This window comes from Zootoca vivipara, chromosome 16, assembly GCF_963506605.1.
Source record: "Zootoca vivipara chromosome 16, rZooViv1.1, whole genome shotgun sequence".
Lineage (NCBI taxonomy): Eukaryota > Metazoa > Chordata > Lepidosauria > Squamata > Lacertidae > Zootoca > Zootoca vivipara.
Window position 1 is genome coordinate 37,160,763 of NC_083291.1, and position 117,902 is coordinate 37,278,664.

The window sequence follows — 117,902 nt, forward strand, 5'->3', positions numbered from 1 at the left end:
TGCAACAGGGTCCCCACTCACCACCCGCAGGAGGGAGGAGAACCCCGAACTATGGTGTGCTAGCCCCTTTTGAAATATTGGGCGGGGGGGCGGCGGCCTGGAAAGGACACCTTCGCTCCTTTAACACGTGGGTGGTGGCAGGCGGAAACCCGACAGGTGAATATATGGAAAATAACTCTGTACAGCTGAAAAAGCCGGCAACATTAAGATAAATTCAACGGTGTAAATGAGTTTTGATGGATGTAATAATGGAAAACCGATTGGTATGGTTTTTGTAAAATATGTAGGGATATAAGATATGCAGAATGGACCATGGAAAGAGAAGAAGGGAAGTCGTTTATATCTTGAGTAGGTAAAATGTTTATCTTAAATTGCAAAACATGAAATTGAATAAAAATCGTATTTTAAAAAAGCAAAGGAGCCGGGGGGGGGACGCGCGGAAAAAAATGGGTGGGTGGGGGGGACGATGTCCGTCCAGCTTTCTATTCCACCCCCATCTCTATAAAAGGTGTGGGGGGGGGATGTGATACTATAGATTTCCACGACTACCTTCACCCCGCAAAGGGAGGAGGTTGCCGGCTACAACGGAGAACCTGAGCTGTTGTCTGAGAACCACCGGGACTGCGCCCCAGAGGCTGAAGGGGAAGGGAGAGGTGCATGGTGGGAAAGGAGGAGGTGATGATGCTTGCAGTGGGTCGCCGGCGGGGATGCTGTACCTGTACCTGAATCTGTGCCTGTACCTGTGGGTATCCCAGCCGAGCTCCCCCAGTCGCAGATTTTTTATCTTTGCAGGGAGCCAAGCTGGGCGGGGATGGGGGCGGGGGTGGCTGGGAGGGTACTGTGCCTGGGGGTCCTCCTGACTCAGCCCAGTGCTGAGTGCGAATTCTCCAGGGCTGGCCCACCCAGGACAGGAAATATCTCTGCAAATGTTGGAACCCATCCCATGCAGGATAAGGGCTTGCCTTGTTGGGTTAGTTCTGGAGATGCAGGTGGGATTGAAGTGGAGGGGGGCTTTTCCGTTGAGAGAAGAGGGGGTGAATGCAGCAGGAGGGGTGTGGTAGAAGTCTGTAAAACCATGGCCAGGGTCACGGCCGGATTTAGGTTTGAGGAGCCCCTAAGTTACTGAAGGTAATGGGGTCCTTTAGAGGTCCAGCTGTCCTTTGTCAACAACAAATTGTGGCTGTTTTTGTGTGTTGAATATATGCTATATGGATGGGACCCAGGTGGCGCTGTGGGTTAAACCACAGAGTCTAGGGCTTGCTGATCAGAAGGTCGGCGGTTCGAATCCCCGCGACGGGGTGAGCTCCTGTTGCTCGGTCCCAGCTCCTGCCCACCTAGCAGTTCGAAAGCACATCAAGTGCAAGTAGATAAATAGGGACTGCTCCGGCGGGAAGGTAAACGGCGTTTCCGTGCGCTGCTCTGGTTCTCCAGAAGCATCTTTGTCATGCTGGCCACATGACCCGGAAGCTGTCTGCGGACAAACGCCGGCTCCCTCGGCCTATAGAGCGAGATGAGCACCACAACCCCAGAGTCGGACACGACTGGACCTGATGGTCAGGGGCCCCTTTACCATATATGCTATATGGTAATTTATGGATCTAATAGGTATCTAAAGCCATTTGCACATAACAAAATATGTACATCATAGGAGTCTACACAACACGAAACACTGTTGCTGTATGTAGGTTTTATTTTATTTGTTTTTTATCTTATATTTTGGAAATGTGCATCTAGGTTTTTTTCCTTTAATTTTTTTGGGTCCCCCAAGAGAGTGGGCCCCTAAACTATAGCTTGTTTAGCTTATACGTAAATCCGGCACTGGCCAGGGTGGAGAGATTGGGAAGAGCAGACGACATCCCCTCCCCTCCCTCACCTTCTTTTCACAATCCTGGAGCTTGAGGTTGTTGTATTACATCCAGAATACTGTATAGGAAGATTCCCTGCCTGGTCAAGCCAAGAGCCCACCTAGCAGCACCTGGCAGTGGGCAAGCAGATGGCAGGCAGAGCCAGAGCTCAACAGAGCTGCCCCTGCCTGCAGTTCCCAGCAAGTGGGATTCCAAGGCATGTTGCACACCCACAGCAATGGAGGAAGGACAATGGCCTTCGTGGCTATTTACCATTGATAGCCTTATTCTCCATTAATGCATCCATAATCCTCTTTTAGGGACCCAGGTGGCGCTGTGGGCTAAACCACTGAGCCTAGGGCTTGCTGATCAGAAGGTTGGCGGTTCGAATCCCTGTGACGGGGTGAGCTCCCGTTGCTTGGTCCCAGCTCCTGCCAACCTAGCAGTTCGAAAGCACGTCAAAATGCAAGTAGATAAACAGGAACCGCTACAGCGGGAAGGTAAACGGCGTTTCCGTGTGCTGCTCTGGTTTGCCAGAAGCGGCTTTGTCATGCTGGCCACATGACCTGGAAGCTGTACGCCGGCTCCCTCAGCCAATAATGCGAGATGAGTGCGCAACCCCAGAGTCGGTCACGACTGGACCTAATGGTCAGGGGTCCCTTTACCTTTACCTTTTTAATCCTCTTTTAAAGTTACCCAAGGCACTTGTTGATGCAAATTCTGTAGTTTTAACAACAGCACCCCCAACTGTTTTTTAAAATATTTTTTATTAAGCTGATTTCGGTTAAAAGAAATAAGCGATACAGAAAAAGGAGGAAAAGTGAGAGTGAGAAAAAACAACAAAGATACATATAAAAGCAAACATATGCAAAAAAATTTTTTCCAATATATTCTTATATAAATTGATATAGTGTTATTGGCCTACTGCTTATGTAAATGCTAATAGCCTACATTTTGTATATACTCATTCCAAATGTTATTGTATTTATCCACCCCCACATATAGATTCAGCACAAGCTAAGCAACGTATTTCATTATACAGTGCCTTGCATAATTCAGCCTTCCCCAACCTGCAGCAGAGAAGGCATGTGGCCTTCTAGGGGGTGGGATGATATTTGTGGTTCTTTCCCTGGTAAAATGGGTCAGATTAGGCCCCAATTACTGCCAGGTTCACTGCATGTCAAGGATGTTATAGGAAGAACTCAGACAGGCCTCCTCCCTTTCTTTTTTTGGGGGGGGGGAGCCCTATGGTTTTTCCTGCGTAGTGGAAACAATCCACATGTTTAACCAAAATTCTTTGAGACTTTTATTTATGTCTGTTCTGAAAGAATTGATCGTTATTCTGTTAGTGTGGCTTTGAATTTGATGTGTGTTTGCTTGGCTGTCATCAGGAAATACTCCTCTTATCCCCTCCACTTTTATCTCCCCCCCCAATACAATTGTAGCTACCGGTATGTTCTATTGTCTCCCTTCAGTTGTGGGTTCTCTCTCTTGACTTATACGGTTGTGCACTTTTGTGCTCTTGTTTACCTGAAAAAGGAATATGTAAAAATTATACATCAGATATCTCTGATATCAGAAATATCAACAGTAAACTATCTGCTTTTTGAAACAGGCTAGCTTCATTCAGTGTGGAATCATCTGGAATCGTCTGTAGATTTGCCTCTTTGCTCTACAGCTGAGGTTTGTGGAGCCTTCTGATGCTTTCTGTCTACATGTAAAAATATTCTCTGTGGATACTACCGTAATTGTCTCCTGCCCATTCTGTGAGACCTTGAGAAAATGCAGTCTATATACATACCCCAGAAGTTCTGAGCTAAAATGTTGAAAACGTCATTATGTTTGGGCTTAGACGACTCTTTTAAGAACATCATGAATTTCCAGAAAATTCCCAGGGAGCAGTACCTTATAAGATACCTTTTTTTGGTATCCTAGTATACAGTGCGGAAATTTTGTTGAAGTGTATGAGACAAAGAAGGTGAAAGTCTGTATCCCACAGCTTAAAGGGTATTGAATGCACATTTAAAGTGTATGACTTCCCCCAAAGAATCATGGGAACTGTTGTTTCTTAAGGGTGTTGGCTATAACTCTGCAAAGAAAACTACAGTTCCGTGGTTTTTTTCCTGGAAAGTCTGCCCTTAACAGTTTTGGCTTCCTGCAAATAGAATTGTAATTTTGTGAAGTGTTTCCAATTTCTTTTTTGCATACCTTCATACAACCTCGGTACTTTTGCTCGAGAGCTGTGGAAGTAAATTCAATTTGACATATTTATTGAAATCTGCACTAGTGTGACAATCTGGAACCAAATTAAATTTATTGTGTAGGCATACCTATACCTAGAGTAGCCCTGCAGCGATCTGGTATTGGATTAAATGTATAGTATAGACACAGCTATAGCGATCTGCATGCTTGTCGCAGTGTGAGATATATGAAAGGTGGGCTATAAACTTGCAGGCTTTTCTGTTCTGTAATGATGAATGCATGCCAGGCTGAGACAAACAGTATCACTGAATATGCATTGTGATTTAATTCCCTTTTCTACAAATAGAGGCCACCATGGACCAATATAGCATCCTAGGCCGCATTGGAGAAGGAGCCCATGGCATCGTTTTCAAAGCCAAGAACATAGAAGTAAGTGGGGACTCACCTTTCACCAGGGATTGCCTCTTGGAATAATAATAATAATAATAATAATAATAATAATAATAATAATAAATTTATTATTTATACCCCGCCCATCTGGCCGGGTTCCCCCAGCCACTCTGGGCGGCTTCCAACAAAATATTAAAATCCAGAAATCCATCAAACATTAAAAGCTTCCCTAAACAGGGCTGCCTTGAGATGCCTTCTAAAGGTCTGGTAGTTGTTGTTCTCTTTGACCTCTGGTGGGAGGGCATTCCACAGGGTGGGTGCTACTACCGAGAAGGCCCTCTGCCTGGTTCCCTGTAACTTGGCTTCTCGTAGCGAGGGAACCGCCAGAAGGCCCTCGGCGCTGGACCTCAGTGTCCGGGCAGAACGATGGGGGAGGAGACGCTCCTTCAGGTATACTGGACCGAGGCCGTTTAGGGCTTTAAAGGTCAGCACCAACACTTTGAATTGCGCTCAGAAACGTACTGGGAGCCAATGTAGGTCTTTCAGGACCGGTGTTATGTGGTCTCGGCGGCCGCTCCCAGTCACCAGTCTAGCTGCCGCATTCTGGGTTAGTTGTAGTTTCCGGGTCACCTTCAAAGGTAGCCCCACATAGAGCGCATTGCAGTAGTCCAAGCGAGAGATAACCAGAGCATGCACCACTCTGCCAAGACAGTCCGCGGGCAGGTAGGGTCTCAGCCTGCGTACCAGATGGAGCTGATAAACAGCTGCCCTGGATACAGAATTAATCTGTGCCTCCATGGACAGCTGTGAGTCCAAAATGACTCCCAGGCTGCGCACCTGGTCCTTCAGGGGCACAGTTACCCCATTCAGGACCAGGGAATCCTCCACACCTGCCTGCCTCCTGTCCCCCACAAACAGTACTTCTGTCTTGTCAGGATTCAATCTCAATCTGTTAGCCGCCATCCAACCTCCAACCGCCTCCAGGCACTCACACAGGACCTTCACCGCCTTCACTGGTTCTGATCTGAAGGAGAGGTAGAGCTGGGTATCATCCGCATACTGATGAACACCCAGCCCAAACCCCCTGATGATCTCTCCCAGCGGCTGCATGTAGATGTTAAAAAGCATGGGGGAGAGGCACCCCACAGGTGAGAGCCCAGGGGTCCGAACACTCATCCCCCACCACCACTTTCTGAACACGGCCCAGGAGGAAGGAGCGGAACCACTGTATTTTTCTCAAGCTCTGGGAGAAGAATGAGTCAAGCAAGGGAGTAGATAGCTTTTGGGTTTCTTTCACTGCAGACAGGTGAGACTGTTGCCCTGAAGAAGGTGGCTCTCCGCAAGTTAGAGGATGGGATTCCCAATCAAGCACTTCGGGAGATCAAAGCCCTGCAGGAGATTGAGGAAAATCAACACGTGAGTAGCCTGTTTGAATTTCTTTTGTGTGTGTTTACCTCAGTTTTACCTTAGGCTGAGAAGAAGGGAGGATGTGGTTTGGGTTACTACGATAGCCTTAGAAATAAATTGTGTTAGTTGGCTGAAGTTGCTCGCCTTGTGTTTTCTTAAACTGTGGATCTGGAATTCCATGCGACTGCAATTGGATGCAAATGAAATTGTGTCAACTGGACAAATCTGCTTTCATTTGCCAGTTGTTTTTTTAAAAACAATTTGCATGTTTGCATTTAAAATATTTGTCGCACTGTATGAGATTTTGTCTAGGCCCAGAAAAAGAACAGTGCTAAGAATTGTTTCATAAAGATGGGAGACAGAGGATGGTGGGTGCTTTCCAGAAGTGGTTAATGATTATGATGAGGGAATCTTGTAAATCAGTGGAAAGTTCATCTAGGCCCTCTCTGTGTTAAGGCTTTTTTTTTGTAAACATGAGGGCTAGAAACTGAAGAAGACAGAGGTAAGCTGCCCTAGGTCCTTAGGGGACACTTTGAGCCCTTAAAACAAAACCTTGGGGTGGGGAGAAGAAAAACACACACTGAAACACAAATTCTCCAATTCCACATTAGAGGACATGCTCTGTAGCATAACAACGTGGCAGGTTTATTGTTCAAAGCATACTGAAGGGAGGGGTTTGCCAGTTGTGTTATTGAGCTAGATCTGATCCTATAGTTTGCATTGCCCCCCCCCCAATATTCCTCCTAAAATGCTTCTTAAAATGCTTTCCTCTTTGCCTCTATGCCTCTGTGTGTCAAAGTGCAATGTCACAGTGAGACTTGCTATCAAGGCTAAGAGCTGACTTTGTCTGGATCACAGAGAAAGGCTTATCAGTGGACGCACGTCCAGCCTGACGCTGGAAGCTGCTAGCTTGATGCATAGTCTTATTGAAGGCTTTGCTGAGTCATCATGTGTTTATGAAAAGGACAGGATACGGATCTTCCTTATATGTACTTGTGACCCCCTTGCGTGCACACATTTACAGAGGAGGGGGAAAGGAGCCCAAGAAGTGTGTAAGAAGCATTGCAAATTTGTGTTTCTTTACTCTTGTCGTGAAACATGGATCACCAAGAGTCCCTTAAATTTAAGGATTAAATTCTTTCTCTGAATTCAACCCCTGGTGTCATTATTGACTGTCTCTGTCCTGCCTGGGCACAACTTAAAGGACCCTTAGTAGCTGATAAGGCTACAATATGAAACAAGGTGCTCATGTATTTCTAACTTTGAGATGTGGTTGACATTACTCTTTCTCTCTCATGGGTTGCGGCAGAGACTGTGCTGAGTTTGGTATAGCTGTCCTGTCAGGGATGTGGGTTATCAGTGTTAGGATTAAACACCAAGCTGTTACATTGTTCTGCTCCAAGCAGAAGAGGGAACCAGGTCAGCAAGTCCCCCTGTATTGATTCAGCAGTAGGGATATAGTTAGGATCAGTGCTTTTTTATCTTTAAAAATTGTTTAGGGGTACTCTCATTTTGACTCAAGAAAATCACCATTTTATAGTTCAAATTGGGAAAAATAAATAAAGTAAATGGAAAAAGTACAAAGATTCACATAATGTTTAGGGGTATGCTTCCCCCAGAAAAAAAGCACTGGTTAGAATCTCCGAATACCTTAACAGCTGTAATTGTGAAATACAAACCACCAAATAAGGAATTGCTCATACCTAGTTTTTGCCAAAAACATAGAAAATGCTGATTGCAGGGGAATTGGGATTGGGGATCTGACCTGGTCAGAAGCAGAGATTCCCTGAAGGTAGCATAGCTCATCGTTTTCAGTCTAATCCTTTATGGGGGTTCCCTTGCACACATGGAGCTCTGTATGAGTTCTCCATGCATGCACTGGAGAACTTAGTTTGGTATTTGCGTATCCCTACTCTCCTTCTTTTTTCAAGCCCTTTCTAGTTCCAAATTCAGCAAAGAAAGAAAAGGGGCTCAGAAAACCCAAGCTGCACCAAAGCATTTAAACCAAGCTGTGTTTGGCCAAACTAATTCCAGATACAGAATTTCGGCATTTGTTTTGGGAAACAATGACCGCATTAAAGCTCCAGAGACCCTGGAAGTGAGGGGCCTCGTCATTTTAACATTCCTTCAAGTGCTCAGGTGTGCTTTGCATATGTTACCTTTGTGTAACCCTTGAAGCAAACTTGTAAGGTGGGCCAATGCAATGATTGTCTCCAGTGTGGTGAAGTTGTTAGCAGGTTGGACTAGGACATGAGAAACGGGGGTTCGTATCCTCAATCGTCCATAAAGCTCACTGGGCTGCCTTGGGCCAGTCAATGCCTCTCAGGGTTGTTGAGAGGATTTAAATGAGGGCGAATAACTATGTATGCCTCATTGGAGAAATAGGTGGGGTATAAACGCAATCAATAAAGAAATATTGGAGAAGGGAGGTAGGGCTGATGCTGAGGCAAAGATGTACCTAAAGCCATTTCATTGGTTTATGGCTGAGGTGGGATTTGAGGGCCAAGGGCTGCGACACAGCTGCAGAGGACCTGCTGGGCATGCAGTAGATCCCAGATTCGATCCCCACCGGGATCTCCAGAAAGGGCTGGGAAGCTTTGCTGCCCGAAACCTGGAGTTATTGCTCCTGTGTTCCTGTGAGGACTTCCTGATTTGTCTCTCGGAGTTTCTTTCTTTCTTTTTTTAATGATCTTTTTATTTGATTTTTTAAAAAAGGAGAAAGAAGAATAAAATATACATCAAAAAACAGTACAAAATCCAAATATCGAGATTACTCTGAATCTCCTGACTTCCCCCCCCATCCCTTCCATGGGTCCTTTTGATTCTATTTTCAACTGCATATCAATACTTCTCCATTTCCCCCCCCCAGGTTATCTATACATTCTGTTACATTACAAGTGTATTTAAAATCCTGCTAATGTTTTGACCTGTTTACAATGATTTTGTATATGCATTATAAACATTCCCCATTCTTTTTTAAATTTCTTGTCTTCTTGATTCATGAGCTTAATTTTGCCATTTCGGCATAGTCCATAAACTTGATTTCCCATTCTAGTCTCTCGGCCTTTTGGCCACTACACATTGAAGAGTCGAAAGGCAACTACTTCTCTCCCTCTTCCTAGGTGGTGAAGCTGAAGGATTTCTTCCCCCATGGCACAGGATTTGTGCTCGTGTTCGAATACATGCTGTCTGACTTGTCGGAGGTCATCCGCAACTCCGAGCAGCCGCTCACCGAGGCCCAGGTCAAAGGCTACATGCTGATGCTGCTCAAGGGGGTGGCCTTCTGCCATGCCAACTCCATCATGCATCGGGTGAGGCCTGCTCTGGCTACCAGATTGCTTTCTTCTCCCCGAGATCCCATCTCACCTTTTCTCACCTGTTTGCGCCGTACTCCTCTTCACCCCTCGGCTCTCCCATTAAAAACTGCAGCTATTTCTGAACTCCTCCCCGTCCTTTTCAGGATCTGAAACCGGCCAATTTGCTGATCAGCTCCACGGGTCAGCTGAAAATTGCTGATTTTGGCCTGGCCAGGGTGTTCACCAGTGATGGAGAGAGACTGTATAGCCACCAAGTGGCCACCAGGTGAGTCGGGATGGGCAGGGGGTGTTGTGGGCTTAGCACAGTGCTGGGCAACCTTTTGAGCTTGGTGTGTCAGAATCACCAAAAAACCGAGCATAACTCGGGTGGTGTGTCACTTCGAGAAAAAAACATAATTTTGCGATATTTATAGTTTAAATAACAAAAATGTATAATTGTAATATATAACTGTATTTAATAAACCAAAAACTAATTATTTAACCTAACCAAACCAAATACCCCTTATTTATCACAAAGTGCCCAGAGTTGTTGAGCTTTTTGGGGGGAGCTGCTGACCAAAGTTTTGGAGGTTTTTTGGGGGGTGTGTGTGTGCAAAAGATGCTTTGCTTTTGGGGGGGTGCCGCAAAGCTGCTGCGCTTTTTTGGGGGGAAGAGAACAGAAATAAATGACGAATAATACCTTCGCTGGAACTAACACACAGCACCGACATAGTCTGCCAAAGCGCCAAAACCCCCAGCACAGAACGGGTTAAAAAACGAACGCTGTTACACCCAATCATCGTCTGCCAAAGCGCCAGAGGGAAAAAAGCACAGAAAGGGTTAAAAAACCAACCTCTGGCTACCAGCAACAACAACAACAACAAAGGATCTGGGTTTAACAGCGGAGACAAGCTGTAGCTGAGGAGGAACGGGAGAACAAATGGGGGGGGGGACAACAACAGCACGAATGAGCCGATGGGGCGTGTGCCAGCAGTGAGGGCTCTGTGTGTCACATCTGACACGTGTGTCATAGGTTCGCCATCACTGGCTTCGCATAAAGCCAGGGAAGGGAGAGCCCACCCCTTGCTCCTGCTGGAACGACAACAGCAAGAAGCAGCTCTCCTTCCATGGCGCTTGCAGCCTGGCTTAGCATAGAGAATGCTGTGGAGTCTGATGGCTGCCCAGGAACTGTCTCTCAAGATTAGTGAGAAGCGTTGAGCCTGGTAGCTGGAGCTGGGAAGCACTGGAGACGAATGAGTTTTGGTACCCTCAAAGATGTGACTCGCCTAACCTTTCTGCATTAGGTGGTACCGGGCTCCCGAACTCCTGTACGGTGCTCGGAAATATGATGAAGGTGTGGATCTCTGGTGAGTATATTTGCCCCGCCTTTTGCTACAAAGCAAGGATGGGGAACCTGTGCCCCTCCAGATGTCTCCCATCATCTCCCATCATCTCTGACCATTGGCCATGCTGTCTGCTGCTGAGGACGATGGACGCCTGAAGGCTCACCACAGCTTCCCTGTCTCTGCTGTGAAGAATCCCTCCACCCCCAAGCTGTTTTACAGAACTCTCTTCCCAAGGCTGGGAAATTCATCCCACTCCTTAAAGGAGGGAGGGCTCAAGTGGTGTCCTCAGTGTAGCAGGACAGACCGGCCACCTTTCTCTTGGTGGACCTGAACAGTAGTGCACGAACAAGTCCTGCAGTTCCTAAGGAACTGTTACAGATTTACTGTGTGCAGCCAGTAATAGTGCAGCATGTAGGGTGGGGGTGGGATAATGGGGGTGTCTGTTGCTGCTGGAACCCCCCCCCCATAGATTTCCTGGGCACGTATGACTTTTGTCTAGTGGATATTCAAACTGGTGTGGAACTGGATCAGCCTGGAGTTGCTTCTGCACATAGAAACGGCCTTGACCCAGTACAGTACAGTGGTGCCTGTACTTACGAATTTAATGCGTTCCGAACGCACATTTGTAAGTCGAAAAAATTTGTACGTCGAATCCCATAGGAATGCATTGGGAGAAAAAATTCGTAAGTAGAAGCAACCCTATCTAAAAATTCGTAAGTAGAAAAAATCCTATCTAAACCGCATCCAAGATGGCGGACGGAGCTCTGTTGGTAAGTAGAAACATTCGTAAGTAGAGTTATTCCTAAGTAGAGGTACCATTGTATACCTGAAGGAGCGTCTCCACCCCCCCATCGTTCTGCCTGGACACTGAGTTCCAGCTCCGAGGGCCTTCTGGCGGTTCCCTCACTGTGAAAAGTGAAGTTACAGGGAACCAGGCAGAGGGCCTTCTTGGTAGTGGCACCCACCCTGTGGAATGCCCTTCCATCAGATGTCAAGGAAATAAACAACTATCTGACTTTTAGAAGACCTCTGAAGGCAGCCCTGTTTAGGGAAGTTTTTAATGCTTGATATTTTATTGTATTTTTAATATTTTGATGGGAGCCGCCCAGAGTGGCTGGAGAAACCCAGCCAGATGGGCAGGGTATAAATAAAATATGATGATGATTGATTAAGATTAAAAATGATATTGGAGCCCAAGATAAGCCTCAGGGCAATGATATATTACAGAGATCAACTGGTTTAGCCATCATGCAGCAGCCGCCTCCAAGGAATCTTGTCAGCTGTGGCTCTGTGAGCACGAGGAACATGTTTAATACTTGTTTATGTACTGCTTAGTGCCCAAATAGGCTTCTAAGGAGTTTACAAAATAAAAAAAGGCAGGTTACATAAACCTTTCATATCCTTTCATAGGATTTGCTTGGGGTGTCTCTGTGTGTGGAAGACATATGCACTATAAAACTAAGCCAGTTTGGTGCCTATTTAACTATCAAGCCTCTCAGCTAGAAACCCACAATTTCTTCACACCCTTGCAGCAGTACAAAACTATCCGGTTCCACACCAGTTTGAATATCCAGTGCAGAACCCACAACACGGATGTGGTTAGTTTCTGAGCCTTGTGCATTTCACCTCTGTTTTGACCTGCTTCGGCTGCCCACCCTCTCTCTCCTTTTGAGCAGGGCTGTGGGATGCATCTTTGCTGAACTTCTCAACAACTCCCCACTTTTCCCCGGAGAAAATGATATTGAGCAGCTCTGCTGTGTCCTCCGAGTCCTTGGGACCCCGAACCAGAAGATCTGGCCGGTGGGTTTGGTAGTTATGGGATTGCTTTTGTCTCTGGGAGGAATTGGGGGGCAGTTTAGAAACAAAGAAGCTTGAGAGCTCACGTTTCCCAACTTCTGTTTGGGAGCAGGAGATCACAGAGTTGCCCGACTACAACAAGATTTCCTTCAAAGAGAAGCTGCCCATTCCTCTGGAGCAGGTGGTGCCCGATGCCTCCCCACAAGCCGTGCAGCTCCTGAAACAGTTCCTGGTCTATCCTTCCAAGCAGCGTGTGCAGGCAGCACAGGTAAGAGATGCAGGGAGGTTCCTAGCTGGCCTTTGCAGACCCCAGAGCAGGGAACAGGGCGAGGAATTCTCTTGGGTTGAGTAATGGGTGCACGCAGGGGCATAGCCAGGATCAAAATGGGGGGCAAGGGGTGGGGCCAGGGCACGGGGAGAGGGGCCACAGTGGGGCAAGGAAAGCCATGGTTGTTCAGGGGCGAGGGGGCGCCAGGATCAGCCCAAAATTGGGCTGCTCTGACCCCCTCCTCCCCCTCCTCGACAGGCAGGGGTGAGGGGGCACCAGGATCAGCCCGAAATTGGGCTGTTCCGATCCCCTCCTCCCTCTCCGCGATCGCCGGGGCGGGTGGAGGGAAAGCTGGCTTTCCCTCCACCCGCCCCACAGCCAGCAAGGGAGAAAGGAGACGTCCCTTCTAGCCGGCTGGCTGTGGGGTGGGTGGAGGGAAAGCCCCAGAGCCACACAAAGCATTTGGCTGGCTTTCCCTCCACCCGCCCCACAGCCAGCCGGTTAGAAGGGACGTCTCCCTTCTCTAGAAGGAATGTCTCCCTTCTCCTTGGCTGGCTGTGGGGCGGGCGGAGGGAAAGCCAGCCAAGCGCTTTGCACGGCTCTGAGGCTTTCCCTCCACCCGCCCCACAGCCAGCCAGGGAGAAGGGAGGCGGCACCGGGAAGCGGCGGGCAACTGTCCCCTCCTGCTCCCCCTGCCTACACCCATGGGTGCACGCTGCAATGGCTGGTTGCCATTCTTAAGTTGAATGCTGTTTAATAAATAGTGAAGTCAGACCTGCACACCTTATGAGCCTCCGAGGTCTGTGCAGCTCATCAGCTGTGGGATTAGCAGAAAACTCACAGATGGATGATTGTAGAATTGGTGCTTGGAGTAGTCCTGGCATTGGCTTGTCCTTGCCATGTGGTTCCTTCCTTTTGTCCCTTTGGGGAACAGGGGGAACTGGCCAACTGGGGGGATTCTGAGCTCCAAGGGACCCCATTCCCCTCTAGAATGTGCTCTCCGTGTGTCCTGGAAGAGGCCTTCGCCAGGAATGAATGGCCCTTTTAAATACGAGAGGCATCTCACATCAACACACGCTTGGAACACACTGTGGAAAGGGCAGTTGTTGTGCTCCAAATTGCCACCAGAGGGCACCCCAGTATATTTCCATTGGGTTTTCATGACTTTGAAAGGAGCCTGGATTTCCCATGTTCCCCAAGTTAGGGGGCGAGAGAGGACGCCCGACTCACTGTTTGAATGTGGCTGTTTATTTAGATGCATGAATGGCAATTAGTAATTGAAGTTCAGATAACGAAGAAATGTCTGTTTGGGGGGGGGGTAATGGAGGGGAAGGGAAGAGGGTGTCTAGATTCCAGGGTCATTTCTACACCATACACTTAAAAGTCTTCCCCTCGAGCAGAAATTTTCAACCTTTTTGAGTCCATGGCTCCCTTGACCAACTCCATTCTTCATTCTTTCTGCGGCACCCCTGTGAGGCTCAGGAGCCCAGTTAGGTCACCCCTTGCCTGCAGAGCTGGCAGCCTCTCGCCCTTTTTTCAAACACCCTCCCTTGTGGAGGGTTCCCTCAGCCTCCTCTCCTCTCCCCTCTCCTTGGGAGTCCTCTGGGCAGCCACTGCTACCGTCCCTGGTCTCTGATCTGCCCCTGCCCCCCCCCCGCCCCAAAGACGAGGTGCCTCCTCACATTGCCCCATAGGGGCCTGCGACTTGTTTGTGCATTCCCAACAGCAAGGGCTGGTGGACTGGCTGGCTGCCTCACCCGCTTGCTTGCTTACTCCGAGGCCACCTCAGCTCCTGACAACCACCACTCCCTGGCCAGTTCCAGAGGCACCATTCGCCTAGGGAGCTTGCAGCCAGGGCTGCTGCAACAAACAGCTGCGCAAGCCTTTGGGAGGCAGAGACACAAGAGGGCATCAGAGGAATCATAGAATCATAGAGTTGGAAGAGACCACAAGGGCCGTCCAGTCCAACCCCCTGCCGAGCAGGAAACACCATCAAAGCATTCTTGACATATGCCTGTCAAGCCTCTGCTTGAAGACCTCCAAAGGAGGAGACTCCACCACACTCCTTGGTAGCAAATTCCCCAGCCGAACAGCTCTTACTGTCAGGAAGTTCTTCCTAATGTTTAGGTGGAATCTTCTTTCTTGAAGTTTGAATCCATTGCTCCGTGTCCGCTTCTCTGGAGCAGCAGAAAACAACCTTTCTCCCTCCTCTATATGACATCCTTTTATATATTTGAACATGGTTATCATATCACCCCTTAACCTTCTCTTCTCCAGGCTAAACATACCCAGCTCCCTAAGCCGTTCCCCATAAGGCATCGTTTCCAGGCCTTTGACCATTTTAGTTGCCCTCTTCTGGACACGTTCCAGCTTGTCAGTATCCTTCTTGAACTGTGGTGCCCAGAACTGGACACAGTACTCCAGAGGAGGGAGGGACGGAAAGGGGGACAGTGGCCAGTGTTGGCCACAGCACCCCTGACCATCATCCAAGGCACCCCAAGGTGCCACGGCACACTGGTTGAAAACCACTGCCCTTAAATAGGCTTTAAATGTATGGTGCAGATGAGATCCCAGTTTGCATGCACAGGACCTTATTCTGCCTACATGTACAACTTAGTTTACCTCTGAATACAATACCATGTGTTAAAGCAACTATGGAGAAACCCACCATCACCTTCAAGCCCTGTGATAATGCAGAGGCCTCTTTTTGGTAGCTGCTGCTGGACTGCAGGCACACCAGACGCTTGAAGCACATGGCTTCCCCGAAGGGACCCTGGGAATTGTAGTTCATTAAGGGTGCTGGGAACTGTAGCTCTGTGAGGGATAAACTACCGCTCCTTAAATTCTTGGTGGGGGATTTGCTTGCTGGGCTAGGTGACCCTCGGTTTTACCCAGCCCAGCCATTCTGTACTTCCTTTTGTTCTCCAGGCGCTGTTGCACCCCTATTTCTTCACTCCCCCGCTGCCTGCCCACCACTTGGAGCTGCCCATCCCTCAGCGTGGGGGCAAAAAAGCCCACCAGGGCCCCCAGCACCAGCGCGACTTCCATGTGGAGCAGCCCCTGGAGGAATCGGTGGTGGACCTGGAGCTCGTGGCACCTTACGTGGTTGATGTATGAAAAGAGGATCTCTTTGCTTTCCGTGGGGCAGCGGGATTTCTGTTGCCCCTCTCTTGGGTCAGGAGAGCTAGTTCATCTTAAGCAGGATGGGGCCGCTTCATTGAACTGGCAGGAATGGGGTGGCAGAAGACAGAACTCGAGCAGGGGCAAGCTGGCAATGTGGACAAGGGAAACGTCTCTTGGCTAATGCTGCTGTGAAAGAGACAGGGCAAGAGTGGACCAATTCCTTATTCCTCTGGAGCAGAGTTGGAAACCTTGGACACAAACGGCTGCCAGGCAGGTTGGCCTAAGTTGCTAGCCTCTTCTCCATAAAAACCTCCACTTTGGACCTTTCCTTCCAGGACTTTGGGGTGCTTTTAGCTCCCTGCTTCTGTGGCGAAGCTATTTTGTAGCCGCTCCGTAGCAACGTTTTGTAATTAAATGATTTGGTAAAACAGTGAGCCAAATTCCTGGTCTCTTTCTTGGATCAAAGGTGGTGCACTTGCTTTGTTAAGGAATATGGTACCCGATGGGTGTGGCTTGCTGGGCTGTATGTTTGCCATTAAAATAGCTCAATGGCTCTTTCGGGTGTTTGCTTTGCTCTGTCGAAAAGGCTTTTCAGTCCTGACATGGTTTAAAATGTTATCTCGTGTGTAAACTCCGGAGCTGATGCAGAAACGATTGTTTTGTGGGGGCAGGGAACAAACCAAGAGGAATGGATGGGTAGATGGTCCCATCTGCAGACTGTAGAAAAAGTAAGAATAGTCATTCAGATTAGCTTTATAGCATGAGAAAGAAATCTGAGTCATTAAATGATATTAAGTAGGTACTCGTGTGTGAAGTGTCATCTCCCAAAGTGATACAAAAGAGTTGCTAGAGAAAACTCTTCGTTGGGTGGACACTCACCTGTTCTCTTCTTACTACCCTAGAACCCCCCGGTGGCAGGGGGGGTTCCTGGGGTGAGGAGGGAGGGATGGGGATAAGCCCAATTATAAAATGCACCACCTTCGACTGAGCACTGTTCATGGGAATACCTTGTGGCAGGAGGGATCTCGAGGAGGGTGGGTTAGAAGAAGGGGGAAAATATGTTACCTAATTGTATATGTGTTTTTGTTTTGTTAATATGCAAAATTAATAAAAATTATTTTTTTTAAAAAGAGAAAACTCTTCGATTTCCCAACATCAATCCTGGATTCTGTGTTCATTTTGATTAGATTTGCCACTCCACCCTCTTGGCAATATAGTTTTTCATTCCACCTCCCCCCCCCCCCGGCCTGGGTTCCTTCTTTCTTCTTTCCTTTGAGTGGACCATCTTGGGCCCATTAAAGGAGAGATGTGGGTGGGCTGGCTTCAATAGCCCACTTTTCCCCCTTTCCTGTAGTTTTGATTTTTTAAATGTGTTAAAGCAAAAGCTCAAATACAGGATCTCTTAATAGTTCAAAACATAATCAGTCTTTCCCAATCTTAAATTCAGTTCTGCGTAGAGATGTAAAATTTCCAAAATTTCCCCCCCCCCCCGGTTTTTTCCATATTTTTTTTTCGGGCAAGAACGGAAATTTTCGAAAAAAATGGGAGAAAAATGCTACATTAGCACTTCTTTTTTCTTTTCCAGAAAGCCATTCTGTTACTTTAGAAACATAAAATGTAACTATGGATAATTTTAATGGGCATAAAATTATCACAACTAGCATATTAAAAATATAGTGTATCCAAACCGGAACTGAAATTTAACTTGTCATTCATCACTGTTTGCTATGCAACATGCTTACTCCACCTCCCATGTTTTGCCTATAAGACCTTATGTATATCCTCACACTGATGTGTGTGGTCTGTTAACCACTTTAGCTACTACTATATGCTTAAATTAGTTTATTTCACGTTTAAAAGACTGTTTTACAACATTTAATGTTTAAAATATTTTCATTTCTTTTTTTCTTTCATAACACTTCTCTGATTGCCACGAAAGCACATATACTTTCAGGCCCTTTTTGTTTCTCTATATTTTCTTCCAGTGCTTTGAGGCCTAGTGAAGAGAAACAGAACCAATGCATACCACACGCATGCAAAAACAAAACTGAAACCTTTTTCTTTTCTGGTGACAACAGCACCTCCTAAAGGAAGAAATGTATCTTGTTCTTGCATTGGAGAGTTCAGTTTGTAACCTAGGACTTGCTTGTCCTCACAGAAATTAGAATAATCTGATACCATACATATTTTTAAAAAATGATTTATAAAATATATGAACCCCTTATCTTAAAATATTTTTTTCATCTTGTTAAAATAAAACATTCCATAATCTATTTTTAATTTTTTTTTCAATTTTTCCAATTTTTCAGAAAAAAAACAAAAAAGGCTTCAGGAAAAAAAAAGGGGGGGGAATGTGTTTCCCCCCCGAATTTTTCCGTTTTTTTCCCTGGGCCTTCACATCTCTGGTTCTGCACATTTCCACATGCCGTTTGTGAGTTTATATTTAAAACGTTCTCATGAAAATTCGCTACCATTTTAGTGTGAATTTCTCCAGCTGCACATTTTTGCGTGCAGTTTTGAGAAATGGCACGTTTTTGCTAAACAATTTCCCCTAAAAATATAATGAATTCTTGCGTGCTATTTTCACTGCCTCTGCTTTATGCAATTTTATGCATATTACTTGGCTGTAGAACTGCATTGCAAAATTCAGAGAAGTGCGGATTTTGAAAAAAATGGCTGCATTTTGATTTGTTGATTGTTTCGGAAAGTGCAAATTTGTTAAGGTCCACCTTTAAAAGTGAACCAAACCAAATTTATTCCCATCCCAACTGCCATCAACTGTTGACCACTGTAAGAATCCCAGATTCCTGCAGGCACTAGGCCAGTGTTTCCCAACCAGTGTGCCTCCAGATGTTTTGGGACTACAACTCCCATCATCCCTAGCTAGCAAGACCAGTGGTCAGGAATGATGGGAGTTGTAGTCCCAAAACATCTGGAGGCACACTGGTTGGGAAACACTGCACTAGGCTGTCCTGCAGAAATTGGTTAATAGTTCACCAGTAGACTACCTCTCCCTGCCTTAAAACACCCCTTGAGCTGATCGTTCTTCCTTTCTGTTTTTTCAAACAATTTCCTGTTGTTCTCTCAGTTCCACTTGCAGAGGATCGACCGATCCCTTCTTTTCCCCTTGGGGGGTGAGGTGTGCACTGCCAGTTTCACTGGGATGAAAACCCAACCTTCCACAGCCCCGTAATTCAAAACTTCAGTCTTCACGTTGACTGGGTGTCGAATTATGCAAGTTACACAAAAGAATGTGGTTTGGTGATGTGATCTAAGAAGATGTTTCAGAAACAAACTTCATTCAACGGAAGTAACAATAATTTATCTGAGATGCCAGGACCACATAGCCTCAAATTAAATGTCGTGCCTAACTGCAAAATAAGACATAGAGAAACAATTCAAAGACAGGCAAGGATGCAGGAAAGAAACTGCAAAGAACGGCAGGGTTGGGGACTGTAGCTCAGTGACAGAACGCATGATTTGCATCCCGACGGTCCCGGGTTCAAATCCCGGCATCTCCAGCAAAAGACTCTGGTGTGTATTGTAGACGATACTGATCTGTAGACACTATCCAGTGGTCTGAATCAGTGAGCAGCAGCTTTCTGAGAATTCAATATGCCCTGAGCTCACTAGAACCTCTTTCCAAGGCCATGTCTAGACTTGAAGCCTTTAGTGAGCACTGACTACAATCAGGACCTCTGTGGGACTCTGAGGTACATGTGAGGCTCCATAAGCACAGAAGCACTGCGCATTTTATTCTAAGCATGTATTTTCTAGGTAATAAGAAAACTGCAGGGCAGACTGTGTTTGTGTGTGTGTACCCAAAGTTCCCCCAACAGATTGGCACCTCTGTGACATGGGCACTGGTGCGCTGCTAGAATGTGGCAACCGACTTTCTAGTTCTTTCTTCAGCGACGAGGACTAGAAACCTGTCCTTCAAAACCACCAGGAATCCTAACTGAGGCAGTACAGTCACAGCCATGCAGCAAACTAGCTTCTCTTAAGTTAGACAATACGGTAGGAGGGAGGGGGGCCCAGATTATAAAAATTCAATTCTAGTAAGAAATGTTTAAGAAATGATAAGCTCCACTTATGGTTGCCGCTGCTATTTCATTGTTATTTCTGCAAGGCGAGTTGAACGAAAGGCGGGGCTGGGCAAAAACTGTGGCTCCGGTGGCCTGGAACTCCTCGGTGACAGTCCTCCCGGCTGGGGTTTCCTTGCAGACTCAGGCATATGACAAGGCCCCACGACCCATTCTACCACCAGCCCTGCCTGGCCTTTGCAGATAACTTTATCTCTGCCTGCCTCTCCTGCTGCATCATGGAGAAGCTGCTTGCTTCCAGCGCAACGGGTGGGGCCTGGGGGCACCGAGGGGGTGAAGGGCCAGCCATTCCTGGGTGGTTTCTCTTTCTCGCTTGCAGCCATTCATCCTGCCTCGCCTCACAGCCTTGTTGCGAACACCCACCAACTAGTCACGATTATCCCAGAGTCCGCACACCGCCTTGGTCCTTGTTTACAATTCCCGGGTAGCTGCAAAGCCGTGAGACTTGGAGCATTGAGCTTTTCCTATGCCACAGGCAGCGCCAAGCATCTTGACGCTGCCACCAGCACTCCCAGGCCAGCAGCAACCCCCATCTCCATTGCTGGACCCATGTGGTTCTTTGACGGAAAGGCACTTTCCACAAAGAAATAACTGAATCATAAATAGGGGGATTCTAAGCAGGCTTAATTGAACATGAAAGCCATCTAACCGACAGGACCTGTTCACAGAGAATATGTTTATGTGCGCACCAATGTCAAATGTCAACAGTATTAGGCTTCATTTTTAGGAAATCTAACAGATGGGACAGGGTTTGTTCCTCTTAAAATGCACTTTGCCACATCTCTCTCTCTCTCTCTCTCTCTCTCTCTCTCTCTCTCTCTGTGTGTGTGTGTGTGTGTGTGTGTGTGTGTGTGTGTGTGTGTCTTTCTCTCATTTGTTCGTTTAAAGCAGCACTTTGTTTTTTAAGATTTGTAACTTCAAAGTTTTTGAAGTTGAACAAACAAAACAGTTTTAAAGATCTGTTACTTCAAAGAGGGCCAAAAGAACGACCTCCATCCGCGGAGGTGCCTTAGGGGGCAATCAGGCCCGGCTCTAGGTAAGGTCCCAGTGGCGCGGGGCGCTGGGCCGGCAGGGGGGGGCGCTCGCGGTGAAGCCGCAGTGAAGCCGTGCTGCGCGCTGCGAGGGCGGGGTCGCCGGAGCGATCTCCGTGCCTCAGCGCCAGGGCGCCCGACCTGTTTGAGACGGCCCTGGGGGCAATCCAAATTTCACTTACCTTGGAATAAGCCCCACCGAATTTGGTAGAACCTACTTCTGAGTAGACATGGCTAGGATTGCACTGTTAAGTCTTGAGACCAATGAGACTGAAGGCTTCAAAGTTACGCGGGGTGTGTGCTTCTTCATCTGAAAGTGAAGCCAATGGCAGGGAGATGTCATGGACAATGTGCAGACAACTGACCACAAAGCTGTTTTATTAAATATTTGTCATAACAAAGGATTGCCTTCAGGCAACTCAGGGGTCAGATAACTCCATACCCTCCAACATCTATCCAATGAAAATAGGGACATCCTAAGGGAAAGTGGGACATTCCAGGATTAAATCAGAAACTGGGATGGCTTCTTTAAATTGGGGACTGTCCCTGGAAAATAGGGACACTTGGAAGGTCTGGGAGTGTCAGCTTTGAACCAGGGAAACCAAGGCTTTGTTCTTTCATGGGTGTTTGTTCATTCATGGGTGTTTATGATCTGGGCCCAGCTACTGTCTCTCAGCCTGTCCTACCTCAAAGGGTTGTTGAGGATAAAATGGATGGTAGGAGGGGAGGACGTGTATGCTGCCATAAGCTCACTGGAGGGAGAGAGGCATTAAAATACAAATACACATCACAATCATTTGGGGCCAGCTGAGCCTCACACTGCAGATCTCCTTTGGCAGACCAGGGCAGATACTTTTCTTGGGTCAAATCATCTTCTAAAGGCCCAAACTGCACTTTACCAAAGTGAATCAAGGTTGGTTCACACATCTTAAAAGAGACATTGACGCATTAAACGTTGAAACTGCATTAATATTTATTATTAGCTGGTATCCATGTTGCATTTGAAATAGTTTTTATGCTTAGAATAATAGAAACTCTTTATATGTGTGTGTGTGCAATTATTTCGTGTGTGCTTTTATTGCATTGTGAAATAGCTTCTCGTTTCAGTAGCTCCCAACACATGAGATTCGAGGATCAGATGTTGACCGTGAAAAACAATTGCATAGAAGGGAAGCGACCCGCCTTGATCTCTGGGAGAAAAGTACCGGTAATTGCTGTATATGCCAAGCCCTCTTCTGCAAGTCCAAAATTTGGATTGCTGAGAACCCTAAGTTCCAGAAGGGTCACCATGTTCACTCTGAATAGTTACTGACTCCAACCATGAAGGCAAAGCATAGACATCATGACTAACAGCCACAACAATGAGCATTCATCCTGAGTTGCTTGTGGACTGTCTACACACATTCCCATTAATCATTCGTTCATCCCACACACAAAAATGGATTTGTTGCACAAGGGCAACAGAGCACTTTAATCCACCTTAATTGCAAAAATCTAAAGTTTTGATACGCGCTGGGATCCCTCCTGCAAATCCTGGCAGTCTGGAGGCAAACGAAGCCTGAGCATTTGCCACTGAAATGATCACGGCCTTCTCCTACCCTCCATGTCCTTCTCCTTGTTGTTTGCCCTGTGTCAGATTTTAAACTGTAAGCCCCTCAGGGCAGGGACCTATGATCTTGTCCTCACTGCAAAGTGCTGTGCATGCCGATGTTGCTAGGCAAATAAAGAAAATAATTACAGAAGCTCAAACGCTTGTAACATATTTGAGCAAATGGCTGATCCGATAAAAGATACCATCTCGTCGGTCTTTATTTATGTCTACTTGCACTATGGGTGATGGGTGTCAGTCAAGCTGGGATCTTGACAGTCTCTTTTTCCCTCAGAATATACTGCAGTGTGGATTCATCACAGCTCTTTCTGCTCTATCCTAGCCATGCGCTTCCAGGGACCAAGAACTGTCGCCAGAGCAAGCGCAGGAGCAAAGCCAGTGATCAGACTTGTTGTGTTGAGATGAGCTCGTCCTCCTCTTGCGGAGACTCCTCGCATTATCTGGCCCCAGAGATAACAACACTTCAGAGAACTCGCTGACACTTTCACTTGAATTTTACATCAGAGGAAAACTGACTCTTCACCCCCCCCTCCACTTGTTTTTACCCAAAGCCAGAAATGTTTGGCTTTATTCTCAAGAACAGAAGTTTGTCAGAACGGAGCCTTACATACCCACCCACCCACCCCTGTATTTCCACAACCTCAACGGAACATCTGGTATCATTTCTTTAAAAAATAAACAATCTTAAGTTTCTAGCCATCATGGTTGTGAAGGGTTTAAAATGGGAGTCCTCCTCAGAGGGCAGAGATTTGTAGCTACAGACGTGTAGCTCCTTCCCTGGTCTCCCATTTATCAAAGAAAAGCTATGAGTGTTTCAGACAAGGCTTTGTTGAAGGAGATCTTGAGGTAATTTGGTGGTGGTGGCGGCGGCAGAAGTGGGTTGACAGAGAAGGGTTTCTTTCCTAGACCTGGTGACTGGTGTGGAAGAAGAAGGCCAAGGGCTTGTTAATGGGCTTGTGCAGAACAAAAGGAAGATAAAAAGGGATGGGAATGGAGGAGATGGAGGGGAAAGCTGGACACTATATATTGGGTGTTGTCAACATGGTGTTGTCCAGGGGCTGTTGAACTCCCAACTCCCATCAGCCCCAATGGCCAATGGAGGGGGATGGTGAGATCTGGAGCTCAGCAACATCTGCAGGGCACCGTTGGGTGCCCTAAAAGCCTTTGTAAACCTGCATTTGGTCTTCTTTAATGGGATTTCTAAAAAGCTCCAATACCCTCAGTTGGACCAAACAGAACGTCACAAAATACTGAGCAGGTTCTTGAGTTCTCAAGAACTCTTCACCAAGCAGGATGATATGCAATTTTTGGGGTGGGCGGGCAAAAGGTATAGGTTTGTTTTGTTTTGGTTTCTATTATGTGTTTTGTGTTTTTATTGTATTTCTATGCTGTGAACTGTCCTGAGATATTCGGTTAATAATAATAATAATAATAATGATAATGATAATAATGATAATAATAATAATAATAACAACAATAAGCCATATATGGCCTGCCTCAGGCTCCAGACAGAGATCGAGCATCTCCCCTGCCAGGTGCTGAGTTTATAGGATAAGGTAAAGGTAAAGGGACCCCTGACCATTAGGTCCAGTCGTGACCGACTCTGGGGTTGTGCGCTCATCTCGCATTATTGGCCGAGGGAGCCGGCGTACAGCTTCCAGGTCATGTGGCCAGCATGACAAAGCCGCTTCTGGCAAACCAGAGCAGCACATGGAAACGCCGTTTACCTTCCCACTGTAGCGGTTCCTATTTATCTACTTGCATTTTGACGTGCTTTCAAACTGCTAGGTTGGCAGGAGCTGGGACCAAGCAACAGGAGCTCACCCCATCACGGGGATTCGAACCGCCGACCTTCTGATCGGCAAGCCCTAGGCTCAGATACTGCATGTGTTTGCTGCATTCATACTTGTGGGCGAAGTATGAGGCAGGGAGCTTAAACTGTGAGGGCTGGAACCTTGAAGCTGACTCCCATTTCTACCCTTCCACTGATTCGTTGCTAGCTGCCCCCGGCTGGGTTTTTTCCTTGGCCTGTCTTTTGGCTGAGATCTACCGTAGTCCTATCCCTCTTTAAGATACCTGATTAGCGGTCAAAGCTTTTCCAAGTGCTCTTCGCACACGGCTAGCTCATGCTTAAATGCCTGCCCGCCTGCCGCACACACGCATTCACACACACACACCCTGAAGGATTTTCCACTTGACATTCTGCCTCCCAGCTCTGCCCCGTCACCCACGAGCCTAAACCGTCAGCTCTGACATCTGATAAGGCCTTATCAGAGCTGTCCAGCTCTGCTTGCTCAGAACTGCTGTCTCCACCACCCAGAGCCTAGCACTGGCAAAAGTTGCATGATGCTCGAGCAATTGAAGGGGGCAAGAGGAAGGGCTGCCTCACAGGCATCATAATAGTACTACTTTATATTCTCACAAATATAATAATAATTAATAATAATAATAATTTCTTTATACCCCGCCCATCTGGATGGGTTTCCCCAGCCACTCTGGGCGGCTTCCAACAGAAAAAAATGAAATAAAGTAATCTATTAAACATTAAAAGCCTCCCTAAACAGGGCTGCCTTCAGATGTATTCTGAATATATAACATATATAAAAAAAATCCAGACTAACTAATACTTTCACTCCTTCCCTTTCAGGATTCAAAGGAGCTCTCCCTTATCTTGAGAATTACCATTCACATGACTAAACATAAAGCACTATAACAGGCATGTCCAAAGTCTGTTTCGGAGGCCTAATCCGGCCCGCCAGTCGATTTAATCTGGGTATGTGTCCCGGGGTAAAATCCTAAATAAAATCCTAAATAAAAGCTCAACAACTTCGGTCGGCCCTCGCACATGTTCACTTCATCAAATCTGCCCCTCTTTGAAAAAAGTTTGCGCACCCCTGCACTATAAGGAAGACAGATCCAGGACAAAGCAAATTCACGGGGGATAAGGCTGTCAGTGGCAACTAGCCATCATGGCTGTGTTCCACCCCCATTGTCAGAGGCACTGTGCAGCTGAAAACCAGAATACTGTACCAGGTGAGGCGAGTGCTGTTGCCTCAGGTCCTGCTTTTAGTCTTCCCACAGGAATCTGACTGGCCACTGTGAGAAGAGAGAGCTGGACTACATGGGCTATGTACTTAAATCCTATTAAACGTCCAAGATCCTCCAGATGAACAAACCCCCTAACAGCATGTAAAAGAGAAAGGGATTCACCACCTCAGTTTCATTGTTACTGTAGATTCAGTAGATGGCCTCCCTTCATAATGCATTATTGTCTGTCTTGTGCAGGCATCCCCAAACTTCGGCCCTCCAGATGTTTTGAACTACAATTCCCATCTTCCCTGACCATTGGTCCTGCTAGCTAGGGATCATGGGAGTTGTAGGCCAAAACATCTGGAGGGCCGCAGTTTGGGGATGTCTGGTCTTGTGCCTTCACTTTACATTTGTTTTTGTAACATTTCAAATAGTTTAATAAAAGTAAGACAGACAAAAGTATGCGCTCCTGTGAGTCTAAAGTATCCACTTGGAAAGGAAGATGCCCCGTATATATTGCTCTAGCCCTGACTCCTTCCATCTGTTATTGGGAGGGGGGTAGGATTCTGCCCTGTCTCTTCATTAGTTGCAGGTGGATCATTCCCAGTGTAAAGGCACAGCACAATCACTCTCCCTCAGAGGAGGGTGCCTGTTGTGGTCATGCACGAGTCACTGCTTTGGGCTTCCTTCCTTCCATTCAGTCATCTATTTCATCCGCCAAGCTAGGGTGCGATTATGTCTTGTGGGCTGCAAGTGGACCGTTGCTGGTGCTAAAGGTGTGGAATCAAACAGATTTCAAACAGAATTGCGAGTTTTTTAGAGATTTTGTACAAAGAAGGAGAAAAACATTATTGCAGGGGAAAAGGGGGGGGGGAGCAAAGGCTGGTGACTCCTTTACTTGGCAATCCTAGCCTGCTCAGCATTGGCTCCTGAATGATGTGAATAAAGTGACTATTTCCTTTGCCACGAATCTGGCCATGCTTATCAAACAGCTCCAGCTCAAACAATATCTAACACCATTGACTGGCAGCTCTGACTAGGTTGGGTCAGGGGCAGACAGGTGGCGAAGCCATGGCAGATGGAAGGAAAACCCTGCACTGGTGTTTTCTCTTCATGTGTGTTATATTTACAGACCTGTGCCTGCATGCTTGCACATCTCCTGCAATTTGAACCCCTAGAGAGCTGGGAGGTAGCTGGACCTTAAGAGAACGGCAATGCTAGCAACTAACTTGTAAAAACAAAAAAAATAAAAAAATCCTTCCAGTAGCACCTTAGAGACCAACTAAGTTTGTCATAGGTATGAGCTTTCGTGTACATGCACACGAAAGCTCATACCTATGACAAACTTAGTTGGTCTCCAACGTGCTACTGGAAGGAATTTTTTTTATTTTTTGTTTCGACTACGTCAGACCAACACAGCTACCTACCTGTAACTAACTTGTAAAAGACACTGATAATAATACTAATAATATTGTATTTGTACCCTGCCCATCTGACTAGGTTCCCCAAAGACAAACAGAATAGGACCAATGGCTTACTGGGGCAGTTGTCAGAAAAAGAGAGAAAGCTGGAGGGTGTGGCATTATTTGGGAAGTAAAAACAGCCAGCAATAGTTCTGCCTCACTACTAGTTCTCAGGCCAGGCATCCAGCTGTATAATCCTACATACGAAGCTGCCTTACAGAGTCAGGCCACAGGCCCATCCGAGCTCAATTCTGTCAATACCAGGCACCCCCAAACTGCGGCCCCCAGATATTTTCGCCTACAACTCCCATGATCCCTAGCTAACAGGACCAGTGGTCGGGGAAGATGGGAATTGTAGTCCAAAACATCTGGAGGGCCGAAGTTTGGAGATGCCTGGTCGATACAGTACACTGACTAGTGTTTCAGAGTTCTCCTGGTTTCCAGACAGGAGACATTTCCAGCCTTACCTGGCGATGCCGAGGATTGAACCGTTGGCCTGCAAAACATATGCTCTGCCACCAAGCAAACTTGCTATAAATGTGTGTCAGACACATGCCTTTACGTTCATCCCGATCAAATTGCTTGGCTACTCTTTTGAGGATCCATATTGAAACACAGTGGGGAGGAGGGCATGTAGGTGGGCAAGCAGTGGTCAGGATTTTCCACCCCCCCCCCTGCACAACCTTCAATGATTTGAACAGCTGTAATAAGATGTCTGTATCTATCAGGTGTGGTGGTGGTGGTGGTGGGGGAAATACTCAGCTACATCCCTCCCTCCACAGAAGGCTGAGCACAAGATATCTTGTGCTGGTGGATCCAAATAGCAAGAGATAAGAGCATAAAAGATACAGCAACTTACATTGCTGACTTCCTACTGTCTCACATTCTCTTTTCTCCCTGCACAAGCCCAGGCCCCAAATTCACCCCACATAGATTGGGATGAGATCTAGGAGTTTGGGCTTCCAGGCTTGTCACTAACCCACTAAATGCAGCTTCCTCTCCAACCCTTGATACAATCTCCAGAACTTTTAGCCCTCCAATTCTCCCGCTCCGCACCCTTGAACTTATCCCTTGAATTGTTTCCAAATGAAGGGTGTCGATTTTGTTTGGTCTGCCTATGGGTTTTCATGTCTTTCCTCCAATTCCCTCTCCCTCTTCTTCATCCTCCTTGCCGGTCGCCTTTGGAGGAGGCGGAGACTTCACTTGGGTGGTTGCTGCTGTGACTTTTTTTTTTGGGTCATCGGTCCCCTCCCTGTTGCTTTCAGTCTTTCTCTCTCTCTCTGTCCCACCAGTACAGCCTGGGACATTGTAGGAAGGCTTGGTTGAGGCAGATCAACTGGCTGAAGTGGAGACACTTTCTCCAGTGTCAGCACAGCCCGTTCCCCACGTTTTCTAGGCTCCGTGGACCAAGACGCGTTCAAAAATTTGCCAAGGTTTGTGCTCTGCACCAGGTCAGTTTGATTCAATGCATGCCCAAAATCCAGTTTTTTGAAGTACAGTTGTTGATTTCTCTTTGAGTGATGGATATAGGCTAGGAATTGTTAAGAATAGTAATGGTTATGGATAGAGGAGTGGGGTGGACAGAAAAGCAGGATTGCAACATGGGTGGATAGGGCAAAGTGCTGAAGATGAGATGTGTTCAAGCCTCAAAAATCGATCCTCTGCTTTGGATGCCCTTCACTGCTACTGTATTGTTGGGGCTGAGAGAAGTGCACTCTGCACGTGGGTAGAGGCACCCTCATCCTCATTATTATTTTGCATGGTCTTTGTCTGAGCTTTGGGACTGAAAAGAGCTTCAAAGGCTAAGCCCTGATGTTGGCCATTTCCTCCTGCCTTGACACGAGGAGTATTTCTAAGCATGGGTCGGCTAGAGACAAGGCAAACTTTCCCCTCTTCAAATGAAAAGGGTGTTGGAACATGGCAGTGCATGGCCAAAGTGCAGTGAGTTCGAGAATGCTAGACGCAAAGCAATCACACAACGGACCAAGGTCTAAATTGTTAGGAATGTGTATGGTTGACTTGATTTTTTTAAAGTTACATCTAGATGGGATTCTCACTCCACAGATTAAAAAAGAGTAGTGGTATCCTAACAGATTGTGATAACCGAGAGGAGTAAACAGTTTAATAGATGAGCCAGCCTCCAATCTTTGTCAATTTCTAAGTCTGATTTGAGGGTGCTTTGAACATGGAGAGTGAATTCAAGAAAATAATCCTTGTAGATCCTTTGGGAAAGAGTGAAGGCTGCAATCCTATAAACACGTACTTATGGTGCCTAGGTCTCACTAGATCGCAGGGGACGTGTTTCTGATGCAAACAGGCATAGGCTTGGGCAAAAATGTGCTAGGTTTTGAGTTCTATTATTTTCATTTGTGCTGGAAAGTTAAAATAACTGCATCAAAAAACCCAGAGCAGATCTACGGTTCCTTGCACCAACTTCTAGTAGTGCAAATACAAACCCCCATATTTCATTACAAAAAAAAAAGGGTAGAGAATGAAGTGAATTAAGAGCACAGGAGCAGAAAAATGAGCATGAAAGCCATGAGAGAAACACATTGAGATGGCTGAGAAATGGCAGGGCAGACTTGTTGCAAGCGAGAAACACAAAGGCTGGCAGAACCTGCCAAGGTCAGAAAGGTGCTTGCAAGAACACAATGGGGAAGGGGGAGAGTGAATTGCCTGGACATGGCAGAGAAGGCAAATGTGGAGGTTGCTGCTTGTGTAAAGATGCTGAAAAGATCAGCGTTGTGCAAGGAAGGGAAGAGCACAGGACTATTCTTAGGCATACATAAAGTTATTAAATAGTAATAACCGAGGGACATTATTGTTATTGCTTGTTATTATGGTATGGTTTTCTTGGTATTTTAGTACTGTAAATCGCCCTGTGATATTTCGGTGAAGGACGCTTTAATAATTTAATAATAATAATAATAATAATAATTAATAGGTAGCATGGTGACTGGAGAGGACAGGGACAGGGCACTAGAAAAGAATTGTGCACTAGAGGCAAAACATGCCACCCAGAGTTCCAGACCAACGCCATGGGAGTTTCAGACGAACACATCAACCAGTTTCTTCACCGACAAACATGCTTTTCCACAAGGGAACGTTTGACCCTCTTTTGCCCTGTTATGATGATGCGCTGTGTGCAAGCAAATAACAATGGAGTTTTTGCATTCACTTTAGAGAGCATTTTAAGCAAACAGTCCAGCAGCTGCAGTCCTACTACCGTATGTGCAGCGACTCGGGAGGGAGTCCCATTTGATGCAGTAGGTTTTACTTCCACAGAAATACACACAGGATTGGGCTGTTCTTAAGCCTCCCATGGCAAAAAATGCCCCAAGAATTATACGTGAGAAGGAAGCCGGTCAATGTGGTGGAAGGAAGTTGGTCCTTCGACGTGGGGGGGGGACTGGGTTCGAAAAATCCTATCTCAAACACAAGCAGTGACTCGCTTTCTCATCTGTAAAATGGGAGCCACATCTCTGTTCGAAACCAACTGACTTGTAAGGAAGTCCTGTTGGTTCCAACGGAACTCCTCCTCGTGCAAGACAATGTTTTGAGGATTCTACCCTGAGAGTCATGGATGGGAAAGACAATTAATAACATTTAATATTAATAAGTTAATTTATTTAATTGGAACTAGGATCATCTGCGTGTTTATATAGCTGCCAGCTGAGGATTATGTTTCAAGCATCCGATGAAACAGACTCTAGCTCACCAAAGCATTTGCCACAATATATGTTAAGTCTTTCAAGTGCCACAAGACGCTTGTGTTTTTAGCATTAATTTCGCACATCAGACGACCCAAAATGCTTCATGTGCATTATGTCAGTCGTCCTTAGACCACCCCTATGAGGTAGGCCAGTGTTATTATCCCCACGTTGCAGATGGTGGTGGGGAAACTGAGACTGAGAGAGTGTAGCATGCTTAAGGAGACCAAGGCGGCATATACACCGTGCATTTAAAGCAACCCCAAAGAACCCTGGGAACTGTAGTTCTCTGAGGGGTAAACTGCAGTTCTGAGCATTCTTTATATGAGTGGTGTGCATTCTGAGCTGGGGACTTCCCAGCTCACACTCTTGTTCCTGCACTGCACCAAATATGGAAATATTGCTATGCACACACACACACATTTAAGCTTTAGAGATGGACATACCTCTGTACAGATTGATACAAAACTAAAGATCGACAAAAACAGGGGGGGAAAGAAAAACAGTGGGTGAAAAACCCCTGCATGAGGAAAGGATAGTAGGATGACCTTGTACTGGGAAACTCAACAGGTAGAAAAAAAAATGGATTGATGGAGAAACGCAGAGGCAGAGAGGACAGGTAAACAGGAATGGGATATAATGAAAGGAGGGGACACATATTAATTTCTTTTGCTCTCCATATAACTACCTCCCCATTAACATCTGATCCCAGAGACTAATGCATTTGCCTGGTAATTTTTTTGTCCTGGTAAGGATCCAAATGGAATGGTGGCAGGAAAATGGAGTTCAAGAAATGGGAGTGGGCTGGGTTTTCCATTCTTGTCCTCTCCTGACTTCTTAAGACTTCTCAGTTCCCCTTTTCCATTTGGGATCTATGGAGTTAGGGAAGGAGCAGAGGGCCTGAGAGGATGGACTCCACTAGAAAGAGCAAAGCCAGGAAGTCCTCCTGGTTTACCTTCTGCCTAGGCTCTCGGACACCTGGGTTCTTTGGAAGGTCCCATGTTCTTGTGAAGTTTCTGACGGGGAAGCTGCAGGCTGAAATGCAAGCTGGTCTCTCTGTGGGAGCAGCATCTGAAGGGTTTCAGGCTGGATTAAAACTGCTGCCTGTGATTCAATAGTGCCCCGATAACAAATACCCCACAGATAATTATCTGAAGCTGGTGAAGCTGGTGATAAGGTTCTGGAAGCATCTCTGGGGCCCCCGTGCCCAGCTCAGTAACAGTGTGCAGAGCGGAGTTACTAAATGGCTATGGGCACAACTGTAATTTTGGTTGAAATGAAAATATTCAAAAGGAAATTTCATTCTTGCTGATAAGGACTGGTGTAGCCCAGAGATAAGGTGATGCCTTTGATGTGTGTGGCATAGATGTTTGTGGCAGTGTTGCTTTGATGTATATATGTATGTGTGTGTGCGTGTACGCGCGCATGGACACACACACACACACACAGTTTGGGGCTATGCTGTATGGCATATTTCACATTTTCACAGATGAATACAGCACAGGCTCTATTTTAACACCCCTATTTTCAAAAGAAGGTTCACTATTTGAGCTCCCGCCCCCCCCCCACCTTCCCAGATTATTACACATTGCTGAAGTCTCTCATTGAGCTGCTATAGATCCTGCATTTATTTTCCCTGCCATAGTCTATCCTCCACTGGTTGAAAATCGAACACAGCATGTTCCTTATTGGCTTCAGGACCTTCTATACTATTTAAATTCAGAGTTTTGTTCCTTTGATTAGAGATGTCCGGGGGGGGGGGGCGGACGACATGCTTCTTCTACAATATGCTATCAAGAGCAGCAGTTGCAGGGTATGAAATGTTAGAGAGATGTGCCCCGCATGGTGTCTTCATGTTCATGTTTATACACATATGCAGGTGCACTAGAGGCAAGGTGTGCCGTCCACCTCCATTCAGAGATTTAATTGCTGGAGAGCCCAGGGAGGGAGCTGAACCCTGATGAACCCCTGAGAGCTGATTTAGAGGATTGAATTCAAAGTTAACTATACAACAGCTGGTTCATTTTATCACTTGAGTTCCTTGGGTGGCCTCACTTTATCAGGCTGCGGTATGTTTAAGAAGAGTTTAGTGGACCAAAACGCCTCAGCTTAGTTGAATCACTTAGAATTTTTTTATTGCTTCATTTGGTCTAGCGCTAATCACCCTTACAGGCGCTCTGGATATTTGGAAGTCGAATCATGGGAAGATTGCTTCAGGTAATATTGTAACTGCCTTGCTGGGGTTGTTCACCAACCCTTGGGCGCATACCTATTGCCTTATAACTGCAGCCAGTGTCTATAATTCTGAGCTAAGCTTGCCTGCACATCCAGTGTTGAACCAATCAGGACAACAGGTTTTTTCTGTGGTATCATAGACTCATAGAGTTGGAAGAGACCACAAGGGCCATCCAGTCCAACCCCCTGCCAAGCAGGAAACACCATCAAAGCATTCCTGACAGATGGCTGTCAAGCCTCCGCCTAAAGACCTCCAAAGAAGGAGACTCCACCACACTCATTGGCAGCAAGTTCCACTGCCGAACAGCTCTTACTGTCAGGAAGTTCTTCCTAATGTTTAGGTGGAATCTTCTTTCTTGTAGCTTGAATCCATTGCTCCGTGTCCACTTCTCTGGAGCAGCAGAAAACATCCTTTCACCCTTCTCTATATGACATCCTTTTATATATTTGAACATGGTTATCATATCACCCCTTAACCTTCTCTTCTCCAGGCTAAACATACCCAGCTCCCTAAGCCGTTCCTCATAAGGCATCGTTTCCAGGCCTTTGACCATTTTGGTTGCCCTCCTCTGGACACGTTCCAGCTTTTCAATATCCCTCTTGAACTGTGGTGCCCAGAACTGGACACAATACTCCAGGTGAGGTCTGACCAGAGCAGAATACAGTGGTACTATTACTTCCCTTGATCTAGACACTATACTCCTATTGATGCAGCCCAGAATTGCATTGGCTTTTTTAGCTGCTGCATCACACTGTTGACTCATGTCAAATTTGTGGTCTACCAAGACTCCTAGATCCTTTTCACATGTACTGCTCTCAAGCCAGGTGTCTCCCATCCTGTATTTGTGCCTTTCATTTTTTTTTGCCCAAGTGTAGTACTTTACATTCCTCCCTGTTAAAATTCATCTTGTTTGCTTTGGCCCAGTTCTCTAATCTGTTAAGGTCATTTTGAAGTGTGATCCTGTCCTCTGGGGTATTAGCCACCCCTCCCAATTTGGTGTCATCTGCAAACTTGATCAGGATGCCCTCAAGCCCATCATCCAAGTCATTGATAAAGATGTTGAATAAGACTGGGCCCAAGACAGAACCCTGTGGCACCCCACTAGTCACTACTCTCCAGGATGAGGAGGAGCCATTGATGAGCACCCTTTGGGTTCGGTCAGTAAGCCAGTTACAAATCCATTGAATGGTAGCATTGTCTAGCCCGCATTTTACCAGCTTCTTTACAATAATATCATGGTGCACCTTGTAAAAGGCCTTGCTGAAATCAAGATAGGCTATATCCACAGCGTTCCCTTCATCTACCAGGCTTATAATTCTGTCAAAAAATGAGATCAGATTAGTCTGACATGACTTATTTTTCAGAAACCCATGCTGACTTTTAGTGATCACAGCGTTCCTTTCTAGGTGCTCACAGACTGTTTGCTTAATGATCTGCTCTAGAATCTTTCCTGGTATTGATGTCAGGCTGACTGGGCAGTAATTGTTTGGGTCCTCTCTTTCCCCCCTTTTGAAAATAGGGACAACATTTGCCCTTCTCCAGTCTGCTGGGACTTCGCCTGTTCTCCAGGAATTCTCAAAGATTACTGTCAGTGGTTCTGAAATCACCTCTGCCAGTTCTTTTAATACTCTTGGATGTAGCTCATCTGGTCCTGGAGAGGTTCTGAAATCACCTCTGCCATTTCTTTTAATACTCTTGGATGTAGTTCATCTGGCCCTGGAGACTTGAATACATCTAAACTAGCCAAGGATTCTTGTACTACCTCCTTACTTGTTCTGGGCTGTGTTTCCCCTGCTGAATCATCTGCTCCATATTCTTCAGGTCGGGCATTGTTTTCTTTTTTGGAGAAGACTGAGGCAAAGAAGGTATTGAGGAGTTCTGCCCTTTCTCTGTTCCCTGTTTACATTTCACCATCTTCTCCTCTAAGTGACCCCACTGTTTCCTTGTTCTTCCTTTTGCTACGGACATGCCCATAAAAGTCCTTTTTGTTGCTTTTAACCTATCTAGCAAGCCTGAGTTCATTCTGTGCTTTAGCTTTTCTGACTTTGTCTCTACACGTGCTGGGTATTTGTTTGAATTCCTCTCTGGTGGTTTCCCCCCTTTTCCATTTTTTGTACATATCCCTTTTAAATCTAAACTCACTTTAAAGTTCTTTAGATAGCCACCCTGGCTTCTTTAGGCACCTTCCATGTTTCCGTCTCATTGGTATTGCCTGAAGTTGTGCTTTTAATATCTCCCTTTTTACAAACTCCCAACCATCATGAACTCCCTTCCCTTTTAGTATTTCTGTCCATGGGATCTCACCCAGCATTTACCTAAGTTTTCTGAAGTCGGCTTTCTTAAAGTCTAGGATTTGAGTCTTTGTATGCTTGGTTGCTCCTTTCCGCTGTATAATAAACTCCAGAAGAGCATAGTCACTCCCACCTAATGATCCTGCCACTTCTATCCCACTAACCAGGTCATCACTATTAGTTAGGATCAGATCTAAAATGGCTGATCCTCTTGTTGCTTCTCCCACTTTCTGGACAATGAAGTTGTCTGCAAGGCCAGTGAGGAATCTGTTTGACCTTATGCTCTTGGCTGAGTTTGACATCCAACAAATATCAGGATCGTTAAAATCCCTCATTACTACTATCTCACTTCCTTTTGAATGCCTGGTCATCTGTTCCAGTTAGAATGATTCTAACTGCTTTCACAGACAAATTTCCTGAATTGCAAAATTAGGAAAAGCAATTTACCTGGAACAGATAGCAGAAATTAGTCATTATCCATGGTAAATAGGAACATAGGAAGCTGCCTTATACTGAGTCAGACCACTGGCCCAGCTAGTACTGTCTACCCTGACTGCCCAGGGGTTCAGACAAGGAACAATCCCAGCCCTAGCAGGAGAGGCAAAGGATTGAACCTGAGACCTTCTGTATGCAAAGGAGATGCTCTACCACTGATCTGTGGCCCTTCCCCAGTAAGAATCACATAAAAGACCAATGTGTATATTCAGACCCTTTGGACTTGTGATTTGTTAAGCTGAAGACAGCACAGCATCTGTGGCTTGCCACCTGCTTGACTTTGACCTGGGCTTTTGACATCCAAGCTGGGAGGCAGGAAAACCAGATTTACCAAGCCCCTGGAAGGCCATCATCACACATGGTTGGTGCAGATTGCATTCTGCTAGTGGGTGACAAGTTGTGAAGGCCTGTTGCACATTTTGGGGAGTAATGGTGGATTCTAGGGCCCCATCTGCAGCACACATTTCAAGCAGTATAACAAGACATGTGTGACTCCAGCATTGTGACCCTCTAGAATAACAAAGGAGACCACCATGGCTGTTACAGCTGCAGTGGAATCTCCCTGCTCAGTACTGTGGGGAAAGCTTTTGCCCTTGTAGTTCTCAACAGATTCTCAGGGTCTATCCTGAGTCACAATGCAGTTTTAGAGCTCAGAGGTCTACAGTAGACATGCTTTTCACACTGTGCCAGCTGCAGGAGAATTGCCGAGAGCAGAGATGCCCCAGACGAAGCCTTTGACCTCATCAGCTGAAAATGACTCTTCACACTGCTCAACAAGATAGAAGGCTCACCTAAGCTCCGCAAGATGACTGTGTCCTTCCATGAGGACATGTGCGACTCAGTCCAGTATGACGGCTCATCCTCAGCAGGATCCCCAAGAACATGCTCTACGGCAGGGGTCGGCAAGGTTTACTTCACCTGGGCAGGTCCACTACAGTAGAGATCCCAGATCCCTCTGTGGGTTGGATTGCGTGCGTGCGTGCGTGCATGAGTGCATGCGCCCGTGATTTCTGGCATCTGCATCTGCGCAGATGCGATTTCTGGCACCGCAGAAGCGAGTCCCCGCGTTCTGGTGCAGTGAAGTTTAGCGCAGTGTGTGGGGACTCACCGCGAGTGGGCGGCTCGGTTCGGGGGCGGCTCGTGGGCCGGTTAAACGACCCCTATGGGCCGCTTGTGGCCCACGGGCCTTAGGTTGCCGACCCCTGCTCTACAGGGAGCTGGCTTCAGCCACCAGGTCCATTGGCAGACCAGCTCTGCATTACAAAGATGCCTGCAAATATGACTTGAGGATGGCAACATCAAGCACACAGTGTGCAAATCCCTGGTAGATGACTGCAGCTCCTGGAGACAGACAGTCTGGCTGTGCATCCATTGCAGTGACCAGAGGAGAAATGACCACTGGGAGAAGTGCAGGGAGAAGAAACACCGTGGTGTATCTGCAACAGCACAAAGAGGTGCCTTCCTCTGCCCCAGCTGCAACAAAACATGTCTCTCCCGTATCGGTCTCTACAGCCACAGCAGGCACTGTAACTCTCCAATGGTTTGATTTTGCCCCTGATGGCACACTCCTTCATTGTCTCTCGAGATGGACAGATGCCAACATACCACTTTGAACAGCTGCATTCAGAAGGGGCAATTGGGGGGTTGCATGTGTTTGCGCATATATGGTATAGTAAAGTGAGCTGCAAAATCTTGCATTCAAAAGCAGCCTCAGCCATGAACTCACTGACTGGCTATAGGCAGTTTCAGGCTTCCCAAATACATTATGGAGATAATGACCATGTTTGGATGATCATATCTTGCCTTTGAAAGCTGAGATATGAATGAGCCTTTCAGCCACACACAGGGCTCCTTCCATTCCTCTTTGTGCAAGCAAGCAAGCAAGCAAGCAAAAAAAAAAATCTTTTCGTTAACCATCACAGGATTGCCAATGTGATGTTCTCTGGATGTTATTGGACTCCTAGCAGTCCCAGGCAGCATGGCCAATGGAATTGTAGTCCAACTGTATCTGGAGAGTAACCATTTGACAACCTGATTTGAACCAGGAAACCATGGTTAACAGCTTCAGAACAAGCCAAAGTATTAAATTGTGGTTTTTAAATTGGCTTAATCTCTTGGCCTGTTTCGAAGCTGTTAATTATAGTTTCCTGATTCAGATGAAATGGGAAGCTATAACAAAGTGAAGACTTCTTGGTTTCATAGAATCAAAAACTTGTAGAGTTGGAAGGGTCTCCAAAGCCTGGTGCAAAAGACACAGGATTTGGGGTTCTTAAAAATACCCCTGGCTCCCTCTCTCTCCCCTGCTGCTGTCTGAAGATGCAGATCTTTAGACGGTTACGGATGTTAAGACATGCTGCCGAAGATGCTGCAAAGGTTTGAATTGAAACAATCTGTGTTTTTATCTAGTTTTGAAGTTTGTTTTTCACTGTACTGCCTTGCTGTCATTTTGTTGCTCGGTTTAAAATGATTTGTATGCCACCTTGAGCTCCCTTGGCCCAGCACGGGGGCTGCAGAGCAGGTACAGTGTTGCAAAAAAGCACAACAAATGCACACATATAAAAAATGTGTATCTGAATTCCGCAGCCCAGCCTATGACTCAGAATCTGGTCCCCCATTCCCCTCCCACAGAGCAAAATTGAGGAGGTCCTTTAAAGGCCCCAGAGGTGCAAAGGGGGAGGAAATGAATCAGAGGACAACAGCGCCACTAGTCCCACGTTCAGAGGAAGCTGGCATGTGTACAAGGTTGATTTCAAAAGGCTTCCTTTGGTACCCCATGACTGAACACACTGCAAAGATCGGGTGATAAGGCCTGGCACCGGATCCAACTGCCATTCACAGGGCAGAGGAACAGGATCCTAGAAAGATGTAGCTGAGGATGCAGAGTTTTCTGCAGGAAGCCCCCAAAGAACATGGCAGGCAAGGAGCTGCAAGCTCTGCTGGAAGGGTGCTTGTGAATGGCAGGTTAATGCGATGGGGTCTTGCTTGGTTCTACCTCCAGCAGATTTGAAAAGAGCTGGTGCTCCCTTGGGGTAGTGGAGGCTGGTCCACTAGGGCACATGGGGCACTGCCCCATCCCCCTTAGTCTTTCCCCAATCACCTGCCTTTTTTCTTACAACTAGCCCAGGGGGTGACTCTGCCTGCCAGCTGCCTCTTCTTTAAGGCTTATCAACACTTACGCTTTGCCCTGTGCTTTCTGGGCACAAGTCCACACTTGAAAGCTCCATGTCCGGGCGCCGTTTTTGCCCGCGAGCTTTGCCCATGAAAACCGGCTCTTTAAAGCTGAAGTTATCCGTGGGTTGCTGTTTGCTCTGCTTCAGCCCTGGAATCTGGTTCCTGATTTCATTCCATACTACCAAAGCTGAAATTAGCCAGAGTGTAAGAGGGACCCAGGTGGCGCTGTGGGCTAAACCACTGAGCCTAGGGCTTGCTGATCAGAAGGTCGGCGGTTTGAATCCCTGTGACGGGGTGAGCTCCCGTTGCTCGATCCCAGCTCCTGCCAACCTAGCAGTTTGAAAGCACATCAAAATGCAAGTAGATAAATAGGAACCGCTATAGCGGGAAGGTAAACGGCGTTTGCATGTGCTGCTCTGGTTTGCCAGAAGCGGCTATGTCATGCTGGCCACATGACCTGGAAGCTAGACGCTGGCTCCCTCGGCCAATAATGTGAGATGAGCGCCCAACCCCAGAGTCGGTCACGACTGGACCTAATGGTCAGGGGTCCCTTTACCTTTACCTTTAAGAGAGAAATACAAGCACAATACAGACACCTGTGTTTCCCCCAAAGGGGTCTCAGGTGACAAACATTGCTTCTCTTTCCCCAGCCTTCACAATTTTAGCCTCACAATTTTTGCTCTGGGAAGCCCAAGAGAGTCCTGCCCCTGCCGCCCCCCAAACATGAGCTTTGTGGCTGCCTGGGGTTTTGAACCTAGGTCTTCCCCTTGTCCAGTCTTTGCTTGACACACTCAATATATTATGTGGGACATACGCTGCAAGCAAACTCAAATACTGTATCACACACACTTTTTTTCTGGAACCTCATCAGATCTGGAAGCTGATATTGATGAGGAAAGTGAAGATGTCACTTCTGAGAAAGAGAGACTGGTTAGAGAAAGAGATAAGAGAAAGGAGGGTGAATTGCAGAGTCACTAGGAAAGGGGTTCCTCCGACAGGCCCTGGACTTCTCTGCCCCCCTCGGGCAAAGGAGGCAAATCTACAAAGGCTTTGCAAGCAGTGCTCTCGCCTGGGTTCCCATTAAATCCAATTCCCATCTAAGCACAAGGCTTAGGAAGAGCCAACCTGCACTACATTTATCACGCAATTCTTTTTGTTTATCCCATGGGAATCTGTTGCTGTGCCCCAGTGTATCTTTGCCATGCTGTTTTAATGGTAGGGATCAAAATGGGGGCAGTGTGTCCCCATTTTAACACTGCAGAGCGGTAAAGGATGGGCTGCAAAAACCAAGACTTTCGCCACCTCCCCACCAATCCATCCCAAACATCTTTTGGATAGAGTTGCAAATATCTGGTGGAGGCCCAGATATTTCTACACCCAGTGCTCACAGTTGTGTAGGATGTCATCTCACATCTTTTCAGGTGGACACACCTGGCCTACCTTCCCACTTTCCTCTTGTTCACACACTGAAATAATTCTACTTTCTATCACCACCCCATTTTGGGCACTGCATAATCGTAGAATCTTGGAGTTGGAAGGGACCCACAGGGTCATCTAGTCCAACCCCCTGCAATGCAGGAATCTCTGCTAAAGCATGCCTGATGGATGGCCATCCAACCTCTGCTTAAAAGCCTCCAAGGAAGGATAGTCCACCACCTCCCATGGGAAGCTGTTCCACTGCTGAACAGCTCTTACTGTCAGAAAGTTCTTATTGATGTTTAGTCGGAATCTCCTTTCTTGCAACTTGAAGCCCCTGGTTCGAGTCCTACCCTCACAGGAGAAAACAAGCGTGCTCCCTCCTCCATGTGACATAGCCAAAGAAACCTTTATTATTATTTTTAACCTCTCTTGCAAGCCTGAGCTCATTCTGAGCTTTAGCCAGCCTGACTTTCCCCCTGCAACTGTTGGCTACTCGTGTATACTCCTCCTTTGTGAGTTCCCCTTTCTTCCATTTCTTATACATGCCCTTCTTAATTCTCAGCTCATCTGTAAGCTCCTCATGCAGTCACATCGGTTTCCTTTTATTTTTCAGTTCCAATGTGGCTTAAGGATAGGCTGCCAGGTGGAGAACGGAACACACAGAGGCACACATTTACAGATGTGATTCTAGACTCTGAAACCTAGAGGTAGTTAGAAATGCTTGGTTTGTAGCCAATGTTAATCCTATTTAGTATAGACCCATTGGAAATAATGGACATGACTAACTTTGGTCCATTGATTTCAATGAGTCTAACTCTGCATAACTTAGTAGGATAGAAACCCTTGTGCGTAAGTGTTGTGCTTTACAAAAGACACTCCTCTCTTTGAGGTCAAAGTTTGATTTAAGGACAAGGGAGAACAGCAGAGGCCTCGACATTGTCCACCAGCAGTTAGTAGCACCTGGTCGGCAGGTGGAGCAGGTAGCAAAAGCCACCTGTTGTCTTCCCCACAGTGTTGATATGTATTCTATTTCTATTACAGTAATTATTTCTACATTTGTGTGAGCATATGAACTAGCATGTTACAATGTTGTGCAAATTGGATGCCCTCTTTGATCCTTTTTTTGGGGTGTGTGTGTGATGCAGATCCTCCTTTTTGGCAATACATAACTGGTCAAAAAGAAGTGCCAGTAGCACAGCTTGTTATCGCTGCTTCTGCAAGTGGCTATAAGAGCACCTCCTTAGGTAGCCTGACCACCGTTTTGCACCCCCTATAATGCCCTATACCTGGCATCATTCTGGGACACTGTGGGAGGGAGGAAATGTTGGTTGATTCTCTCTCCCTCCCTCTGTGGGTAGAGATATTCAGATAACATTTCTGCAGAATTGCCATTTTTTTCTTCTGGGATGGAATTTTCTCAGAAAAATGTCTTCTGAGAAATTTTGGCTCAGCTTTAGTTGAAAGGGGGCAGGTGAGCAAAGCAGCATTAATATTATATTTTATTTGCTATTATCTTTACTCATACTCTCTCATCCTTTATGTGTAGTTTGGATACTGCACTATGGACTTTGAAGTGGGATTTTCAGGTCACCTCACAAAGATCAAAATGCAATATGGGGCAAACTTCAAACTGATCTTGGTCTGAAGTAGCTTGGTTGCCAGTAATAGAACTGCTAGGTATCTAAGAACTGGCATGTTCAGCAATGGGCTGCCACATCTATTACCAAGAACAGCTGCCAAAAGAAGAGGAACATAAATATATTTATCACTGGGTAAATAGCGTTACAAAAGCCCAGTGCCTGCCTCTCTCTCTGCCAAGCAGTGGCAAGAGCATGGGATTACAGGCACACACACAGGGTCTGTGTCCCTTTGGAGAATACATAGAAGACACGGTGGAAACTGTCGTGCTTTAGGAAATATGGTTTATTCACCTATTTACACCTTCAATCATCCGGAGGGCAACACATTGGCAACCTCTGCTGCAGAGTGTTCTGGAAGTATAATAATAATAATAATAATAATAATAATAATAATAATATATTATTTATACCCCGCCCATCTGGCCGGGTCTCCCCAGCCACTCTGGGCGGCTTCCAACAGAATAAAACACAACAATCTATTAAACATTAAAAGCCTCCCTGAACAGGGCTGCCTTCAGATGTCTTCTAAAAGTCTGGTAGTTGTTTTCCTTTTTGACATCTGTTGGGAGGGCGTTCCACAGGGCAGGCGCCACCACCGAGAAGGCCCTCTGCCTAGTTCCCTGCAACTTGGCTTCTCGCAATGAGGGAACCGCCAGAAGGCCCTCGGTGCTGGACCTCAGTGTCCGGGCAGAATGATGGAGGTGGAGACGCTCCTTCAGGTATACTGGACCGAGGCCATTTAGGGCTTTAAAGGTCAGCACCAACACTTTGAATTGTGCTCGGAAATGTACTGGGAGCTAATGTAGATCTTTCAAGACCGGTGTTATGTGGTCTCAGCGGCCGCTCCCAGTCACCAGTCTAGCTGCCGCATTCTGGATTAGTTGTAGGCGAACCAAGATAAAACTCATGAATGCTTGTTCTAATCACTAGGCCCTAGCAATGTACTAGATCTCATTCACTTCTCAGTCAGGAATCTGGACTCTCCTTGTCTCATGTCCCATGCTTTTAAAAAAAATTCATTGCAGGTTTTATCATCTGCAGAGGAAGATTCTAAATAAGAGCGGACAATGGATTATTCTACTGTGGGGAGTGAAGACCCTGCCCCCCAGTATTTCGAACATCCCCATTTGCAAGCAAATGATGACGCAGACCTATTCTTTCCTGCATCAGAGGGTGTTGATGCTGGGGCCATGCCCACCTACTTCTCTCGTATGTCTGAATCCTACAGACACTCTCCAGGTAGGTATACAGTGTTTGCAAGAGGATATACCTTTAACCATATTAAGCAGGCTTCTTGTGGGGGAACCCATGTCCTTTAAATGTATGGTGTGAACAGAGTCTGGGAGCTCTCCGTGGTGCTGCACCACCTGCCGTCTAGCCCCGTGGAGGCCTCTGTGGGACCAGAACAGGACAAGAGGCTGCATGCTTCTGAAGACAGGAGCAGGTGCATGCGTGCGAGAGGAGCGAGCCTGTCCCTATAGCCTGACTGTGGGCTTCTTGGAAGCATCTAACTGGCCGCTGCTGGTAACAGGATACCGAACGAGGGAGCCCCTTACTCTGATCCAGCAGGGCCTGCTTGGCCAACTCTAGTGTAGGCCCACTGCCCATAACACCTGCATTACTTAATGTTTCCTTTTGTTTCCCCTCCTCTCCAACAGTGCGGCAGTTGTATCCCATCCTCAATGGTTTGCAGTGGCTGGATGGGCACCCTTACAACACAGCAGCTTGGGCCTCCAGTTCTTCTGGAAAGCCCCACGCTGGACTCCCAATCTACACCTCTGCCACATCCTCCTATCAGACCCTCCAAGCGCCTCCCTCGCCCAAGGACCTCAGCCCTGATGACAAGGAGAGCCCCAGATACCTGGAGATGTTGAAGACGGAGCGGATGAGCCCCACTCATGCCGAACTGCTGCCTTTGGGAACCCCGACCGGAGCAGCTTACACAATGGGGCAGGACTTTGGATACTTCCAGCCGTCTGGGAGTCCTTTGACAGCTGGGTATTCCTCTAAACTACGGGGGACAACACAGCTCTCCCCTACTGGTGAGGATTTTTGCTGGGGACCATCACATGGGCCGCAGAGCAAAGCGGGAACAATATGACACAATGGAGTGCACCACTCCAGACCTTTTCGAAAGCTTGCCTGCCTGTAAAACAAAAACACCTTGGTAAAATGGTGCCGACTGGAGAGGCAGCATGTGCGTTTTCAAATTTGTTTAAAAAATTGTACCAAAGTTAAAAATTTGCACCAAAATACTTTTTCATTTCAGTCCCGATGTGAATATTTTAATGCCGTTTTTTTTTATTAAAACAAAAGCAAAAAGCAAAAACCTAAACATGCCAAATGTGTGGATCACTCAGATGACATTTCCCATTGGGAAGTTTGGCCATGATGTTGAAGGAGTTTATGTGCTCTAGCCGGCCCAGCTGATCAGCACTTATTTTGTGCTCCTTGGATGTCAGAGCTGACCAACCATGAAGCTGTTTACCAGAGGCAACCGCAAGATATAGTTAGCGTAAAAAATGTGTTTAGGAGAAGCGATATCCACAGGCAAATCTATAAAATGCTAGAGTGCCCGTGGCTTGATCATGGTCATGAATTGCCACCTCTGAGCTGCAAAGTTCTGCTCATTAAATGTAGAACATATTTCTTTCCCACATTATACTCTGCATATGCTTAGTGGCACAGTAATTATGACCATACAGGTTCCAGATGTGGACTCTGGCATTGAAAACACGTTCTGAAGCTGACCTCTTAGGTTCTAGGATGAGCTTATACGCCAAGATGGATCCATAATGGAGATTAAGCTCTAGAAAGGGACGCAGGTGGAGCTGTGGGTTAAACCACAGAGTCTAGGGCTTGCTGATCAGAAGGTTGGCGGTTCGAATCCCTGCAACGGGGTGAGCTCCCGTTGCTCGGTCCCAGCTCCTGCCCACCAAGCAGTTCGAAAGCACATCAAAGTGCAAGTAGATAAATAGGGACCGCTCTGGCGGGAAGGTAAACGGTGTTTCCATGTGCTGCTCTGGTTTGCCAGAAGCAGCTTTGTCATGCTGGCCACATGACCCAAAAGCTGTCTGTGGACAAATGCTGGCTCCCTCGGCCTATAGAGCGAGATGAGCGCTGCAACCCCAGAGTCACGACACGACTGGACCCTTTACCTTTAGTATTTATTAGACATGCAAAGATTGGCTTCCTTTACCCGTTATGTAAATGAATTAATATTCCTCTACCCAGGTTCTGACAAATCATTGTTCTTGGCATCTTTCTTGCACTTTCTCTGTCTGGCCTTCTCCAGCCCAGAACTGCATCAGACATGCTGCTAGTAGCATCTCATCAAAGTGAAGGGCCTCATACCCTGCCTTTCTGAGCTATTCTGCCACTTCTCCACTGACTGCTTGTCTCCATCTCTTTCCTCAGAGGCGCGAGAGTGCGTGAACTGTGGAGCCACAGCCACGCCACTGTGGCGAAGGGACGGCACTGGTCACTACCTCTGCAATGCCTGTGGGCTCTACCACAAGATGAATGGGCAGAACAGGCCTCTCATCCGGCCAAAGAAACGTCTGGTAATATATTTTTGATGTTCAGGGCAACATTGAGGTTTGCAGAAGTACATTCTGGTGTGGTGGTGGGGGGGCATGGAAATCTGACTGACAGCGGTGGGCAGGAATGGACCATTGGGGTGGGTAGGGGAATGGAGTGGTGTGGCTGGGCTCCACGCGACAGTTTGTTGCGGCTACCATTTGTCACTGTATGTAACAATCCGCATCATATTCAACCATGCAGATCGTCAGCAAGCGAGCTGGCACCCAGTGCAGTAACTGCCAAACGACAACCACCACCCTCTGGCGCCGAAATGTGAACGGAGAACCAGTATGCAATGCCTGCGGTCTCTATTTCAAGCTGCACAATGTAAGCCATTGGAATAAGGGCATCTCAGTGTGACTATGTCCAGAAAACTGGATCTGGAGTGTCTTGATAAACAGCCTCAGCATTATCTCATGCATGCATGCTTGCTTCTCTCTCTCTCTCTCTCTCTCTCTCTCCCTCCCACACCCATTTAATGGATAAAAAGCATTACACTGATTTTATGTCAAGTGACTTAAGGACTGTTTTGGCCTAGACGACCTGCCACACCAAATAAGTGTGTGCAACTAACTTCAAAATCTGCATTTCCCTAGAACTGAGAAAACACATTTGTTTCATTAAACACCTCCCCAAATGCCAACGTTTTCAGAATGCAGATGTTTAGCGTGCTGTGATAGCTGTCAAATTCTGTCTGCAAGCTGGTGGACAGGATAACAAGAAGTGGTACGGCACTGTGGACAAGGCTGCACGAGCACTGAAACAGGAAGCCTGCTCTTCAGAAACTGGCACTGCCATAAATGCACACCATGGCCTTGAACGAGCCATCCTGATAAACTTCACTTTATTACTTAAACCTGATGGTTTCTTCTTCTGCTGGGTTTTCCCAGCCACTCTGGGCGGCTGACAGCATATCTAAAAACACAATAAAAACATCAAGTGTTAAAAACCTCCCGATACAGGGCTGCCTTCAGATGTCTTCTAAAATTTGTGTGATTCTTTATCTCCTTGACATCTGAAGGGAGGGTGTTCCACAGGGAGAGTGCCACGACCGAGAAGGCCCTCTGCCTTGAGAATGATCCTGTCAAACCCGGTGGGGTTTACTTCTGAGTTAGTATGGCGCCATAGCCAGCCCCGCGCCTCTCTGCCCTCTATTTGAACCAGGCACCTGCTCTGCAAACAGCTATTGCTCTAGCCTCTTCTTTACTCTATGATCTTCCTGCGATTCCTTCTACTTGCTGTCTCTCGACCACTCTGCGGCACTGCTCCCAGGCTCGCTCATGGCTCCATCTTTTGCCTTCCAGGTGAATCGTCCCTTGGCAATGCGCAAAGATGGGATCCAGACCCGGAACCGCAAGGTCTCTTCAGCCAAGTCCAAAAAGCGCAAGGGGAATTCCGGAGACGCTGCCATGTCCACCCCAACCCCCTTGGAGATGATGCCACCGCCTCTGATGGGGGAAGAAGCAGCTGCCCTCTATACTCTCAGCCCTATGATGTTGCCAGGACATTTGCTCCCTTTTGGACCCAATCCACACCTGCTAGGCTCTCCACCAGGCTTTCCTCCACAGGCTTCTCCTGCCCCACATGGCTCCCCTGGGGTTGTCTCTGCATTGGGGTAAAGAGCCCTACAACCACACAACAACCCACAGCATTCATGTACAGTGACTCTGGGACCAATAAGCAAGGAGTGCACATCTCTCTTGATAATTTTTTGGAGCACGTGTATTAACTGTTTGCAGCATGGGCCCCTTGGAAGAACAGGTGAAAAGAATAACAACGGGAGGGTGCTCTGATCCCGCAGCTCGTCAGTAGAGAAGACATATATCATGGGGTAGTTCCCCCCAAGCAGCGGACGAGGGGGTGATAAAGTAGTCAAGCTCTTTTGCAGGCTGACTGTGCCGCTTCATACTGCAAGTGAGAAATGCTGGGGCTGAGGCTGAATGCTTCCCCATCGGGGAGCAGGTGATGGGAACATGTGCTGTCCATGCAAGGGAACACAGGATGCTGTCTCACCCCGAGTCAGACCACTGGCCCATTTAGCATTTGCTACACTGACTGGCAGCAACTCGCAAGGATTCCGGCCAGACGTCTTTTCTGGTCATTCTGGAGGTGCCGGGGGTTGAACCCCGCATGCAAGGTATTTGTGTTACATTCGGGCTATGAAGAAACAACGGAAGGACAACTCTTCTCTCTGACATCCACTGTTTCCTATGCATGAAAGAAGATTCTTGTGCAGTCTCTCCACCTACTAAGCCATAGACGGAAGCGAGCTACTGATCCCTCCTCCGCCCAGCTTTCTCCACCCCATCTGTAAAGAGCTGCTGTCCAATTATCTCCAACCACATTCCCTTCCTTGCCTATTTGGCTGAGCATGCCCAGCTCATTTGCGTACCTTACATACTCCAGGAGTATCTGCACCTGCTTTTCTGCCCTCCCAGCTATGTTCCCCCTGTGGAATAATTCGGGTGAGGGCTCTGCGTGTGGCTGGATGCTTCCCCTGCAGCCTGGATTGCATGAAAACAACAAGTTCATAATGAGCACCTGTTCTCTGCACCTCCACCACTGCCAGACTGGTGAACTGGCCCATCATAAGCAAAGCACATACTTTTGAACAGTGCCTCCCTTCTCGTCTTAGGGAAGCACGTGTACAAATGCAAAAAGAAATCTAGTTTTATGCTTGTGGGGAATAGTGCTTCCGCTCATCCTATTTGTCATGTATATGGTAAACTGACCCTGCCTTTTTAAGTCAGTCACCCCATCCTGAATCCTCCTTATGTTCCTGTACAGTGGAACCTCGGTTTATGAACACCTCGGTTTACGAATTTTCAGTTTACGAACGCCGCGGACCCATCTGGAACGGATTAATTCACTTTTCATTACTTTCAATGGGAAAGCTCGCTTCAGTTTATGAACGCTTCAGTTTATGAACAGACTTCCAGAACCAATTACACCAGGCATCCCCAAACTTTGGCCCTCCAGATGTTTTGGACTACAATTCCCATCTTCCCCGACCACTGGTCCTGTTAGCTAGGGATCATGGGAGTTGTAGGCCAAAACATCTGGAGGGCCGCAGTTTGGGGATGCCTGAATTACACCCATGCTTCTGGTTAAGTACGCTTCAGGTTGAGTACTCCGTGGATCCATCTGGAACGGATTAATCCACTTTCCATTACTTTCAATGGGAAAGCTCGCTTCAGTTTATGAACGCTTCAGTTTATGAACAGACTTCCGGAACCAATTGTGTTCATAAACCGAGGTACCACTGTATACCTGCCTACAATGCAAGTGGCAATCCTAACAGTCACCCCCACCCCCATTATGTATCTCAGCTGTCCCGTCCCGTCCCCGGCAAGCCAAGACACTGGCAAAAGTGTGGCTATCAGTGTGGCTATCAGTAGAGATTTAGGGAAAAAGTTGTTCCATGTACATCTCAGCTGCTCGCTACTGCTTGCCTATTGTGGGACACGTGAGTTTTGTTTTGGGACTCCTTTGCCTTGGGGAATGCTGCACTCGGGCACGCCACTTCCATCTGCAGTGTTGTTCAATCCAGGAAAAAAAACCTTTCCACTTGTTTCTGCTGACTGTCTAAACCGACCCGTTAAAAATTAGTTGCTGAGCAGGGCAATTTGTACATGTTTGGTACCGGAGTGAACCGACTTTTGTCCTGCACGATCTACTGAAAAACGGGGGGACATCCATCATTGTCTTTCAATTTACAAAGCAAAGCACACTCATGATCTCTTTAACAGTTAAGGCACAACTAATCTGCTTTATTATATATTCCATTTGTAACCTGGAATTAAGTCACCTCTGCCTGCCATTGGCTCTGGCTTCACCTCCTGTTGGCCTCTCTGCCTTGTGCCCTACCATCCTCAGTGAGCATCAGACCAGAGCCCACCTGGCCTATCATTATTTTGAAAGGATTTCAACTATTGAATTTATTGAATAATTTATTACGGTCAAAGGCCAGCTTTTGAAAACACATTTGGGAGAACAACCCCGAAGTACAAAACATATATAAAAAACTTTATACAACAATAAAATTAATATTGGATTTCAACTATAAGCAGATGCTTATAGTTGGACAGCTGGGTGTGGACTAGGGATTCTGTGGCCCTCCAGATTTTGTTGGACTCCCAACTCCCACTGGCACTGCCCAGCATAGCCAATCATCAGGGATTATGGGAGTTGGAGTCAGGGTGGGGTGGGGCACATGTTCCCTATCCCTGCACTAGGCAGGCCACCTGAAGCCATCTGGTGATCTACAACTGGACGACCTTCCACCGACTCCTGTTCCATCCTGGTATCTCACCATTCACCCATCTTCTAATGCATGTAAGGAATTAACTTATCCGCACCTCAAAATCCATCCTGAAATGCACTGGCCCAAATCCGCTTCCCAGTACATCTCCTAATCCTCTCTTTCCATGGGTATATTCATTCCCATCTCTAAAGCATCGCAATAGGAGACAAAAAAGAGGAGGAGATACGTGCTGACCTTGAGCAGAGATAACGCACCATGTTGACTCTTCACTGGCTTTGTAAATTTGCCACTGAGCTTCCATTGATGCCCTGCTCTTTGGGGGTTTAAATTTGTTTCAAAGCTGCAGAGGGGAAAATATATATACTAATTTGTGTTAACAACAGGGGTGTGTGAGTGAGTTTTGTCTTTGGCAAGTTCCAGCTATGGCATGGCTTGGGCTGCCTGGGAGGAGCTTCCACAGTGGAATGCCGGCTTTTTCAAGTGCCTTCACTAATTTTTGTGCAAAGTTAAATGGATCATGAAGACACATGATTCCTGTAAAAAGGAGTGGGGAGGGGAGAGACATGTTCAGCTACAACAGACCTGCACAGCCTGCGGCTCTCTTGACTAAACACAGTCCATCAAGGAACATAGTTTATGTTGCATACCTGCCCTTCACACAATCTGGACAGCTAACAAAAATACAAAACACCATAATTGCAATAAAGCAATCTTAAAACCAACAAGGAAGAAAACCACACAAGTTAAATGTGAGTTGTAGACATTCAAAGTCTGAGTGCAGTAAAACCTTTAAAACTAAGGGCCCTCCTGATGCCCCTTTTATTGAGCATCCATAATTATTTGTAGTCATGGTGCTGTTGGGGCAGTCATAAATGATCCCTCTTTCAACCTATAAAGGTTTTGGGGTGGTTAGACTGCTTCATTTCCAATCAGTGCATATCTTGTAACTTCCTGCTGAAATTTCTCATACTACAAACATGGGGGCGGGTGGTGTTGTCCCACTTTTGTTGTGCTACTGTCTGTCTGGACAGTGATCCTGTGGTAGCACTGGGGAAGCATTCTAGAACATCTAATGAAGCAGAATAAATCCATACTAATGCAATATTATTGTATCGATAACGTTTTGCAGAATGCCGTCACAATGGAGGGGGGAGGTTAATGAGATATACAGGTAACAAAAGGATGGGTCTGCACAAATGCAGTTCTGTGTACTTAAGCTCTTTTTCGGTTCAAGGTAAAGATTAATGAAGCAGGTGGATTTTGAGAGGGATGAAGACCAGCAAGGAGGGGAAAATGGGCAGAAGTGTTTATGAGACAAGACTTGTAGGTAGCAGGTTGTGGTGGAAATACTCTCCAGGGGTGTGGCTAGCCTGTGGTTTGACTGCAACTCCCATTACCAACTCACCACTGGCTGGGAGGGAGTGATGGGTCTGTTGGAAACACCAGGTGGAGAAAAGCAGGTTAGCCACCCCTGCTCTATGCAACTCTGCTTCTTGAAGAAGAAAAAGAGCACCATCTCCCCAGCTGGGACACAGCAACCATCTCCAGGGACCCCGATTCTTAGCACTCTCTCATCTCATCCCACACACAACACGATTCCTTTGCCAGAGCTGTTAGGGGACTCCCGGAGAATCTGTCCAAGGACAGCCTTGGCTCTTGCTCTCCCTTGAAGTGCTGGTGGTGGAGGCTGCCTATCTCCCAACATCTCTCCCACCCCTTTTCCCACATCCTTCAGTAGAGCCATCAAAGGAGTCAGTGGCGACTTTATCTGCTCCATCAAGTCACAGTCTCTGGAGGTCTGCAGAATGAGATCATCGCTCCCCACGCAGTCCCCTCCTCTGCAGATAAGGGGCTGGCATGAGTGCTGGGAACAAGGTTGCAGAAGGCAGGAAGAGGAGGATTGGCTGCAGTGCCTCCCTCTCTCCTGGGCTCTGGCCCAAACATGGGTTTCATTCCATACCAGCAGCGGGTAGCACAGGCTGACCTACTGAGACAGACCCTTCTGGGGCTAATAAGGAAGAAAAGCACGTTGCTGCTGCTGGGTGGGTCAGTAGGTTTCTCGATCAAAGACAGATGATCTCTCTGTGTCATATGTTCTGAAAATGCAGGACTCACTTCACTGCTTTCTGCCACAGGCGCCTTGCAAGGACATGGGCAACTTATATACAGGCTGAACTGTGGATAAGTGAGAGTCTAGAGAAAATCCAGGTTTTGGATTTACCAAAACCAAAGAAGCCAACATCCTGGGACCATGATGAGGAGACTTAGGGTATACTTTGCATACAGTGCACACCACCTGCTAGCTTCTGAAGCCACATTCACACCACAATCCATATTGAGCTCATAGCTTCTTGGCAAATACTGGTTTGATGCATTCGCTACCTTTGATCTGACAATAAAAGCTGGATGTGGAGTATTAATGGGAAAATACCCTAACATCAATTGTGCATGTGCAGATGAGCGCAGGTGGCAGGTGTCTGGAGGGACACGGAAATCACAAAGTTCATGCACATAAAGTTAAGACATCCTTGCCTCCTCTCTGATGTGAACAACACTGTGCAAATGAGGCCTGAACAGCAGCCGGGGGTGGTGGAGGAATGGCCTTGCTGCTGTGTGTTTTTCACTTCTCTCTCTGTTGTTGGAAGGGCTGCAAATGCACCAGATCTTATCCCATGAAAATAGGCAGAATATACACTGTGCAATATGCATATCAGCCTAATGCATGTGTACTCAGTAGGCTGTCAATGGGGGATTTGTTGTTGTTGTTTAGTCGTTTAGTCATGTCCGACTCTTCGTGACCCCATGGACCAGAGCACGCCAGGCACTCCTGTCTTCCACTGCCTCCCGCAGTTTGGTCAGACTCATGTTCATAGCTTTGAGAAAACTGTCCAACCATCTCATCTTCTGTCGTCCCCTTCTCCTTGTGCCCTCCATCTTTCCCAACATCAGGGACAGGTCTTTTCCAGGGAGTCTTCTCTTCTCATGAGGTGGCCAAAGTCTTGGAGCCTCAGCTTCAGGATCTGTCCTTCCAGTGAGCACTGAGGGCTGATTTCCTTCAGAATGGATAGGTTTGATCTTCTTGCAGTCCATGGGACTCTCAAGAGTCTCCTCCAGCACCATAATTCAAAAGTATCAATTCTTCGATGATCAGCTTTCTTTACGGTCTAGCTCTCACTTCCATACATCACTACTGGGAAAACCATAGCTTTAAATATGTGGACCTTTGTAGGCAAGGTGATGTCTTTGCTATTTAAGATGCTGTCTACGTTTGTCATTGCTTTTCTCCCAAGAAGCAGGTGTCTTTTAATTTCGTGACTGCTGTCACCATCTGCAGTGATCATGGAACCCAACAAAGCAAAATCTCTCCCTCCCTCCATTTCTTCCCCTTCTATTTGCCAGGAGGTGATGGGACCAGTGGCCATGATCTTAGTTTTTTTGATGCTGAGCTTCAGACCATATTTTGCGCTCTCCTCTTTTACCCTCATTAAAAGGTTGTTTAATTCCTCCTCACTTTCTTCCATCAAGGTTGTGTCATAAGTATATCTGAGGTTGTTGATATTTCTTCCGGCAATCTTAATTCCGGTTTGGGATTACCCCTAGCTAAATATACGCAGCAAGGAAAGGGAATGTGAAAGCAGCCCTGTCTAGGCCTTGAATCTGCCTACCCACTAGTCTCCCCCAGTTTACACCCCCTCTCAGACCATGCTCACTAGACCTCTTCTGCATCCTGTCTCCTTTTGCCTGGTTAGAATGTGTCCATGAATGGCAATAATGGCTGTGTGTTCACATGCCCATATGCTGTGCACTCACTGTGTTTCCAATAGCTCTGCCCCCCCCCCCCGGCGACGTGGCCCCTGAAACACTGCTTGTGATAGAAAGTGGCCCTTTGGGCTGAAAAAAGGTGCATGCCAGCATCTGGAACAAGGCAATGTCCCAGCCAGCTGCTGTGGATGACAGCCAAGCGTGGTTCCCAAGCAAAGCTGACTGTGGTGCCTGCCCACTGCCACCTGCTCGCAGTCAGCAGCTCAGGCCACTGGGGCAGGGAATGCTCCCATCATCCTTGACTATTGGCCATGCTGGTTTGGGCTGATAAGACCTGGAGTCCCTAACAACTGGAGGGCACTATGCTGGCTAGCCCAAGTCAGTTGGAACGGACTTGTTCCATTACTTTATTCCATTGGTCACTCCTAACTTAAATTGGATTGAGGTTGCTGTGATTCAAAGGGAAAGTATTTTAGGCTTGGTGCAGCGTTCAGCTATGATAAACTGACAACCTCAGTTTTCCTCATCTGCAAAATGGGACTAGTACCATATCTCACACAGAGTTATCTGGAAAATGAAGAAGCCTGGAAAATGAAGAAGCCTGGGGGTTAGGGACAGAGGAGACCAAATAAATATGCATTTCAAAAAAGGATATATCACCGTGTTTCTGATCAGATGGACGATTGTAGCTCAATACGGCCTCTGTCCTTTTGCAGTTGCAGCTTAGGTTTTGCCACCTACTCTGTCTCCCTTCCAATTCACAAGTCCTGCATTATTTTTATAATATGTGAAACTTGCCTGTCATTCAACTGTCACAGCTCCAGGGCCATTTTTGTCACCTCCCGTAGCACATGAGAAGGTGGATGTGTCTCTTGTGCTGTGTCAGCTTGCCTGTGTTCACCCAGCCTGAGTTTATTTCGGAAGCAGCCTATAAATGTGTTTTACCCACAACAAGCTGCGCCAAAACATTCAAAAACCAGAGAAGATTTAGAAAAACGCAAATATGCAAAATCATACCCTCCAATGTTTCTCTGGTGAAAATAGGGCTATCCTACTCCAATGAATGAGTGAGTGAGTGAATGAATGAATGAATAAATAAATAAATAAATAAATAAATGTTATTGTTTATACCCCAACCATCTGACTGGGTTACCTCAGCCACTCTGGGTAGCTTCCAACATATGAATAAAATAAAATAAATATTATATTATATTATATTATATTATATTATATTATATTAATATATAAAATTTTAAAACATTAAGAAACATTAGGAAAACTTCCCTATCAAGGGCTGCCTTCAGATACATGCCCGTGAATTCGAAAACTACAAAAACCAGAGCAATTTAGTCAAAACGCGGGATAAATTCAACATCGCCAAACTTCCCCCTCGCCGCCCCCTCTCCCAATAAAACCAATCTAGACTTAAAGTACATAAACACAAAGCCAAAAAGGCAAGTTCGCTTTCTGTCCCCGGCCCCCTCGCTTTCCTTCCCCTACTGACCGCTTTCTGCCCGTCTCCTCCGCGGCGCCGCCCACTTCCCAGCGCGCTCCCCTCCCCGCCCGAGAGGAATGGTCCCGCCCAGCTCTTTCCCTCGCGCCGCGAACGGTTTCCCTTTCAGGGCCCGGGCGGCGCCAGGTGACAGCATCCGGCGGCGCCCTGGGGAGGAACCAAGTGCCTGGAAGCCGGAGGGGTGTGCGCGCGCCCTGGGATAGCGGGAGCTTCAGGTGAGGAGAAGGGACAACGCCCCCCCACAATGAGCCGGGACGGTAGTCGGGGGCCGCCGTCTTCCTCGCTGACGGCCCGCGACCGCCCACCCCATGGCTGTCAACGGGCTACGCCCCGCTTTCCTTTCCCACCCTCTTGGTCCTGTGAACGGAACCCGCCCCCCTCGGGTGTGGGTGCTGGGTGTTTGTGGGGGGGGGGGCTCTGGGGGTGGGGAGGGCGTCTCCCCCCCCCAGCCCTTGACTCTGAGGAGAAGGGAGGTTGCGCTACGTAAGGGTCGCAGAATCATAGAGTTGGAAAGGGACCCTGAGGGTCATCTAGTCCGACCTCTTGCGGGGGGGGTGAGGGGGTGGGATACCCTCCTGCGTTCTTTGTCGTAGCTGAATCTGCATTTCTTTCTCGCCAGGACTAGAAATCTAAAAGGGTGCTTTGGGTGTGTGTGGTTAAGGGATGGAGGGAGGAATTCGTCAAGGGGCCAAGGTCAAGCTTTTGACAGCCCTACCCTGTGCGTGTCTACTTGAGAGTAAATCCCGTTGACATCTAGAATAAGAGAGCAAGAAGAACATACGTTTAAAGAACATTTATTGCATATATGGAAAATAATTGCATACAGCTGAAAACGCCTGCAGTATTAAGATAAATTCAACGGTGTAAATAAGTTTTGATGGGTGTAACAATGGAAAACTGATTAGTACAGTTTTTGTGACATATGCAGGGATATAAGATATGTTAAGGTGCTACACCCAATATGCCAGCAAGTTTGGAAAACTCAGCAATGGCCAGAGGATTGGAGAAGATCAGTCTACATCCCAATTCCAAAGAAGGGCAGTGCCAAAGAATGCTCCAACTACCGCACAATTGCGCTCATTTCACACGCTAGCAAGGTTATGCTTAAAATTCTACAAGGCAGGCTTAGGCAGTATGTGGACCGAGAACTCCCAGAAGTGCAAGCTGGATTTCGAAAGGGCAGAGGAACCAGAGACCAAATAGCAAACATGCGCTGGATTATGGAGAAAGCTAGAGAGTTCCAGAAAAACGTCTACTTCTGCTTCATTGACTATGCAAAAGCCTTTGACTGTGTCGACCACAGCAAACTATGGCAAGTTCTTAAAGAAATGGGAGTGCCTGATCACCTCATCTGTCTCCTGAGAAATCTCTATGTGGGACAAGAAGCTACAGTTAGAACTGGATATGGAACAACTGATTGGTTCAAAATTGGGAAAGGAGTACGACAAGGTTGTATATTGTCTCCCTGCTTATTTAACTTATATGCAGAATTCATCATGCGAAAGGCTGGACTAGATGAATCCCAAGCCGGAATTAAGATTGCCGGAAGAAATATCAACAACCTCAGATATGCAGATGACACAACCTTGATGGCAGAAAGCGAGGAGGAATTAAAGAACCTTTTAATGAGGGTGAAAGAGGAGAGCGCAAAATATGGTCTGAAGCTCAACATCAAAAAAACCAAGATCATGGCCACTGGTCCCATCACCTCCTGGCAAATAGAAGGGGAAGAAATGGAGGCAGTGAGAGATTTTACTTTCTTGGGCTCCTTGATCACTGCAGATGGTGACAGCAGTCACGAAATTAAAAGACGCCTGCTTCTTGGGAGAAAAGCAATGACAAACCTAGACAGCATCTTAAAAAGCAGAGACATCACTTTGCCGACAAAGGTCCGTATAGTTAAAGCTATGGTTTTCCCAGTAGTGATGTATGGAAGTGAGAGTTGGACCATAAAGAAGGCTGATCGCCGAAGAATTGATGCTTTTGAATTATGGTGTTGGAGGAGACTCTTGAGAGTCCCATGGACTGCTAGAAGATCAAACCTATCCATTCTTAAGAAAATCAGCCCTGAGTGCTCCCTGGAAGGACAGATCATGAAGCTGAGGCTCCAATACTTTGGCCACCTCATGAGAAGAGAAGAATCCTTGGAAAAGACCCTGATGTTGGGAAAGATTGAGGGCACTAGGAGAAGGGGACGACAGAGGACAAGATGGTTGGACAGTGTTCTCGAAGCTACGAACATGAGTTTGACCAAACTGCGGGAGGCAGTGCAAGACAGGAGTGCCTGGCGTGCTATGGTCCATGGGGTCACGAAGAGTCGGACACGACTAAACGACTAAACAACAACAACAACAAGATATGTTAAATGAACCATGGAAAGAGAAGGAGGGAAGTCGATATCTTGAGTAGGTAAAATGTTTATCTGAAATTGTAAAACAGAAAATTTAATAAAAATCATATTTTTAAAAAGAGAGAAAGTAAATCTCGTTGATGTCTCTGGGGATGACTCTCATGCCAAGCGTGCCTAGGTTCAGCGCCTGGACTGAGGAAAGGGAAAGGGTCGCATAAACAGACCTACAGTACCGTACAAGCGAAGAGCACACAATAGAGACAAAGGCAGGATAGAGACCAAGAGAAATGTTTTTGTCTTTGGGGAAAGGGTAGGAAATGTCTGGCAATTGGAGAAAGACTGTGTAGCATCACCAGGGCATCAATTGCTTTTTTTTTTTAAAGGATATAACAGACTTTACACATGTAAAGCATGTGTGAATCTCTCTCCTTTTGATGTGCATGTGTGAAAGACAGGAATGGGGTTTTAAATCTGCTCACCCAAAGACTGTAAAGCCATTGAGTGGCCATCCTTGAAGGGGTTTTTTTCCCCAATCTCAGTTTCAACCTTCCAGCAATCCTTGTGGTAATTGTGAATAGGTGGCGCTCTATCCGGAACATTTCTTTTTTGCCTCTTCTTGCTGCTTCTTTCTGTACATAAGACCATAGGAAGTTGCCTTATTCTGAGTCAGACCTTTGGTCTATCTAGCTCAGTATTTTCCATAATGACAAGGCAGTGGGTCTCCAGGGTTTCAGGCAGGAGTCTCTGCCTGCCCTACCTGGAGACAGCAGGAATTGAACCCAGGACCTTTTGCATGCAAGGTAGATGCTCTACCACAGAGCTATGGATGCTTGGGATGGTATGTTTTAAGCTGGAGACCATTCGCTGTGAATCCCAGAACACCTGCTCCCTGCCTTGCAGGCCTTTCCCACCTGGTCTGGGAGGGCTCATTCCAGCTACAAAAAGCTGAGGTGGCTGAACAGGGGACACCTGACTCTCTAGACAGTGTGGACTTCATCTCCCATCAGCCCCACCCAACAGGGCCAATGGTCAGGGATGACAGGAGTTGTGGTTCTTCAAGGGTTTTGTAATTGATTGACTTTAGTAGATAAACTCTGTGCCTCATCCTGCCAGCACTAGGAAGGCTTGGGTGAACCTCTGTAGGAAGGGAGCCTTTTGGAATGGCTGCTGAGAAATTATTACAGTCATACCTTGGACACTGAATGGAATCCGTTCTGGAAGCCAGTTTGGCTTCCAAAACATTTGGCTTCCAAGGCGTGGCTTCCAATTGGCTGCAGGAGCGTCCTGCAGCCAATTGGAAGCTGCGGAAGCTGCGCCAAACGTTCGGCTATTCATTCAGGAGCCGAAATGTTCAGTTTACAGGTGTTCGGCTTCCAAGGTTCCACTGTACTTTGTCACTTGAATGCCAGCAATTTGGTTTCTGTCGATTCCTTCTCCTCATCTGTAAAGGTGAGGCATTGTGTGCCTTTGTCACCAAGAAGTCCATCCAGGCCTAGTCTTGACAAACAGCAGATGAAGAACTAAAAGTACAAGCCGATAGAGGCCTACTTATAAATAACCTTCATTGTTTCCAGTGAAGTTATTCCCAGGTAAGTGTGTATAGCAGAGCTTTTCAAACTTTTCATGTTGGTGACACACATTTTAGACACGCATTATTTCATGACACAGTAATTCAGTTTTACTAGCAAACTGGAGGTTAAACTAACCCCTTATAAGAGTGTTTGCTAGACACACCTACATACAGCAGCCGACACACTAATGTGTTGTGACACACAGTTTGGAAAGCTCTGGTGTACAGTCATACCTCAGGTTACAGCCGCTTCAGGTTGTGTCTTTTCGGGTTGCGCTTCGCGCCGAACCCGCAAGTACTTGAATGGGTTACGGTACTTCTGGGATTTGGTACGTGCGCATGCGCAGAAGTGCCAAATCGCAATCCGCGCAGATGCGGGTTGCGGGTTGCGAACGCTGTGGGTTGTGAACATGCCTCCCGCATGGATCACATTCGCAACCCGAACGTCCACAGTATAGGATTGGAGCTTAAAACTGATTCTGGCTTATATGATGTGACTTGAATTCTCTGCTGTGCAATCCAATAACAGTCCCTCCAAAGTTAGCATGTCAAGGCGAGGACCTCTAATCTAGCATTCACCTGCCGTGCTGATTATGCAGGGTCTTATCTGCTGTGGCTGCATTTCTGGAATTTAATTAACTTTCAGAAGGCTTATGAAGACCTTTAGGAAAGCTTCTAGAATCCTGGAGGTGATAAAGTTAGTTTTAATTTCCTGTTGCTTTATTGATCAGTTGACTTTGGGGGGTGTATGTTAGAAGAGTTTTTTAATGGTTTTTATTAGTGTTTCTTGTTCTAAGCTGCATCAAGAGCCTCAGGGCCTGTGCTTTAAGCAGAGTATACATTTTAAAATGATAATGAATTCTCCGTTTAAGCAACCCTGCTCTCAGATCTTAGTAAGATAGTTGTTGGTGCGCTTCCCCTCTTGCTAATTGCCTGCCAATATTGTTTCATTTCCCCCTCTTGAGTCTCCCCCATTAGCTAGCCTCTTATTTGCTCTATGGGTCTGTCCAATGAGCCCTATTACATTATTTTCTTTATTACTTTACAGGCATTCCCTAGTCTGACACTTATCTTAATAAGCTCTATTAAACAGGCCCTAGATCAGGCATCCCCAAACTTCGGTCCTTCAGATATTTTGGACTACAATTCCCACTATCCCTGACCACTGGTCCTGTTAGCTAGGGATCATGGGAGTTGTAGGCCAAAACATCTGGAGGGCCGCAGTTTGGGGATGCCTGCCCTAGATAATAGGACCTGGCAGGCCAATTCCTTGGCAGATGGTTTTCCCTTTCCATGGGCCTCTGGTTCCATGACAATCCTAACATTAGTGGGTGGGGTTATTTCAAGGGGTGGGGGTACTTTCCTCACAAGTGATGTCTTTTGTCAGTAAGAACAGAAAAGAATCTTGTGGCGATCTTAAAGACTTAACACCTTTGTTATGGCATAAGTGTTTTATAAACTACAGTCCACTTCATCATATGCATGCCATGGCTGGCTGTTTGAGGGGAATCTGGTGTTTGGATCTGGGGTGTTGGCTGCAATGGATGGGTGCTCATGTGAGCTCCAGGTTCTCTTTGTAACATGAGTGTTTCTTCCTTTCCCTTCCACAGGGCTGGAATAGGGGGCATCTGTTGCTCCCACGATGGCTTCTGATGTTGGAGATGCCCAAATATTGGAACCCTCTTCTGTGTCGTCTTTGGAGACTCGCGCACCCACGGTAAAGGAGCCCCTTATTGGGGTGGTGGGAGATGGGAGGCAATGCCTAGAGTCCAGTTTTGTAAGTCAGGGTTGGGTAAGAAAAGAAACTGTACCCTTTCTGCTTTGTGAAAGCGAGGAGAGGCTTGCTGCCTCTGTTGACACCCTGCGCTACCTCTTGGCTTCTCCAGAGGAAGGCTAAGAAGAAGGGAGGGTTGCCAGACGCCAAACGGAAAGGGCGGGCCAAGCGGTTGAACAAAGATGCGGAGGATCTGCTCTCAAGCATGCAGCGATTGGTAAGTTGAGCACTTGGAAACATGAGCTTTGGTGCTGGGGAAGCAGCATTGGCTGTTGGGGAGTGTTTGCGTGGAGTGTGTACACATGCATGTGCCCGTGTGGCCAGAGGGACCTTGGAAGATGGCACTCTTGCTGCGGAAAGTGAACTGATGTTTGGTCTTTGTTCTGGAAATATGCCCTCATTTGTTCTCTTAAGCCCTTGGGGGCAGAATGCTTTTGCCCAGTGCTATTGAGAAGGTGCCCTGTACACGCACAGAAGTACCTTCCTATATTGTGTAACGAGTGAGTCCTGTATCAAAACGTTGCTGGGTAAAGCATTCCTCTTCAGGATGTTAACCAGACTGCTCTGCTCTTTTTCCAGGGGGCTGCAATGTTAGCTGCTGAAGGACTGGCCACCTTAGAAAAATATAGCTTTTGGTATCTAAGATGTTACCTGATCTCTTTTTAAGTGAAAAGCATGATTGTGATGGATGGGAGTGGTGCTACAGTGGTGCCTCGCTTAACGAATACCCTGCTTAACGAAATTTCCGCTTAACGAAAGGTTTTTTCTAGCGGAGGTTGCCTCGCTAGACGAATTCGTTTTATGAAAAATTTGTCTAGCGAATCGCGGTTTCCCATAGGAATGCATTGAAATTCAATTAATGCGTTCCTATGGGCATACAAAATTCAAAAAAAAATTCAATGCATTCCTATGGGATTCACTAGACGAATTTTTCGTCATAAGGAAAGACCCGTGGAACGAATTAAATTCGTCTAGCGAGGCACCACTGTATATGCGTGCAGTTGGGGGTTAAAAGAGACTCCCCACACACTTTACTTACAGCACTGTTCAATATTGTGCCTTCCAACTAGGATCTCACCACAGAATGTGCTACACCAGTAGGGACCGGCCTGGTTTGGGATGAACGGATGACACAGTTTCACTGCACATGGGATGAAAGGTATTTAGGAGTGAAAGCGTGGTTTTCAAGTCTTTGTTTTGATAACTTGAGTGCACCCAGAAAACTTAAAGTGGCTTAGATTTCAGGGCTTCTTCCCTCTCATGAAACTAGAACCCAGGGCCATACAAGGAGGCTACTATACTTTGGTTCCACACCTGAAGGCAGGATGCTTCCAAATACCAATTGCTGAAAGCCACAGGAGGGGAGAGTGCTGTTGTGCTTAGGTTCTGCTTGCGAGCTTCTCATAGGTGCCTGACTGGCCACCCTGAGAACAGGATGCTGAACTAGATGGCCCAGTGGCTTGATCCAACAAACTCTCCTTATGTTCATAAGCTGAATGTTAGAAGACTCCTGCCTTCCTGCCCCATTTGCAGGCCGTTTATTGGTTACTGTCTGAAACTGAGCGTTGGACGTTGATCTGATCGATCAGGGCACCATCCCGTTGGACTCTAATAGACCATCATGCTGTGTGAACCTACATGATTAAGATGGGAGCTGATCCTGACCCTAAATTGCAGGAAATTGTCATAATTTTCTTTTATATCAAACAAGTCTTTATGGCTATGTCCAAATCCAAAGAGAGTCTCCATTTGAAATTGGAGCCCATTTCAGACATAAACCATAGGGCAAAAAGTAATGAATTTGGCCACTTCTTATGACCGATTATTATAAATGCTCATACACCCCCCATATATATATGACACCAGGGAACCTGTGTCGGCCCCCACCTCCCATTAGCTCAGCTAGCATGGCCAGTGGTCAGGGATGATGGGAGTTGTAGTCCAACAACACCTGGAGGGCTACAGGTTCCCCAGCTACAGGTTCCCCATCAGTACATGGACTGATGTATCGCTTCTAAAATCTGATGTCACCAATGCTGAAGTGTCCATTTCAGACCAAACAATTGTCACAGCTGTAACCACTTTCCTCAGACCATGTTGTTATTCCTTGCATCTAACCTCAGTTTCAGTGTCCTACTCTCTAAAACCTTAATACAATATGGGGTGTATTATATAGGCATGCCTAAAATCAGGAGTTGGGCTGTGTGTTTTTATTCTGCAAGGTGAATCTCACTTCCCCACTTCATACTTCAGGAGACAGACATTCTCGCTTCCAAGTCAAACATTGACTTGGGCCACAATCCCATACAAACTTACCTGGGAGAGAGACCCACTGAAGCTGATGTGGCTTATTTCTGAGTAGACATGTCTAGGATAGCACTGTTAGTCTTCCGTTTTGATTCTCAACATAAGAGGGCTATCTGCCTTTTTATTATTTAAAATGATGCTTGTATGCTGTGCTTTTGAAAACTTATTTGGCATCATAATTGGAGGTGGGTCAGTAGAGAATATCAACTCCAGGAATATCGGGAAAGGGGATTGATGATGCCCCCAATACCAGCTAATGAGCCCCTTGTGGTGCTTGTTCCTGCTGCAAACTGGTGTAGCAGGTTTCTCCTCCCTCCGCTTCCTCCCCCAAATTCAATCCTGGGAGGACAATGTATGCCAGACCAAAAACTGTGCGCATGACTGCACTTCCAAAGCACGCCCCCCCCCCCCGGGCGCCCATTGCAGCTTTTAGGTAACCTTGCTAACTTGGTGTCAACCTTCTTATGATTATTTCTACTGATGTTTGAATGCCTTGAAAGAGAATGGGGGGGAAAGTTTGTTGGTTTGAAAACACATACTAAGATATATGTGGATAATGTTACCCTTAGGTCCTGCTAGACTATGTTTCCCCCATTATACACTCTGCAGCAAGCAGTTTGGAAATCTAATGTATGTTTCCTAATTCCAAAACCATTGATTATTTTTTTCCCAGCAGGGGGGGAAAAGTACCCTTGGTTTGGATGTGGGTAAATATATAATCCTGAACTTATCCTCCTTTGTGCTGCCTGTACATCCATGCTGTTTTTATTATTATTATTATTTCATCCCATTTGACTCACACTTCCAGTGTAGTCTGAACACAGTTCCACCACACACTCTCCACTATTCTCCCTCTCCCTCTTGGTTTACCCCTCTTGCCCTTAATATCCAGTCATTGTGGTGCCCCTGCATTCTTGGCCTCCACTCCAGTGCAAATCTCATGATAGTCTTCCTCTGTAGGGTCTGTGTTTCTCACACTTGGAGAGAAGCAGTTGCAATTTCATCATTTAGGCTGCAATCCAAAGCAACAGAGATTGGGAGAGAACCTAGAATCATAGAATCGTAGAGTTGGAAGAGACCACAAGGGCCATCCAGTCCAACCCCCTGCCGAGCAGGAAACACCATCAAAGCATTCTTGACATATGCCTGTCAAGCCTCTGCTTAAAGACCTCCAAAGAAGGAGACTCCACCACACTCCTTGGTAGCAAATTCCACTGCCGAACAGCGCTTACTGTCAAGAAGTTCTTTCTAATGTTTAAGTGGAATCTTCTTTCTTGTAGTTTGAATCCATTGCTCCGTGTCCGCTTCTCTGGAGCAGCAGAAAACAACCTTTCTCCCTCCTCTATATGACATCCTTTCATATATTTGAACATGGCTATCATGTTCAAATGATCAGGCTATCACCTGTGGCCCTTCAGATGCTGATGGGCAGTCATTTCCACTGGCCACATTGACTGGGGCTGATGCGAGTTGGAGCCCGCCCCAGCGACACCTGGAAAGCCACAAGTTTTGCATCCCTGATCTAGAATCTGGTTTTGTACTTGGCAGGTGCAACTGGTGCAGTGGGATGGTACTGCACTGTTGTCCTCCTGAGGGTGAGGCTTTGTGGGTCCGCAGGTGGCGCCTTCCACTCAACACTTGCACAGCCCTGACCTTATCCCTGCATCATGCCAGTAAGTGCTGTCAGGAGAGCATTGGCATGGCCCCATGCTGGCCACTTCACGATACTTGTTTGAGTATCCGCAAGCACCCATCTCCTGATTCCTACGCAGATTCTTTCTCCTGTATCATTTTGGTTGTTTCGTAAATTGCCACAGCATTCTGGGAGCCACATCTATGTGAGGCGGGAAAGGTAACTCTGATAAAGTAAGAGACTGGTTCCTTCCAATAGATATTACTGGAGTAGCATGAGATTTGGCCATGCCAAAGAGGCTGTCACACTATTCCCACAATGGAGAGACCGTTTCCTAGAATCAGTGAAACAAAGCAGTCCTTTCCCACCCACCACCCACTCGGATTGTACCAGTTCAGGCTGAAGGTAGCAGAATGTGTTTGTGTGTGTGTGTGTGTGTGTGTGTGTGTGTGTGTGTGTGTGTGTTGCATAATTGAATGGCCCTCCAAGTGCAACCCTCTCCCCACTTCCCACAATACAGTATTTGTGTACCAGCGGGAAGAGTTCAGCCACTCTCCCTGGAGTAATTCCTCCCCCCAATTTATAATAATAATAATCTTTGGGTATGTGCTTCTTTTCCACATGGGAGCATTCAAGCAGGGAATCTCTATGGACAGCATAGGAGCCAACTCCAGGTGGTCGTGGGTGCTTGGGCACCCACAATAATATCATTATGGGGGCCGGGCACCCACAAAGTCAATGAGCAAAGCCAGAGAAAGGCAGGCAGCCTCTGCAGCACTGCATCCAAGAGAGAAGCAGTTCAGCTCCACCCTCTGCAGTCAGCAAACAAGGCATCCTCTTCCTGTGTCCGAGTCCCTCCATGTGGGAAAGGGTGCCTTGCTGGCTGCGGAGAGAGGAGGAGGAAGAGGAGCTGGTGGCGGCTGTCGCAATGCAGACATGCAATGTCACACACACACGCCTGCATATAGTGCTTGGGACATCGCATGCATGACATGCAACTTCACGTTACATTTTTGGAGGAGCCCCCCATTGTGCATCATGCATGTGATGTCACAAGCACTATGTGCAGGTTTGTGTGTGTGTGATGTCGCATGTCTGCGTTATGGCGGTGGGCTCCCACTGTCCTGGTGGACAGTCCTTTATTCCCATCAGCCCCAGCTAGCATGACCCAGTGGTCAGGGGCATAGCTGCCAAGTTTTCCCTTTTCTCGCGAGGAAGCCTATTCAGCATAAGGGAAAATCCCTTAAAATAAGGGATAACTTGGCAGCTATGGTCAGGGGTGATTGGAGCTGTAGTCTGGCCACATCTGGAAGGCTGCTGGTTTCCTTTTATTTATAAATCTATTGCCATCAAGCCTAGTTAGGGACAGAGCAGTAAACTATATATTTGAAATATAATAAATGAATGAATAGAGAATTGTTTGAGAAGCACTGAGGATTGAGTTTCCCATATCTTAAGCAGGAGCTTTTATCCATTACCATAAAGCCTGGAAACTTGCCTTGTTTTAATCATAAAAGCTCAGAGTTGCCATGTGTCTTCATAGGCTACCAGATTCTCTGAGAACTGCCGCCATCTGCACATCTATTCCAGTTTCAAAAGTCTCACACTTCAGACTACTCAGCAGTAGCTTCTGATTGTAGTCTGTTGTTCACTCTCCTCACCTGTTCTCCCCACTGCCATCCATAACCTGCAACCCTAATATCTCATTCCCTTCCACTTTAATTCCAGTCTCCCCTATATCCCTTCCTGTCCTCTCTTTCTTTCATTGTGCTCCTTCCTTTATGATGATGGTGGTTTTAAAAGTCTTGATAATAAGGCTTTCCTTACCCAACCCTGCTTGTTTTGCTGTCAGATTAAAGGGCTGGGATCTTGATAAAGATTACCAATTTGCCTCTAATCAGACATTACCAGAGTCTGCCTTGGGTCAAGAGGTATCAGTTGTGCCTGTGTGTATTTTGTTCAGGTATTTTGTTCAGGTTGGATGTTGTTGTTATTTCTCCCTTTCTTCTCAGGGTGAGAATCTCCCTGCAACACCCCCTCCACCCAAATCCTTCCTGACTCCTTAGTTTGTTTGTTGACCCAAAGCATCCTGATCCTCCCACCTTCCTCCAACTTAATGTGTTTTTGATTTATCCTACAACCCTCTTTGTTACCTCTTTCCCCAGTTTCCCAGAGCGTCCAGAGCGGCTGGTGGCCATACGAGACAAACTGCTGCAATGTGGACTGCTGGAACGTTGCATCCCAGTTGAGGTGAAGAGAAAAGGAGCAAGTGGGGCCAAAGAGGAACTCAGGGATGGGCAGAAGGCTTGGGAGTGTGGTGTAGTGATTGAGAGTATCAGACTAAGACTTGGAGAGACCTGAGTTCTAATGTTCACTCAATCGACTGTGAAGCTCAGCTGGGTGTCCTTGGGCCAGTCACTCACTCTTGGCCTAACCCACCTTGTTGTGAGGATAAAAGCAGGAGGGGAAAGAGCTACATCAAGCATCCCCAAACTGCGGCCCTCCAGATGTTTTGACCTACAACTCCCATGATACCTAGCTAACAGGACCAGTGGTTGGGGAAGATGGGAATTGTAGTCCAAAACATCTGGAGGGCTGAAGTTTGGTGATGCCTGAGCTACATAAACCTCCCTGAGCTGGTTGGTGAAAGGGCGGGGTAAAATCTAATAAATAATAGCTGGGGAATGAGAATTTCAGAATATTTATCCCATTCATCTCTTTCTTTACAGGCTCAAGAAATTTCTGAGGAGGAAATCCTCTTGGCTCACAGGTAAAAGCAGATGTTCGAGCTGTAGGGTGGGTGTGGGCAGGGAGCTGGTTCATGGACTTGTAGAGGAGATATGGAGATTGTGCATCATTGGAAAGCCTGGTCCTGCTGATATGTGTTGCATTTTCTTGTTGGTTCAAGATAAAATGCGTATATAGAAAGGAGAACTCCTGGGTGCCAAGATCCACATTTGGGGCAAGTACTTTTTGTTGGGGGAACCCCAGCAGAGACTTAAAATTGCAAAATATGCTGCAAAGTAAAACATGGAAATGTAGGCTGTTAGACCTTTAAAATATGTCCTTCCAAGTTCTTTCCCCTAGCATAGAAAAAGATCACATGTTTGGTAAGTTAAAAATGGTTTATTTCCCATCACATGTAGAGGTATGTGCCTATGGAGGTTCATCCTCTCCAGCATTTAGATGACGTTCCTTGGTGTATCGGCACCAGCTTCTGTGGTGCTAGATACCATGCTACAGAAGCAACTCCAGAACTAGCTCTATTAAACAGGAAAACAACAGACATGCACATGTCACACTCTCAGCAACTAGAAACATCATAACTAGACACTGGAAGGGCCTATATGTACTTTTCCTTGTTTATTTGTTTGTTTTGTAACATAAGAAAATCTTTAATAAAAACCTTTTTTTTAAAAAAAAAAAAAGGTTTCCTTACAAACTTTCCAAAGGTCAGGTTCATGTGTTTCAGCATTCAGAAAAAGTTGCACAGGCAGTAAAGCTTGGCTTAGTTCCAAAGTGGTGAAAGTTCCTAAACTATTGGTATTGGAACTCAAGAGAGACTTGTTGGAGCCATACAGTCTGAGCTGGAGCACCCAGCTCAAACCTTTTTATTCACTGAGCTTCTCAGGTAGATTGGAGATTGAACAATAGGCTTGATGACCCATTTTCTCCCAAGATAAGGGGAAGTGAGCCTGGCAGGATAGCTTTCTCTATGGTATTGACCCATTCATGCATTATAATTTGACGTAAGCTTGATGGTTATATGAGGCTGGTTATCCCACATTTTTAACAGCCCCGAGTACTTGGCCCTGATGAAATCTACTGAAACCATGAGTGAGGCTGAGCTGAGATCTCTGTCGGACACATATGATTCTGTCTATCTGCACCCAGTGAGTATCCACAAAGCTCTGTACGTACCCCATGGTACTTGGTATCTGAACAACAATCTAGTCATCTGAGCTTTTAAAAAAATAAATAAAAAGAAAAGCAAGTTTCTAGCTCTTTTGGTTAGAGTTGCTGTTTCCTGACCCAGAGCAGTTGACACCTCTGCTGTGGCTCTGGAAACTTCTGTTGAATTAAATCACTCCTTTGCAAGGGCATCCCTCTCCCCTCCTTCATACTGTATTTGCCTGCAGTTTGAGACTGCATATATACCATATATTTAAAGTGCATTTAGCGCACCCCCCAAAAAAAAAGAATCCTGGGAACTGTAGTTTGTTAAGAGTGATGGGATTTGCAGCTCTGTGAGGAATGAACTACATTTCCCAGGATTCTTTGGGTGGGTGAAGGGATTGCTTTAAATGTACACTGTGTCTATGGAGCCTGAGACAATCCCTTGAGGATGTACAGTATAGTGAAAATCTATAGGCGACAAGAGGACCCTTAAGCTCTTGGGTGGGTAGCCTGTTTATGGGATGCAGGGTATAGCGTCTGTTAACCTGGCTCTCTTTCCCCTACCCCAGAATTCCTACCACTGTGCCTGCCTTGCTGCTGGTTCTGTCCTGCAACTTGTGGAGAAGGTGCTGGCTGGGAAGCTGCGTAACGGCCTGGCTCTGGTCAGGTATGGCAGAAACAAGGAGACTTGTTGTTGTTTGATTGGGGGGGGGAGTTGTGCTTAAATGTAGTCCTGGAGTTCCATCAAGAGCACACTTGGCTCCTGAATTTTACAGGTTCCCTCGGAAGTGTAGGAAGACATGAATTCTCCCAGTGTGTTATGCGCAAAGGATACATGTGCTTCTCTTTGGTGTGTCCTTCCTTCCTTCCTTCCTTCCTTCCTTCCTTCCTTCCTCTCTCTCTCTCTCTCTCTCTCTCTCTCTCTCTCTCTCTCTCTCTCTCTCTCTCTCTCTCTCTCTCTCCACTACAAGCCAGGCGGAAGGTTTCTCTGTATGCAAAAAAACAGAAACCAGGAAAACAGATTTAAGCTGATATTTAAGAGAACCTCCCAGGTCAGGTGTGCCATCTATGCAGGGCCATGAGCACCAAAGCGCACCCCCCCCCCCATTTCACAGAGGGGTCTGGGCCCCCTCAATATTCCGCAGCTGGTCAGGCCCCGTCAGGCCCTTCCACAGCTGTGACTATGCCCTGTTAGGCTTTTTGGAGGGCATGGCAGCCCCCATTGGGCCTCCTCCCACCGTGTGACATCACACATACACACCAGGCCCCCACAATGTTGAGCGTGCCTGTCCCATGCTCAGGCAGAAACTAGACCAGAATACGCAGCATCATGCCCACTATAGGTTGCTGGGTGTCAGTTTTGCTGCAAGGAGGAGGGGGTCCTCAAATGGCTCACCCCTCGCACTTGCTCCACTTGCTCCACTAGGCAGGTCACTTGCAAATGAAACATCAGCTCCTTCCTGCCCAGCTCCCAGTGCAAGTCGGGCGAGAGGCCTGCAGTATTTGAAAGTGTGGCGGAGTTAATCAGTTACATGATGGCGCAGAGGGCACTTAGTTTAGTCCCTTATTTTATGCTGGTTCCTCCGATAGAGAAAGCACGAGAGCAGGCAATGGGTCTGCTTCCCCAGTGGAGGAGATTATTGGCCGCTCTCGCTGGGGCAGATGGGAGTTGGAGTCCAAGAACTTCTGGCGGGCACCACAATGGCTGTCCCTGATTTAAAAAAAACAAAGCCAGAGCTAGTGTTTTGTTTGCTACCTGCTTTAATATGCAGTGGAGGAGTGTTGCTGAGTATGTGGGTGCTTAACCCTCGCCTCAATCCCCAGGCCATTTTCACTGAAAACAAAAAACAAAAAACTTGGAGCCTGGTACTGGTAAAAGTAGGGGAGAAATGGTAAGGAAGGAAGATGCACATGCACACACACACAGAGGGCCAGATTTAGGTTTGACGAGGCCCTAAGCTACTGAAGGTAACGGGGCCCTTTATATGTCCAGCTGTCCTTTGTCAGCAACAAATTGTCACTGTTTTTTTGTGTTGAATATATGCCAAGTACTGTAGTAATTTATCGACCATTTGCACATAACAAAATATGTATTTTATCAAAGTAATTGTTGAACTGAAATACAGTTAAGAAGAAGTATATTAATAGTGAAATAATTACCAGTGACATTTTAGGGAGCAGGCTAGCTTTCTCACAAGACAGTTCATCTTATGGGAGAAGGCATGTGATGATGTTTCCAACACATGTTTTGGGGACATCCCCTGGAGGCCCACCAAAGTATAAGGCTGGACACTCTCTGGAATCCATGTGACATTCTCGTTCTGGGTTTAGTCAATGTTATATTTTTGGTTTCAGGCCACCTGGACACCACGCTCAACATGACAAGATGGATGGCTACTGCATGTTCAACAACGTAGGCATCGCAGCCCAATATGCGCGGCAAAAATTGGGAGTGGAGCGGTGAGTATCATGGAGCCACGTTGGAGGTGCCTCCTAAATGAAATCCTTCATTTTTAGAGCATATATGCTCAAGTCTTTCTCACAGGAGAGCCATCCAGGAATTTGGTTCTCTGTTGAGCAAGGATCAAGGCAATTAATCTACCAAAAAGGAGTCTTCTAATGTCCCCTTTCCAGACTTTTTCAGCGGTAGATCTTTGCCTCCCTTTTTACAAAGAAACATGGCTGCTCTTGATGGCAAGTTGTAGCTGCTTTGTAGAAAATACAGCAGCCACTCGCCTTGTACTTGTGCAGAAAGGGAGTGTAGAATTATAGAATAATATTGGCCTGCAGGGCTGTTAAAAGCAGCATTGCAGTAATTAGGAGTTGCCTGAATACTATAAATAAAAATGCTAATAATTACAGAGAAATGGAGCTGGGTTTCACCAGCATACTGGTGGCGTCTTATCCCAAATTTTGCAGGTCTACAATAGCTAGGGCTCATTGGAGGGATGTCATTGACAGTGAGCATTGATGGTAACTTTTCTTTTTTCAGAAAGCTGAGCTCTGTGTAGTTCTCTTTTTATTATTGGTGACCCTTCATGTTTCTTTCCCTTCTAGGGTGCTTATTGTTGACTGGGATGTGCATCATGGACAAGGCACCCAGTACCTCTTTGAGGACAATCCCAGGTGCAGAATAAAAGGGATCAGAGGGTATCAGTTTGCAACAGAAGGGGCGGTCTAGTTAAATATGGGCTGCAGGCTGGAAGGCTTGTAGCCCAACTGGGCTAAGAGTGCTGGAGCTTGGGCTGATGGGCAATATTTCTCCTCACTGCTGTATCTACCATGGTTTCTGTTCATAGCATCCTCTATTTCTCCATCCATCGCTATGAAGGGGGCAGCTTCTGGCCCCACCTTTTAGACTCTGACAGCCATGCTGTGGGCAGAGGTCGGGGAGAGGGCTACAACATCAACCTGCCCTGGAATCAGGTAGGAAATGCTAGTGGGTGGGGTGCCCTTTACCTGTAGAGTGATTTACCTGCGTGTCTCATTGCTACTTGCCCCAACTCAATAGTGGCTGCTCTAAGACAAGGTTTTTAGTGTGCCTGTGTTTCAATGAGTTGCTTATGGATTAGGGATCTCCTTCAAGAGTTTTAATGTGCTCTGTCTGTCCCTCCAGATAGGAATGCGGGATGCTGACTACCTCTCTGCCTTTTTGCATATCCTGCTGCCTGTGGCCTTGGAGGTAAGGATTGGGAAGTAGAATTGTTTGGTTAATGGGAGATCAAGTGAGATCTTTGGCTTACCCGTTTCCTTTTGGGTTGTTTGTTTCTTGCAGTTTCAGCCCCAGTTGGTCCTGGTTGCTGCTGGTTTTGACTCTGTAATTGGTGACCCCAAGGTATGAAAATGTCTTTCGCAAACTCTACAGAACAGCCCTCCCCCCTCAGCAGTTTTCAGGCTTCTGTCTGAAGGGAACCATTCTACATAAATTTCTTGCAGAACACCTATTACCCCAAAGAGGATTTAGGAGTGTGTCCTGGGCTTACATTTTCCATGCAGTCTGTTGGGCCACACATTGGCCCTCTAAGAAGGAACTTTTTGGCTTAGAATGTGCTGCACGTTGCAGGGAACAAATCTGCTATGCTGGACAGACTGTCTTCTCCACCGCATCGGCTCAACGTAGCTGTGATTCTTTCTGCCCTGCTGTCCTAAATCCCCCAGTCCAGCTGATAGCCAAGGCTTCTTGTCTCCTGTCTTGAAGACGTGAAAGAGAGAACAGGAAATGAAGTGATTCTCTGGCCACTTTGCACTTTGTGAACATTAGTGACAAGATGAGGCCAGGCTGCAAGCCCCGTTCTCCCCCTTTTGGTTCCAGCTTCAGTGGTGGCAGCAGCTTGAGTGAAGAGCTACTGGCACCAGGTGGGAAGGAGCAGATTGCTCTCCCAGAGTCAGCTTTTCATTCAAGCCACAAATGGTGTGTGTGTGTGTGTGTGTGTGTGTGTGTGTGTGTGTGTGTGTGTTGGGCCTGCTCATGTTCTTCCATGTTGGTGAAAGTGATTGGGTGAAGGATTGCAGGGGCAGGAAGAGGGAGGGAAGGAATCTTCTCCCCACCTCTCATTCTGCAAATCCTATGCTGCTTCTGTGTTGCTTATCTAGATCTGGGGCATGCTTGAGCTCTAGGTAGACAATATGGTGGCACTTCCATCTGACTAGGAGGCAGAGGGGTCCTCCATCCCTTCTAGCAGTTGTCTCCAGCTTGGCTCCCCCCAGGTGATGCTGGACTCCAGCTTCTGTTATCCCTGACTATCAGGCATGCTGGCTAAACCTGATTGGAGTTGGACTCCTAGAACATCTGGAGGGCACGTTGGTTAGGTTGCTTTTATGGGGCCTAAAACACAATATATTAATTAGTCCTGTATGTCTAGCACATGGAGCTGCTGGAGGCCCTCTAAAGGACTTCACAGCAGGCTGCAGTGGAGGCAACTAACTCACCTGACCCTCATATTTTTTCTGGTTTTTTTTTAATCTCCTCTAGTAGAATCCACTCCCCACCCAGTCAGCCATTTGTGCCTTGCCTGTACCCCAAAAGTAAGATATGAGAGCAAAATCCCCCACTTTTTTGCATCCGTAGGGGGAGATGTCAGCCATGCCAGCATGTTTTGCTCACCTGACACATCTGCTGATGCCGCTGTCTGGAGGCAAGCTGGTTCTGTCTCTGGAGGTGAGCAATGTACACTTTTCATCTAGTCCCTGGGCGAAGGAGAGTGGCTCCAGTACAGATCTAGCTGCTCTCCCAGTGAAGGGATTGTGGCCATCTTATCTTCTCCCTTTCCTCCTCCTCTTCAGGGTGGCTATAACCTCCAGTCCCTGGCAGAGGGAACCTGCGCAGTCCTCAAGGCTCTTTTAGGAGACCCCTGTCCTCTGCTGGAGTCTCCTCTTACCCCATGTACCAGGTAAGAGAGAGGGTGCATTGGGCCCCCTCCCAAGCCTTGTACCTGAGTGTTTCCTGATGGCCACCTTCGCTTTTCCCTCCCAACAGTGCCCTCTGCTCCATTTCCCAGACCCTTGCAGTTCACAGCAAGTACTGGAAGAACCTCCGGAGAACCAGTGAGTTCTGCAGCCTCTACCTCTGTTTTGCCCTCTTTCTCAAGCAGCAAGGAGCAAACCTGGTCCTCTTTGGTTCTGCTCGCTTCCTGCCAGGGCTGGTTCTGCCTCAGACAGCTTGATTTGGGGTGCCATGAAAAGGCAGCTCTTTAATTTGTTTTATTATTGCCAGGAAGTGGGGGGGGGCATTAGCCCATATGGTGGTACATGCTGCGTGTGGCTCTTGGTGCCCTTGGCGGCTCTGCCTCAATCAATAAGATATCCTGGGCCAGCCTGTCTTCTTAGCCCCACAGGCTGCAGCTCCTTCCAGGAAGCAGAAGAACCCCCAGTCACCTACTTTTCCCTGCCTTCCCCCATAATGATTCAGGTACTGATGTGCCTCAGGAGAATGGAGGAGCGGCTGGCATAGTTTTGCCACCAGGCCACCCCTTGCCAGCGACCGAGATCCTATCCAAGTCAGCGGCAGAGCTGATGCTACCCCGGCCCCCATCCTGCACTGGGCTGGTCTATGATGAGAAGATGACGGAGCATTACAACATGTGGGACAGGTAGGGATCAATTCCATGCACGGCTTTTAATGCAAGGCCAGATGCGGCTTGTGGAGCTTCTGCCACCATCCTGTGCTGCAGTTAGGCTTGATCAAAGCCTCCTGTGAGAGCCAGTGGAAAGTTTTTCCCAGGGGTATGCAACCTCAGGCCCGTGGGCCGGATGCGGCCCAATCGCCTTCTCAATCCGGCCCGCGGATGGTCCGGGAATCAGCATGTTTTTACATGAGTAGAATGTGTCCTTTTATTTAAAATGCATCTCTGGGTTATTTGTGGGGCCTGCTTGGTGTTTTTACATGAGTAGAATGTGTGCTTTCATTTAAAATGCATCTCTGGGTTATTTGTGGGCCATAGAAATTCGTTCATTCCCCCCCCCCAAAAAAAATAAAGCCCGGCCCACCACACAATCTGAGGGATGGTGGACTGGCCCACGGCTGAAAAAGGTTGCTGACCCCTGGTTTCCTCCCCCCCCCAAGCCCCAATACAGTTGCAATGGTTGGCTCTGGAAAGGGTTAACTACTGTCCTCTCAGCAGGAGCATCCCACACACACACACACCCTTTCTATGTCCATGCAATATTGGAAAATGATAATTCTAACAGGGTTGCTGCCAAGATTGCAGCTGCAGCAGCAGTCGCCCAGAAAAGAAAGCTCCTGTTGTGGGGGGAAACTCCCATTCACTCCCCCAAGAGCCTTTTTCCTATGTATGCAAATAAGGATGTGGGGAGGTGGCTCTTCCAGATCAGGACCACAGTGTAGGGATGAATGGGGACTCAATCTATATTCCCCCCCCCCAAGGTGGCTATTTGTGGATGGGGGGGAAGGGGGGAAATGACATAGCTGATCCCTAAAAAGTGGGCAAGTGAAGTCCTCGCCATCTCTCCCATGAAGGTTGGGGGGCAGGTTCCCACACCCCCGAGTCTCATCGCCCTGCCCTCCCTTAGCGCTCCCTCTCTTCCATAGCCAGCATCCAGAGCTGCCTCAGAGAGTCTCCCGGATCTTCCAGCGCCACGGGGAGCTCCGCCTGACGGAAAGGTGCTGCCGGCTCCCGGCCCGGCTTGCCTCTGAAGAGGAGTTGCGGATGTGCCACAGGTGGAGATGCGTCCCCAGATTGCAAGAGCCTTTGCAGCTTCTGGGAGTGGGTTAGGGTGGGTGTCCCGGAAAGGGTGGGCTAGTAACCTCTGAGGCTCTATATATCCCCTCCCTCTTCCCGTGAGAGGGGGGCCGACTCTGTCTTGCGTCTCCTCTCTGCAGCCCGGCCTATGTGGAGACGGTGAAGTCGACGGCGGCCATGAAGCCCCGCGACCTGCATCGCCAGGGCGACCAGTACAATTCCATCTTCATCTGCGCCAGTTCCTATGAGTGCGCTCGGCTGGCGGCTGGTTCTGCGTTCAGTGCAGTAGAGGCCGTGCTCTCTGGGCAGGTGAGTGCTGGCAGCCTAGTGGAGCAGGGGGTGGCCAGGCATCTTGCTCCAGGTGCAGACCATCCTGGAAGCCTGGAAGCAGGACTGAGTGGTGGGGGACTCAGGGAAAGACCCTGGAGAGGAGGAGTCCTAGTGGGCACTGGGAAGGCAAGGACCTTCAGTCTTCGCAACTGCTTCATCAGGTCAAGACCTCCTAGAAAGAGTTGCTGAGACCACTAGGCTGGAGCTGTGGTTTGTTTCCTTCAATAAAGAATTAACTTTTTAATTGATGTATTTTTTTTAATAATTTTTTTTTGCATTTTCAATTTTACATAAGCATATAATCCCTTCTGATTTCCCTCCCCCAATTGTAGATCTTAACGTAACGATTTCCCCCTTTGCATCTCTATCATAACTCTATTTTTATAAATCCTTTGTCAATCCATAGTTCACTTTTTTTCTATAAGTTTTCTGTCAATCCTACCAGTGTATGTAATTGTTTACAATAGCTTTTCAAATAAATTATAAACTTTCCCCATTATAAATTATAAACTTTCCCCAAAAGACATCCTCCTCGTGGTTTCTAATTCTTCCTGTAAGTTTTGCCCTCTTTGCATAGTTCATCAGTTTTGTCTGCCATTCTTCTTTGGTCTGAGTTATACCATCTTTCCATTTCTGAGCTAAGAGAGTCCGCACAGCTGTGGTCGCGTACATAAATAGTTTTGTCTGGTCCTTTGGGATCTCTGGTCCTATAATACCTAAAAGAAAGGCTTCTGGTTTCTTAGGAAAAGTTATTTTAAACATTTTCTTCAGTTCTTTTTTTAAAAAATAAGCTTTATTTCGTTTTTTTCAAAACATACATAAAAAATAACACAGACAAACAAACCAATACTAACAGCAAATAATAAATCAAATACAAATTAAATCAAACTTAAATCAGATATATAACTAAATTAAATCAACCTAACACTCATACAAAAAAAACTATATATATATATATAAACCCCGATCCTTAAACATATAGATATAAACATAAAAAGATATAAACATATAGATATAAACATAAAAAGAACATAAAGAAATCACCGATAGATAAATGCTTAAATCATATGAAACTCATAGCTTAACACAAATCAGCCTTAAAGGCATAAATGATACTCATTTACAAAACTAACACGAAAAGATATACCTTGACCCACTATCCATCCCTCCCTCCCCCCCTAAAATAAAGATTGACTTCCAGTCATCCCTTTACTTTGAGTAAAGGGAACATTTTCTTCAGTTCATTATATATCATTCCCCAGAAGTCTGGGGGCTGCCACATATGATAAAAAGTACCCTCTTTTTCTTTACATTTCCTGCATATTTTAGGCTTTGATTTGTACATCTTAGCTAATTTGCCATGAGTTAAATACCAACAATACATTGAAATATTGTTTTGTTGCTGAACTATGCCTGACTCCAGCCCTGACACTGTGGTACTGATCCAATTTTTCCTCCTTTGGGGCATCAGGTCCAAAATGCTGTGGCCATTGTCCGGCCCCCTGGGCACCATGCTGAATCAGACACCGCCTGTGGCTTCTGCTTCTTCAACTCTGTGGCCTTGGCAGCACGATACGCACAGCGCCTTGCTGGACGACCTATGAGGTACAGTGGCGCCTGGCTAACCCCCAAGAGACACAGAGCACCCAGAGAGGAATAGCCACTTGACAGCAGCATTGCTGTTGTGTGCTGAGAGGGGGCGGGGCTTGCTGGTGATGAGGTCAGGGATGTAGAGAAGCACCTGAGGACAGTTCCAGATTCGCTCCATCAGTCTATCTGCACAGCCCCACAGAGCACACCTTGTTCTACAAACTTCAGCAGGTTTAGCTGTTGTTATTTGTCCTGCGCCAGGAGTCCTGGGAATTGTAGTGCTGGCGGCGTGGCGGCTTAATTTGCAACTCCGTTTCTAGCATAGATGTAGCTGCTTGTCCAATTCTGGTTCTTTTCCTCAGGGTGATGATACTAGACTGGGATGTTCACCATGGCAATGGGACACAGCACATATTTGAAGATGATCCCAGGTAACGTATTTTGTTTCCCTCTCCCCTGTTCCAAGAAACTCTGGCACTAAATCTCTTCCAAGGTTGCAGATGCAGGTCTGGTGGTGGGGATTTCTGACTTGAGATGGGTAGTTCTAATTCCTTTTCGGTGGAGGCTGTGAACTGGGGCAAAAAGTCTTAATACTCTGCATCAAGAAACTCATCCACCTTATATATAGCTGGAATAGGCCATATGGATCACAGGACCATTTACTTATTAATTAAAATGTTTTAAATCCTGCCTTCCGTTTTAAAAAACAACAACATGCAAGGCAGTGTTAAAAACAGAGGCATCAAGTAACATCATAAATAAAAGTTTTAAACAAGCAACAACAGGGAAGAATAGCCTGTGTGCTTTTCTTCCTGCTGAACAGAGTTTTGTCTTTTGAACAAACTTTGAAACTTCTGGTTGGAAGTGTATGTAGATTTATTTTGTTATGGTCAATAGACCAGAGTAGCAAGGGAAAGGGCACAAGTCATCTGTGCAAGGTGACAGAGGCCACAAGAAAAGAGATGGAAGGTGTGTAAGCCCCTTTGAGGCTAAGCTCAGTGGTGGGATCAGGAACAATTTGCACTCCTGTTCTGCCCTTGATCATCCAGCTGTGGCTGTGCAATTCCTAGGCATCCTGATTTGTGATTGGGGGGGGGGAGTGAAGCTGCAATGTCCCCTTTCTCTGATTGCTTCCCCTTCTTCCAAATTAGTGTCCTGTATGTCTCCCTCCATCGCTATGACAATGGAACTTTCTTCCCCACCTCTGAGGATGCAGACTATGATCGTGTGGGCCTGGGGCCTGGGGCGGGCTTCACCCTTAACGTGCCTTGGAACTGTCCCCGCATGGGGGACCCTGAGTACCTGGCTGCCTTCCATCAGATAGTCATGCCTGTCAGCTATGAGGTAGGCAATGTTTAGGGCAGGGAATGAGGGTGGGTTGGTGCCAGGCTCCACTTCCTGGAAGCCCAGGCACACTCTTAGGCTTGTGGCACAGATAGGGTTTAACACAGAAACACAGTAAGGGCTCATCCACACTTCTGCTTGTTCCTTGCCTAGAAAGCACAGATCTGAGCAGTTTCCCCCTTGTCCTGCTCCTTTCCCAGGGAAATCCTGCTCTTTAGCTGTAAAACCTGATTGCCATTTGTTCCGATTGAGCGCTAAAGAATGGCATTTCCCGGGGGAAAGCAGCAGGGGAAGAGGGAAGTGTGGATGAGCCCTGACTGACATCAGCTCTCCAGGGTTTCCAGCAGGAGTCTCTCCCAGCCCTATCCAGAGATGCCAGGGATTGAACCTGGGACCTTCTGCATGCAAAACCAATGCTCTAACCACTGAGCTATGGCCCTTCCTCAAGGAGCAGCCATGGCTTCTCCCAAAGAATGGGTAGTTTGGGGAGGGTATGACAACGCTGTTAAGAGGCTCCTAACCAGCACTGCTCCTTTCTCTATAAGTGCCACAAAGAGAAAATGATCGGTGAACTAGTTAGTAGTGTGGTTGTGCCTTCAGACTTGTAAATAAGTGCTAGACTGCAGCAATGGGAAATGGGGTGGGCAACCAGCTTGGTTAAGTGCAAGCAGTATTTGTGCTGGGCTGGACATAGTCCTCTTCATTGACAGTGCTGGCTGGGGCTGACGGGAGCTGGAATCTTTGGAGGGCCTTCCCAGTCCGAGGTAGATGAATATGCCTAATAGATCTGAGGAGTTAGAAAGGGGCTGAGGGAGCAGCATCCTTCTGTATCGCATCTCTAGCCAGGGAGGAAGAGCGAGAAGTGAAGCTACAGGGAACAAGGCAGAGGGCCTTCTCGGTAGTGGCACCTCCCCCCCCCATGGAATGCCCTTCCATCAGATGTTAAGGAGATGAGTGATTATAAAACATTTAGGAAACATCTGAAGGCAGCCCTGTATAGGGAAGCTTTCCAAGGTTTAATGTTTTTATATATGCTGGGGCAACCCAGTCAGATGGGCGGGGTACAAATCATTTACAATTATTATTATGGGGAATGCCTGCCCACTTGCACCTCTTCCATTTGCAGTTCAATCCAGAGCTGGTCCTGGTTTCTGCTGGCTTTGACGCTGCCCGAGGAGACCCGCTGGGCGGATGCCTCGTGACTCCAGAATGCTACGCACACATGACCCATCTGCTCCTGGGTCTGGCCGGAGGCAAGGTGGCAGTTGTCTTGGAGGTAGGACAGAGTGCCACCTTTTACTTCTTGGGGAGCACAGCCTGTGAGCCATCTCCAGGGCCAGGAAACACCTGGTTGTTCAGAAAAGGGTGGAGTACTGCAGGAGAGTAAATGCGGGGCTGGCATCCACAGCAAACAATTCCGACAGAGTGATGGAAAGTAAATAATACTTATTTTCGGAGCTGGAACCCTGCGGGGTGGTAAAAGGTGGGGGAATGTTTCAGGTGGAAACAGGCCGACGGGGAAATAGTTACATACACCTTCTCCATTTCAAGGCCTGGACATTTTGCGAAGGTGAAAGGGCTGCCGGGGTTGGCACTGCAGCACGGTGAGTTGAGTTTGCCTCTCGGTGAACAGCTGCCACTCATTGCTGTGGGAAAAGCAGACTTCTGCGCTTGGAGGCACCTGGGCTGTTGGGCAGTACTCTGCCCTGGGTTCAGCCTTGGCTGCTTTGACAAGGAAGAAGAGATGACAGCCGTGATGCAAACCTGAATGTCACCTTCAGGGGTCCTGGCAAGGCATTAGCAGTGGGCATTTTACTTGTAGTAGAAACAGTCCTCATTTGCCCTCTTCCTTTTGTAGCAAGTAAGGGCTCGCCCCCATGTCTAAAAAGCACAGATCCAAGCAGTTTCTCCCTTGACCCGCTCCTTTCCCAGGGTAAACCCTCTCCTTAGCTTTCAAATAGGAGCAAACGTCAATCCGGAGAAAACCCAAATTGCTGTTTGCTCTCATTGAGTGCCAACGAGTGGGTTTTCCTGGGGGAAAGCAGTGGGGCAAATGTGAACGAGCCCTAAGTAATCAAAGCCAGCATTTCTAAACTTGCCCTCCCCGTAGTCTCTACTTAAAGGCTGCTGGTGTAGCCTAGTGGCTAAGCAGGTGAACTGCAACTCAGGAAGCCTTTGGTTTGGAATCTCCCCCCTCCCATGAACTCGTTAGGTGCTCTTGGGCAAGCTGTACCCTCTCAGCCTTCCCCCATCTGCAACCTACCTGACTATATAATGATTTCCGGCCTGCTTTAAAAAATTTGTTGTGACAATTGCCACAAGACAACACAGTTGCAAAGTCTGTTGTACCCTCGAGCATTATGTACCGTACTTTTCCATGTATTAGATGAGGTTTTTTTACTCTAAAAGAAAGTTTAAAATGGGGGGGGGGGTTGTCGTCTTATACATGGATAGTGCAGAGGGGGGACGGGTGATTGGTTGCAGCCACGAGCAGGATTTAGGGTTAGGGATTGGGTGGGTGAATGGTGTCTCTGTCCAGGGCTGCTTTGGAATAGTTGCCGCTTCAGCAATTTGGTGTGCGTTGCTTGCGATTGTTAGTGTTTGTCAGTTGGGTGAGTGATTTTCTGCATTCCCCACCCACCCAAAATAGCTCAACAACTCTGGTCAATCCTCTGGGCCATCTCCCCCCATTTTCTTTAATTTTAGCCCCCCAAAATAGGAAGCGTCTTATACATGGGGGCATCTTATGGACAGAAAAGTAAAGTTGGCCTTTTCATTGCTGCTTCCTCACATTTCCTCCTCCATCATGGCACACAGCAGCCATCGTCATTCACGGCACCACCTTCCCAGTGGACCCAGTGACAGTGGGTCATGAGGACTAGAAGCTTCTTTTTTGTATTTTGAATGCCAACAGAGGTTCCTTTGGGATAGCAAATTCCACACCTCCATTGTGAACATGCAGGACTTTCCCAGCAGACTCGTACGTGGTTGCATCTGGGGCGCAATTTCTCTGAACTTTCCCTCCCCCCCCCTTTTCCAGGGCGGCTACAACCTAGAATCGATCTCGGAATCCATGACCATGTGCACACGCAGCCTCCTGGGGGATCCTCTGCCCCCGCTGGGACGCCTCAAGGCCCCCCACCCCAGTGCCCTGCAGTCTTTGGCCAATGCAGCCGCTGTGCACCGCAAGTACTGGGCAAGCCTCCGACTGGAAGGTGAATTGTCTCTCTCCTGTCCTCCTCTGTTCCTTGGTGGCGAATGCTCTGCATCGGAACTATTGCAATGTAGAGGGTAAGGGTGTGAGCTGGGGGCTGACCGGCCTCTGTTATGAATTCACAGAGTGGCCTTGGGCAAAGCTCTGTTCGTCAGCCTCGTCACCATGCCCCCCTCGCCTCTCCTGTGGGTTGTGGAGTAACACTACTGGGTTAATGTAAACATTACTGCAGGGGGGGGGGTGAACTCTGGACTATGTCACCTTTGCATATCAAATGTTACCAGTTCCAACCTGCCAAGTTGGGTGTCTGCTGCAGATGAAAGGCAGCAGCAGGGCACATCTCAACCTGCTGAGCATCTTTAAAGGGCGTGGGGGGCAACTGCCAGGAAAGTGCCAATAGGTGCGAGAGGGGGGGGAGATTGGGTCGTGACTCTCCCACATAGATACAGCCCAGTCTCTGTGTGGGCCATGTTTCAATACTCATTGCAAAAGAGGGGCCAGGCAGAGAGGCTGCAGCTGAATACGTCTACAGGGAAGCAGAGAGGAGAGGCCTCAAATTAAAAGTACACAGGTAAGGCAGAGATCAGACCTGAGGCTCCAAAGAGATAAAGGGGGAAGAAGGCTTTGTGGTGGAATAGTTCTGTGGCTATTCAAAGGAAAATGCCCTGGAATGCAGAAAGTGTGGGTCGAAGCCACTTTCTCCACAGAGCACATGCCTTGCCTTCTCACATCATGTGGTGAAAGCCCCACGTTTCCTTTGCTAAGCCACTTGTGGAAGATCACTGCAGCTGGTGCTCACGGCCTGCTCAACTGCAGCCTCTCTTTCCTCCTGAAGCTTCGAGGTGCATGTTAGGCACGCTTCAACCTTTCATCTGGGGGTAGCCTCCGGTGATATCTGCCTCCTCTGCAAAAACTACACAGGGAAGGAAGCAGGACAGCTTGTTGGGGGTGGATATTTCAGGGCGGTTGTGATCTCAGCAGCTCTTAATCTCAAGGTCGTGGGTTCGAGCCCCACATTGGGCAAAAGATTCCTGCATTGCAGGGGGGTTGGACTAGAGCAGGCATCCCCAAACTGCGGCCCTCCAGATGTTTTGGCCTACAACTCCCATGATCCCTAGCTAGCAGGACCAGTGGTTGGGGAAGATGGGAATTGTAGTCGAAAACATCTGGAGGGCCGCAGGTTTGACATGCCTGGACTAGAGGATCCTCACAGTCCCATATAGTTCTGCAGTTCTATGATCCTGCGCACCTAGCAACCAGCACGCCTCCTGAGATGGCATTGCGGATTGGTAGAATGACTGCTGATGTCACAACTTCCCCTTCTCTTCATGACTTCCGGGGGGGGGGGTGAGTTTCAGAATAGGACCAGAGAGAGTTGGGGGAGGAGGCAGGGGCCTGAGGACAGGGGTGAGAAGCAGATGCCAGGAGACAGAAAGACGAGTCAAAACAGGCCAGGAAGGTAAGCTGGAGTTGGCATTCTCCTACCTCTCTGGCTCTGTTTGGACGATTTGGACGGCAGCTCAGTGGGTGTGGGAAGAGGAGGAGTAACCTAAATCTTGTCTCCCCAGTGCCTGCTCCTCTGTGGGAGAAGCCCAGGACTCGAGCTGGGAAAGGAACTCCCATTCCAGGTGAAATCCCACCGGAGGTCCCCCAGGAGCTGCTTCAGAGCCCCGGCGCTCAACCTGTGAATGCCTTGAATGATGCCGTTTTGGCTCTGAGCTCCCTCCAGCTGGAAGACCGCCTTGCGGAGGAGGCAGAGACAGCTTCCAGTTCCCTCTCACCCGATTCCAGTCCGGTGGGTGAAGAGGCTGGGCCCAAGGTTGGGGGGACCTCCCCTGGAGAAGCTGAGCCAGTGGTGGATACCCAGAAGGAAAGCATGTCGACGGGGAGTTCCACGGGTGGAGCGGAGTCTCCTGGCAAAGAGGCAGAGGTAGGTGCCAGGGAGCTGTGGCCAGTGCAAGCCATGGTATGAGGGCTCACCCACACTTGTGCTTGGCTTTCGGTTTCCCCCCGGGGAAACACACTGTTTACTGCTGAATCAGAGCAAAGCAAATGGGTTTTCTCCGGATTGGCGTTAGCTCCGATTTAGCGCAAAAGAGCAGGTTTTATGGGGGAAAGGCAAACCCATGCCTAGAAAGCAAGAGACAAATGGAAAACTGCTTGGGCCTGTGCTTTCTAGGCATGGGAGAAGCAGAGGTGTGGATGAGCCCTGATTTGCGTTGTAAATCTGACTGGAGCTTTTGAAACTGGGACAGACATTTGAAGGTTTGTCAGGGACAAAGGAGGAGTGATCCTGGGGATGCCTGTAACAACTGGGAGGGAACTCTGGGAATTGTAGCTCTGTGAGAGGGAGTAGGAATCTCTTAGCAACTCCTGACAAAATTTGGCATCCTTGAATTCTGAGGTCTGTAATTCCTAAACAGTGCTAAGAGTTGTTAGGGGACCCTTATTCCCCTCAGAGCTACAATTCTCAGAGTTCCCTGGAAAGAGGGACGGACTATTGAACCACTCTGGGAATTGTAGCTCTGTGAGGGATCTCCTAGCAACTCTCAGCACTCATTAACAACTCTCCCAGAATTCTTTGGGGGAAGCCATGACTTTTTGTAGTGCTGTCCCTGAGATCTAAATTCAGGCATCCCCAAACTTCGGCCCTCCAGATATTTTGGCCTACAACTCCCATGATCCCTAGCTAACAGGGCCAGTGGTCGGGGAAGATGGGAATTGTAGTCCAAAACATCTGGAGGGCCGAAGTTTGGGGATGCCTGTCTAAATGTATGCTGTGACAGTGGCCTGCGCTCAGTTGAATCTTGCTGTACCTGCCACACACTCTTCTCTACATCAGTAGCTTTTCCAGACTACCCACTTTCTTTCTTTAGGGAATAATTTCCCCATTGGCTTGTTTGCCACATGGCTCCTGCACAGTGAAAAGGATTCTGTGGTACCAGCCCTGCTTGTATGCAGAATGTACCCAGAAATCACCCAACCATCCTCCGTGGCTTCAAGTTGGAGGGAGAAGATTGATAGTACTGGGCAAGCTTATTCTGGGCACTTGTCCTATGTCATATTCTATTAAGGCTATAAAGCAGCCACCCCCAACCTTCGGCCCTCCAGGTGTTTTGGACTACAATTCCCATCATCCCTAACCACTGGTCCTGTTAGCTAGGGCTCATGGGAGTTGTAGGCCAAAACATCTGGAGGGCTGCAGGTTGGGGATGCCTGCCATAAAGAGCCCTCTTTTGGGGGGCGGTGGTGTGGAATCACTACTCTAAATCCTTTTGGTTTTTTGGACCCAGGACCTCAGCCTGTGGCATGATGCCCGCTCAACTTTCCCCCCAAATCTCTGTCTTCTTTCTCCTCCCCGTGAAACAGCATTTCTTTTCTAAATAAGAAAACACAACAGAAAGGGGGGGCTAAGCTGCTCCCCCACAAGCCTTTTCCTCCAAAAAGAGGGCAGGGGGCTGGTTGCACGCACGCACACACACCCCACTTCACTGCCTGTATTTCTATATACTGGAGGCTCCTTTATTCTAGAACTGTAGCGTTGCCCGTGGTGTGCTTGGAATGGAAAATCGCAGAATTTCAGGTCTCTCTGATAATCTGAGACAAGACTTGACCCTAAATCTCTATTCTCTTTCCTCCATCGCGCCTCCTTCAACCAGGTAAGCCCACCGGCTGTACGCCCAATGCTAGCGGAGGTTATTCTGCTTGACGAAGCTGCAGGTGGCTGCTCTTCCTCCTGTGAGCCGCTTGAAGAAGACCTGGCAGAGGCAGTGAGTTTGGGGAGAGATGGGAGGGTACCTGGGATTGGATTTTCTGGGCTTGGCGGGGGTTGAGGTTGGGAATGGGTGCCAGGATGCAGAGATGATACTCTCTCTCTCTCTTTCTAGGGGCTGTTTTATGCTGTGACTCCCTTGCCATGGTGCCCCCACCTTGACTCAGTGCTCCCTGTGCCTTCCCTTGGCTTGAATGTGCTGGAGCCCTGTGCAGAATGTGGCAGCGTGGCAGAGAATTGGGTCTGTCTGATTTGCTACAAGGTAAGGTGGGCAAGCTAGGGGGGGGGGGGTTGGGTAAACTGGGAGTGACCCCCATCATCCCTAAAGTGAATTAGCAGTGCCTGGTTTTTAGGGTTTTGGTTTTTTATAAGAGTTGCGTTTTAGTTGGTTTAACAACAGCTAACAGATAAGCTACCACTACTGGAGCTTCAGTAATGGGGGAACCTCAAATGATGGCAGTCTGGAGGGGGGATTAGGGTGAGACTTATTAATGACTCAGTGGGGTTTTGAACCTATATCTCCCCAGTCCTAGCCCAGTGCTCTTAATTGCCACACTATGCTGTCTTTTTGTACCCCAGTTACGTTTTCATTGGGAAAGATTGATTCCCCCCCCCTTTTCCTCCTTGCTGTGGGGTTCACTGTATTTTTTGTATGCAAGGCAAGGAGATTTCTCTCCATGTTGTGTTGTCCTTAAACACGTTGAGGTGCTGTGCAGACTGCCTTCTGCGGCCTGCTGACTTGCCCCCTTGATTTCTCTGAGGTGATCGACTCCACAGTACAGTGGTACCTCTACTTACGAATAACTACCGGTACTTACGAATGTTTCTACTTACGAATGGAGCTCCGTCCGCCATCTTGGATGCGGTTTAGATAGGATTTTTTCTACTTACGAATTTTTAGATAGGGTTGCTTCTACTTACGGATTTTTTCTCCCAATGCATTCCTATGGGATTCGACTTACAATTTTTTTTCGACTTACGAATGTGCGTTCAGAACGCGTTAAATTCGTAAGCAGAGGTACCACTGTATCTGCTCTCTGTCCTCCTCCTCTGCTTCTGATACATGCCAGGTGGGGTGCTGATGTGTGGTCCGTCCTCTGTAAGAGCAGAAGAGTTGAGCTTCAGATAGCTGTCCTTGGTATATTCATTTTCAAATGAGTCTGTTTGGTCCATTCCCAAGGTTAGTCTTTTGGAGCCGTTTCCATCATCATCTAAGCCTGCCTTCTTCCACCCCATTCAGGTTTGCTGCGGCCGCTACATTAAGCAACACATGGTAGCTCACAACTCAGAATCTGGGCATCCACTGGTTCTTAGCTTTGCGGACCTCTCTGTCTGGTGCTATGGATGCCAAGCCTATGTCCACCACCCGGTGAGTTGTGTCATGCTTTGGTCCTTTCCCCACCCTTTCCTTTCCCAGGGGTTTGCCCTTCAGCTTGGAAATACCAAACCAGTGTGATGAGGTGCACATTTGCTCAGGGAAACAAACATCCCCACCCCATCATTCCTGTCATAAATGACACATAGGCATCTGAGCTGCATTGCTTTGTGGAACATCAGTTGAGGTTGCAAATCATTACTTGAGGCTTGGGAGGTGGTGTGAAGAGCTTGCACACCTCTAGAAGAGACCCGAGATAATCTGATGGCTGTTGCTTTTAAGGGGTTCCAGCCCCAATACACCTTGAGCCACATAATCTGGTTTGCCACTGAACTAGGTTACTTCGGTACTGAATTCACTATGTGCCTTATGCTTCCCCCCATTGAGATACAAAGGTAAAATGATTCCTCCACCCACAGCCCTGCCACCCATGTGGCAGCTTTTGAACAGGAACAGCCAGTGCTTCTTTTTCTAGGGGTGCTCTCATTTTGAGTCATTTTGACTCAAGAAAATCCCCATTTTATAGTTTAATTCGGGAAAAAATAAATACAGTAAATGGACAAAAGTACAGAGATTCATAAAATGTTTAGGGGTATGCGTACCCCCAGAAAAAAAGCGCTGGGAACAGCAAATAAGGACTTTGTTTCACTCTAGCTCTTTTTAATAAAAAAAGTTTGATTGACAGTGGCATTAAAGAAGAGTGTGGGTGGATTGTTCCATTAGTATTGACAGGAGATTGTTCTGTCAAATTCTTCCATTAACAGAGAATCCAGAGGGATTTCTCTCCCACCTGGGGCTATTCCGTTCCATTATGCTGAGAGCAGAGCAAATTCGCCTTTTGCTGAGAGGATTCTGTGAACTGCATGGAATGTGTTTCTGCTGGCAGCAATGAAGGTTTTTTGCCTTGCTGCCTGCTGTGGTGGAATTTTATGTAATTAATGATGTAGTTAATTACAGTGGTACCTCTACTTACGAATTTAATGCATTCCGAACACACATTTGTAAGTTGAAAAAATTTGTAAGTCGAATCCCATAGGAATGCATTGGGAGAAAAAATTCGTAAGTCAAAGCAACCCTATCTAAAGATTCGTAAGTAGAAAAAATCCTATCTAAACCGCATCCAAGATGGCAGACGGAGCTCCATTTGTAGGTAGAAAAATTCGTAAGTAGAGTTATTTGTAAGTAGAGGTACCACTGTACTTTATCATGACATTAACCCACACCACTGATTTCAACACAGAGGCCATTCATTTCAGTGCAAAGGAAACTCAGTGCAAATGGGGTAAAAATGTCATCATTTGCAGACTGAAAACAGCTACAGTGAATGCCAATCACATTCACTCGATTGATTTTCTTTCCGGACATGGGATGAATAAGCGAACACCGGTCGTTTCTGTTCTCATGCCCATTGGAAATTTCCAACACCCCTGTAGGAGTGCAAAGTCCTACCCAGTAAGAAGCTACACTCCTTCAAAGGAATTATTTTCCCTTCATGAGAAAGAGAAACAAAACAGGAGCCATACTTCTTCAGGAAAACAGCGTGGTGGAAAGTAGTATTTTGAAAGCATGTGACTTCTCTTTTCCAACCCCGCCTCCTGAATAATCCTAGGCTTCTGCTTTGAAATAATGGCAGCTGATGTGTCCAAAAAGTGGGAGGTGCTCCAAGTGCCAGGCCCCTCCCACTGCACCTGCCCTCTCTCCAGCTGTGCTTCTAGAAATGCCACTGAAATGCTAGGATAGTTAAACGGAGCAGCAGTGCCCCTCTTCAATACTAGGGCAAGGATGATGAGAGTTGGATTCCAGCAACATCTGGAAGAGCACAGGCTCCTCTTTCCTTGACTACAGCAGGAGCAGCCCCTGTGTTACTTTTCTGATGTTTTGGATCACAACCCCCATCATCTGGAAGGCAGTCTCTATGGCTACCCCTAGACTAGGGAGTGAGTCCTATTGCTCCTAATGGGACTATTTTCTGGGTTGACTTCAACCAAGACATTATGCGAGTTAAACAACTTAGTGCTCACACAACAGAAATCTTCCAGAGCCCTGGGTCCACATTCCCCTATTTTGGGGTTTTGCGCTTCCTTCCACTAGTGGGAGGTGACTACCCACCCGGGTGCAGTGGTAGAATCCACTGCAGAGGAACCCTTGCTACCAGCAATGCTCTTTGTGCCGGAGGTTTTCTTGAATTGTGGTCTGATTTGACACTATCTTGTGTGTTTGTTATCATTATTATTAGTAGTATTGTTCCTTTGGGCTTCTCCCCTCTCCCAGGTTCTCTTTGAAGCCAAGAGCCAGGCTCACCGGCTGAAGTTTGGTGTGGACATGGCAATACCGTCCTAAAGCAACTCCCTTTGTAAGGAGCAGCTAATACAGAATGCAGCACAATCTGCCATCGTTTGACCTCACTGAATTGAACCTGATGCTTCAAGGGCTCTTGATGTGCCAAATAATAGTCAGCAATCATCAATGCAATACCACCAGCAGCCACGAATCAAACACCAGCGACCTCATTGCTTCCACAAGGACAAAGAATGTTCCTTTCTGGTGTATTCCATGATTGGGTCCATTTCAAATCAACCTTGGGGATTTCTTCACTTCCGGGCAGAGGAGACTTGCTTTCCCTGGTGCTGAAGAAGCGCATGTTTTTATTGGAAGGGGGGGGGCAGGCATTTATCTCTGCTCACATTGCCAGAGTCTGATTGCACAATATACCCATTCCGTCCTGTCTCAAATTGCCACATATTTTTTTTCCAAATCACCCTCTCTCCTCCATACTAAAGTTGCTTTATGCTAGGCTGGAGGGAATCCATGCTGAACTGAGAGAGGAGGGGTAATAATAATGATGATAATTTATTATTTATATCCCGCCTATCTGGCTGGGTTTCCCCAGCCACTCTAGAGGGATGTATTCCTCTTATCTCCTCTCCCCTCTGCCCCCCCCAATTAATCAAGAATGTTTCTGCAACTAGTTGAGACGAAAGCATGTTTTGGGCAGGTGGAATCCTGTGACTAGGAGAGGTTCATCTCTAGAAGGTGGAATCCTGTGACTAGGAGAGGTTCATCTCTAGAAGGTGGAATCCTGTGACTAGGAGAGGTTCATCTCCAGAAGGCTTGAAATATAAACGGCTGGAGGTCCACGTTCCTCTGAACTGGGTGACATCCTGCAATTATATACATACATATATTTGATGGGAGTCTTTGGTTTGCTTGTTCCAAGGTTCTACAGTATTTGGTGCTGCATGTAGTAGAGAACATGCAAGATGCTTGCGAGGATGGCCTAAGAGGTCTTTAGATTATAGAGACAGGAGCATGCAATCTGAAAGGCTCTCGTCTGATGCCGTGAAGGGTATCTTATCATTCTTCTAAGGCCAGATTCTCACATTCTTCCCATTCCTGCCCCGTCACTGTATATGGACTCAAAATTTGTGTGTGTGTGTGTGTGTGTGTGTGTTGCAGCTCATCTGTGAAGGTGGGTGTGAAATGGGGCCATTTAAAACTCTGCTCTCAGCATGCCACAGCTACATTATTCACACACTGTTTCCTGCAGTATTTGGGCCTCCTGCAGTTCTGCTGCAAAAGGAGAATGTGAGAATTGGGCCTTGGTTACTGTGTTTGTGGGAAATGTTTGCCGGGCTGTCGTCTTAAGCAAGGAGCATGGCCAGTCCTTCCAAAAGGCAACCGAGAGCTGTATCCTGGGCAATGAGTTGCAGGGGTGGGCAAATGGAAAAGGTTTTGGCAACCCTGTCTGGTTCAAAGTGGTTCAGAGGAGCACCTTCCTTACTGGATTCCAGGCAACCACAGATTGCCCCTCACCTTGAATAGTCAAAAAACTGAATGGGGCCAGGGTCAAGGCAACACATCACTCTGTCCCTAAAAAAAAATAGGTTTGGGAAAAGGTGGGTTGAAAAGGGCTTATGTAGAGGGTGATTGGGGTGTGTCAGTTTTATCAGGGCCGGCCCTGGTAAGCTGGGGGGCAGGGGAGGGGTGGCTGTAGGGCAGAGATGGGGAATCTGTCATCCTCCGGATGTTATTGGGCCTCAGCTCCCATCATCCCTGACCATATTGGCCATGCTGGCTGGGACTGGGGAGTTCAACACCTGGAGGGTTACAGCCCCCCCCCATTCCTTGCTAAAGGGGCTGAACTCATACCATGCTATAAAGGAGGGGTGGGGGGTTTCACCGAACCTTTAGAAGTGGGAAGTTAGTTACATTATAGCCTTAAAAATCCTTTGCATATGATTACTTCCTTTGCCATTGTTTCTCTGCTCAGTTTTATAATCTTTCTAATTATTCAAATAAAGTGTTTCTGTGAATGGAGTGGCTGTGTTTTAGATCTGGGAAGTGGGGACGGATCTCTTGGTCCAATGTTAAGCCATTTAAATTGTGATCCCATGACTGTGCCCTCCTCGTGGGCTGCCACTGGGACCGTGCCTGTGCTCTGCCCACTGGCTGCCAGTGCCCTCTCTGCTTCCTCATGACTTGTAAGGGAAAGGTAATACAGAGATCCCCCTCCCATCATCAAGAGCAGCTCCTCAAACAGCAGCAATGCCAGTGGGGAGGGGGAGGGCTCCAGTGAGGAAGGAGGAAGAGGGATGCAGGGCTCCGGCAACACAGAAGAGCCCCTGCTACACATGAGGCAGGAAGAGAGAGAGGAGGAAACGGGGAGAAGGAAAACATGGAGCGCAGACCCCTTTTTCCTCCGGTTCCGGAATTACGCAGGAGAAGGCGGGGAAGAAGGTTTGCCGTCCCGAGACTCTTATGCTGGAAGAAGACAAGGGGCGCGCCATTCCCGGATTCTGGCTCGGACTAAGCAGACATGTTTCTGCACCCCCATTTCACTGTAAATAGACTGCACTAAATAAAACTGTCTAAAGACAAAAATGTGGAGCGTCGTTACTCTAGAGTAGTCGCAACAACAACCTCTGACATGACTGCTTATACATATATACCCTTGGGGAGGCTTTGCACACCTGATGACCTGCCAGAGCCTCTGTGTGTAATAGAAACTCATTCTCTTCCGTTTCTGACACACACACACCCTTGGCCATCGGTCAGAACTGTGTGCAGGATGCAGCTGGGGCGGGGGTGTTTTGCCAGATGTGTGGGTTTATCATTCTGCTTCTAAATTTGTATTTATCCCAGTCTGTTCCAGAGATTCAGGCACGTTTCCTCCACCTCCTTATCCGTGTTCACTGGATGCAGCCTTTGAGTAAGCGATGCCAGTTTACATACTTGGTTTCACACATAGTTTGTCGTAAAATCCACTTGCAGTTCTTCCAGCCCAGTCCCTTAAGCATCTTCTTTTCACCTACCTGCCTGTTATCCATAATGTTGTGTTGATCCACCAGAGTTGTTCCACACCTATACAGTATATACCTTTCTGCCTTGGGTGATCTGATGCCACACTCGGTGAAACCCTTGCTCCAATGGTGGAAAATTTTTTGATTCTGACCTTACCCACTTTTCAGGTTTAGTTTGATGGCCTTAACTCCTTACTCTCTGCAATCCTGCACATTTGTGTCGCACATAGGAATTCAGCAGATCATGGAGCTTGGGCTAAGCACAAGGGGGGGGCAGGCTGCATCGTCTCCCTTTGATGGCCTTGGCAAAATCAATAGGCTTTTTCGCCTCTTTAAGAGCAAACTGCTTGTGATCAAAACTTTTGTGGCTCTTAGGTCTGCAGCCTAAGTCATTCGGGCTTAGCAAGTCAGTGTGTGTGTGTGTGTGTGTGTGTGTGTGTGTGTGTGTGTGTGTGTGTGTGTTATAAAAACATGTGCATGATGTCACAAGTTGGTATGTCTGCTGATAGGTCTCTATTTAGGCCAGAACAAGTAGTGTCGTAAATCCCGGAAGCCAGGAACCAAACCTCAGGAAGAACTTTCTGACAGGAAGAGCTGTTCAACAGTGGAAGAGATTCTCTCAAAAAGTGGGGGACTCTCCTTCCTTTGAGGTTTTTAAACACGAGATTGGATGGCCACCTGTCATGTATGCTTTAGTTGAGATGCCTGCATTGCAGAGGGTTGGTGACCCGGAAACTACAACTAATCCAGAATGAGGCAGCTAGACTGGTGACTGGGAGTGGCCGCCGAGACCACATAACACCAGTCTTGAAAGACCTACGGTGGCTCTCAGTATGTTTCTGAGCACAATTCAAAGTGTTGGTGCTGACCTTTAAAGCCCTAAACGGCCTCGGTCCAGTATACCTGAAGGAGCGTCTCCACCCCCATTGTTCTACCTGGACACTGAGGTCCAGTGCCGAGGCCCTTCTGGCAGTTCCCTCACTGCAAGAAGCCAAGTTACAGGGAACCAGGCAGAGGGCCTTCTCGGTAGTGGCACCTGCCCTGTGTTCCGCCCTCCCACCAGAAGACATCTGAAGGCAGCCCTGTTTAGGGAAGCTTTTATTGTTTGATGGATTACTATATTTTAATATTTTGTTGGAAGCCGCCCAGGGTGGCTGGGGAAGCCCAGCCAGATGGTCGGGGTATTTATTATTATTTAGGTTTAGCTTTCGCTGTGATGCCCACCTTGTGTCTGAACTGCATCACCACAACTGGCCTCTGACATGGCTAAATGCTCGTCTGTAATTGGGGGTCAGTAATGGCTTAAATTCTTTGTATGGAGGAGCCTCCTAGCACATGAGCCTAGCAGTCTGAAGCCCAGGCACAGGTTTGTAACTTCTGTGAACTAGAATGTTGTACAGTTGTTCTTTATAACATATTGCTGTGAAGGTTGCACACAACTCCCAATCTCTGCCAAGCAGTAGAAGATTCCCAGGAATCCCAGGCACTTACTCTGGGGTGCATTTCCATTGGAAATCAAGATGCAGTGAAGACTGTTGTACCCTTAAGAAATACTATTTGTTCTACACACCAGAAGCTTTCAAGGGAGGGAGAGCACAGTTTAAAGCATTTGCATATCAAGAGGGGCTTGTTCCCCCAGCATTGCCGCCATCTCCCTGCCCTCTTTTGCAACCTGCCAAGATGGTTCTGCCCTTTGGCCCCGCATTGAGGTCTGCCTACTTCCTTTCTTGTTCCCGGAAACCTGCTGGGAGCAAGCAACCCCTCCCCTTTCTGTTTGCTATTCCAAGTCTAATTTTAAATGGGCACATTTTTCCTGTGTGACATCATGCCTCCCTCCCAACCTGCCAACCTGGCACCCCTGTTTTGCACAGACCCAATGATCCTTCTTTGAAGCCAATGCAATTCTGGGCTGCATCAATAGGAGTACAGTATAGTATCTAGATCAAGGGAAGTAATAGTACCACTGTATTCTGCTCTGGTCAGACCTCACCTGGAGTACTGTGTCCAGTTCTGGGCACCACAGTTCAAGAAGGATACTGACAAGCTGGAACGTGTCCAGAAGAGGGCAACCAAAATGGTCAAGGCCTGGAAACGATGCCTTATGAGGAACGGCTTAGGGAGCTGGGTATGTTTAGCCTGGAGAAGAGAATGTTAAGGGGTGATACGATAGCCATGTTCAAATATATAAAAGGATGTCATATAGAGGGATAAAGGTTGTTTTCTGCTGCTCCAGAGAAGCGGACACGGAGCAATGGATCCAAACTACAAGAAAGAAGATTCCACCTAAACATTAGGAAGAACTTCCTGACAGTAAGAGCTGTTCGGCAGTGGAATTTGCTGCCAAGAAGTGGGGTGGAGTCTCCTTCTTTGGAGGTCTTTAAGCAGAGGCTTGACAGGCATATGTCAAGAATGCTTTGATGGTGTTTCCTGCTCGGCAGGGGGTTGGACTGGATGGCCCTTGTGGTCTCTTCCAACTCTACAATTCTAAGGCCATTGTTTCATAGTTTGCATGTGTGGCAAAAGAAGTGCTTGCAAGCCTGTATTTTCCCTTCAATATCTCAAAGGTTATCTAAATAGTACCGTTTATTATTATTTTTAGCATTCACTAACAGACACTAGTACCCAAGATCTATGACAATATGGATATATATGCTATATATGTAAGTCAATAATAATATTTAAAAATCTACTGTGCTGCCTGCCACCTGCTGGAAACGCAGAGTCTGCAGAGGACCATAATAGGTGTCTGTCTGCATTCCTGCATTTTGTAGCCGATGTGCATTTTGGAGGAGAGGAACAGCTTTTCTGGGCCCTCTTCCTCCCCAGCCCCAAAAACACCGCTTCTTGATTTTCCAAGCCAGGAAATGAAAGCGTGCCTCCATCCTCGCCGTGTAGGAGCTCGCCCTGGGCAGGTGGAGGGAGGAGCGCGGAGCATCTTCCCGGCAGCTCCTTGCTGAGCGACCGAGCAAGAGAGGCCAGGACGAGGCGCCCAACTCAACCTGGGCGCCGGGCCAAGTGGCAGCTGCTTTTGCCTCCGTCGCTGGAGGAAATAAATCCGGGTTTGTGGAATGAGGATGGGAAGAGCCGGGGAGCAGCATCTCCCTCCCTCGGCGCCCCGCAAGGGAAGGTAGCCAATCTCGGGGAAGGAAGGTACCGTAGCATCCCCAGCAGAGGAATGCAGAGAGACTGCAGAGGAAGCCAGCCGAGCAGCCCTCCCTCGCCCTAGAGGGAGCCTGGAACCAGCGACAGGGAACGCTTAAGCTGCTGGAGTCGAGGAATGCAGAAATTTGCCCAGAGGAGGAGAGGAGCCAGGAGCTGAAAACGAAAGCAGGACACCCGCAGCCGGAGGAAGTGGGTGCGCGCTGGATTGTGGAGCAAAAGGGACGCGGCGACCCTTCACTTTATCCTTCTCTGGAAAGCTTCTCCCTCGTGGAGGTTGCCCCGGCGGGGCAGGTCCCTTGAAAGAGGGCTGCTGAGCCATGCTGGCAGCCCGAGAAGCAGCTGCCCTCTACCAGACGGATTTTGTGCGCAATGCCAGGGCGGTGGGCGCTCTCTGGGCTGGCTGCACCCTCTGCTTCGGCGTCCTGGAGGTCGTGGTCCTGATCCAGCCGGCGTGGGTGCAGACAGCGCCGCTCACCTACCAGCTGCCCCCATCTGGGGTCCTTTTTGACCCCAGCGTCAGCGCCGTGGGCTCCTTCGGCCTCTACCAAGTCTGCAAGGAGCGTGATGGCACTCTCCAGTGCGAGGGGTCACTGGTCACTCTCACCCCGATCCCATCCTTCAAGGCAGCCGCGGTCTTTGTCCTGATGGCCCTGGTCCTGGTGATGGGCAGTGTTGCTTCCTTGGGCCTCTTCTGGGTCTGCAGCCCTGGGACTGTCTACAAGGTGTGTGCCTGGCAGCAGCTTTCAGCAGGTGAGAGAGAAGGTGCCTCTCAGTGGGAGCATATGGCAGGTTTCCTGGCAATACGGCTGGGTGCGATGAGAGCAGGCAGACACCTGGGCTACCTTCTTTTAGAAAGGAACGGGTGGGAGGGCAATAAATTCATTGAATCATAGAATCTTAGAGTTGAAAGGCACCCAGGGGTCATCTGGTCCAACCCCCTGCAGTGCAGGAATCTCGGCTCAAGCATCCATGACAAATGGCCATCCAACCTCTGCTTAAAAACCTCCAAGGAAGGAGATTCCACCGCCTCTTGTGGGAGTCTCTTCTACTGCCAAACAGCTCTTACACGCATGCACACACACACACACACACACACACACACACACACACACACACACAACCCTCTGGTCACCCGGGGTCATATCCTGCAGAAATCAGTCATGTGATTGCTTGGTAACATATTTAGAAGGCAAACAACAGCGTGAGTCACGTGCTGGTGTGACCAACAGACCCAATCCAAGATTGGATTGCACCACAGGCAGGCTTGATTCTCAATAAGTAGGATTCCCCGGCGGCAGGAGTCTGGTTTTACTCCCCACCTAAGTGGGGTCGCCCAATACTCACCTTCCTTTTACCTGTCCAGATTCTCCCCCTATGTTCAGTCTTATTGTGGGATCCCGGGTTCTGGTATTTTCTGCATCTTATAAATCTAGAGCTCAGAGTCATCAGCTTAAGCAGAATGGAGACAGATAAGAGAAAGTCTTCTTTACGCAACACACAGTTAAACTGTGGGATTCACTCTCCCAAGGCTTTGTGATGGCCACTGACTTGAAGTGGGCTGGACAAATTCATGGAGGAGGAGACTTTCAGGGGCTGCCAGACACGGATTCAAGCTACAAGAAAGAAGATTCCACCTAAACATTAGAACTTCCTGACAGTAAAAGCTGTTTGACAGTGGAATTTGCTGCCAAGGAGTGTGGTGGAGTCTCCTTCTTTGGAGGTCTTTAAGCGGAGGCTTGACAGCCATCTGTCAGGAATGCTTTGATGGTGTTTCCTGCTTGGCAGGGGGTTGAACTGGATGGCCCTTGTGGTCTCTTCCAACTCTATGATTCTATGGTGAGCATGTACCATATTACTTCCACTATCAGAGACACGACAGCTCTAAATATCAGATGAAGAGGACCACAAGTAAGACAGAGCTATTCTCATGTTTGATCAGGCCGAAGTGGAAGTGAGACAGATAAAAAGCCTGCCTTTAAAAAAGGTGTACTACCATGACCACCCAAATGTATCTGTTTTAGAATGGGCGACCCTCTAGATGCCATTGGCTTCTCAACTCTTAGGCGGCAAGGCCAATGGACAGGGAGGACGGCTACTAGTCGTGATGACTATATGCTTCATCCATGATCAGAGGTACCATTCATACCTTTCCAAATACCAGTCATTGGTATTTTGAATACCTGCCCATTGAGGGACAACAGTGGAGCCACAGCTGGAGAGAGCTATTGCCCTCATGCTCTGCTTTGGGCTTCCAAGAGGCATCTAGTTGGCCACCATGGGGTAGACAAGCCTTTGTTCCGACTCAGCAGAGATTTTCCTATGAACTATGCAAGTTGAGCAAATTTGCACAATTTTCTTCTTTTGCATAATTTAGTCTGCAATTGTCACTATTTCTGAACAATTTCTTCTTCTGGTTTTGCTAGCCACAGGGGAGGGGCAGGGAGTTATGCAGGACTCCAGATCCAATTTAACCACCCATCTTTTGAGATTTCTGCAGATGCCACCTGCACACTTTCTGGCATATCTTTTGCTGCCCTAAGGGCCAGAAACCTGCTGCAAAGAATAAAAGCTGCGCTTCTTGGAAAGTTGAATTCTGTACCCATTGCCATATTCAGTGCTTTTTCGGTGTTCCCGCTCAACTGCAGCATACGCAGAGCCCTGACTGTGTAGAGTTCCCTTGGAGTGCTCTTGTGCAGTTCCTATCCATTTCAATGAGGCTTCTGCAAGACAACTTCCTGGTGGATTGTACCCCTTATAAATTAGCAGGAGGGTGGCATCATTCAGATTTTCCCCCTTACGTACCAAAATGTTTGGGGCAAAGGATGGGGTCCTCTCCTGCACCACCAGGATTGGAGTAGGGGGAGAGAACAGTGCTGGTTCCAGGATGCTGAGGGCCCTCGGACATAGTGCCCCCCCTTTGAGCTCCCCCAAACCTAGACGAGGTGTGATGTGCAAACAGAGAATTCTCTTAGATGGCGCCTGATCTCCTAGAACATTCTGAGCAAAGTGAGAATTATAGTATTGTGGGGGCAATGGACTTCTGCTGGTCTTCAGGTTCCTGGCAAATGCCCAATCTTCCCCCACCCTCTGGAGCTAGCATGGGGAAAGTAGGTTAAACATCAAGAATGGGGTGGGTGGGGGGCAGAATCAGTAGTGGATTATCATCCTACTAGTGTAATTCAGCCCGTTGAATAAACGGGCGCTAGAACATCCCGGGGTTCGGAGAAGCGCTTGCGCAGCACTTCTCCAAACCCCGGGACCTGTCCTTGTTGTCGGCGGCAGGGGGACAGGAACGAAGGAGGAGAAAGCAGCCCCTCACGCCGATAGGAAGGAGGCATCCCGGGGTTCGGAGAAGCGCTTGCGCAGCACTTCTACGAACCCCGGGACCTGTCATTGCTGGACGCACACACGCGCGCTCTCCCCCGCCGCCGCCAACGCTCAGTCCAGCTGGGTGCAGCGGTTGGCGGCCGCAGGGAAACAGTAGGTGGGGGGGTGGGGAGTGTGTGTGTGTGTGTGTGTGTGTGTGTGTGTGTGTGTGTGCGTGCAGTCTCTGCATCCAATCCCTGTGTCCATGGGGCACATGCGCAGTAGCACGGACACAGGGACACAGGGAATCTGGATGCAGAGACACTTGCACTTTCTTATATAGGATGGAGGTGTATTAACTCTGTCTCTCTCTGTCTCACAGCAACTTGTCAGGCTCTCGGCTGCCTGGTTTTCCCAGACGGCTGGGGTGCCCCTGAAGTCAGGGCTCTTTGTGGGCCCCGGGCCAGGAGCTACACCCTGGGCGCCTGCACAATACACTGGGCCTTTACCCTTGCCTTGCTGGGCATAGCCGATGCCCTGGTGCTGGCCACCCTCGCTTTCGTCTTGGGGAACCGGCAGGATGCTCTGCTACCAGCAGGCTATGCGCCACCCTCGGGAGGAAGAGGTAAGCAGCAGAATATTAGCCCCCGTCCCTGTTCTTCTAAGCAAGGATGGGAGCCAACAGATGCTCAGATGCGAGGCTGGCAGGAATGTCAGCTGCTGCCTAGCAACGGCCAATGAGACACAAGGATGCATCTGAAATGGGGGGGGGAAGGTGGAGGGGGCTGGAGGCTGCAGCAAAGAAGCCCAGTCTTCCAGGAACCACTGAAGCCCCCCCCTTTCCTCTACACCAGACAAATAAAACTGGTGCCGATGCGAATGCATATGTGTGCAGAAGTCTCTCCCTTTCTGCCACAAACTGGGATTAAGGACTCTGGGTTTTCCGCTGCCTTACTTGCTGCCACCAAAGAGAGGGGGGAGGCGGTAGAGAAGGCACCATTTTCTCCTCATACCCCGTTCTGGTGTTTTTCGAAACACTATCTACAGTAGGTCTTTGTGTAAAGAACTCAAAGTCTGTGCTCCATTCTCTCACTACAGCCGCCACCACCACCCAAAATGGGATTCTGTGATAATAAATTATTATTATTATTATTATTATTATTATTATTATTATTATTATTAATACCCCACCCATCTGGCTGGGTTTCCCCAGCCACTCTGTGAGTTGAAGATTTGCACGTATTGCTTTTTTTGTACAATTTCAACTGGTTATAAGGGAAAGTATACAGAACTCGCTCTCAGTGGCATAGCACCACAGCGGGTGTGGTTGCCCTGGGCTCAAAATTCTTAGGGGCATTACTTTTTTAAAGTAATAATAAATAGACAATAGTGTGCCCTTCCCACAGAAAATCTCTGTGCTCGCATGGGCAGACTGAGAAGCGGATTTGGGTGATGGCTGGTTGCAAGGCTTTAGAAAGATACCAATCCCCCGTCCTGCTCTCCGCCATGCTAAACGCTCACAGGGTGCTGCAGCTGCCACTTGGGTAGGTTGCAGAGCTATTGCCCCTTTGTTCCAACCTATCAGTGGATGGTGCCGAGGATATTTGCCTTGCCCTGGGCGGGCACTGGCAACCCACGCTACACCACTGCTCATGCTAGAGGCTTGGGGCACATAGGGCAGGAGGTCCGCTTGCAGTCAGTGCCCCCATCTTGGTTGTAACTTGATGCCTGGCCTGATCCAAGAGGTGTGTGCATTTTCTCTGACCCTGCCAAGCCCCACATGAGGTATGTCTCAGGATCTCAGGCCTGGAACTAGAGCCATAGGATCACCACCAAGCACAGAGAAGGCTTGGTTTGGTTCCTGAAGCAGAAAATCTGTAAACTACCTTCCCCACGCCAGAAAAATAAACCGACTAGCTGTGGCTGCATACACACAAATACGGTTGTTTAAAACACACAGCTTCCCCTAAAGACTCCTGGGGGCTCTAGTTTTCCCTTACAGAGCTACACTTCCCAGCATACTTTAAAAAAAACTATAGATCCCAGGATCCTTTGGGCAAGTCATGTGCTTTACACGTGTGGTTTGTATGCAGCCTGACTCTGTGTCTGAAGTCAAGGTCAGTCTGAGAGTTACATAGACTTAGAACATGCAGAAAACCTATAGAGAGAGGAAATGAGAGCCATTCATGCCTTGCTGGGCAACGGCTCACACCGCCTCTCTCGGTAGTTGTAACCCTGACCCACAGCATGGGAGGAACACTTAATTTTATTTTATTTTAAAGCAACCTGGATGCATGAAGTTTGTCCTTAAAAATGCCTTTAAAATAAAGGTGGTGACACTGTTTTATATTTATTTTAAAAATCCTAAAAAGGAAACGATCATAACCACCCTAGTACACTATAAAATAGAGGCAGCTGAAATTTGGTATGCTGGAATGTGACACTAGCCAAGGCCTCCGTACCCAAATATGCTCACAGGGCATGTGCCACAATATCACCTATGATGATGCCTGCCTGAGTTCAGAGGGAAGGTTATGGGATCGTAGAACTGTAGAGCCGGGAGGGATCCCAGAGGTCACCTGGCCTGCAATGCAGGTCGCAAGACAGGGCCAGCGTTGCATTCATTTGTTGCAGGATGAAGCCACTTGCTCCAGGCAGCAGCACAAGGAGCGCAGGACAGATGAGAGCATGAACTATTATCTGACCAGTGCATCAAAGAATTGTAGATTTGGAAGAGGGTACCCAGAGGTCATCTAGACCAACCCCCCTGAAATGCAGGAATAAAATGTGTTGGCCTTGGTGGGCTGGGGGAATTGGGGCTCTCCTTCAAAGAGCAAATGCCTTGCTTAGGCAGGGACACGAGAAGAACAGTATCTTTCCAGGTCTTTTTCTTCCCATTCCCACCCCATTCCCTGTATGCACACAGGTGTGACTTCAGCACTGATTCCGGACTGATCTCGCCTCCCAACGGACATCCTTCAGAGTTGGTCGCTCACCACAACAGAACCATTTTCTTGCTGTGCCTAGCTGTTGCAATAAAGATACTTTTTATTTTAAAAAATGCTACATTGTGTTGTGTTTCCGCTGGAAACTGAAACGGAAGCAGAAATTGCTGCAGGTTGCATGTTTGTCCGAGTCAGGAATGGAAATCATGTGAGCAAATATATCTGTTCTATCAGTGGGTGGGATTCAATTAAGTTGCTGCATGTGCAACTTGCTGTGTTTTGGCCTACAACTCCCATGATCCCTAGCTAACAGGACCAGTGGTCGGGGAAGATGGGAATTGTAGTCCAAAACATCTGGAGGGCCGAAGTTTGGGGATGCCTGCACTAAATCTTCCCTGGAGGGTTGGGGGGGAAACCTAAGTAGATTTTGTTACGCTCCCTCCCCCCCCATGCACACACACACTCCGCACTTAGCGCTATGCTGAAATCCACCCGTTTTTTTTATTTCCTGATCATTATGTAAACAATCAACCTTATTTTCTGCATAGTTTTTGATTTTTTTCATTCCACTGAAATTAATTATGCAATTATGCCGTCAGTTGTGCAATTTATATTTTTCAGTTTTGGCCAATAGTGGACAGCGAAATGAACAACGGAGGTTTCAGTGGGAGCCAAACTGCAGGAGAACGAACAGCACTGGTTGTGACAAACACGAGACAGGGTGCCTCCGGACATCCTTTGTTATTAGTTATTTCTATAGCTGATCTTATAGGCTTTGAAAATCATTTATCTTATTCATTCTCACTGGAACCCTCCAAAGCGTTAAATATTTTTCCTGTTTTACAGATGAGAAACTTGAGACTGGACAAAAGTTTTGAGTTGTCTCAAGCCTGTCCTGTAAAAAGTTCCCAAGGGCATTGAGACTTGAACCTCCGAGCTCTAGTTCAACAGAGTGTGTTGTTGTTGTTTAGTCGTTTAGTCGTGTCCGACTCTTCGTGACCCCATGGACCAGAGCATGCCAGGCACTCCTGTCTTGCACTGCCTCCCGCAGTTTGGTCAAACTCATGTTCGTAGCTTCGAGAACACTGTCCAACCATCTCGTCCTCTGTCGTCCCCTTCTCCTTGTGCCCTCCATCTTTCCCAACATCAGGGTCTTTCCCAAAGATTTTTTTCTTATGAGGTGGCCAACAGGGCAGTCTCGAGCAGGTCGTGCGCCCTGGTGCTGAGGGGCGGAGATCACTCCAGCGCCCCTGCCCTCGCAGGGCACAGCATGGTTCCCGGCGCCCTGGCGCACCGCGCCACCGGGGGTCTACCTAGAGCCGGCCCTGGTGGCCAAAGTATTGGAGCCTCAGCTTCAGGATCTGTCCTTCCAGTGAGCACTCAGGGCTGATTTCCTTCAGAATGGATAGGTTTGATCTTCTTGCAGTCCATGGGACTCTCAAGAGTCTCCTCCAGCACCATAATTCAAAAGCATCAATACTTCGGCGATCAGCCTTCTTTATGGTCCAGCTCTCACTTCCATACATCACTACTGGGAAAACCATAGCTTTAACTATACGGACCTTTGTAGGCAAGGTGATGTCTCAACAGAGTGTATTGGAGTGTATTTCAACAGGGTATTTGAAAAAGGTTTAATAAGATGACATCAATGACATCAACGCTACATTAAAATACCTGATGGGCTCTTTATTAATTCATCAACACCAAAAACTCTGGCCACAAGCAGGATCAAACAGGGCGACAAATCAGCAGGGGGCACATATGTCTCTGTGTAAAGTGAATGTGGGCGAACACAAGGCATCTTACAAACCGGACATACACAAGCAGGGGGAAACTCTGGTGGGCCAAGGGAGGAGCAAGGGATGAGAGACAGGGTTGAGGTAATGGGACTATTAAGGCAGAAGGAAAATCAGGGTGGGTGGGGGTTATTTGAGCCACTTTTTTATTTTTAAGCCAAGATGGCCCCCAGCTCTGCATTTAGCATGGGAGGGTTGATCACCATCAAAATGCGTCAGATTGGCTGAACTGCAGCTTTCTATCGGGACGCCCAGAAGGTTAGCGGAGGAAAGAGCCCCTCCCCATACAATAACAGAACTGGGATTTGGGGAGCCCGGTGCAAGGCTCCCCCCTTTCTCCTCAGTAATTTGGGGTCACAAGGCAGAAAAGAGGCAGGAACAAACACTAGGTGTCACAGTCCACTGACATTCAGAGACTGCCAGAGAGGTGGGGGGGCAGGGGCAAGGTGGCTCCCCCAATCTTTTTTATGCCAATTCCTCCTATTCAGGGAGATACCGGAGCCTCTGCATCCCCCCGGAAACCCCCCTCCTCCCGCCGGCCCCTTCCCCTTCTGTCCGCTTGACTCGTTGCAGCTGGGGCTCCCCCCCAGCCTCCCCACCTAGTCGTTTGACCCGCAGAAGATTGGGGGGTTCAGGTAGGTCGCCTCCATCAAAGATGGCCCGCCGCAGGCGCCGGGGGGGCGCTGGGAAACGCTGGGGGGTCAGGTTGCCCGCTCCTGCCAGGATCCGGCCAACCAGGTATCTGCAAAGAAGAGAAAGAGAAAGAGGTAAGTCAAACGAAGGAGCCCTCTCTGCCTTTCCCCACAATTCTTTGCAGGGGCCAAGGATAGGCCTTGACTCATAAAGTTGCCTGCCATCTCCCCTCTCCCAAGAAAGGCTGGAGACTGAAGTTGCAATTCCTGATGGCATACCCTCCCATACTTTCCACTAAACCCCACTTTCATCGACAGAACCCAATGATGCCATTGAAGCTCCCAGACATGGATTGGTTAGCATGGGGTCTGCTCTTCTAGATTTCCCAGAATTAACACCTGGATTTTTCTCTTCCTTGAATTAGTCTTCCCTCTCTCCATACCCTAGGATAATGGCTTCTTCAGATACGTTGAAAACTTATCTGAGATTTCTTACTGACAATATCAATACTGGTGCCCAGATTCCTTCTGGAAGATTCTTTGACCTCAGTATCCTACGCCGTGGCCAAATTTTGTACCTTAGCTATTAAAAAACGTAAATCTCTTTTATTGAATAACACATTACAACAATTTGTCCTGCCCTCCGATGTTGATATTGCTGCTACAGTTCTTAGTTAAATCTCTTATTCTTTTATGGTGTTTTATTCCGCTGGACCTGTATTTTAAGTATTGTATATTCAATTAGTATATTGACTGTTAAAACCCCGTATCAGTCATTTTCATTGTTTATGTAGAGAATTATGCAGAATTTCTGGTTTAATATGCTGGCTGTTTGCCGTAATAAGCATTGACTGACTGTCTGATACTGGTGTCCAGACTTCCAGGGAAAACAGCTTGCCCCCGCTGTGACCATCTCCCATTGTGTGTGCCCCACAGTACTTTGTGGCTCACTGCCGTTCTACAGTTGATAGACAAGCATTCCTCACCAGCCAAGTCTAGGGGGGGGGGAGGTTCCCTCAAGGTAGCAAACAGAGAAATGCAAGCACTTGGACTCAACCCTGTCCTTCCATTTACTAAGGGCTCCTTGTTCCAGTGGGCACGGAGAGTAGACAACTTCTACTGCTTCTCCTGCCATCCTTCTCCAGACCTTTGCACGCACACACACATGCTCCAGTTCCTCTGGAATAGCATGGAAGGCAGTGCAGGGAGCTGTAGGAGAAAGGAGAAATTCCTCAACCCCCCCCCCTTTCCTCCCTCTCTTTTGCACTCACGGAAGGTGCCTCTGTGGCATCAAAGAGCCTTTCACGAATGGAAGAACAGCATTGGATGCAACCCAGACAGCCTATAATATCAGGCACGTCCAACAAGTAGATCGTGATCTACTGGTAGATCACTGGATGTCTGTGGTAGATTACTGCTAGATTACTGGCTCCCCTAAAAAAAGCTCACCCAAAAATGTCCTCCTCCCTAAATATATATATAAAAAGCTGAACAACTATGACCTGAAGCCCTTAAAGAAATGGGCCTTCCTCAGTCCTAAAAGAAGCTCAACAAGTTTGACCTGAACCCCCCAAAACAGGGCTTCCCTTCCTAAAAAAAAAGCTCAACAGCTTTGACCTGAACCCCCCAAAAGGGGGTAGATCACTGCCAGTTTTTAACTCTGTGAGTAGATCACAGTCTCTTGGGAGCTGGCCACCCCTGCTATATATCATGGTTTTATTACATTTTACTAAAATTATTACATGCCAAAATCTACCTAAAGTGAAGCAGGTTCCCTCCTTTCTAATAAATTAGTGACTGCACAGTGCACTAATTAAAAGACCAGAATTCCACCTGCAAATAAGCCGCCAGATGCAAATCTGGGGACCTACCTGGAATATCCAGGTGAGGGAGGGGCTGTGAACTACAATTCTCATCAGCTCCAGCTAGCATGGCCAGCAGTCAGGAATGAGGGGACTTGTAGTCCAGGACCTCAAGAGGACCTCAGGCTGAAGAAGGCAGTTCTAGGGCCCAGATTTTCTACACTGAATATTTCCTAGGCTGTGGTTTTCTTTTAAAAGGTAAAAGTGCTGGAGCTCTTCAGCCTAGCAATCTTGCCCCTTGTTCCCATGTGCGTGAGGCAGGGGCAGGCTGTGTTAACGCACAAGTTGTTCAAAACCGTGCATTTCCCAAGCATTGTTTGAATTTTCTTGAACTATTTGATCGTTATTTTTATACTCCAAAAAGTCAGATCATCATACAAGAGATGGAAAGTCATTACTGGATCACACCATTTCAGGTGAGGGTTTGCATCGCTGAACGAGTTCCTCTTGCAAAACAAACTCCCTGCATTTGGACAAAGAGCTTGCCAGGGAGAAGGCTGGGTGAACTCTTCTCCATGACATGCTACTTTTCTATATGCATTGTTAAAAAATAGGAGGGGGGGGAGATAGTCACGCATACAAAGCCCCACACCTGGAACCTGGAACCAGCCCAGGAAAACACTTTACTGCTTGATTCTGGTGAAAATATAAACTGCCACTTAAATTTCTTATGTACCACTTCCTGTTCCATTAACTGTTTCCTCGAATGTACGATCTTGTTATTTTAATTATATATGCTATATAAAAAGAGAAATGTATGAAGGCAGCCTGAGTTCATTCTGTGATGGAGGACGATGTGTGGGCATTCTGCACATGCTCATAGGCACTCCCTTCTTTATTGCTTCCTGGGTTACACAGCTGAGAATGACATTCCAAACAGGTTCTGGGGCTAAGCCAGGCACCCCCAAACTTCGGCCCTCCAGATGTTTTGAGACTACAATTCCCATCTTCCCCGACCACTGGTCCTGTTAGCTAGGGATCATGGGAGTTGTAGGCCAAAACATCTGCAGGGCCGCAGTTTGGGGATGCCTGGGCTAAGCCCTAGCTCAAAGAAGGCTCCTGTGCTTCCTCTCCAGGGATCCCATTCCAGCTACCTCAGCATCTCAGGGTCCATCTCCCCAGTGGGTTCTTCCTCCCCTCCCAGCTCCTCTTGGGGTTCAAATCCTCCTTCTGGGACCCAGTGACGATTTCGCTGTGGTTGAGGTGGAAAGGAGTTGCCTGCTAAGCCGGTCTCATCATACTCTGGGTACAATGGGGCACCCTTTGCTTCTTCCCAAAGCCTGAGCAAGTTGGCCAGATAGGCAGACTCCTGGTCGCGGCGATGCCCATCCTGAAGGAGGCGCTGTAGAGCAAGGGCCAGCCGTTCGTCTGGTTGGAACTGGTTCCCGGGCGGTGCCACCGCTCTCTCTAGTGCCTGGGCCAAGCGGTCATCTTGCAGTGGGTTACCGGAAGAGGCCATGGCTCTCTCTAAGGCTTGGGCGAGGTGCTCTTCCTGCAGCTGACCACCAGGGGACGACATGGCTCTCTCCAGCGCTGCCAGCCGGACGAGTTCGGGATAATAGACCTCATTGGCCAATGCAGTCTCGTAGGGCACTCCCTGCAGCTCCCGCCGAACCCTTCGGGCTCCCCCAGATAAGTTGTGGTTCAGCCCTCCACGGGAGCCCCCTGTGGTGGGGAGAGGCTGTAAGAAACAGGGGGAGAGATTGCAAACTGAATTTTAAGGAAAGGTCAGAAGTCAGGCTGGCAACAACCGCAAGGAGAGAGGGGGGCACGATACCACCTCTACCCCACAGCAAGCCAGTCGCTGGGCATTTTGTGGTGTGGGCCATTATATGTCAATATGAAACAGCGAAGGACGAAAAAGGGCAAGCAATTTAAGCATAAGTAACTTAAGAATTAGGGACCCAGGTGGCGCTGTGGTTAAACCACTGAGCCTAGGGCTTGCTGATCAGAAGGTCGGCGGTTCGAATCCCTGTGACGGGGTGAGCTCCCGTTGCTTGGTCCCAGCTCCTGCCAACCTAGCAGTTCGAAAGCATGTCAAAATGCAAGTAGATAAATAGGAACCGCTACAGCGGGAAGGTAAACGGCGTTTCCGTGTGCTGCTCTGGTTCGCCAGAAGCGGCTTTGTCATGCTGGCCACATGACCTGGAAGCTGTACGCCGGCTCCCTCGGCCAATAATACGAGATGAGCGCACAACCCCAGAGTCGGTCATGACTGGACCTAATGGTCAGGGGTCCCTTTACCTTTTTAACTTAAGAATTAAATTGAAAACAAAAATTGTAAAGGGCACAATTCAACCGAAAGCAAAGTACTTTCACATCTTAGGTAAGATCCACACCATACATTTAAAGCAAATTTACAATGGTTTTGACAGTCCTGGTTTCTCCCAAGCAACGCTGGAAACTACCGTAGTTTATCCCACGTAGAGCTACCATTCCCAGTATACCCTTAAAAACTACTGTTCCCAGGGTCCTTTGGGGAATCCACATGCTTTCAATATATCGCGTGGATGTGACCTTATTGGTTTTAGCGAGGGGAAGCGCTTAGCCTTCTAAACGAAATCAACAAGGTCCTGGCAGGACACAGTGTTGAGGTAACTGCCACAGGAAGATAATTCTGAGTGTCCCAAAAGAACAGCAAATGGTTAGTTAATGAATTTATTTTCTGCCTCAGGTGCCACAATAATAAGCTTGTTGTCTCCTGCTCCGGAGGATAGGACCCAAACCAATGGATTCAAGTTACAAGAAATGAGATTCCAAATAAACATTAGGAAGAACTTTCTGACAGTAAGAGCTGTTCAATGGTGAAATGGTCTCCCTTGGATGGCGGCAGACTCTCCTCCCTTGGAGGTTTTCAATGAGAGGTTGGATGGCAATCTGCCAGGGATGCTTTAGCTGAGATTCCTGCTTTGCTGGGGGTTGAGCTAGATGACCCTCAGGGTCCCTTCCAACTCCACAATTCTATGATTCTAACTCAGTCAGTCTTGCTCACAATGCACCTTGACTTTTGGAGGTGGAGGCATAGCTGCCAAGTTATCCCTTTTTTAAAGGGATTTTCCCTTATGCTGAATAGGCTTCCTCGCGAGAAAAGGGAAAACTTGGCAGCTATGGGTGGAGGTGTCATTTGCTGTTCTGCTTCCAGCAGCAAAACATCTTGGATCAGCCCTGGTGTTTAGGCGCAACTATGCTGAATTATCAAGCATTACTCAGCGAGCTTCATGGCTAGGGGAGGCGTGGGGGTGAATACTATAAAGCAGAGGCAGATTTAATTTTGAGTGAGTAATTGAGCCGAAAACTGCCTGCAGATTTCCTGCTGTGACGTCTAGAAGGACATCAGCTAGAGTCTTAAAAATAAACAAAGATAAATAAATTAAAAAGCCAAGCCAGAAAACTAGACTGTCCCTGAGCTCGTTCTATTAGATTCTTTCCAGATTTTTCTCCTTGGTTTCACTCTGGACTTCTGTCAGGTTTGTGGAAACTGCAATAAATCTGCAACAGCCAAAGGACAGAAAATGAGATGGTTTTCTGGTGAGGCAACTCGTATCATTCGCAGTAGATGTTCACAGGACCAATTGTAGGGACCAAAAAGCTCACGTCACAACAAACTATTTTGCCTCTAGACTGCCATAGTATGGCATTTTGTTTCTCCCTTTGTAGATGTAGGTGTTTATATTTCTGCATCTCCAGATAGTATTATTAGTTAGAATCACATCAATGTTTCTGGTTACAGGTAGGTAGCCGTGTTGGTCTGGGTCGAAGTAAAATAAAAAAATTCCTGTGCATGCACACGAAAGCTCATACCAAAATAAAAACTTAGTTGGTCTTTAAGGTGCTACTGAAGGAATTTTTTTATCAATGTTTCTGTTTTTCTTCACATTTGTAAAAAGGCTTTGATGAAGACAGAACAACAAAGGCTGAATTCTTTTGGTGTGTGTGTACCACACACATAGATAGAAGCCTGTTTCCAAGTTCTGACCTACCAGCCCAATACACACAAATATGATCTATACCAGCCGCACTCTTTTCCCAATTGCAAATTGGTTATTGCAAATCACCACATGTCCTTCATATATAAGCCATATCTATGTAACTAACAGCAGCCAAATTTCAGGGCATTACTAATTATTAGTAATGATTATTATTATTATTATTATTATTATTAACATATCAATTTGCACCATGCTCCCATCTCCCATCTGGGGACCAATAACCAAACTTCCTCTAATGCCTACCCAAATGGAGAAATGTACTTGAGCCGTAATCAAGATTCAGGAGCTGAAAGACCCTCTGGAAATGGGGGCAGGGAGATCTGCCAGTAGAGGAGACAGATGGGCCAGACTCAGGCTGGGCATCTCTACAAGGATGTGCACAGAAGCCCTTGAGGATGTGTCACAGTGGAAGGACCTCCGCAGTCTTCCTGCAGAGTTAGTCACAACCACCAGGAGGATGGATGCTGAGAAGCCTGGTTGGTTTGGGTACACTGAGAAATCACTTTGGTGGTTGTGAGGCTCTCCTGAGCTAAGGGGGGCTCCCTTCAGCCTCTCCCACCTTAAACACACATTCTACATATGTGCAAAAGCCCTGCAACATCCAATTTGCCTCTGGCTTTGTTCAAATTACCACTGCCCCTTAATAAGGAGTCAGGACTCCTACAGCTGAGATGGGAGGCAACGCACAGCCAACAGGCCACTGACATAAAAGCCCATCAATGAAAAGTGTGTCTTAATATGTTTCCAGTTTATTGCAGATTTTAAGTATTCTTTGATATATGTTTCATTCCTGCTTTTAACTCTTGTCTTTTATTGGCATTTTTTAAAAAAATGTTTCAATTTTAATGCTGGTTTTATTGTTTTGTAACTCGTTTAGAGGCTCTATTTACAATCAATTAGTATATGAATTTTCTTCAATAAAATGCTCCAAAATACATGCCCTGAATTATTTTTTTAAAACGAATAGTGTATGGCATGTATTTCAGTACCCCTCACTTTGCACCTCCTTTTACACTCAAATACACACGCGCACACTCCGTCTTGTACAGATGGATAACAGGTATTATCACGGTTGTGCTTCTTTGGTGGCCCATTTGCCCACCCAGATATGACACACAGAGACATAACCCCGCAATTTGGCTTGCACCCGTCACACCCTTTCCACAAAAGCCCCACACCCTTAGCTCATCCTTAGTCCCACAGGCGCCCACACTTTGTACACAGCAACGCCCCCAGCACTAGCTTGGCCCTTTGTACACATGCACACTCCAATTCTGCTGTGCGTAATTCTTTGAAACGATGGAGCTGAATTCGTAATAACGCATCCTTACCTTTCCACCCACAAAACCCTCCAGTGGCTCACAGGGTGAACAGGCATGAGTCACAAGCACACGCACAAAAACACACACGAGCGCCTTTCTTGGGATCGGCGGGTGAAAAAAGATGCACAAATGACTCACTGTTTTTTGCTTCCCAACACACAAACACACACAGATTGTCCTGCACAGTTAGAGAGCATCCTTTTTCTAGATCACCACCATTTAGATGAAGAACGCTCCTCACCCCCCCCCCCGCCATCCCCACAGTGCCCCATTAATTGGGCTTTGGGTGCCCCCCCCCGTCTCGTTTCTCGCCTGGGCTGCCAACGACGACTATTCAGTCAGCCCCGGCTTCATTCTACAGAAATCAGATGCGCGCACTCTAGAGCGCGGCTGGCTGCGCAGAGGCAGAAAAGCAGGTGCGCCACAGAAAGGTGCCACCGTGCCGGCAGAGCCAAAGGTTCTGGATCGCTCCAGCAAGGAAGCCAAGCCGCAGGGCCAGGGGCTCGTCTACGTGTCCTCTGGGTGCGGAGCCCCCAGACAACCCGGCACCCGTAACGCGCAATATCCTATCCCTCGCCCCTTCCGCGGATGCTCGCCCATCCCGCAAGTGGCTCGCGTCCTCCCGGTCATCCTGCCCGCCCGGCGGGCTGATGCTCAGGCGCCTGTTCTGGGTTCGAATCGCCTACCTTGGCGGCTCCGAGGCCCGAGAGCAGCGCGAGCAGCAGCGTTGGGCCCATCGCTCCCTCTGGGTTGGACGGGAGACCGAGGCTGCCCAGACGACGGCGGCGGCGACAGCAAGCGAGCGACGGAGCCGAGCCCAGACTGCGCCAGAGGAGGCGGCGGCGGCGCCAGGCAAGAGCCGGAGCTCCGCCTCGCCGCCGCGGCCCCGCCTCTGCCCATCGCTCCGCACCTGGGTCTCAAGGACAGCGGGGGGCATTGGATCCAACGGGCGGAGGACCTCGCCCCCCCCAAAAAATATTTGAGCATATCTGAGCCCCACCCCAATATTAATGGACATTGTCTCATTCAAATGGTTTTATTGTGTGCGCTACGTCTTATGATTGATTATGCGGGGCGAGGCTTTCCTGCCCCCCCCCCAATATTTTATTCAAGTTGGCACCCTTGGCCGGGTGCGGGGGAAGAAGAAGCACGGCCACGCCTCTGCCGCCGAGTCCGATTTCACCAGCCAAGGACTGGGGGCACCACGAGGAAGGCGGTGCCCCGGAGCGCGTGCAAAATGCATCCCTTTCAGCGCCAAGCGATCTGCACAGGCTCAGAGAGGCCCCAGAATGTTCTGATGTTCTGCCATAATTGAGTTGTATTAGCAGATGTTAACATCTAAAATCTCTCAGGCATTTTGACCAGAACAGTGGAATTTGCTGCCAATGAGTGTGGTGGAGTCTCCTTCTTTGGAGGTCTTTAAGCGGAGGCTTGGCAGCCATCTGTCTGCTTGGGAGGGGGTTGGACTGGATGGCCCTTGTGGTCTCTTCCAACTCTATGATTCTATGATTCTACCTTAAGCTCCACCGAGAAGCAGAAAACAGATGGATTCTCATTTTCTTCCTGCTTCTAAATCACACACACACACACACACACACACACCCTTAGCTAGGTCTCATACACAAAAGAGTAGGAACCATCTTGGTGCTAGAACTGAAGAGAAAACTCTTCAGAGGCTCTAGCACTGGTCTCTGAGCCTGGATGGAAAAGAAAACAGGTTGCAACAGCAAGACACACACACACACAGAGAGAGAGAGTGCCTTTGCAGATAGCTAAACACCACATCAAGTATGTTAAACCCTCTTTTGCAGTGCTCTATGCAGTTGCAGGGGACGCGGGTGGCGCTGTGGTCTAAACCACAGAGCCTAGGGCTTGCCAATCAGAAGGTCGACAGAAGGTGAGCTCCCGTTGCTTGGTCCCTGCTCCTACCAACCTAGCAGTTCGAAAGCACGTCAAAGTGCAAGTAGATAAATAGGTACTGCTCCGGCGGGAAGGTAAATGGCATTTCCATGCGCTGCTCTGGTTCACCAGAAGCAGCTTAGTCATGCTGGCCACATGACCTGGAAGCTGTGCACTGGCTCCCTCAGCCAATAAAGCGAGATGAGTGCCGCAAACCCAGAGTCGGTCACGACTGGACCTAATGGTCAGGGGTCCCTTTACCTATGCAGTTGCAGATGCAGGACTGAACAGAAGGTATGGATTCTACACTAATGTTACTTCTTTGTATAGAGTAGACGGGTCTTGCCAGTTCAGTGCAAAGCTCCTACAATAAAACAGAGCCAGCAAATAAATGAAAAGTTAACATTTCCAGGCCTCTGTGAAGCTGGATGGCATTCACATTACCTTTCAAGGCCTTCAGTAAGACTGGCTGAGTTTTCCAAGGGTTGCTGGTTTTCAGCTCTGCTCCGTAGATTCGCCCAAAACTGCCATTTCTTATAAGCTTCAGTGACTCCCAGGATATTTTTTCACGTGGAATCTCCAGCTCCTTGAAGGTTAAGCAAGGAACTCCTGGTTGTCTTTCATATGTGGTGGAATTGTAAAATAACCAAAAAATTATGGGAAATGATTTATGAAAATGAAAAGAATGTTTAAGATAGCTTTTGTTAAGAGACAAGGAGTTTTTCTGCTAGGCATTACAGGTCAAGACTTGCAAAAGATCAGAAGAAATTATTCATGTATGCCACAACAGCAGCTAGAATATTGGAAAGACAATAAGATACCAACTGAAGAAGAATGACAAGAAAAACTGATTGGAGTATGCTGAAATGGCTAAGCTAACTGGAAAATTGAGACAGGTAGGTAGCCGTGTTGGTCTGAGTCGAAGCAAAATAAAAAAATTCCTTCAGTAGCACCTTAAAGACCAACTAAGTTTTTATTTTGGTATGAGCTTTCGTGTGCATGCACACTTCTTCAGATACACTTGAAACAGAAGTCAGTCCCTTATGTATATACAGAGGGTGGGGTGGGTGGGTGGGTGGGAATGGGTGATGGGCTGATGGGAGTGGTAAACCTGTAGATGACTGTTAACAACTGCTGATGACTGCAATTGGTCCTGCGGGGGGAAAGCAAGGGCTGAGGCGCTAAAGAAAGCTTGATCATGCATAATGAGATAAGAATCCTATGTATTTGTTCATCCCAGGTGGCTCCATGGTTTTAAGCCATGAGATAAAATTGGAAAACTGAGAGATAAGGACAAGAGAGACTTTTTAGAAGATTGGGAACCATTTATGTTATATCTACAGAAACATTGTAAAGAAGTGGACTCACTAGCAGGGTTTGAGTAAACACTTACAATCAACAAAACAAAGATAGAGAGTAAGATGTAATACCATAATTGGTAAATAGTAAAATATTAGAAGTAATTTAAAAATAAGTACCGGCGGGCGGCGGGCAATAACAATATAAAATATTCAGCTGGAAAAATTTAAGGTATGAAAATAAGCAGGAGATGTTATTGTGTAACAAACAAGAAGAGGAAATTGAGGGAAGTCGCGCGGGGGGGGGGGGGCAGTCGGGGAACTATATTTCTTTTTCTGTCTGAGACAATGTTATTGTGATGAACATAAAATGACAAAACCTAATAAAAATGATTTTAAAAAGAAAAAGAAAAAAAAAGACATTTGCACCCACTGCAAGGGACTTTTTAATGTGTTCCTATGACCAACAGGTGGTGGAAGAAGCGAGCGGCATTCCAGTGAGTGAGCCTGTCCCTGGCTAGTGTACTGGGGTTAGCCCTCTCACTGGTCAGAGCTGAAGGAGATAATGGCATAGCTGCCAAGTTATCCCTTATTTTAAGGGATTTTCCCTTATGCTAAATAGGCTTCCTCGCGAGAAAAGGGAAAACTTGGCAGCTATGGATAATGGGCAGAAAGATTAGGAGAGGGAGGCTGGGGAAGATGAAAGAGGTTTGAAAAGGCAACGAACCAGCTTAGGTTAGGATGCTTTTCAGAACCTATTGGGATTTATTTATTTATTTTAGAGTAAATGAAGGGATTTCATTCTGCTGAAATTCATCATTTACAACTTTAAAAAGGGACACAGGTAATTTTCACCTGTGGTTGATTTCAAATACTGCACACATATATCTTAATCAGGCATTTGTCCCTGAAAAGTATTAGCAGAGGCATTAAATTTTAAATTAAAAGGAAACCGAAGGAAAATAGAAGACCCAAGAAGACGTAATCCTAATAACACCGGGACAGTAAATTGTAGACCGATGGTGGACCTTGAGAAAGTCCCCGCCCCCCAAAAAGTTTAGGCGAGCAAAATTTAAACTGAAAATTCAGGAAAAAACCCAAGATGGAGACATTTAAGAGAATCAAGAAAATTAAAAATACTTAACTGGAAAAGCCAAGAGAAAATGAAGCAAAAGGAAAGAATGTGAAGGGGGGGAATCAAGTTATATTTACCTTTCAAGCTAACTAGTCTTCAGATGAAAAGAAGGAACACATGGATATGAAGTCTGCATAACGCCAAGAGAAAATGAGTAGGGAAAATAGAAGGCATTTCTTTTAAAAGGCAACTAGAGAAGTAATTTCATGAAGAGAAAGTTGGGTTTTTTTGTTGCTGAAGCTAGAAATGTGCATGCGGGGGGGGGGGGAGAAAGAAGACAAGGAGAAGACAAAACTGTTCCTTCTAATTTCATGTTGGCTCAGGTTGCCTTGGAAGGAGAGAAAGACCAGTAAGATAAAAACTTGCTGAAAAGGCGAATAAAGCATTTGGAGGATGAACCTGCTGATGGCGACTGGAGAGTGACTGCTCAGGGACATGGCAAGTCCAGGATCCTGTGGGAAAATGCTTTTCCTGAGGGAAGTTCCTGAGAGAGTGGAGTGGCTAGAGGGGTGGATTAGGAACTGGGAGACTAGAGTTCAAATCCTCCCTCTGCCATGAAGCTCTCTATCCCTCAGCCTAACCTACCTCAAAGGGTTGTTGTGAGGATCAAATGAGGAAGCAGACTTGAACATCAACTCCACTAAGCTTTTCCAGCAGAACCTGCAAGATTACGAAAAGAAATGGGAAATGGAGCTCAAAAGGTAACTATGGAACAGGCCAGGCAAAATTTTTTATCCCTGATGCGTAACGTGGCTCTCTGGTGGTAATAACCAATTTTTTTGGATTTTATTTGATTTTTGCCAGGCATCTTCTAGGAACAGCTATTTAGCACATAGCTCAGAAAACACAAAGCGTTGACTTCATACAAAGAAAAATATACAAACTTCTCACTTTGAAGCGACCATCACAGCTGAAGGAAGGTAGCTATCAAGTACTCTTGTATTTTCAGAGGCGATGACAGGCTCCGATAGTCACAAGTAAACCTTAAATGTTACATCACAATGATAGCAGCAATATAGTTGTATATATTGTGCCTGAAGGACATCTAGGTGAGTATCCCTTGCTTGGCTGGGAAGGAAATTTCTCTTGTGTTCCTTCTGCAACTCTTTGTGCTAAGACTCTTTCAGGTTGCGGTGACGGAGGTGTCAGAAGAGGCCCTATTCTGCATCCCCACAATGAGGCTCACCTGCAGGTAGGAGAACACTTCTTCTTTTGTTCCAGCTCCACTTTTCTTCAGGTTTCCCAGAGTTCATTGTACCTGAAGTGAGAGTCACCTGCATTTGGACTGTGCTGCTTTAGGTAAGTTCACATTCCACCACTCAATGATCTTATTTCATGACAATGTTTTTTTTATTATTAGTCTCTAATTTTCCCCATTTTCTTTTCTGCTGGTCTCTTCACAGGTCTCTCCAAAGAGCTCCCAATGGTCAAATGAAGCTAGCTTTTCCAGCAGAGTCCCAGAAGTCATGATGGTAAGAAAATCTTTTTTGTTTTTTTAAAAAAACTCATCTTCTTTAGAGTTGGTGGAAGGTGGTTGGGGACAAACAAGTGACTAGATCACAGACCGGAAAAGGGAACTGCAGGACACAAAGTCACCCTCAGATAGACAAACCGAAGGGTGAACAATTTTCACTCTTTTAACACCAAGCTTAATGGCAGAGTTTTAAGTCTGAATCACATCTCTTTGTTTTGCCCCTGTAGATCAAGGACTCAATCAGCTTCAAACAAAAATGGCGGTCAACTTGTATTCCATGCTTGAAGGACATCTAGGTGAGTATCCCTTGCTTGGCTGGGGAGAAAATTTCTCTTGTGTTCTCTCTGCAACTCTTTGTGCTAAGACTCTTTCAGGTTGCGGTGACGGAGGTGTCAGAAGAGGCCCTATTCTGCATCACCACAATGAGGCTCACCT

The 117,902-nt window shown here is 47.4% G+C and overlaps 5 protein-coding genes across 9 annotated transcripts; 4 read left to right on the top strand and 1 right to left on the bottom strand.

Annotated features, from left to right (window-relative positions):
* The first annotated feature begins 520 nt into the window (after window positions 1-520).
* Window positions 521-16,758, top strand: CDK20 (cyclin dependent kinase 20). Its single transcript, XM_060268699.1, has 10 exons — window positions 521-742; window positions 3,460-3,527; window positions 4,393-4,475; window positions 5,739-5,852; window positions 8,966-9,154; window positions 9,304-9,425; window positions 10,444-10,506; window positions 12,162-12,285; window positions 12,395-12,550; window positions 15,479-16,758. The coding sequence occupies exons 3-10, from the start codon at window positions 4,401-4,403 to the stop codon at window positions 15,665-15,667; spliced, it is 1,032 nt and encodes a 343-aa protein (XP_060124682.1). The 5' UTR covers window positions 521-742; window positions 3,460-3,527; window positions 4,393-4,400; the 3' UTR covers window positions 15,668-16,758.
* Window positions 16,759-28,156: 11,398 nt separating this feature from the next.
* Window positions 28,157-53,029, top strand: GATA1 (GATA binding protein 1). Of its 4 annotated transcripts, none has more exons than XM_035097156.2 (6): window positions 28,157-28,342; window positions 42,913-43,110; window positions 43,530-43,913; window positions 45,289-45,434; window positions 45,655-45,780; window positions 46,758-53,029. In XM_035097156.2, the coding sequence occupies exons 2-6, from the start codon at window positions 42,939-42,941 to the stop codon at window positions 47,070-47,072; spliced, it is 1,143 nt and encodes a 380-aa protein (XP_034953047.1). In that variant the 5' UTR covers window positions 28,157-28,342; window positions 42,913-42,938; the 3' UTR covers window positions 47,073-53,029. The 4 variants fall into 4 exon arrangements, with proteins under 4 accessions (XP_034953047.1, XP_034953043.1, XP_034953044.1 ...); XM_035097152.2 differs by having other exon boundaries at window positions 28,158-28,360; window positions 42,897-43,110; XM_035097153.2 differs by having other exon boundaries at window positions 28,158-28,360.
* A 2,046-nt stretch (window positions 53,030-55,075) lies between these two features.
* On the top strand, window positions 55,076-91,660 carry HDAC6 (histone deacetylase 6). 2 transcript variants are annotated; one of them, XM_035141128.2, is made up of 29 exons: window positions 55,076-55,207; window positions 60,523-60,629; window positions 60,799-60,903; window positions 61,757-61,845; window positions 66,792-66,876; window positions 67,356-67,396; window positions 68,423-68,519; window positions 69,093-69,190; window positions 70,879-70,983; window positions 71,581-71,649; window positions 71,823-71,949; window positions 72,140-72,205; window positions 72,299-72,358; window positions 73,592-73,681; window positions 73,807-73,913; window positions 74,000-74,067; window positions 74,432-74,612; window positions 75,572-75,700; window positions 75,863-76,031; window positions 77,524-77,657; window positions 78,005-78,073; window positions 78,794-78,986; window positions 80,113-80,262; window positions 82,027-82,201; window positions 83,769-84,130; window positions 85,860-85,970; window positions 86,088-86,234; window positions 87,213-87,341; window positions 89,619-91,660. In XM_035141128.2, the coding sequence occupies exons 2-29, from the start codon at window positions 60,555-60,557 to the stop codon at window positions 89,685-89,687; spliced, it is 3,300 nt and encodes a 1,099-aa protein (XP_034997019.2). In that variant the 5' UTR covers window positions 55,076-55,207; window positions 60,523-60,554; the 3' UTR covers window positions 89,688-91,660. The 2 variants fall into 2 exon arrangements, with proteins under 2 accessions (XP_034997019.2, XP_034997020.2); XM_035141129.2 differs by lacking the exon at window positions 55,076-55,207 and having other exon boundaries at window positions 60,603-60,629; window positions 60,743-60,903.
* Window positions 91,661-95,798: 4,138 nt separating this feature from the next.
* On the top strand, window positions 95,799-102,160 carry LOC118075395 (LHFPL tetraspan subfamily member 5 protein-like). The gene is made up of 3 exons (XM_035097342.2): window positions 95,799-96,559; window positions 99,498-99,740; window positions 102,042-102,160. The coding sequence occupies exons 1-3, from the start codon at window positions 96,127-96,129 to the stop codon at window positions 102,068-102,070; spliced, it is 705 nt and encodes a 234-aa protein (XP_034953233.1). The 5' UTR covers window positions 95,799-96,126; the 3' UTR covers window positions 102,071-102,160.
* A 1,561-nt stretch (window positions 102,161-103,721) lies between these two features.
* PCSK1N (proprotein convertase subtilisin/kexin type 1 inhibitor) lies at window positions 103,722-112,473 on the bottom strand. Its single transcript, XM_035141080.2, has 3 exons — window positions 112,348-112,473; window positions 107,445-108,031; window positions 103,722-104,598 (listed from the first exon to the last, which is right to left on the bottom strand). Exons 1-3 carry the CDS (start codon window positions 112,396-112,398, stop codon window positions 104,337-104,339), a joined length of 900 nt encoding a protein of 299 aa, XP_034996971.2. The 5' UTR covers window positions 112,399-112,473; the 3' UTR covers window positions 103,722-104,336.
* Window positions 112,474-117,902: the final 5,429 nt, after the last annotated feature.

Bases quoted from the DNA above. Each gene is read 5' to 3' on its own strand.
- HDAC6 (XM_035141128.2), top strand. From the start codon at position 60,555: ATGGCTTCTGATGTTGGAGATGCCCAAATATTGGAACCCTCTTCTGTG. The intron at 74,613-75,571 runs GTAGGGATCAAT...TCTCTTCCATAG, and splicing joins CATTACAACATGTGGGACAG to CCAGCATCCAGAGCTGCCTC. The intron at 82,202-83,768 runs GTGAATTGTCTC...TTGTCTCCCCAG, and splicing joins GGCAAGCCTCCGACTGGAAG to TGCCTGCTCCTCTGTGGGAG.
- GATA1 (XM_035097156.2), top strand. From the start codon at position 42,939: ATGGATTATTCTACTGTGGGGAGTGAAGACCCTGCCCCCCAGTATTTC. The intron at 43,914-45,288 runs GTGAGGATTTTT...CTCTTTCCTCAG, and splicing joins AACACAGCTCTCCCCTACTG to AGGCGCGAGAGTGCGTGAAC. The intron at 45,435-45,654 runs GTAATATATTTT...TCAACCATGCAG, and splicing joins TCCGGCCAAAGAAACGTCTG to ATCGTCAGCAAGCGAGCTGG.
- LOC118075395 (XM_035097342.2), top strand. From the start codon at position 96,127: ATGCTGGCAGCCCGAGAAGCAGCTGCCCTCTACCAGACGGATTTTGTG. The intron at 96,560-99,497 runs GTGAGAGAGAAG...TCTGTCTCACAG, and splicing joins CTGGCAGCAGCTTTCAGCAG to CAACTTGTCAGGCTCTCGGC. The intron at 99,741-102,041 runs GTAAGCAGCAGA...GTATGCACACAG, and splicing joins GCCACCCTCGGGAGGAAGAG to GTGTGACTTCAGCACTGATT.
- CDK20 (XM_060268699.1), top strand. From the start codon at position 4,401: ATGGACCAATATAGCATCCTAGGCCGCATTGGAGAAGGAGCCCATGGC. The intron at 4,476-5,738 runs GTAAGTGGGGAC...CTTTCACTGCAG, and splicing joins TCAAAGCCAAGAACATAGAA to ACAGGTGAGACTGTTGCCCT. The intron at 5,853-8,965 runs GTGAGTAGCCTG...CCCTCTTCCTAG, and splicing joins AGATTGAGGAAAATCAACAC to GTGGTGAAGCTGAAGGATTT.
- PCSK1N (XM_035141080.2), bottom strand. From the start codon at position 112,398: ATGGGCCCAACGCTGCTGCTCGCGCTGCTCTCGGGCCTCGGAGCCGCC. The intron at 108,032-112,347 runs GTAGGCGATTCG...TGTTTCTTACAG, and splicing joins CGGGCCTCGGAGCCGCCAAG to CCTCTCCCCACCACAGGGGG. The intron at 104,599-107,444 runs GTAGCTGGAATG...TCTTCTTTGCAG, and splicing joins ATGGACCCTGAGATGCTGAG to ATACCTGGTTGGCCGGATCC.